The 144179-nt window shown below is 39.2% G+C and overlaps 1 protein-coding gene across 4 annotated transcripts; it reads left to right on the top strand.

The window, feature by feature from the left end:
• Positions 1–31402: 31402 nt before the first annotated feature.
• SPTLC3 (serine palmitoyltransferase long chain base subunit 3) lies at positions 31403–120959 on the top strand. Of its 4 annotated transcripts, XM_042789923.1 has the most exons (13): positions 31403–31808; positions 33835–33903; positions 65496–65687; positions 67288–67442; positions 68388–68536; positions 79594–79718; positions 81897–81990; positions 92629–92734; positions 100012–100231; positions 102390–102516; positions 115465–115600; positions 116616–116745; positions 119143–120959. In XM_042789923.1, exons 1-13 carry the CDS (start codon positions 31695–31697, stop codon positions 119254–119256), a joined length of 1731 nt encoding a protein of 576 aa, XP_042645857.1. In that variant the 5' UTR covers positions 31403–31694; the 3' UTR covers positions 119257–120959. The 4 variants fall into 4 exon arrangements, with proteins under 4 accessions (XP_042645857.1, XP_042645859.1, XP_042645858.1 ...); XM_042789925.1 differs by lacking the exon at positions 33835–33903 and having other exon boundaries at positions 65499–65687; XM_042789924.1 differs by lacking the exon at positions 33835–33903.
• The last annotated feature ends 23220 nt before the right edge of the window (positions 120960–144179 follow it).

Below are 144179 nucleotides of genomic sequence, written 5' to 3'. Positions count from 1 at the left end.
TTCAATTGCAGATGCCATTAATTTATTTTTAATAGATCTCTAATTTAGTTTTATCTATTTCTTGTCCAGTTTTTGCAGATATTAGCAGGTTGTGCTTCCTTCAAAGCCCGCCAGCTTTCCCCTCCCATCTCCTTTAGGCTCTCTGCTCTCCACAGAGTGTGTTTGTGTTTAAATTAGCTGGACCACTGCAGTCTAACATACCGGTTAATCATCGAATGGGCCACAAGATAGAAGTTAACGGTTTAGCTGAGGGATTTACAGCAGCAAATAGTGTTACCGCTGCAAGTCATCTGTTCTGTTCGGCAAAGCAGTAGTTGTGTCACATAGGAGCAGGCTGCCCTTGAAGTATCTTGCCTGCGAGTGAGTGGCAGTGCTTATTGTTGCACAGTATATAAACCTCCTTTTGTCAGCTTGCATTAACTACAGAATTGACTTGTAAGACATTTGTACTTGAAGAGAGACAGAGGCGAACAATGTCCTGTCTTTAACAAAGGACGCATCAGTGCTGCAGCAGAGGGGAGATACCAGAGTTGGTTTCTTAGAAAACTACATCAGTGTGTTCAAAGTTTTCTGCTGTCGCAACTCAGCTGCTTCTGCTTCATAGGTGTTTAAATTGGGGGGTTTTGTGCCTCTGTATTGAATGAGATGGCTCCCAGAGCAACATGTCTGATAGCTGCCCTGTTAGCATGAGCTCAAACAGCCCTTTACTTGGTATTGGTCTCATTAGTTTTAGGCTTGTGCCCGTGGGGTTCAGTGCATACAAGAGCACTTCATGATTACGGTGTGTTCCTACAAGTATGGTGCTCAGGAAGGTAGGAGATGGGGATAAATCTTCTTTATCCCATTTAGACCAAGACAAGAAGTCAAGTGACGGAAGACTTCTTTGCTCTGTTTTTGATCTGGCAACTCTGATACAGAGGGGTGGCATGACTTTTTTCAGTCACACAGGAACTTTAAAGTAGAACAAGGCGATGAATCTAAGTCTTCTGTGTCCTACTCTGGGTCTGAGCTGTAAAACTATCCTTTGTTGTTTTATTACATGAGTGGTATTTGCTAAAGAGCAGAGCTGTAGTTCAGTTAGCTCTGCTCAATTGTAGTCAATATGTACTTTATCACTGACATCAGAAGAAGTAAAGAACACACTCAACCATTAGAAGCCAAGAAACTGTTAATTTTATATTGATCTAGAAAATAAGCTTCTGCAGTAGTCTGTCTCAGCTTCTAGCTGGGGATATCTCTAGATTTAATTCTAATCAGGTATCTTCTAAAAGGGATTAAAGGGTGTCAGTTGTGATAAGGAGCATGACTTTTCTACCTTCTGGAAACATTTTTTTAACTCAGCAAGTTCATTTAATATGAACACTGCTACTATGGGGATCATTTTGACTCTTACTATTGTTAGGGTGAATATGAACTAGCACCTTGTAGATTCAAGGACCTGTGTTTCCTTCTCAGCCTCCTGACATAGGGAACTGAGAATGTTCCTTCATAAACTTTTCCAGTAAATGGCTGGATGGAGAAATAATATTTTTTAAAGACAGTTATTGTTCTTTATTTCTATGGTTTTGTCTTTTGTCCATATCTTGACCTCAGCAACAAAATCCAGGGTCATAAGTAGGGAAAATCAATCATTTTGATAACACAGTGCTACCATTCCTCATTCTCATTTTATTGTCTAGTTTAATAACAATGGTGTCAATAAACCTAAAACTATCCTAGTCCCTAGTCTGAAACTAGTTTGAAGATTGTTTTATCAAGTTAAGTTTGATAAAAATCATAGCAGGCCTCAGAATATGGAGATGCTACATTTGCAGGAGCAAAATCCATGAAAGAACATGGCTTACATGAGAGAATATTTTTAGACATTAATCGGTGTATGTGGAGGTGAACTGAATGGTAGGGGAGCAGGCTCCCATCTGATCAGCAGCTTACATGCACGCTCTGTTAGAAGACCGGGAATAATTACATTTATATAACATTTATAGTGAATTTGTCATAGCAATGAAGCATGTACCTCCTACAATCACAGTCAATTTCTTATTGTTCACAGCCTTAAATGAAAGAACCTCCAGTGAGGCTTTAATAATCACTTTACCGACCCATTTATGAGACAATCCTCAGAGAAGGGGATGGCCCACATGTTCTTCAAATGTACTGTTCAAACTGGGGGGGTTAGTAAGCATGTGGTAGTCAAAAAAGACAAATATTAATGCAAAGCAAGGAGGAAATTATGATGATGATTATTGCTACTGACCTCAATATAGTAGTATAAGTTTTTCTGTCATGTGTGTGATTTTTCTTTTTTATTTCCCTACTGGTTTTCTCCCATTTTTTTTTGTTTGTTTTCAGTGTGTGAAAGTTAGTTTTTTGTATCAATGTCAGTCTATGACTTGTTTAAAGATATTTTAATGAACATATTCCAGTTAGAAAAACAGGATGTTTTCTCCAACTGTGTTTACAGTTGTTACTTCTGTTGTTCAGTGGCTCCCCCAGGGGAAATATTTTCATCTCCAGAAGAATAGGGAACCAGAGATCCAGAATAGTTCCCCTGCTTAAGGAAGGATAAGGGTTTTATGAAGCTAACCTAACTGGGTGTAGATCTGTATGATGTTCCTATGTTTCTACATAAAGAGAGATAAACAACAGATAAACTACTTCTTTCCTGTGGCAACAGTTTATTAGAAGACATCTTTTTCAGACAGACTCTCTTTGCTACCCAATTTCTGAAATAACCCATACAGTCTTCCCCCATTTCAGTATTGCTGAAGACCTACTGGGTTGTGGGCACCATGAGACTCTTCCAAGACCATATTGTATGTAGGAATGGGATTCTTGTGGTTTGCCAGTTAATCTGAAATAGCCAAGCATAAGTACATTTAAAGGAGAGGAAAATTTATTCATGGCAACCTAGTATTATCAACACTCTCAAAATTAGCATAGAGGTAAGTGTGCACACATGTAGTCAAATCATAATTGCCTCTCTTGTACCTTTTAAATCAGGTCCAGTGAAAATGGTCTGCTGAAGCTGCAACCTCATTACAAGGACACCAAGGAATGCAGTCTGTATATCATCCCCAACATCGAAAACTGTGAAGAATTTCCTAATAGGAAGGCTAATTCCTGGGCAGAGCTGTGAGTGAATACAGAAACTCAAGAGCTCTGGGAGTGAGGAGCACTGTCATGAAGACTTTGCTACAGCATGAGTTGTTCTGTCCATATCTAGAAATATAATGCTCGTCTGTTTGCTTGCCACATCAGCATTTCTCACTGGCTTCAACTCAGAAACATAAACAGTTAAAATATTCTGAAGCAGGAAAGAATTTGGTAAGAGAAAAGATGGAGACTGCAGGGAAAAATCCCAAGTTTTTGCCAAACTGATGTGAAAGCAAATGAAAGTAACAATAAAAGATTTGATAGTTCCATTACGAATACATTAGCTGTAAATATGAAATGCAGTCTTCTTAGAAGGAGCTATTGATAATGTCCATCAAGACTGGAATGAATAAGTACTCATACTGATTAGGGGTCCTTGCAACATCCCATAGTACCCCTCTCCATAGTGCTCTCTTCAATGCACTTACAGGGAGGACTTAGAGAATGTCACTCTTCTCCACAGCCAATACCAGAAGTTATTTTTCACTGCTAGGGATTTTAAGCTTCGTCTAGATACCAAGGTAACCTTGGAGTATGTTAAGGAGACCTGCCTGTGACCGTTCATCTGTGGGTGATAGCCTGCTTGTGATGAGAGACTGACTATCAATCACTGTAGGAGCCAGATACAGAGGTGGGTGCAAAGAAGCTCCAGTAGAACCCAGCAGTCTGGCCAGTTCCCAGCTTCCTGGCACAAGAAAATTGTCTTCTCTTTAAATAAATAAAAGAAGTCATCCAAGAAAGAAGCCTGCTGCAATCAAGGTAATCATGGCTTTTAAGTGTTGCTGAGAGTCTGAAAATAGAGTAGTTCTCAGCAAAAATTATGTTGGCATTTGCTTTGTGAGTCCCCACTGTGCAAGGACTTAGGTAAACCAAAAACCTTTCCCTTGGACTATGAGCTGTGTCAACTACTGGATCAGGAACAATTTACCTGTGGCTCTTTCACTTCACAAATGTACTCTCTTTTAATATATTCTGATGTCATATAAATGTGGGCTAGATATTCTTCCAGTAAAAACTTGGCCGTTGATTTCTTTTTAGTGCCACACAAAAATATTTGGCCATTGATTATTGCAGGTGAAAAACCTGCTCTATACTATGTGTTTTTGAAAAATACACACAGGCATCACAGTAAAGGCAAGACTGTCTTCTCTCCATTTGCAGAAGAAATGTGAGTTCCATTCAGGGGAGCATACAATTATCAAAATAACTATCCTGGTTCAACTCAGGGGCTCTTTTTCCGTCTCCTGTTTCCAGATGTTGCAGGATGAAGTGTCAGGGTGCATGCAGCAAAGGAACCTCAGTGATATCATGTCTGCAATTACTGGCACATCCCTGCAAGCAGCAGACTTCCTCTGAGTGACTGACCATCGTGGTGGGCTGTTGAGGTCCATGCTCTTCATTATCGTTCTCACACTCTTTGACAACTTGGGGTGATTGGACTCTGGTGAAAGACTTCAGGCAAAAACATTCAGCAAAATTATCACCTGACTCTTCCACTCTGATTCTGGCCTCATCCACTGGCCTCACGTTCATATTTGGCCTCTACAATGTCAAAAAAGATCCTCTACCAAGAGAGAGGGAAAAGGCAAGCCGAGAAATCGGTTCCATGAGAACTTTCCCCAGAGTAAGTAAACGTAGATATTTTTCTTTGTTATGACAGAAAAAAAAAAATCAAGTATTTTATGTATTGCTTTATCATCATCATTCTCTTTCATCTGAAAGCAGCTTTGTAAGCCCAGCAACTGAATACCAAAGAATAGTGTGATATGGTAAGTAACAGCAGAAATTGTATTTGATAGATTTTATTTTTCCTTTCTGTTTTGAAATTAACAGTGTTGTTTGTTTTTTTATTTCTGAATGTATTTGTTGTCTAGAACTATTACCTGAGTAACTTTGAGCTATAAAGTCCTTTTGACATCTTTTCAGAGGAAGTAATTGTTTATTTGATTTGACATGTTAGTCGTGTGACACTGTTTCTGTTCCCTTAATGTCTGAGCCATAAAAATTTTAATCAGGATTCTAGTTTTTATCCTAGAATAGAGAATTTGAAACTATTTTTCTGGGGGGATTGGTTGTGTTGTTTTCCACCAGAAATACTTATTTAAAAAGGGATTTTAATATAGACAGTCTACTATCTGAGAAAGAGTAAATTTGTGTAAAAACTCATAAATAACTGAAAATGGAATTACAACCCCTGTTTTTCAGCTTTGGTCAAATAATCTGGCCAAAACTATAAACATTTTAATGAAAAATGCTATCATATTGTCCTATGCCCTTATTTTTCTCTGTGGGTCCACCTTCTAACATCTACATTTCATATTACAATACGTGTATTTCCTAAGATGAGAAAGCATGCTATTATTTGACCCCAGCATGTAAAGGACTGCAAATTCTGAGAAGCTCCAAGAATGTGCTTTAAATCCAAAATATTATTGCTTTTGGCTAAAGCATTTAGAATGGGGCAGGGAGGATTCTTCCATAAAGTTTTCTGTGGGCAGAGGGTGATGAAGAAGAAATGTTGGTATGTTTTCAAGTGATCACTACAGAAATAATTTCTGGTATGTGTCTGATATGCACATTTTCTGTGGAATGCCAACTGCAAGTGTGAATGCAGGCAAAATTTAATCAAAAGTCTTATCCATGCAAATATCTGTAAGGAATGTGTTTCAGCTTGTCTTTATCTCTTCTGCCCACTAATTTGAACTAAATACTCTTTCAAGTTGTGTTTATTATGTCTGTTGAACAATGGAGTTGTCCAGAATGCAGTCTAATTTATTTTAAATCTTAAACAATAGGGGAGACTTTACTCTGATGATGGTGATTAATTGTAAATCTTTAAGTCTGATATGGACTAGAAGTGTTAAAAATTATTCTTGATGAACTATTGAACCGATCGATCTTTTTTTTATCTTTTTTCCTGTTCCTGAACTGATCAGATTTTCTATGAATGTGTTAATTGTTCAAAAAGTCTTCTAACTCTTGTAAAAAAATAATTAAAAAAAAATGTTATTACAAAGGTTTTTTTATGAACTATCCCCTGCTACTATTTCTTTAAGAATATGATATTTTTTCAGGCTTTTGATTTGTCTGCTTAGGCAAGTCTTCTGTTTCTACACTCTGGTTAGATAATTTAGTCTGTTAAAATGAGAAAATAACCAAAACCATCTAACCCATAATGTCTTGCAGTATTATTTTTCAGCATGGGTAATTATTCACTGACTCTTTGTGAAGTATCTAGGATTCATAAACATCTTCAGGGCTAAAAACATTTGTCATGCAGATATACATATGCAGTTAATAATAATAAGCAGTAGATAATAACTGAATGAGCCCACAGTGCTTATGACAAAATTATTCACTATTTCTTGTGGCATTTAGCCAAGTCTGCTTAGGAACTATAAATAACTGCTGGCTAACAGATTCTGAAGGCCAGGTAGAACTGTTGGATCTTTTTTCTAATCGCCTAGTTAGTGTAGATCAGGTACTCTTACCTGATTATGCTAGATGATTATATCTGTGTGCATTTATTATTTTAATTCTGCTGAGTATAGATAGACTGAAAAGGTTTAAATAAAATAAAAAAATTCTGGTATAGTAAATGATAAGGCCTAATGAGAAGAAAAAGAATGGTTAGTATATCAGTCTCATATTTAAATAGTGCAGCAGTCTTGTCATAATTAAAATTTCCTCCATACACAAGGTGGAAGGGTTTATGGAATTTCTTATTCCTTCTTTTTGCAAAATTGTGTAGGCTCATGATGGGAAATAGATTCCAGAGAGCAGTGACAGTTGTTTCTCTATAGCAAATGTGATTGTTAATGGAAAGAAATGCAAGACAGCCATCTGTTGGATTGCACAGCAACATGCTCAGTTTCCAGGTCCCAGCGTGGGCTGCCCGTAGCCCAGATAGGAACAAGTACAGTGCTCATTGCAAGGGCAGATGGTGTTTGTGGACAGTTTAAATTCAGTCTGAGCATAAGTCCACTTAAAAAGAAGTGTACGCATGTGAAAATGGGTCCTAGGAGTGCTGCAGACATCTGGGATGCAGGCAAGGCTTTGTCATCAGCACGTTACTGGTTGTACAGAGGTTTCCTGCATCTTTTCACAAGTAACAATTCTATACTGCAGGACTGTGTGGCCAGCTGCCATCAGAAATGATGGATTCAGCACCGATCCACTGCTTGGAAAGAGAAAACGTGCAGCTGATCTCAACATGCACGTCACTGTAGAACAGAAGACTATCTTGTCCCTGGACTTGTATGACAACTTCAGGTATATATTGTAAAGAAGGTACTAGTGAAGATCACAGTCATATTTATCTTTAAAAAGTTGGGTTTAGTGTAAGGTTTGGATTAGTTATCTTGGATCCTTATATTTTGTATATTATTGGCTTTTATTAAAAAACATTTCCATCATTTTGATCATTAAGTGATACAGTCAATAATTGGGTCTTTGGCTGTCCCAGATCTACTGATCCAGATTTATGATTTGATAAATCAGTCTAGTTGCATGTGACTGCCATTCATGCTGAGGGTCTGAGCCAGACTATCTTCCTTCCCACCCGAGATACTCTGACAGACTTCTATTCTGAAGTGATTCTGGATCTTTCTGAGATCTGCAGCTGTTTAGGCAGGCTTAGTTCCCAGTACAAAAGAGGCAACTTCACTCTGCTGTCTGTCTCCAGATCTTTTTAGTAGATAGAGATAAAATAGAGGATATGCTGGCTCCCCCTCTTACCACAGTCTTCAGGGTAATGTTTAAGAACATTACCTCTCTTCCAGGTGGCAATAACATGAATGAGAACTCTTCACATGGTACCATGGTACTGGGAGTCTGGAAGGAAATTTTGTAAGCCTCTCACATATTGCTGCTGTCACTAGCCATTACAGCTGCATGCTGGTACTCAGGACTAAGCCCTGAACTACAGTGAATTCAATGGAAATATTATCAGTGTTTTTATCTGGCACAAGCTGTGCAATTTTCAAGAGCTCCCTGGCTTTTCTTTTTTTTGTCCCTGCTGAGGCCAATTATGCTTAAAACTAGAAAAAATTGAGCCAGTGTTGAAAATCACACCCTACATGTTCCTCCAAGTATAAATAAATTGAATTTCAATTAAAAATTAGAATGAAGTAAATGGTCACTTGATAATTATAATGTAATTTAAAATGGATGTAAATTAATTTTGTTTCTTTTGCTGTCTTTAGGTTCTGTCACTTGTTCTTTTGTAGGCCAATGAAATCATGAGAATGCATAACAGCCAGTGGTTGTAAAAGGTAAAGGGGAGAGGGGCAAGGATGCCTGAACCGTAAGAAATGTATCCAAATAACTGGTTATGCTAAATAATGGAGCAGAAAGCTATGCTGGTTGATCTGCACTAATGATTTGTTTGCCGCATTTTGTGGCAGGCATCCCTTGTGAATATTTGACACGTGATTGCTTTGGTGGAGGTATTCAAATTGTTTGTAAACACTGAGCATTTGACCACTGCGTTTCCTGTGATAATCATAAGTCTCATATTCTGAATGCCTGTGCTGTTTTTTTGTCTTGGCAATTTGGCTTAGATTCTGACAGCTTCTGATTGTGACACAGTTATCCCATATGTTACCATCCATAGATTAATATTATGTCTTAAATAAGGTTCTGCTGATACCAAGCTGATACAGCTGGAAGGACAAGGATACCAGCTGGGGTAGGCCAGCTTGCTAAACATCCCTACAGATCTTACTGTCAGCTGAATGCCTGCCACTAAGGTTGTAACTTTCTGAGAGTTTTAAAATTACATAAGCAGAATTTATTATTTATAAATTCTATAGCTGCTAGCAGAGGACCAGATTTACTCTTCGATATGACCATATATCCTTGATACACAAAAATGTTCACAATTTGTATAGGAGGTAAATCATGTGGTCTCAGTCCAAACTCAGTGAACAATTCAGTTGGAAAGGCATTCCAGTCTCTTTATATGCAACTATTAGAATAGGAGTAATCCTTATGTCCCACTTGTTAATAGAGTCTTCTTACCTGAACACAAGGCCCCTAAACAGATGGAAGAAAAAGGTTATACAGTTTCAGGGGAGATGCTTGACAGATTGTGTGCTGTTTTTAAGAGTAGCTGGCCTCTGCTATGTAAGGTTTTATGCTTTTTTAGTCAGCAAATTGTAACAAAAAAGGTCTGGTCTGGTTCTGATTTTATGTTATATTTAATATGAATTTCATGAATTTGCCTCCCTTTTAATTTACAAAGTCTGGATTTTTCCCTTTAATTTAAATGACCTGGTTTTGAAATTGTTGACTGGTGCTGCTTTGGGGGTATTCACTTCCAGAAGCTCCTGGTGAAGGATGACTGATGCCTAACCTCAGAGGAAGGTGCACATTTTATCCTGCATAAATAACTTAATTCTCAGAAGCAATCTGGAGTGGGATACAGGAAGTGATGGATCAGTTTGTGTTGAAAGCAAGGGAAATGTAAAGCATTTTCAACAGAAGAAGATAATAGCTACATTATATTTACTGAAAGCAAAAGAAAAATCCTCAGAAGTTTGGGAGCAAAAACAAACCAAATGTTTTAATAGAACAGAACAGATTCCCAGCAATTACAAATATGTTTGATTATGTTAATAACCTTCTCCATGCTTTGCCTTTGACCCCAAAACCAAAATAGAAAATGGTTTCACCCTGGTTGCTCAAGACAGATGAGTTTGTTAGAGCAAGATAAAAAATGTGGATTATGTCACTACAAATACCAAAGGAGAAGGTGACATTTCAGGTGCTTGCCTCTGGCTAAGTATGTAAGGTCAGTGTTATATTCTTATCTAGGCACAACCTTTCTGCTTACCTTACAATAAATTAAACTGACTACTTGTCTTCATTATGGCTGAAGCAGCTTTTTTCTTTCTTTTCTTTTTTTTTTTTTCCTTCCTTTTAACCTCAGGGTAACTAATAGACCTTGGATTTCCTGAGGTAAAAGACAGTGAAGGCAAGACACTTCAGTTTACAACATCAGTGCCATACAACTGCCCAAGGTTGATTTAGCTGAATTTATCTCACAGTAAATCTGAAGTACTCTGACATTGCTGTCCATTTTTTTTTGTCTTTTTTGTTTTTTTTAAACCTCACACTACCTTCTGTGTGCTAATTACCCCAGCTAAAACACAGTGCATCTTGAGCAATGAATTAATTGGTTTAACTGCAGCATTGCTAGGTTATGCTAGTATGGAGATCACAATGCTGACAGTATAATACTTATCTTTAAAGCAATTTATCTTTTCCCATAGGCAAGCAATCTTCCTCCTTCTTCTGGTTCATTAGCCAATTGTGTATTTCAGTTTGATTCACTCATGTGTGGCATTCTGCTGTTCTCCTTACCAGATGTACCTGCTCAGATTTAGCTACTTCTAAAGTGCTTATCCAGCTGTGGGTTTTCTGTGCTGCTGTCATCTGCTCTCCACTGAAGCAGGTGTAATTAACATAGGAACAGTATTTGATATCTCTGCACAATTCCAGCCCAGAACGGATTTTCTGACTTTCCTGCACTTAAATAGACAAACTCAATTTCCCCTTATTCTTATTTAATTGTTTCTATTATCTGTTAAATATGAATTAAAGGGTCAGGAACCTGACTCTATTCCCGTACCACTCAACTTCTTCATTTCACTGTACAATAGCAAAAAGTCTGTATATCATTATGAAAAATATATTTAATCGTTTTTCCATTTCCACTGCACCTAGAATTTTCTGACTATACTATTAAAGAAGTTATATGGGTTTATTTTAGGTATTAACACTGATATCTCTTAGTGTATTGTACTTCCCTAACTTGGAAACATCTCTTACCTATTTTCCTAAAAGCTCATTTGTGTACCCATTCCTCTCTTGACCTATCTCCCAACAACCCACAGTCTGGTTAAGTTACATCAAGTGCCCTGAAGAGAACCATAGTATTATAAAGAACAGTCTCGGTTTATAATAGCACAAAGGTTGACCATAATTTTGAGATCAACAAAGTGCATAAAGTGTTTCAGCCCAAATGTTCTTATATATTTATAGAAAATATATTACTAGCAAGATTTTTGTATACTAAAGACATTAAATAATTTGATGAATGTCCAATTCTTTCCAATCTAGATTAGAAAAGCCTACTGGTTTACCAGTCTGAAAAATCTCCCAGTAAGTATGAATTTTTAGATTTTTTCCTCCACTTAATGGTAAAAGAAACTTTATCTTCTTCTTTCAAAAAGTTTTAGATATGGATTTGATCAGAGCCACTCTTGCAATGTCATTAATCTGTGCTAACAGTGGCAGTTTACAAACCAAAATTCAAGTGAGCGGAAGCTGGATTTAGCAAAATGCTCCCAAACATAATCAGATTTTTGATAAATTGGCCAATTTTCCTACTAATTGTGGGATTATTCTAGAAAATGAACTGTAGATCATATGTTCTGTAACACATTTGTGATTCTTTGCTGTAAAAGTCATTCTATCAACCAATTATTTGACCCAAGATGTTTATTAATTTTTTAGATCATACAAATCATTCTGAGTATTAAGGGCACTCCAGTAATTGAAGACATACACTTGAATTTCTAATCTTAAATCAAGACACTTAACATTAACCCACCATCCAACTGGCAAAATTCAAGCCAGGACAGAAATTAGAACCAACATAGATGATGTGTGTGTGTGTGTGTGTGTGTGTGTGTGTGTGTGTGTGTGTGTGTGTGTATGCGCGCTGCCTTTCAACATTAAAGTATCTAGACATATATATATATTTTACCCAGTGTATTCTCAGGACACTTTCATGTGCCATTGTTATTAAATAAATGAAATGGGTATATTTTGGGATGTTGAAATGTCTCTATGTCAGAGCAGGCTATATTTCAAAGGCTTGTTAGACACCAGTGCTTGCTGTCTGTGCAGCAGCAGGTCTGCAGGTGCCACTCAGGCACCACTTTTCAGCAGTTCCCTGGCAAAAAGAATTGTGACTTGAGTCACTCGCGATATTCTGTTTCTTCACTTGCAAATGAGTACTCTTCCTGTTGATTTTAGAATTCACCTTAGTGCTGTGCTGTACTAAGTCAACTGTATTTCCTCACTCAATCTATAGCACATAATATGACCTGCCTCTCAAAAATCTAAGTAGTTTAAGGTAAGAGCATGCTTAGTAGCTTAAGGTAAGAGCACTTCTACTCTATCCTTTTATACATAAAATCACACCTGATTGTATTTAAAGCTCACAGATAGTGATATTTCAGTGTGCTACAGAAGTCTCTGATATATCAGACAAACAAGGTTCTTGATTTTGTTAAAGCCCACTTCTCTGGCAGCATAAAAATCCTTGAAGAAGGTGGAAATAGGTGCAGAGAGGATGCTGTGACTTTGCTGGAAGTCCTTCCTCAATGGCTGGGTTTTTTTCTCAGTGACCAACAGGCTCCAGCTGGCTGTGATTAGCAAGAGCTTTTCAGGAGGATTCAGATCCTGTCTGGCAAGTTCAACCTTTAAAGTCCCTGTCTTCATATAGAGTCAGATTGTGCAGTAATAAGGCTCCTCTAATTTAAACCAAACACTGAAACAGTCTCTTAATGAGTTTGTGTTATCAACAAGAGGTTGGCATAAAACCGTCCGAGCCCCTTCCCTGCGGAGGAGCTGAATGTCTGTAATTCAGGAAGACTTTTGGCAATGTCTAGGGTATCAAGGTTGCTGTGCCAAGACTACCGACTTTATATTGCCTTTGTAAAAATGTAATTTCATCAAAATAATAATTTTTTGCAGTACTATTTCCATCCCAACAGTACCATTGAAAGATGTATTTGTAAAAGTTTCCAAAACTCAATGAATTTATTTTGTTTGCATTTTCTTACTTATTTTTGTCTTTCTTATTTCCTTTCATTTTTACATATTATTATGCTATATTTTTAGGTTTGATATCAAATTATCAAAGGCATTTCAGAATAGCCAGTCTGGTTAGTATTTTAAGATTATGAATTTTCCTCCAAAGTAGGGTAAAATACAACTGTGAAAAGTCAGACTATCCAACAAGATGGAAATTCTGTACTTGGTTTCATGTTCCCATCTGTGTTTTTAAGCTCCAAGCACCTGATTCACTGCCCACTAAAGCAAATAGGAATCTTTCTCTTGACTTGAATGATTTTGGACTCAACTTGAAGACCAAAGAATTTTCAAGCTGATTACAAGGCCAAGAGTTTTTTTTTTTTTTTTTCTCTTTTAATTTTAAATATTCCTGGTGCGATCTTCTATGAAAACCCAACTAGCAGGAGGAAATATGCACTAAACATCCACATTTAACTCCACATGAGAAAGTGAGAGGGCTCCCAGTTTCTACACTGAATCCCAACTATGCCAGCGTATTAGTTTCGTGGAATCGGTGATGAACCATTACTTGTCTACAATGCCTTATTACTGGATCTCTGTAAACACTGTGATGTTGAACGTTGGGAACAATGTTTTATAAATATTGAAGACTTTGGTGTAGATCACTGCTTTATTTATTTTACTTTTTTTTTTTTTTTTTTTTAAGGAATCAAGCGCATTTCCTAAGGCAGCCAGTATGTGTTGGGATATTGAATATAGAGTTGAGACGGAGCACAGAAGTGACACTGGTCACATGTCAGTATTGGAGTATGCTGCTTCCAGTGGTTCACTGTTGGTTCTAAGCACTCTAACAAGTTCTTGTTGCCACCAGAAATACTTCAGGACGAGAGGCCAGATCACCTCCTCTATTACACTTGCATGAACCTCTCTGCCTATTGAAGGTAACATAGGTAGAAGTGGTAAGAAATGATATACAAAGTGCTTCTCTCATCACCATCCTTATGCCCATCCTGTGCTGTGCTGGGGATCCTGCTGTTTCCTCAGCTCTCTCTTGCTCTGCAGAACAGTGAACCAAGAGGAAATAAAGTCTCTCCTCAGCCATTCAAGCTAAGCAAAGAGAACCAAGCCTCACTTTTTAATTTATATCTCATGTCACCCAAGTCAGAAAATGTGACTCTGGACATATAGAGGGAGGAGGTGGCAGTTTCACAGAGCATTTTTTTAGAAAGGAACAGTATGCTGGTGACCAGCTGATTTTTTTGAAAACATAGTGATATGTTGTCGAAAAAGGCAAAAGAACTTCTGATGATATACACTGTGTTCCACTTTTGCCATTGCCCTTTTGTGAGATGTGATTTTTTTGATTGAGTCAAATTGTAGGTGGTTTCTTTTCTACAGTCTTTAGTAGATAATCAAGTAGATGTTTGGTTTGCAGTTTCTTCCTGCAGATAAGAAACCTAGGCACTTGTTTCTTTCATTCTCAAAACTCTTTAATTGGGCCTTTGGGGCTAGTTTAGGCTATCTTCACAATACCCATCTGTTAAAAAAACAATTGTTTTTTTAAAGAGTGATATTTCCACTTAAGAGGATGAAAGTTGCTGCTAATAAGTCTCCTTGGTAAAGATCTAGAAATTCTCAGAGTTTGCCCCAGGGACACTTACCCTTGGGAATAAATCCAGCCAAAATGAGGGTGGCTTCTCCCACTACCCCATCAAACTTTTTGGTGGCCCAGGTGAGCCCACTCCAAAAAGCAAAAGGTAGTTTATACCATACTGACAGTGGCTTAAGTTCATGTGCTTCTCTCAATTTAGCAGTGCTAGGAATTGGGTCTGATGTAGTGTATTGTGAACTCAGCAGCCATGAGAATTTTGACAGTAGTTTTTTCATGCTTCCTGTGTTTCTGCCCTATGATCAGAAACATAAACTCAGTTACAAAGAAGGAATAAGATGGGCAGATGTTTTAATAAAGCCTCCTTGTGAAATTTCCAAAAAGCTGAAAGATAGAAAAACAGACTTTCCATTGGAAATAACTTTTTTTTGCAAACACTTGGCTTGTATGCATTTTCCCATGCTTTCAAAAGTAAACAATGATGCAAAGTAAAAATAATCCCAGGACTCCCTTATAAATCATTTGGTTTCCATCTCCAAAGAGCTTTTTTCTTGTCATGTCAACATTTTTTAATTAGAGCACTGGAGCTCCTAAGGAAGCACAAATAATTACAGGACCATGTTTCATACACATTCACAACCATCAGAGGTCACTGCAAGTTCATTCATCTGAGCAGTTTTTAGGTCCTTTATTCTTCCAGTTTTACATAACAAGTTTTTGATAAATAAGAAAATGAGCCTTCATTTCTCTGACATTATACTAGATAAGATGATTCTTGGGAACTGTAAAAAGCTAATGAACACAAAATATAGGTTTACATTAATATCTTGATGCCATATAGTGTGGCAGGATAAGCTCTACTTCATGTTTGTTCTAGTTTTGGGAGTCTAATTCAGCAATTGCCAAAGGGCTGGAATGAGTGTAATAGCTATAAGTACTCTTCCAGATTCTGGTTAATGCTTGTGCCTTGTTGAGATCTGCTTGACATTAATCCTACCTGTTATGAAGTTTCAGCTGCTAAGAGTGAGCACCAGGACATCTACAGCAAATTTCAGTGACACATTTGAGCCCAATATTAATGGGCCAGAGTGAAGAGACCTCTAAAAAAATAGTCTAAATAGACCTCCGTTAACAAGAATTAAGTTTTGAAGACTACATTCTGTGGTTTTATAACTAATTTTACAATACTCTATATTTATTTCGAAAAAGCATGCTATAAACTGCTAAAAATGGAAACTATAAGAAAACTCTGAGGAATGGGAAATTCAGGAAGTTCTGAACTTATTTTCCCAAACCAATACTTACTTCTGCATCCTTCTGCATCTGTTTCACTGAAAAATTTTCCTTACAGGAACACGAATAAAATTTTATTTGGCTATAGTGTGGGAGAGTAAAAGAAAGACAGTGAATCTAGCGGTTTAAGTCCCTGCTGCAGAAAAGGTCTGAGAATCTCTGTTATGATCTGGCAGGGAATTAATTTGAATTTCTGTCTCCCGCTATAAAAATGGTCTATCAGTTATCGGACCTTCTTCCTCAAGAGACACATTCAAAAGGTAAGCAAAAAAATGGTAACTAGAATGGGTTTGAGTGTTTATGAAAAACCTTTCAAAACAGTTTTGGTTTGGGCCCAAAAGAAATATTGAAACATAGAAAAACTCTATGAAATATTATTTTAGTTCCCTGGACAGCAGAAACAGTAATGTGAACTGCTTCTTATCTTTAACTAAGTTATGAAAATAAAATTCAGGTGTAGAAGGTCAGTTGAAAATTAAAAATGCAATTTATTAACTTGGTTTTATTGGAAGAAACACTGAAATTTGGTCTCAGAGGATAATAAATATTACAAAATGCTGCATATTGCCAAGGCTTTAGGTTCGACACGGATCTCACTATATTGGTTGTTTATCTTGAAGCCTAGTTCCCACAGCCATTTATCATCTGAAAATCTTAGCTTTCATTAAAACGCCATGTTGTTGCCTTTGTCCCTGTAGAGGAACACATGAAAATACAAAAAATTCTAATTTAAGTGTTCCTCTACTGTCATTCCAAAAAAAAAAAAAAAAAAAAAACCAATGTATAAAGCTAACCTCATGAAGTCCCATTGCTCCAGGAGCTAGGGCTACAGAAGAAAATATTAAATGCCGTTAGATGTCACTAGACATTGGTAAAACTGTGACAGTTTGCAATGCTGAATGTGGGAAGAGAATCCTCCCACAGTATCTAGCTCAAATGTGAGTCCAGTAAATACATATTAAGAGTACCAGGTTTGAACTGAGTAGGAGATGATCATAGTCCTAATGAATGATTTAGGAAATCCTAGTATCTGATAAAATACACCCTCCATCAGTATCAAACATCATCGCATACATCCTGGGGGCTGAACAAAGACTAAACAAGGAAGTATCCTGGCTTCTGTTGCCACATCAGCCAGCGTTAACCCAAAAGTCTTTGCTTTTTATTGGTATTAACTCAGTAATAATTAGCTATCTCGTACCATTACAAGATAACAAAACAACTTGGATTTTATTGAAGGTGATGCTGAGAGGCAGAGGTACACTGTGAGGTCTTGGGAAGTCCATGACAACCCTGGAAAAGAAGACTCACTAGAATCCAAACTGTAACCACATTTAATAATCATGATTTGAGAAATGTTATGAGAATGGTCAGGAATTTTGCTGTATCTTATACACAATTATTCTCAGCCCTACCTTCACACTGTGAACAGCTGTATTGATTTGATCAGAAATATCCAATGTATGTAACTGTAGGAAGGCAGAGGTGTTTGCAAGAAAAGCTTTGTCTGGTATTCTGGGAGTGACTTAATTCAAAGGTGTTCTGTGTTATCAAAAGATCATGATAGGAAACAGTGGTTTGAGTTCTTGTAAAGTCCACTGCACATGGAAAGGAGAAGAAGAAATATGTGGATGATTTTCTTGCTATTCTATACTATGTGAAATCCAGGATTTATCTTTAATTATACTGCTTCCTGAAGTTAATTGAAATATTGCCCTAAACTTCATACGGAACATGGGTTTGGTCTGAAATTTTTTGTCCTTGGTGTCAGGGTGGATATCTAACTTTCTTGTCAAGTTTCAGTAAGATACGGTGAGTAAAGTGGTAAGAATACAATCAATCTTAATTTAGGTCTAGGCTGGTCTGAGTCTATCTGGGTGCAAATCTGAATCTGGAGAAAATGCCTATAGTCAACAGAGTTCTATAGAGGCACACGTGTCTTCTTAGGGAGAGGGCCATGACTTATTGCAGAGTTGTCACAGGATTCCCCACCTTCAGCTCTTGATTTTGTTTTTGCATGGATCTACTGATATTGTGTGTGTGTGTGTGTTCATGGCTTTGTCTTAAACGTCAATATATCTGGACCTGGCCAATCCTGAGCATATTGCTAAAGTATTACATTTTCCATTGTTGAGGAATTCTGGTTAAATCAGAGAATTTTCTTTAGAGATCCTTTTGTCAAACCCAGATCACTAATAGAGCACCAGGCTATGGACTAGGAGAGCACCAAACTGAGCACAATTGTACTAATCTTGAATCTAATGATTCAATGTTAGTGGTGTCTCCTGGCCTCAGAAATCTAGTGATAAAGATGTGATCTTCATACTATTTTAAAAGGGTTAAAAGTGGCATCAGAATTCTGAAATTCTTACATGACAAGGAATAGCACATGCTCTACTCATGCTGTTGATGTAAGTCAGTTAGTTCACAGAACTATAGAAGCTGGCCTCCAAAAACAAGTGCTTCTGCCATAACTGTTTAAGGACTGCCTTAAATATAATGTAAAATAGACAGGAAGCTAGGGCAGTAAAATGGCCATGGCTCAGCTGTCTCCATAACCAGGACTAGAAATCTCAGGAGCTAAATTAGCTGCTAGAACTGACAAGGTAAATGTTGGAGTTTGAGGCATGGCAGTTGCTGTGGGGAGGAAAAGAGTAAGGCCTTTTTCCCTTTATTTCTTTCACAGAAGTAGGATAGTAAATGTCAATTTCTCCTGACAGTCCTCAATCCCTGCTCCACTCCTTTCCTCTATATGACTGTTTTCAGTTAAAACAGTCTATTAATCTTCCCCCCACCCTCAGTTGTCTCCTTCCCTCATGAGTATTCAGTTCTTGCCTATCCCAGTCAGAAGTCTTCGGTCACCTCTGTCCTATTTTTAGCGTGCTTTCCTTCAGCAAAGAAAAGGAAGAGAAAGAAACCTTATGCAAAGAAACTGCAGTAATGTTGCAGTAAATCTATGACATCAGCTGCTGTTTGCCAGCATATTGAATAGCAGGTGAGGGAAAGAGCTTCTCAAGGTAAAAGACTGTTTTAGATGTCTATTAGCTACAGTGAAAGTGCTGGAACTGAAGGACGTGCGCTAGTCTCAGAGCAAATTGTAGCTGATCATTTAATAGCTTGAAATTTTAACAGCACTGAAATAGCAGCACATGACCTCTATCCTGGGTTACCATCTCGTGTATAGGAAAGGTAGATTTGAAATCCACTGCAAGCAGTAGGCTGCTAAACATAGCTGGCATAGTCACCTCACGGGCTAAGGGATGAATGCACATAGCTGGAGAGTGGAGCGAGGCTTGCCTAAAAGTACTCTAAGGCCTGACTTGTCTAGCCTTTTCCAGTGATGTGAAATATGCTGCTTTGTTTGACATATGGGTTCGTTTCAAAAGAGAACTATAGAGACTGGAAAAAAGCAACTCTTGATTCCAATTCTTTACTGAGGTCCATCAAACTTACCTCACGTAATATTAAAATTAGAGTTTACGTGAAATATAAAAACAAATTAACACCATAGGAAAGAAGCTTTAGTTCTTCGGTGTCTTGGCATGACAGTTAAAAGACTCCAATCATAAACTAGCTTCCTGTAAGAACATGAGTGTGCTTAATGAAAATCCTGTGACTGAAACTCATGTATGGAAATACAACCTGCTGCTCTGGGAAACTTTCAGATGAATTTATTCTCTGATATATCTACGAGCTTTGAGCTGAACTCTTGGAGTCCTAGCTCCTGAAACATGGCAGTGTTTTTTGAATACCACAGTCTGTTCCTAAAGCTTCTGTAACAAATGCAGGATGTTTCAGACATTGTACGCTAAATCTTAAATACAAATAACTCCAAGTAAGGAACAACAACATTTTATTTTGTTGACAAAATTATATAGTGTGATTAAATATAAGGCTTAAGCCAACTTCAAAAAAATTCTGTCTCAGAACTTTGTGAATTTTCAGAATTCTTTGGATGATTATGTAGTGTTGCCCTTCCTGCATTTGGGAACAATTTCTAGGAGGAATTTTTAAATTTTCCTTCACTCTTTCATCCTCACATCTGACCCTTGGTACCTCTTCAGAGCTCCACTGACTTCAGCGAGGCATGGAATTGAGAAAGAATTGCATCTAAGTCTGCTTTAAACAGAATTGTAACTAAGTCTGCAAAGTCAGGGATGGAGCAAAACTCTCAAAAGTCAAAAGAAATTCTGCACAGGTGAAAATAGAAAAAAAAAAAAGTGGATCTGGAAAACCTTTAGAAATTTAGAGTAAGGAGGTAAAGTAAGCAATAATTTGGTTTCTTCCATGTGTTTGACAGTGTAGGGTAAAAAAAACTAATGTCAACCATAGTAAATTATCATGAGACAACTGAATGAAAAATTATTAGTTTTTGTAAGGCAACCTAGCAGCTCTTTACCATAATAATTGGTAATAAACACAGTTAGCTCTTTTTTTCTCTCTCTCAACGTGTATTTTCCTAAGAGATAGATAGGATGGACAGGACTGAAATTATGAATAACAAAACTATGGGCAATGACACCAGGAAATGAGACTATAGATATATCCCATGTATGGAGTCATATTTAACACAATAGTCTAATTCTGTGTCACGTCTTGAAATGATTTGTTCACCAGCAATGGGGAAGGCAAATAATATACTGTATCGTGTCACTAAGTTTAGTAGTGCTAATAAAAAGGTGTTGAAGCATAACTACCACTTGGATGAATAGGGCTATTGACCTCACATGAAGTGCTTCATTGAATGAGTAGGAATCGGAATTGCAAAACAGATCCACTTGTTCAATTAAAAGGATTTGGGGCATTTTACAATGCCACTTTCTATTTTCTTTTATTTTCTTTTTTTTTTTTTTTTTTCAACTGGATAACATTACTAGTTCTCATCTGGGCCTATATGCTTCCAGAAGCACTGAACAATTACATTACAAGAACAATGAGCAATAACCTTTAAGCTTTGTGTGAAATCACTTCTTAATTTCCTGTTCAGAGACTGAAATTTCATTATTAAATATAGGTTAAAGCTATGTCTTTAGGTTAAGTTTTATTAGTGATACTAAGGAGATTTGTCTTCCTGGTTAAGTACCAGTTGTCTTAATGTTCCAGATGTTTGTAGCTAAGAACAACTTGTCTGAATTGATGTGGTGATGACACATAGAAGGAATAGATGGCACAGAGCTGTCCTAACTCCATTCATCACATCAACGGCTGGAAACAATGACTATACCGCACTGACTTGTTCCAAATTACGGAGTCCAGCAAACAAATTAGTCTGACTGGCAGGAGGTCTCAGAAAAGTAGACTGAAATCTGTCTTGGACAGCTATAGAGGTTTCATGGCTGTGGATCACATTGCTAGTGAAAGAGGTCAGTAGAAAAATGTCCCAAGAAAGAGGTTTTGCTTCTACCTGGTGCTTGTAAAGTTCTTTCAGCCTTTGGCTTGGGTGAGTTCACTGGGACTAGCAACATGAAGTTTTTCATTTTAGGTGTAAGAATTACAGACTTGACTTTACAATCAAATACTAGGTTAGAATGTAGTAGTGGCATGATACTTGTAAGTGGAAGAAACTAGAGCAAAAGGGTATACTAGGCTTACTTGTGCTTACTGGTATATTTTTGCAGCAGGCTCTTAGTTACTGTACTGTTATTCCTTTTTGTCTAGGTCTGATTTTTTCTATTACTGTTGATTTTGTCTGACCATGACATTCCAGTCAGATATTTTTCATTTGTATCATAAAATAGGGACAGAACCATATCAGCTATGTTATTTATAGAGTCTTAATCCTTGCAAGGAGATTAAAGTGTCAGGTGCCACAAATGTCCTGGGGTTGGGTACAGATTCCTAAGTGGATATGTGTACCATATATCAAAAATCCCAACAAATTCCTAATGTTATGAGTACATACAGCTGATTGACATCTGAATACACTCAGAGAACAAGTTCTGGTAATATTGCTTAAGAAACCAGGGGTACAGTATTATATTTTTATGGCTCACAACCATTTTCCTGTCATCTTATTGTACATCATGAAAGAACAAGGAGATGCAGGATTTGTAACTAAAGAAAATCAGATTATTTTTGCTCCACAGAAAGGGAAAATTGTTGGATTTTTCTACTCAGGCCTGAAATACAGGTTGTTATAGAACACCAAATACAAGGTTTTGGTAGAAGATATTTACGCCTTGATGAACACGTGTTTTTTGTCAGTAGTACTCACAATGGTATACTTTAAAAATAAAATTTAGTAGAATTACTTGCTGTATAAATAAAAAGTTAATAAAATTGTTTTAACCAGACTGGAAAGTGAGATGTGGATAAGCTCTGATATCCTCCTTTACAAGGTAAACTGTTTACCTGTTTGACTCTTGACGACTCTAACAGTGTTGAGGTCATCTGCCAGAAGACTGTTTTGTACAATGAGTGGAAAAAGGTAAATTTGTAGTTCTTGTGCTAAGGGTGTGAATAGTTACCCAAATATGAAAGTTTTGGGATTCAAACCCAAGGTAATTTCTGATACATTTTCTCTACAAGCAGAGTAGCTTGTCTGTGTTTCCTTTTATTACCTGATAGAGTTCCATATGTCCCTCTGAAAAGATCATAGAAAAATGTTTGTACCAGCTTCTATCTCTATGCAAGAGATAACAGAATTCTTTGAACTTAAAACATCAGAAAAAGTCCCTCTCCCCTGCAAAGCCTATAGTAACACTTTGAGAATATTGAAGCAAAGCCTGTGTTTCTAACTATGATGATTTGGGGCTGTTAGAACTTAACTTTCTGTTAGGAAAGATTCCCAGCTTTCAATAACAAAAGATTTTGCATTGGTACTGAAAATAAGACTCAAATGCATCCAAAAGTTTTGGAAAAGAGAAGATCTCAAATCATTATTGTTTTAAACTAGTTTTATGATATTTCAATGCCTGATATCGACTGTATCCAGTAAATCATGAAAACAATGATAAAATAATTGTCATCTACATAAAGACCAAAAATTGTAAAGCTAAGTAGGTATTTTCAGAGGAAACCACAACAGTGACTGAATTTACAGTAGATCAGGTCATGTTAATGGCAGACTCTTAATACAGAGTACACATGGTTTCAGGATTTAAGTTTTATGATAAAATAAACAAAAGGGAAAGAAAAGTATTTAGAGGTTTCATTTCTCAAGAGAGCACAGCACTACAATATTAGCTGACCTCCAAAAGTATCTATAAGAATCACAAGTCAAGAAGACACCTCAAACTACTAATCATGTTAACTGAGTTATCCTGAACCATGATACTTTTTCTTCATAACATAATACATCTGATTAAATAGTAGAAACTTGGCTGCCTGGAAGCCTAGTGTTGTTTGTTTGTTTGTTTTTTTCTAGTCAAAACTTACAGCCTCCTTTATTTATATAACTTAGCTAATGCAGACAGGATATTTAAGATGTGTACTTCAGATTATAAACAGGGAAAAAACAGAAAACAGTTTATTAATTTTATCTAAACCCTGACCTGAATAGTAGATTTCATTGTGAATGTCTCTGGAATATGAACTGAAGATTTGAAATGTGTGGTTTCCTTATATAGTTCAAGAATAACATCCAAAGCAATGTGCGCATGCTGATAAATAAAGTTTAGGTCTGGTTATAATCTGACAGTCTGTCATCTTTTACTAGTCTATAATAAATGATCTATGGATTTAATAATCTAAACTGCTCTTCAGAAGTCCATTGAAAGTTGTGCTAGTTGCCGACACACTGTTGACAAAAGTTAGGATGAAAAAATCGTTAGAAATTGGAGCTGTCTGCCACAGTTGGTAGCTTAGTCACACTGCTATTACTCCACTGACATAGATTGACTTAAATAATGTATTATTATAGTGCAAGAGTAGAATGAGACTTCAACCATATTCGAGGAGGGAATGACATCTGTGGATAGCAAGAAATATGTTATATTTGTCTTTTTAACAGCTACATATTAAAGTGGTGGAAGCAAAACTGACAGGAACAAGACACATAAGCAAAGATCTTGCTGTCCAACAATCAGATGATCTGGCATTCAGACATACAATACTGTCCTGCATAACTCAAATTGATAAAATAGTTGTGCTTTGTTCATGCATCTCTTTTCAGACACTATTTTTGCTCAGAGAAATGTACATTACTGGTTCAATATATCTCCCCGTAGCACTGGAACAGTAACACTAAGTGCATCCAGGGAGGGTTTAATAGAATGCAAAATTAGAATGAGAAATGTTATGTATACCATATTGAGTTTGGGGTTTTTAGATGTCCACTGCAATTGAGGGTACTTGAGTTATCTGTGATGGTCTGGCAATTCATGTGGTCCTGTCTGTATTGATTTAACTTCATTAGTGTACACAACTAGTCCTGGTTGCACTGATATCAAACAGCAAAATTCTCTGCTGTAGTTTATTCTGCTTTTCAAGAAATGATAATTTATTTCCAGTGTTATATAAGCATTTGCAGGTGTGATTTGAGTTCCATCATGTTCGATATGTAAAATGAGAGCTTTGTTTTGAAGAGCCTACAAAAAATCTGAAACAAAAGACATACAGTTGGTGGGAAGCCAAATTCAGAGGATGTTCCAAGCTAGGGGTGTGCAAGCAGCATAAATAGAGCATCTGCTCTTGTCAGCAATGTTTGGGCTTCCCTTTGAAAACACGGACTTTCATGTAGGTGTGAGGAAACTTTCTCTCCTTTCTCCTCAAAGTGAACAATTAGTAGAAACATACCTAAATTTAAATTACTAGTACTCCATCCTGCTCTTGGTAGTGGTTTAGTCAAAAATCCTTTTCTTTCACTAGCACTTCTCTTCAGTCCCTTAAACCAACAGTATCTGAGATAAGAACGGTCATTTGTTTTTAAAACAATTTCTGATCCCTTCATGAACATAGTGCAATCAAGTTGTGAAACTCAATTGACCTCTGTCTTCATAGGAGTTATAAGTCTGAAGGAAAGTTTCTGAAAGTGTATGGAACTGCCAACCTGGGTGGTCTACCAAGTGTTCATACAGGGTGCCTGGTTCTCCACCTCTTTTCAATAGGTGTATTGATTTATGCCTGTGTACTGTAGATTTCATGCTCTGACCTTGCAGTGACTTTATTCACATTAAAGTAAACCTTTGATTCCCAGTAAATACACATATATATGAGTCCTTTGATTCTAGCCTGTGACCATAGCTGGAAATCTCCTCCCTTCGTTATATCCATGCAGACATTTTTTATTATTGCCATCCTGTATGAATTCTCAAAATATTCAGTCGTTACTCTGTGTTTGTTTGTGGGGTTTTTTTCTGAGCCCACTGATGATTGTGTGGGCAAGAAGGATGGATGAAAGCCAAAAGCTCTTTGTGCGTTACTGAGCCTATCCACAAAAATCTGTTGAAAGGAAGGAAAGAGAAAAACAATGGATTGTGATGATAAAGCAATACAGATGAAATTCAGATGGAAAATGTAAAAGATCAAGTCTCTGCCTGCTTCATGCTGTTTCCCAAGAGCTTCCCTTGGGCCATCCATCAAAGAAAAAACTGGAGAGGATTAATGAGGTGTGTCATGTTTCAAAAGTGATACCTGTTCTGGACTGCCCAGAGCTGGATTTTGGGGGACTTATAGATGTTTTTTTTCCCTTTTAGAGATAGGGGATCAGATGGAGGGGAGGGGGAAGAAGATGCAAACTGCTCGAAAAACTGTTGAATTTCCTATTTTCTTTGTGGAAGTTCTCTCTTCATGCACCTGTATGCATGTGACTTTCCACAGAACCATGCCGTTGTGCCACTCCTTGAGGTATAAGACTGAAAGTAGGTTAGTAATGTCCCACCTCTGTAATTAAAAATCAACAAATCCATCTGGGCTGTTGCTATACTAAATAACAACAAAATTTCAAGGCCCATTTGGGAAAAAAATTTTTTAAAAAATTTTAAAAATCAGTAAGTTTTTTCAATGCAGGACAGTTTCATTCAGTGCTGTAGCTCCATAGTGTACCAAACAAAATTTTCAGTCTTTTGTAGACTCCTCAAATGTGTGAATCGATGTGTAAAGACTGCAAGTTTGCACAATAAGCTTTCTTTCCTTAGGTACTTATATCCATGATTCCTAAGAAGTTCTTGCACCCTGGTAGTTCACAAAGCAGAGTGAATTTTCTAAAAATGTTTGTTATGGAAAACCAGTGCAGTTCAGAAGCCTAGAGTCACATTTTGAGCTATGAAGCAACATTTCTCCATCCACTAGACCTTAAAGAGACCTCCATCCCTTTTAAGTTTTAGTTGTAGTCTGAGATGTGTAAGAGGGACCTCTGCCAGCAGAATGGCAATCTCCATGTCCCTTAGAACAGGAGCAATGTTGAGGAAAACTCATCAAGACTTAGTATGCACTTGTAGAGCAAAAGTTAAAGAAGCTTACATAAGTAGTAAAAAAAAAAAAAAGTTGCTTCCTAGCACACAGTAATCATTTGTACATGCTGACAGGCTGAAATTGCTAAACTAGTATTCTTGCTTCACCCAGAAAGTTTTTTAAAACAAGTGATCAAATGACTGTATATGTCTAATCTGTCTGTTCAACTACTGGGTCCAACAGGCTGCAGTGCAGCAGCTGTAAGCATGCAGACTGCACCCTCCAAATCCTTGCCTGCTCCCTTGGCTTTTGGTTCCTTGGGCTAGCTCAGCTTTCAGAGCTGGACATGGCTTCTTTCACCCAGGCCAGCACCTCTGGTTGTGCTTTTCCTGACAGTGTGGGCATTTTGCAGTGATTTCAAGGAAATTTAAAGTGGTGCAAGACTACCTTGTTGTCAGGACCTTCTTGCTCTGGAGATCTCACAGCCTCTTTTCTAGAAATTCATACAACCCAGCAAAGCTGTAAAATGTGCAAATTTTCCCTGTGGTTGATCTTCCCAGCCACTAATATCTGATGTAATTCAAAGTAGAGTATATAGCCCCCTCTACCTCACCCCTGGGGAACCTGTTTGTGCCGTTCTCTCCCCTTCAGCTCCCAGACTGCAGAGGTGAGAAAAAAGCAGCCACACCAGCCTCAGGACTCTGCAGATGATGCATGAACCTGCCAGAGTTGGAATACCACTGCCTGTTGTACCATGTCCTCTCTGTCGCAGTGCTGGCTGCGTACCTCCACCTGTGCCATGGGTCTTGGTTCTGAGATGCTCTAGGATTATTTCCTGATGGATTTCAAAGCATTTTGTATATCTTGTACAAGAACTTGTACAAGAGTGCTTGAAGGGATCTACCAGCTTTGCTGTGCAGTTTTACACACAGGTATAGGGTGATATCCCTACTCATTCCCACATATTTATTGGCTAGATAGGGTTTAAAGCAGAAAACATGGATTAAGGGGTTTTCCATGTGAACGTTTAGGAAGTTTAGCCTACAGCCAGTGCTGATGAAGCCTGGACGAATCTGGAAAGACAGCCGGGGAGAAGACTAGGCAGCTGATATCTGGTACTTGCTGTTGCTTATGTTGCATTGTTGTTATAGTGTCTCCCTATTTGTTCATTTATTTCAGCCTCACTGGTGGTGTTATATCATAAATCATCTACATATCTGGGTCAGGAATTGTTTCCACTATCCGTGTGTCCACAGGTAGCAAACACACTGGGATCCTAATCAGAGAATATGACATCAATGGTACAGAGAATTTATAAGGTGGGATTCTGTTGTAAAATAAGTGATTGGGAGAGCAAAAAGGCTTTTTAACTGTGTACTCCACTACTGGAGCATGCTCTGCAGCTAATTTAAAAATATTAGAACCATGACTTTTAACAGAGGAATAGAGTTAAGCTCCCAGTTTTTTCAGCCCCTGTTTGACACTAGTGTCTGTTCAGTGGAAATAAGCATAAAGCTAGTAGATGTCTTTGTGTAGATCCTTATTGTTTCATGTGGCATATAAATTTGCATCTGTCATGAACTGAAATTATCAAGATCTCGCAACTAGATTGCAAGAACATTTCACAACTATGCTGTAACTAACTGTTCTCTGGGATGAGCATGAATCCTGTGGAAATCCTTCTTGTTTATGACATTACAGATTTCTGGGGATTAGGCTCTCATGCCTTCTTGTGAGATGTATTTTTTTACTGGTAGGTAATCCAATAGTGCTACTATAAATGGGAACCCTATGGCCACTCTAATGACACTAAATGGTCTGACTGGGCCAAAAGTCTAATGGAAGGTTAGATGGTTTTGTCCACATTTCTTGAGTGCATCAGCAGAGGTCAAACTTTTAAACTATCCTGTGTAATAATGGTAACAAATAACAGAAAAGTGGTTTTATTTGAATACTGAGAGACTGCCTAGGCAGAGCTCTACCCCTCCCTTTTCTCTCTGCTCTGTTGTTAAACCCTGGCTAATTAACTGTATAGATTTCACTTCACTTTTGCACCACAATTCTCAGTAATTTATCTCAGAGCATTTACAAAGGATTTAAACACTTATCCTAATTTCAAGAGGTGAGTCATCAAAGACCCAATGGTGTTGACATGCTAATGACAAAGCAAGGGACCCTGGGAATTCACTGGTGTCTTAACTGTAGGCATGTCTTATGAACTTTACCAACATTTATGTAGAACATGGTGTGTGGTCTGCTGGTGACCTTAGACATTCAGTGTCCTCTTGCTAATGTAAGAACAGCAACTTTGTGACTTCTGACCCATACGCAAGCCGCTGAAGCGAAGCTCACATATAAACCTAGCAGAACTGGGGTGCCCTGCAGATAAATACACACGGTTCTTATACAGTCTTCATAGCAATTTTTTTTCTCCCACTTCCAAGAATGGTAAAAATACAGGGTATTGCTGATGATGATTTTGGTGTTGCAAAGTACACAATTATTGGGTCCTTCCTCTAGTGTTCATGCAACAAAGACTCTCATATTTCTGAGTAATAGATTTAGATGCAGCTAATTCGTAACATGATAGATATGGATATAGAAGCCCAAGTAACAGATGGCTTTGACTGAGATGGCATTTTGAAGGGCACGATTCAACATTTTTTTTTACTGCAGGAGAGATACTGCATCCTGTTTACAGATCATCTGTGTGTATTTGGCCAAACTCATCTCTTCTATAAATCATTTGCTCTGGATAGAACCAGGACAGGAATTATACTTATCCCCTAGTGGTGTTTGGTTTTGTGAGTTCTGGCTTTTAGAGCACAGTTAAAAGAAATCTGAAAGGACAACACTTCTCAGGTTTTTAAAGTTGCTCATTTAAATTCATATATAATTGTAGTCTCTTATTTTAAGTGCTGCTTGTGTGTGGTCTTAAATGTTAGAGATGTCAAAAACTAAAATTAATACAGTATATTTAATTCACTATTTTATTCATATAAGGGCACTGGTATTTCATGAACTGTGAAATAAATAACAAGTGTAGACTTACAGCTTGGGACTAGAGAAAGAATTTGCATCATCTGAACTGTTATATAATCAGAGATTTCACTCCCCCATAAACCTAATTGAAAAAAAAGACATACATGAGAGGTTAATTATATCACTTTGTGCCCTGAAAGGTGCTCAGTCTGTTGGGAAGCATACCTGGCACAGGTGCTAGCTGAGACACTGGAAGCTGTTAAGGGGAAGGACACTACCCTGGTAAGTTTTCTTGTCTAACCTTTATCACAACAAGGTCAAGATGATCAGTAACTGAGCAAGCAGATGGCGTATTTTACAGATGTTTGAGTTGCTGTGACAGTCAAGGAAATAATTCCCAAATGAAGAATGCTTCTTGGCGGGACGGGGTTTCCAGGTGCCGGGAGCATGTTCTACATTATCTTGTTCCATTTATCATGGTACCATAGGTGATAGATATGCAGGGAAGTATTACTGACCATTCTTTCTGCCTATTTCTGGCTTTTTCTCATCTCAGGCTTTTATTTGCAAATATGAACTCCTAGCCACTCATCATGACCAACAATTTATCACTACATATTCACAATGAATCTGTAATTGAGTTATCTTTACAGATACCTCAATGAAGACTAAAAAAGACTTTCATATAGAAATGAGATGTTCTTGCCTAGGAAAAACACCAAAAAGGCAAAACCTACAAATCTGAGTTCTGATGGTGAATCTGATGTAATTGTGAAGCCAAACGTCTTGATGTTTTATGTGTTTCTGTGTCATTGTAGCCAGTTAAGGGGATATTTTCTTGACCAAAATGACTACTGTCTTATCAATTGGAATATGTAAGTACAAGGCTTCTTTCCAAGTATATAAAAATCAAATCTAGTTAGAGATGGACTACTTTTTCAGTTGTGCTACACTATAGTGTATCATGGAGGTTTTCTACAGATCTCAGTGAAAGTCTCTGCAGACCACTGAGTGGTGTGAAATGAGGTGAAGTGCAGAAGGAAAGATGCATAGGTATTTCTTTTAAACACAGTTCAGTTCAGGTGTCTTCTGGGTAGGCACCAAAAGTTTTCCAACAGGTTGAAGATATCCCACTTTGCAAATCACTTCAAAGGAGAAAATACATTTTAGCAACTCAATACATGTCTAAGACAAGTTTTCAAAACCAATGCAATGCGTTTCCCTGTGTATTTTCACAGTGGTTCTTTAAGATTTAATCTTCTGCATTCCACATACTCAAGCTGTAGGCTGCTTTTTCTGTATATCACTTACATTTCATTGCCAAGATGGCATAGTAATTTTTTATAATTAAAACACTCCAAGTATATTTATTCTCCCAGACTTTCATCCTTATTGTTTTCCAAAATAGATATTACAATACAGCTTTCCTTTAATCTCTCTCCACATTAATTTTAGTTATTTTGGGAGGGAATCTATCAAATGCTGCCAGAGAGGCTTATACTTCTATGTTTTGCCACTAAAATCTTAAACATTAAAATTTTGTTCAGCAATACGAGTATGTATTTCCACAATCAGTAAACTCTTGTCTTAAAAGCAAGGATGTATTTTAGTCCTGCTCATTAGTTTCATGTGTGATTAAAGCCTGACTTGTTATAAAACTAAATTAATCAACTTTATAAAAGTCCATTTCTCATTAATTATAATAGCATGACATTTATCCCATTGCTGGCCAAACTGCGTTTAAAGGGACAGGTCACTCTAGTAAATACCTGGGCATGCATCTGTAGGATAGGGCCAAACATGTTGTTTATAGCTCTAGATAAAATTTCTTTTCAATTCTAAAATGCTTTCCATTTCCTTGAAGCATTAATATTGTGTCTATCATGTTACTTCCGTAAAAAGAGAATAAAAAAAAAAAAAAAAGTTCTGTTCTACTCAGCAAATTTTTTTTTTTTCAGCCAATATGTTCTTAGCAAGATGAACCATGTAATTTTAAAGGTTACTCTGTTTAAATTTGCAAAACATTTTCTTACTCTACTCTAAATGGGGTGGCATAGCTCTACATTGAGTGTAATCAGGAGAAAATAATGTAATGTTCCTCACTGGGAGATCTTTAAGAGGTAATATATCTTTAAGTGTCTCCGCCTCTGAATCCACCCACTTCTTGATAGCTGCAGCAGTCTTGTTGACTCATAGAAGCAGTGTTCATACAATAGCCAGCAATGAGCAGTATTTTTCAAAGATTTTAAGAGCACACCTCCTGCTATGTATTTCGCGTTCTAGCTTGCTGGGGCTGAAGGTGTATGAAAGGAAGAGTTTTAAGTTTCTAAGATATTGCAAAAGATAGTTCCTCCTCTCATCCCGGAAAATCCTGACAGACCTGTTGGATACCTTTCAGGCCTTAACCAAAAACTTTATCTGCTCGTCCCACTGTCTTTTTTACAGTAGCAAGACCTGAGACACCCTTAAGAATTGAGAATCTGACTAATTTAAACAGATGGCTAATCCCAGTGCTGTCTGCAATGGACATCTACATCATCACCATCAGAAGCAGAATAACCTCTTAAAAAGTGGAATGTATAAGAAAAATGGAATTACTAAAGGAATGAAGGTAAGGTTTAATTGTTTACTCTAATTGCCTCAATATTGAAAACAAATAGGTAGCTGTAACATTACTTATTAAGATAGATTTATGGCGGTCTCAGTCTCCATTGAACAGGTTGTATGGATTAGATTTGTGTGTTAAATATTATGATCTTGGGACCTGAAGCTGCTTTTTTCATGTCATCCTAACCTGCAGTGAGAGTTGTGAATGCTCATGCAACACATTGTTGGTCCCGTGGATTAATTAGCCTCTAGTTCATATCAAACACAACAAACAAATGCACGCTGTAATGTAGTTTCTTTCTAAAGCTTAACCGATGGTGAAGTTGACTTTGTGATGTATAAATCACTAGTGGAAAGCTATTTTATCAACTTAAAGTGTATGTGGAGTGGTTTTTAAAGTGTGATTTATTACTAAACAAGTATAACCAAAAAAAAAAAAAAAAAGGTAGGCAGGGGAATCAGTCTTTTCTTGATGTTTACATTACTGCAAGGCTGGTTTAACTGATGCCTGCACTTTACTGATGCCTTCTCTCCAGCCTTGTACTGTTTAAAATCCAAGTCAGTTTGCTCACTGTTTTCTCAAGCTGTTCTCTTTGAAACCAACACTTCTCATTTATGTGAACATTTTGTAGAACAGTTGGCATGTAGCATCCTAAAGAATGAACCACAAAACCAAAGGTTTGCTTTTGCCAGAAAAGCCCGAATCTTAAAAGATGTTTGTCTGCGATACCTGTTCTGACATGGCAACGTACTGTCTGTCTTGAAGTATCCTAATTCTGGATCTTGATGTGATATTTAGTAAAAAATCTTGTAGTGACTGGAAATAGGCTGGCTTTACTGCATGGTGTGATGGTGAGAGGGGGACGGAGAAGGTTGCTTTTGGAGCCTGAGCACTCACCTGATCAGCCCTGTTGAAATCTTTAGACAACAACTGGCAAGGGCTCCGCTGTTTTACAAATAAACTGCTATCTTATATCTTTCTCTGAGTGGGGATCTCACACACCTAGCACTCTAATGAAGGCACGCCCAGTGTCATGCTTGATGATTGTCTGGCTTCAGGTGTCTCCCTTGTAATGGGTGTTTCCCGATCATCGGCTTGTGTAGGATGAGGAAAGCAAAAAAGCTTGTGCAATGATTGGAAAGGCCTTTCTTGGTACTTGTTTCCAGAAACATAATCTAGCATCCTTCTATAGATAACATATATCTCCTCATCATTTTATGTGTTAGCTCTTTGCCACAATGATGCCTGAAATCTTTGCCTTCAGTTAGAGTGGCAAATTTCAAGGAGTAAGCCTTGCCGTTCAGTTATTGTTAACCTGCTGCAAACAACTGCTTTTGAAAGCAATAGACTCCCAGGAGGGGAATAATTAGGATTTCCTCCTGATTAGGAATGACATGGCTAGAGAAGTAAAGTAGAATATTACTGAGGGTGTGGAAAAAAAAAAAAAAGGAAATAAAGATTGGCCTGAAAGGGGCAGCAAAGAAACGAAGGGAATGTTAGTAGATGTACCTGCTAGATCAGTGAAGTCTTACAAGCACCATATGGTTGGAGGAGAAGGGATTTTACCCTGCCGTGTGACGTGTGATAGAAACACTGAACCACTTGCAAATACTATCCATGGCTGAGGAAGTGGTGAGGAAGTGAAGCCTTAGAAAGTTCAGGAGGTTTATCAAAGGCAGATTTGGTAAATCCAAGTCTAGCACTTCGTTCTGAATGACATACCATTTCCCCTCTCTTCCTGCTTCAAACACAGATTGGGAAAGAAGGAAACAATAACAGACAAGTCTTGTATGAACCAGGAATCTCATTCCTGGTAGGAATCTCCCCATTCCTGTCTGGTCTGTTTCCCCGCCCCAGCCGCCTCACCCTGTTTGGTACTTATGCTTTATCCTATTTCACAGGAACAGATACTGTTCCTTCCTACCCGATCTGTTTACATGGCTTACTGCTATAAGCGTGCGACTTCACACAGTCTCCCAGTGTGTTTATATTTGCAACACCCTGCTGAGTTGTGCTTTCCACTTTACAGCTGGGGTCAGAGGAGCAAGGAATATGGCAGCTGGGTGCACAAGGAAACCTGTGCAGGAATCAGACCCAGGTTTGTCATGATTCCAGTCATCTTCCTCTCTTCATCCTCTTCTGCTCTTTCTTCACCTTTCCCTGATTTCCCCTAACACTCTGACACACACACACACATACACACACACACGTATATGTACATTACTGCATATTCAGTAAATTAACTCACCATTAAACACCTTACATAGGAGGGGAAATATAGTGCTAGGATATTCAGGGGACATGACTGATGATGCTGGATCTAGCACTTGAAACTTGTGACAGTTCTGAAACTTTTGGGGTTAGTTACAGCTGTGTTACTTTGCAGGGAGGGGAGGAGGGAGATGTGCTTTCATTTGAGAGAGGCAACTGGTGGTGCTGAGGCTGCAGTGAGGACATGACAGTGAAGGCTTCTAAGCTAGGAATATGTAGCAATAGTTGCACACAATTGACTGACTGGAACATCAGGCTTTGCAGAAATCAGCTCCATAAACCTTTTTTTTTTTCTAGGGAGCCCACATGAAGCATTGGCTTCAGGAAATGCTGGCTTTGGAAACACTGCTTTTGAAAACAGTGGCTCAGCAGCAATGTGTTTTGCATCTTAATGATGTAAGAACATTTTGTGTGTCTGTGTGCGTGACAGAAATAGAGGAGCAATTCTTATACAGCAAAACCTCCAGGTTTTCAGAGAAAGGATTTTGTTTAATGGGTTGGGGAAGGTAATTAGGGATGATCAAATGTGGGGGAGTAGGGAGGCTCTGTTTGCTTCTAGCAATCTGTGGCATACCAAGGAAGGGAAAGGAGGTAGCTGAGTGATAAAGCAGCAGTGAGGCATCCTACCAGAGAGAAGCTGTTGCTATTAGGCAAGAGAATGTACTACTTCGGGGTGGGACTGCTTGTTTGAATAGCTTCTGTGATTATTTTAAGTCTGACTCACTCAATTCTGGGTGATAGCACAGATTCCCATGTAGTAATGGACACCAGGCCTAACCATGTCCTCACAAGGATGCTGCACCCTTGCATTCATTGGAAATTGGACCACAGTAAGACCTAAGATCTGGGAGGCTGGTCATGGGCCATGTCTTCCACTTCATCAGTGCTCATAACACAGGCAGATGTTTTATGTTCTTCCAGGACCTGTAGCCTGGACTTGCCTTTATCCAAAGCACAATTCAATAGTTAATCTATTTATTTATGCAACTGTAGTAGCCAGGAGAAGGTATTTTCCTAGCGATGGTTTCTTTTGCTGTTATACTGCTGTTGATTGGGTGTCAATTGTAGGTGACATTGGATTTTTAAAACAATAAATATGTTTGTCCAGTGGAAATTTTTCCTGCAGTACGCATGCAACAATTTTATTTCTTTGATAGTTCATTTCCTTGGATGCCTTAGAGAGCCTCCAAGACTGTATAAAGCTATTTGCAAATTCATCTGCACTGAGAATGTCAGTAGCTTGGAAGAAACTTGCAGTGAACAAGACTACAGCCTTTTCCAGTGTTTTCAAGCTCCTTTCTGAAAGCAAGAAAGAGCCCAGGATGAGATCAAACCCAGTAACATCTGCCTCACCTATTTCATAACCTGAAAATGCAATAGCCTCCAGCATTTGAGGGCTTTAAAATTTGGAAGCTGATTATATTTACTCTCTCTCCTGTGACATTTGGACCCCCTTCTAACTGTTCTACTCTGCTATTGATTCCGTACTCCAGCAGCCAGTCCCAGTCCCTTCCATGCTTTTGTCTCCCTTGCTTTTCTTCCTCTCCTTTCTGCACTACAATGTCACTTACTCCCCAATGAAGATTTTAAAGAAAACATTGATTGTTTATAAGAAGAGTCATGAAATGAGTATGCCATGCAACTGTTCTCACAGGAATAATTTTCTTGTATGTTATAAATGCCCCCTGTAATTTCTTTGTGCTGTGTCCTTTCACATATATAGATAGCACTTGCTTCATGTGCTTTTGCAGTAGTTAGTGTAACTGGGGCATTTTGGATGCAAACTCAATATAAATGTTAATAAGTCCTGCGGGGAAAAAAGTAAGCTAATTCCCACAATTAGAGTCATGTGATAAGGCTTATTAATAAGAGAAGAGAAAGGAGGGAGCATTAAGGCTGATCAGATTACAGCCTTTCCAAATGTTTGCCGACTCAGCAGTGTAACCATAATAATCTACCAACTGAATCATTTTTTTCTGACATATCTTAATTTTTTGGTGTTGCTTTTCGTAAAAACAAACTGAAAGGGGACTTCATTGGCCGCAGCTTGTTTCACCTGTGGCACCTAAGTCTTTTGGACCTGCTCCATTGTGCGTGTTAGTGGAAAGTGCAATCCCTGTAAACCCTCTAGGTTTCATAGCTGTAATGACAACAGGAAGATATTGAGAACTGGTTTCCAGTCAGAGTTCTCTACCAATTACTACCTGTTTCTTCACCTGTACCACAGACATCACCTCCTCATCCTCAGTTCCTGCCTTCTACTTGGTTTCGAGCCCCAGAAATTCATTGCTTTGCACCGGCACTCTCAGCTAGTAATCACAGGTCTCAGATCCACACCCTTGTTTCTGTCATCTACCCTGCTATGTGATGAGCTCAGTGCTTTGGAAGCAGGAAATGTTGAAGACATCTTCCTGCAAACTGAGATGTGACCGGTGTGTAGGCACATGTAACAGTCAGTGACTCCTGTAGCAATGCTTTAAGTGTGTTGCATGAGGCTTTACATACAAGGCTAGAGATTTTTCACATAGCACAATAAGTAAGTTTCCAGTAGGGCTGGAGTCGCTAGCCTGTTAACACCTGGAAATCTCTAAATTCAGGTAATCAATTTTGGAAGTTTAAGCCCCTGACAAAAATATCATGTATTGATTTGCTTTGGCTTGAGAGACCTAGCATGTCAGGTCTTTTAAAAACAATCTCCTCTTAGCACAAGAATAGCTCATCATTGTACTTATGAAAACAAGTAAATGTATCGGGAAACTAGCTTAGCTAACCAGATAACTCATGATTGAGCTCCAGTGCAAAAAAAGCACTGTACAAGAGGTAGAAGCAGGAATGGGCTATGAAAGAAGAATTTTGAAACATTGCAGGGGCATGCAGGGATGGTGTTAGGAAAGCCAAGGCTCATCAGGAGTCAACATTTGCAAAGGACATCAAAGGAAGCAAGAACTTTTACTGCTACATTAGTAGCAAATGAATAAACATGGAAAATGTGGCCTATTGCTGAATGGGGTGGATGACTTAGTGACTGCAGATGCAGGTAAGGCTGAAGTACTCCATGCTTTCTTTGCCTCAGTTTTCACCAACCAAGTGTTTCAAACCTTTGTGTTGTCAAACTGCCAGTAGAGGAAGAAGACTGAGTCATAGATCTCCTGACAAATGTCAACCCATACAAGTGCACAGGACCAGAAGGGAAGCATCCAAGTGTGCCAGCTGATGTCATAGTGATATCACACACTATCATCCTTGAAAGGTAATGGATATCAAAGAAGATCCTGATAACTTAAGAAGGGCAAATGTTCCACTGGTCTTCAAAAGATAGGCCATTTCTAGCAAAGGTTGTTTCTGGGAGCATAGAGAGGAAGGTGATTGGGAATAATAAGCATGGATGTACCAAAGATAAATTATGTTTGACTGGCTGATTGTCTTCTATGATGAAGTGACTAGATTTGTGAATGAGGAGAGAGTGATGGCATCCATCTTGTCTTGATCTACCTTGATCTTGTCATCTACCTTGACTTTAGCAATACCGTCCTTATAAACTACTTGGGACATTACGGTCTCAATGGGTAGATTACTATATGGGTTAATAACTGGCTGGATCATTGGGCTCAAACAGTAGTGGTTAATGGTTCATCCTTTGCCTGGAGGCTGGAGAGGTTTCATATATGGGGGAAAAAAAAAATCAAGATGCAGATAACAGCACTGGGACATGTTTCTCTGGAGCCTCCATCATTGAGGCTTTCAGGATCCAGCTGGGCAAAACCCTGAGAACCCTGCTGAGAATTTGGTGTTGACCTGCCTTTGAACATGAGGATGAAACCAGAGGCCAGGTGAGGGCCAATCCAGTCTAAGTGAGTCTATGATCCTTTACTCTAAGGAGGCAGCATTTCTCTGGTAGGAGTCAGCTGTACTGATCTAAAAATGCACTGAATTGATGTAGAACCCCAATGGGGCCTCTGTGGGTAATTAGCTGGCAAGAAGCTTATTCTTTCTCAGTAGAGGTAATTAGTAAAAGAAAGCCATGAAGTGGCTAGTGCTGTTGCCTGCCTACTTATGTTCCTTCAGCATGGGAATTAATTACCTTTGCAAGCTGTAAGTGGCAGTCTAGCTTTCAGAAGCAAGTAAGGTAATACGCATTTTCTACCTGCTATGTCGGCAAGGGACATGCCTGGCTGCATTTCACTGCAGAAGCAAGTTCATTAATATAATGGACAGAATGATAAGATAATGCCTGCTTTGGGACTGTCTGGGTCTCTGTGAGCTGGCACAGGCAGAACACAACAGCAACCACAAAACCACGGATGAAATATAAATTTATTTTCATTACCTCTCCAGCCGGGAGATCCCTGAAGCAGTACCCGGGCAGAGGCACACAGACAGGAACACAGGCACCACAGAGCTTGCTCCATGCTAGAGGATCACCAAACCTCCTGTTTTCGCCTGTGTTTCAGAGTTTTGCACAGACATAGTTTACCACTGTGCTTTGATCTTTCCCACAGTAGAGTGGGAATCTCAAGCATGTTTGACAGGGTGTCTTTGAGTGTATCACAGGCCAATGTTATTGAAACCCAGATATTCTACTTGTCCAACACACAAGGCTAGACAACAATTAGTATGATATATGTGTTTTTCCTACACCTCGGCAGCAGTTTGAATGTGTTTATAATCCTCCTCACCAATCTTATGCTATTTTCCCACATTCCACCCCGTTGCTCAAGGGACTACTTCTGCTGAGGCTGGCAAAGCTGGAAATGTCCATTTGGACTTGCGGGGTTTAGGGCAGGATAATTTACAGAGACATGTAATAAAGACATATAGAAAGAGGACTAAACATATCTCTACACTAATGCTTTGAATCAGGTGTTCCGCTCATCCTGTTAGGGAATTAAATCATTCAGCCAGCCAGGCATCACCAGCAGATTGTTTCATTTGGTGTATTAAGTCCTGAAGATGTTGAAAGTCGTCCTCTACGCTGGCCAATTCATCAGTTATTTTGAAACAACACATGCCTTCAAATCCAGAGCAGTGTTTATGGTGTGAAAGGAGGAGATAGTCCACTGCCAATCGATTTGGTAGTGTTCCTTGGTGTACAACAGTTACCTACTTGGAAATAACAAGAATGAGGAACATTAATATCAAAAGCACTTAGCATAGTGTAATTCTGTAATACAGCTACTGGGGTTGGCACGCCAATGAAACATGTTGTCAAAAGACCTGCAGCTGTTAATCCTCTCTCAATATAAAAGGCAGATGAATTAGTTGTAGCAGAGGCCAACAAAATCCAAGTATTTATATGTTGATCTCACAAAAATGTACCCAGGGCATATGCCTGTAGTACAAGACTACAAAGCACAACGAGCCAACCTGTGATAAGGGAGGAAAACAGGAGTGTCATCTTCTTCCAGTAATACATACGCCATTGCTCCAGCTCCTTCAGCTAATATCACTCTGGGTTTGATAACCTGATGTGGGTTAATTGCCCACACAGATTGAAGATCTATGGCCTAGACTTTTTCAGATTGAACTTCAATTCAGTATTGGGTTCATGACACCAGTAACACCATTCCAATGCTCTCTCCTCTACATTAGGCACAAAGATACCTGAAATACAAGAACTCAAGAATCTGATATCAATAGAGATATAAAGTAAGAGAAGTTGGGATACAAAATCATATTGCGTTCTCAGGGGTTATTACATGAATCATCACGTTTACACTAATAGGTTGTGATCCCACCACACAATCTGCCAGTGTAAACAATTTTATTTCTCCTGTAGTTAATATTTTGGGAGAGATACCATCTGAAAGAATTTCAATCCTAACCATGTTTTGTGCTGGAGGTGTTGTAATAACATCATAGTTTGATTATGAATATTCTGGCTATTTAACAAAAAAAACAACCAAGCAACCAAAAAATCAACCTGCTTTAGTAAGATGGAAACTACAGTGTTGTAAACTTTTAGTACTGGTTAGCTTTCTAAATTTTTCCTTCAATATCCCATTCATTCTTTCAATCAAGTCATTAGTTTGGGGATGGTAGGCAGTGTGGAATATCCAATCTATCCCTAGTCCTTGAGCCCAGTCTTGGACATTATGTCCAATAAAGTGTGTTCCTTGTTCACTTTGTATTTGGTGAGGAGGTCCGTATTGATGAATGAGTTGTTCTAATGCTTCAATTGTGTTATGTTGATTAGCATATTTGGTGGGTTTAGCAAAAAACAGTCCTGACTCCATATCCACAGCAGTGAATATATATCACCACCCCCTTCACAGGGGCAGGGGGCCCATGTAATAGACCTGCCAGGTATTCAAGGCCCACTGACCCTGTTTTATCCTTCCCCATGGCCTATACAATGCCCTTAAATGTAGCTGCATATAAATAGTACAATTATGTGCACATGCTTTATAAATAGTAATGGCTATTGAAAAGAAAGCATTAGCAAGATCTATCACCAACGTCCAGGGCTGTAAATTTTTGCTGATTTTTTTCTGTAAGAGTAAAAATGTCTGGTACCATAACTGCAAGGCGGGAGGATGTGACTTCGTTCAACTCTCTACAACCTACAGTCATTCTCCAAGTGCCGTCTGGTTTTTGAACAGGCCAAATAGGATTATTAAAAGCAGTTATGGTTTCCTTAATGATTCCCACTTGTTGAAGTGCCAGAATGGTTTGAGTAATTTCCTCCTCTCCCCTGGAATACAATATTTTTTTACAGTTACCACCTTGGCAGGCACGGGCAGCACAACAGGATCCCACTTCAGGAATCCGTGCAAGACGGTTATAGAATGAAGAGTAAATCCTGCTTGTGAAGTCCCAAAGTGGAAGCAACCATTTAAAGTTTCAACTGTTCATCCTGCCAACACATCAATACCCAAGATATATTCTTTAACTGGGGCAAATAACAGTGATGTGGCCAATGAAATGGCATTTCCTATTGTTAAGGTAACCCTAGCTCAGCGGGCAGGGGTCAAATTTGCCCCCAGTCCACAGATCTGTGATGTGGCTTCTTTATTACTGATATTACTATGTAATACAGTACCCTCAGCTCCAGTATCGCCCCAGAGATGACACATGTAAAAATCCCCCCCGACTGCCACTTTATAGTCAAAGGAACATAGGGGCGTCAGTCTTCCTCAAAATAAGAGGCTACAGTGGTGGCAATTTTGGGGGACCAGTCAAAACTTAATTTCTGCTGTTCTGGCATCTGCGAGGTAGTGCCTTGCCTTGAGGTGGCATGCGGGGGTGGGTGGTGGGCACAGACTCGGTGGTGGGGCCAGGGGTGGTCAGCTTTTTTGCATAGACACTAACTTGTGCCATTGGTGAAACATTTCTGATTTTGTAATCCCATTTCTTTCTGATCGTGGGACACCAGCTTGTACAAGATCATTCCACACTTGTTTCCTCATCACCCGTGATGTAACTCCTTTCAGTTTTGCCAGGTTTCCTTTATTTACCACCCACACAGATGGTCCCAAAGTTATAGCCCCGATTCCATCAAGGTATTTACTAGAGCACCTACATTGCCCATAACATTTGTGACTGCTGGTATAATCAAGGGTTTTAGCAAGGTAGGTGCTCCTCTCTAAAGCCACTTTTTGATACTTTTCGTTTCTGCTACCCTGTTCAGATTGAATCCTGTAATCAATGCACAAGCCATTGCTGCTATTGAAGTGTATCCAGGGACAGCAGAATAAGAAGATAAGCAGTGCAGCAGGCACGGAAAGCAAAAAGTAGCCAATGAGACTCTAAAATACAGTAAGACAAACAAACCCCATGGGAGGCACAGAAGCCTGTCAATTAACAGCTAAATAGAAACAACTATAAATTTGATCCAGAACGTTCCAATTAAATCTGTCGTTATCTTGAACTCTTCATGCCTCATGTTGGGTGCCAAAAAGGACTGTTGTAGTTTAACCCCAGCCTGCAACTGAGCACCACACAGCCACTTGCTCACTACTCTCCGTTTATTAGCAATATGTGCTATCAGCCATTCTACAGTATCTTACAGCCCACGGCAATGTTCTTCTTGAGTAGTGACTACTTCTTGTGCGATCGCCTTTGCATCTTGTGAAGTCCCAACTTCCTTTTCCAATTCTCTCATTTTACTCTATAATACAACACCTTCACTGTCAAGAGCTCTAAGATCAGTGACTAATAACCATCCCAATCTCCCCACTAACTTGTGAGAAAAATCCGATGCCGCAGTCCATGGCAATCCACACATCGCCGTTTCAGCTGTCTGGTAGATAACCACTGCCCTGTCAGCTATTTCAAACCATGCTTCTGGCGGGCCCCGTGTAGCCAAGGGAGGTGGCCACAGGGGTCCAGCACTCAGTACTAGGCTATCCCGGAATGGCAAAAAATTCCTGACTTTTTTTTCCAGCCATGACATGGTTGTTCCTGGATCCTACCAACTACACCAGATGTGTGAGCCGGCACAGGCAGGATGCAGGAACAGCCACAAAGCCCACAGATGAAATGCAGACTACATTTATTTTCATTACCTCGCCAGCTGGGAGATCCTTGAAGCAGTACCCAGGCAGAGGCACACAGACAGGAACACAGGCACCACAGAGCTTGCTCCATGCTAGAGGATCACCAAACCTCCTGTTTTTGCCTGTATTTCAGGGATTTGCACAGACATAGTTTACCACTGTGCTTTGATCTTTCCCACAGTAGAGTGGGAATCTCAAGCATGTTTGACAGGGTGTCTTTGAGTGTATCACAGGCCAATGTTATTGAAACCCAGATATTCTACTTGTCCAACACACAAGGCTAGACAACGATTAGTATGATATATGTGTTTTTCCTACACCTCGGCAGCAGGTCAATTGCATTTGTTTATAATCCTCCTCACTGATCTTCTCTTATTTTCCCACATTCTCTATAAAACCTGACTTTTTGCCAGAATAATGGTTAACATCATGCTGCCTCTCACAGCTTGCTGTTTGCAAGTGTGCAGTCGTGATTCAAATCCTGTTTTATAGGGTACTAGACAACCATAAGGATCCCTTAATTTATCGTGATATACAGGTCTGTTTCTGCTTCCAACAAGACTTACAAACTCTCTCATGGATTATTATTTTTTAGTTTCTTTTTAAAGAAAATTAATTTCTGTTGTGGCTAGGACTGTGGCATTAACTAACAAAACAGGAAATTAAATTTCCCTACAATGACCAGCGGCTCAGCCAGAGAATTCCTGCCATTCCTGGCAGCTAATTTTTCCACAGAAAACAGTTTTAGAAAGCAGCCAAGCTAAAAGTTTTGTGAGACAATCGTCTGAGAGAGTTGTCATTGTGGGATGGATGTTGAATTGGGAAGATAAACATCATTTAAGGAGAAGAGCAGGAAGCAGGAACCAGCAGTATTGTGTGCCAGACTGAAGAGGAGCTGGAGCGTTTCGCACTTTAGGATCTGTTAACTCAGCCAGATAGCTAGAACATTCAGCAAGACACCTTTAGTGCAAAACTGCGAGGTGAAGAACTGAATTTCCAGGGCAGACACCATCAATATGAACCCATGTCTTCAGCACGAAGTAATGTTTAACCTCTTCTGGCCAAGTGACTTCCTCCCTCCTGAAGTATTTTGAATTTCTAGGAGAACAACCAGTGCAGATGTAACGCAGCAAAGCCTTGTCTGTTATTCTGATCATCTCGGTCATTTTGGAAATTACTCAGCTGTATCCTTTCCTTTGTCCATTTGGCCAAGCATGGAGTTTGGCATGGGCTCTGTCATTTCCCCCTCTTCCAAAATAGTCTCTTTTTCCCCCTCATCCTACCAAGAAGTGAGAATTTATTCACTTAGCAACAGCAATATGGAAAGACAAATCTGTGGTGTGGAGCTGAGACTTCTGGTCATTTCAGCTGACATCATGCTGCGCTCCGACATCTGCTTCCTCCGGGAACTTTCATTTGAGTTTCTGCTTCCCTGTCACTGCTGCTGATTCATGTGGTCTGAAGAGCTGCCATACACCCCTCTCTGTGACTCACATACAGCTATCTGAGACTTTAACCTGGCTAATCTTCTCACAGTCGCAAAGCTGCCAGCCTAGTCATGGAACCACAGAGCCACTTGTACGTTCTTGGGGCTGTTTTGCAAGAGAGTGACTCTGTTTGTCCCTGTATTTCAGTTTCCTGTCCAGTCCTCATGTCTGCACAAAACTCTGTGTTTGTCTTCTGAAAGGAACATTTCTGTCCCTGTGGTCCCCAGTTTGCACTTCCTGAAGGTAAAGGTAGCTGTGATCAGGCATTTGTGCACACTGTTGTGAGGGAAATCTGTAAAGATCACCCAAACCACTGCCTGGAGAGGGCAGGATACAAATATTTCTACCCAGTCCTAGTAGCCATGTGTCAGCGACTGTAGTGATTTAAATGGGAACCCTAGAGGCCAAGGAATATAACTTGAGAAATAAATTTAAGACCACCCATGCTTACCACATTGTACCTCACTGCCAGCTGTTCCCTGAAAGCATCCCATCCCCATGATCTGATCAAATATATCTCCTACTCGGGCCACGTGCCAGTCAGCCTCAAAGTTTCAGGTGCTACACAGATACCAATGCCAAGAAATGAAATAAGTCAAAGTGGATGAGCTTTTTTGAAGACATTTCACGGTCCAAAGTATTTGAAAAATCAATATATTTTCCCAGGTTTTAAAAATCATATTAATCTAAATTAATGAGTTTGAGCTTTTGAACTTCCAGCAATCTCTTGTCATCAGACATGTTCAAAAGGAACAGTTTACTTTGTCTCTGGCACAAAAATGTGCATCTGCATGTCTCTTGATGTTGTATCTTCTTTATATAAGGCATTGCTCTCCTGTGCAATTTTTTCCATGCATCATTGCTACATAAACAGTGGTTTTTTTGCATATGTGGGTGGTAAGATTGTTTGGGAGGTTCTAGCAGGCATCAGGGTGTGTTAATCCCAAAGGGAGAAATCTTGTTTTTTTGCTGTTTGGTTTTGATCACAAAGGAAACAAACCCTGTTTAAACTGTTTTGATGCAATCTCCACCCCTTTTATTCTCTTCTAATCACAATCGACCTTAAACTATGGGCCACCATCCTTGGTTTCTCTTCACTTGCTTTAGGTTATAAAACAACCAATTGTGAGATTTTTATAAACCTTTAAATATCCGTTTGGTACATCTGTAGGTGACTATATAAGGGGGTGTTACAAAGTAGATTCTGCTTTCTCTATGTGTATGGTTCAGTTTAATCCCAGATTAAGAAATACAAAATTACTTTATCAAATAATCTAGGAAGAATTCCACATGGGTGGAACTTGTTTATTAATAATTTATTGGTTTCAGTACATTTCTTAACAGTGTTACTTCAAGTTGAACTCAGAACCTTTGTTTCTAAAATCTAATTTTTACCCATAATGAAACAGGAACAAGTACAGTTTCCAAACCAAAAATAAGCATTTGCCAAAATCTACACCTTTTAAAGAAAAAAGTTAACATTTTTGTTTTTCATTTTGTGACAAGTATGCTGCTGATATATGCTAAATTTAATTGCTTTTTCTTAAAATCTATGTGTTTTCAATGGATAGAAACCAATCATGTAATCTGTCTTTGTTTTCAGATGCATATTAATGAAACTGGTACATTGACATGCAATAATGTGAAATGTTGGATATGCTGTGTGCATTAATAAGACTTGGTAAAACAATTTTGAATAAGTTTGTGTCTTGAGACAGGAGATACGTGATTTGGGAACTGAGGAATAACTTTAATCAAATTTAGTTTCACCTTGGGTTAAACTTTTTCTCTCTGGAGAGGTGTAATTTATTGCATCCCTGAAAAGGAGCTAATTGACCTCCTCACATCTCTTGCTCACTGGTGAAAGCTAACGAAATAAAATTTTGCAAAACATGACTGTCTTTAACCAGAGATACAGGAACAAGAAGGACTGCAAGGAGACTGTCCTTTTTTCGTATGTCTATTGTAAGGATGGATAGCTGAGCACGGTGGTCCCACAATCCTGGCCCTTGGGCATTGGTGCTCAGTGTAGAAACCTAGAAGAGGACTTGTTACAGCAGCAGTTTTCATCATAAAGTAATGTTTACAAGATAATTCCATCTCCCTCCATGTCCAATGTCTTCCCAAGCACATAGGTTCACCTGTCCATTTCCAGCAAGCTTTACTCTGCATGTCATTAGCATCTTGGTTCTCCCTAAATTTCCGTCATGACAAGACAAATCTCTTCACTTTATTGTCTTCCTTTTTAAAGGAAGTCCTGTCATTACCTCTTTGATTTGGTAAAGAAATCGCTGTGACTTTTGAATTAGAGATCCATCTCTGGAGTTTACCCAAGTGTGAAAGTCAACAGACTCTCTGCTAGTAATGAACAAGACAGCGTTACCAAGCATGACAGATCAAAAATGGAGCTCTGTCAGCTTCCATCTTACCCCTAACCCAAAGTATCACTTAACTGATACTTTTGAAAATGTTGGCATGAAGTTCTTTATCCTTTCAGCACAGCATAATTAAATCAAGCTAATCAGAATGTAAAAATCAGATCTATCTATCAATAGGTGGAAAATATTTTAAAATTTGCAGAGATAAGGTAGAATTAGTAGTTTTTTCATATCTGTGATTCAGTATTACTGGAGACCTTTTGAAAACTTGTCTTACATGTGGGCTGAGAATTACATGGATTTATGTAAGTGAAGTGAAGCATGATTTTGTTTGTCAGTATTATTATCAGACACTTTACGTTTTATGACCTGTGAACTATTCAGCCATTTTCAGTCAGTTTTGACAAAGGCATATCATCCAGTCTTTCCTTAAGGTCGGCATCTGGGCACAGGAGAAAGGCCCTGCACATCCCCTGTTGAAAGAGAAGCTGCGGTGTCAACTCTTGCCTCCAGTACCCTGGAGAATCTGTAGTAGAAAGGAGATTTTATGTACAGCCCAAATAAGAAGGAATTTTCTGTCAGTGATCTTGCTTTATTTGACACCAAAGTCAGTCAACATGAGACACGTGTAGAAACCCAGAATTTATTATTTCCAGAGTTCACAGTGCTCTATTTACTTCTGCTCGTTTCTACACGATACGTACCTTCTCATTGCATTTCTCTGGAATTTATTTAGTCTGTAAACTTTCTGAGATAAAGACTCTTTCCTGTCCTCTTCTTGTAAAATACCTGGTACCCATAGGAGAAGTATCTGTTAAGGGTACCTTCATTCACAGGGGTTTTCATCAAAGTCTTCCCACTTTTCAAATATTAGTGATTTGTTCTCAGTATTGTGTAAAGGAGTTGACCTATCTCCTGTTCTACTTGCTGCTAGTAAGTCAGGATAGAAAAGTGTATCTTGGTCTCATTTCTCATGGGATATTTCTCCTCTACCAGTCTATCTACAGATGAAACTTGAGTTCAAGTTAAATGTTATACTTACTCTTTTGCAGTAACTCGATTCTAATTCAGTCACGTATCCATTCTTCATCTTTAGAGGAGACTGGTCCAAAAGTGAGCAGATTCAAACCCATTATTTTCACCTGGTTGGTGTTTACCCTTTTCACAAAGGCTGCATGGTTTCAGTTCACCTCTTATTGATCTACTCAGCAGCAGTATTCTAGTGGGAACTGTATTTCAGGACACGGGCATATACACAGAAACAGAACGGATGCAAAACTCTCAATCTGTGAGAGGTAGTTTCTGTAAGCTTGGGCTGAAGGTTGATAGTTAGACATTTTAAAATGCTTTGACTAGTTCTTCCTTGAGATTTAGGAGATCGTAATTAGAATATTTTGTTTTTCAGGGCTACCCATAGAATAATTTGAATAGTGTGGCAAACCTGTCGAAGAGCTTTTAGCCAGATATCCAAGAAAGGCTTCTGCCTTAAAAAGTATAGTCTAAAAGACTGGCAGAGGATGGTTTGAGGGTCCTTTAACTTTCTTGTTATTTTGAGTGATGTTTTGCTGGGGAAGCTAAACACAACCTCTCCACACCCTGACACTTCTCAGTAAGTAACCACCATGGCTGGCTGGCAATAATTTGGTGCAGATTTCACTGTTTTCTGCTTGTACTATCTTTCTTTTTTTCCAGCCCCATACATCTTCCTGGCTCACGACTAACATGTCAAGGCTACATTTAGTTACTATTGCACAGTGTGTTGCGTTCTTGGCTGTGCCACAGGCCCACTTAGCTGGGTGGCTAAAAAAACACCCAGCCATTCTCCACAGGATTCAGACAGGATTTGCAATGCAATATTTCAACAGAGGTGTGAGAGATGGGCATTGATCATGTGTAGGCAATCTTATGTACCAACTGTAACTTCTTGGCATAGGAAACAGATTTAACCATGAGATCATGACGACAAACAGAGTTACCAAGTCTGATAATAAATCTTCTGGCACAATTTATTGAAACTCATGGAAGAGGCAAAAGAACCAGTATTATTTTCTATGCCATTGGACAAGGAACTTTTTTCTTGAAACAACTGCTGGAGTCTTGTTTTTTTATTAGCGTCATTTAACTGTGGTTAAAACAAGCAGGCACACCTGAGCTTTATCTGTTCACATGTTCTGGCAGATCATTGCAGAAGTGAACAGGAGTTTGTGATTTTGGGTTTTTTTTTCAGCCCATATTGTTCAATATGTAAGATTTAGCAGAGGTCATAAACAACACTGTTTTAACAGTTGAGTAAGTAAGAACACTGCCAGGATTTTGAAACATTCTGTGTTTTGAAAAGAGAATTAAATTGGAAAAAAAAACATCAAAACTGCACACACATGCAGGACATTGGAAGGGAAGGATAGCAGCTTTAGGGAGAACTATTTCTGTCAGAAATAGTTCCTTATGTATAGATACTGGTCACTTTGGAATAGGAAAATTAAATCTCAAGCTGCACAATATCTAATTTATCTAGTATTGCTTAGTTTTGCATATTTAGTTTCCTCATCAGCTAGATACAAATTCATGTATGTCGTAAGCCAAGCAGGTTACAATTCTAAATAAACAGTTTGGTTCAGGTCCCACTTTCACCTCTATTACAAGAAAAGCATAATAAGCATGTAAGAAAGGCATACCCGCCTAACACAATTTCTAATTATTCAAGTGTCAAGGAATCATAGCTGAACTTTTGTAACTGCCCCTCGCTTTCAAGGCAAGATCAGTAAAATCTGTATTCGTCAACAGATGGGACGAAGAGCTCTCTCACAAATGACAGTTGGCCAGTCAGGGTGGGAAACAGGGGAGCGAGATGGAGCAGTGGTTGGACTGGAGAGTCTGGCTCACTTGGTTGTGGGGAGGAGAGATCTGCGCTCAGCAGCGGGTAGTGGTAGTGCTGGGGTGGAGTGAGGCAGAGCTGCCCGGGGGAGTGAAATGCGCTGTGAGAACTAGGCCAGGGGAGTGCCGAGCTGGCTGGGGGTGCCGGCGTGGCCGGAGGCTAGAGAGGGAAAGCCAGGAGGAGGTGAAAGGTGGATGGGTTGAGTCCGCGACAGGTGATCTCAGACAGGATGAAGGCAAGGAACCGAGGGTAAGGAACGGCACAAGGAGGGGAAGGCATAGATCTGTGAGTAGCTGCAATCTCAAAGGAAGGGAGTTGATTTTTTTTTTTTTTTTTTTTTTTTTCCCTTCCTATCTCTGCAAGTAGCAAAGAAATAGGACTGGCAAGCAGATAGCCGCAGAAACATGAATTATTTCACAGCCAGCATGTGTATTGACAAACACATAGTACACTGAAATGAAATACTTTTAGTGTTGTCTGAAAGTTTAGTTAAAACAAAAGCAGCAGTGTTTGTCACAGCTGCTACTTCCAGCTTTTTACCACACTCCCATTAGAAGAATTCTAGCTTAACCTTTTTTGTAACTGCTCTGTTCGTCTGGGCTAGTAAGAGTGCTTTAATCCATTTTGTCATACATTCTTCAGGAATATACTTAAATTTTGCAGTTTGCTTTCCAAATCCAAAATTGGGCTGTAGTATTTCTGGGGAACTGTGGTCTCCTCTGCAGTGTGTCTCTTAAGATACCAGAAACAGATCTGAGGGTTGTGTGGGACTGAGATGGATCATAGGAAATGAGGATAGAATTGCAGGGTTTTTGTGTAGGAATGCAAGCCTTCCACATTATTCTCCTGAGGTTTGTAACACAGGAAAAAGTTGGTAACACTTAGCTCTCATTCACTACAGAGACACAGGGACATATATGGAATTCCAAAACAATTCAACTCTGCTTTGCAAACTAAGCGGTCAGATTTTTGGAATGGTTCCCACAGAAAATAAAAATCTTTCAAAATTCTGTGGTCTGTGATCTTTTCTCCTGGCAGTGCAGGAATGTCCATGTCAAATATTTTCCATTTTTAGCATGAATTTACTCTCCCAGAGGTTAAAAGAAATAATCTACATGGTGTGACACACCTGACTGAGAGTACTGTAAAGATTTGACATTCCATTCCAATCAAGATTTACGTGATAATCTGAACCTTAAGTATAATAATATTTTTCTTTTCTATACTTCCCTATGTATCTCCACTTATTACTGTACTGTCTGACAGTTGCATTTGCAGTTTTCTAGACATGGTGTAGGATCCAAGCTTACTACTTGGTTGTTCTCAAGCAATTTTTACATACAGTGGCTAGATCTAGTCAAGCCTACCTTTTGGGGCAATGTGTCTATGGTAGAATCCCAGTTTGGATACTCTTCTAATATTCAGGGTTTTTTCCTTCCAAAAATACCTCTATTCTGTTTTGTTCATTAACAAGTAACAAAGGATACTGGATTTTGCCCCTGTACTTTGGCTTATAGTGATTCTGTGAAAATGAAGTAGCAATGCGTTTGGTAAGACAAACCTGTAAATAAACTACCTGAACACAGAATTCATGTTTTAGAGTATTTGACATGAATTGATATAATCTCTCTGCACACTTTTCTCTGACTCTTCTTAAACACACATAACTTTTTTTTGGTACTTTGCAAGGTCCTTTAGGGAAGCCAGTGCCCTTCACTGTACATTTTCACACAACAGCTCCAATGGACATGGCTATACAGAGCACTTAGCTTAGTCTGAATTGCCTTAACCCTTCTTTCATCCAAAAGGAAAAACCTCTCATTTATTTTTCTTTTAACTTGACTAAAAGCTAGAGCTCATAGTACACTTGGGGGATTAGATGCTAGAACTGGATGGGGATACGAACTGCCATCTCTTCCTGTGTGGACGTAGGCAAGACTCAAGCCAGACCACTGCTCAGCTTGAGCTGATCCTGACTCCAGAGCCACTACCTCTTGCAGAGGGAATGTGCTGCCAAGGTATCTTGCATCTCATAAACCTCAGCATCGGGAATCAATTGGCAAACCTGCCAGCTCCTGTACAGGCTGTGAGCCGGGAGCCCCTGCATGTCACTGAGGCAAGACCTTGCCTTCAGGCACTGCAGAAATCACCTGCCACATGGACTGACTTACTACAAAATAAGGAGTGTGGCTTGGCAGCGGAGACGATTATGTGTGATCTCCTGCCAGCCCCGAGTGGAAGAATTGGTGGTTAAGAGAAGAGGAAGAGACATCGCTGGAAACATCAGGTCCTCCCATAATTCAAGCAATTATTTAAACAGGTAACTTGAGCTAATTACATAGTTTAGCCTTTGCAGCTGACAGTTCTGTTTTTCTGGAAGCAAGATCCATCTTTTTTAGAAGTTTCTCTAAGGCCTTCTGCTGATGCCTATAGCTGTGTTTCCTGAGTACCAAGTTGTGTTTTCTTTAGAGCTCACAGTGCCTCAGCCATAATCCCCCACTGATAGACCCTGGATTCTGCCTCATGAGTCCCTGCAGTTGGGCAGTTCTACCTGAGTATTTTTCTAAGAGCCTCCACTTTCTTCCTCCTGAGCAGAATAAAGAAAAAAAAAATAAGATGTAGAAACTGCAAATACTGTTCTGTTATACTTTTTATCTTTCAGCAGCTGCTATGATCTGAAAGATTAGCTCTGATCCATGAAAATGGAGAAAAAAAAAAGAGGTGTGGGGGGGAGAGAGGCAACCATACTCTCTGGTATGAATTTAGTCACCAAATGGGGATATTCTTGAATTATGATGGTTATTCTGCATGTCCCTCTTGTCATTCTTGATTTTGTATCACCTGAGTTTTTACAGAGGCTAAAGATATTCCACTAGTCCATAAGGGAGCTGTCAGGATGGGCACATAAAATTTCTTAATTCATTTTAGGATGATTACTTTCCAGTATGAGAATGAGGGGAGTGCAGAACTCTGTGGAATGGGAAAGAATATAAAACAAGGAGTTATTATAGTATACTGGTATTGTTTCAGAGTTTACTATGAAGGATTTTGTCTGGAACATCTAAATATTTACCTGTAGGTTAGACAGAATTTTGTGATGAGTTTATGTGTATGAGACCTCAGGTAGTTGGTTTTTTTTTTTTTTTCCCCACTGTAGCTGAGCTTTATTCATTCTTTAGCAAATTATTTGTACCATGGGACATGCTAGTGAGATCATATTATTTTGCACATGTGGACATTCCTCAGAAGTAATGATGTTTCTCTCTGCTAGATGATAGGATGTAACTGTGTAATTCACCCTCTCAGAGTAGTTACTGGATGAACTAAAGTTGTCAGAACAAATTTGAGACCTCTCTCCACTGCAGTTGAGAGTGACACTTGCACCTTTTGTCATTGCTCATTATTTGCCTCATTGCATTTGTAGCAACCGTCATGGAAGGGCACAACGTTAATCTTATGTTCAGGTTTGTAATTTTTCCTTTTTTTATTTGCAGATGTGGAAAGGTAGAGGTGAAGCATGAGGTCTTCTGAAAAAGGTTTATTTGTGAAGTTTTACTGTGACTTGCTTATCATGTATAACTTTAAACAACAGCTATTTTTTTCAGAAATATTAGACTATTTGTTTTACTAGCACTTTAAAATCTTTGCATTTTAATGGGCTTTAAAACTACATTCTTTTCTGAGAGAGAGCGAGCCTTTCTTTTGTGTTTTGTTGACAGTGGTCATAGTTGAGAAATAAGATTTGTGTATAGGCATCTTCTGTCACTCCTGAAACGTGTCAGGTATCTCCGGACAGTGTATGGTTGATCAGAGCTTCAGAAGGTCCCTTCTAGATGGTCCTGCCTAGTCTTTGCTTTGCCAACTACTTTTGGTCTACCTCGGTACTTCCAAAATTTAGGATCACAGGCACAGATGTGTGAACAGAAGTGTTATCCTAATGGAAAAATCAGAGAAACATTATTGTACCTCTCAGAGGACTGATATACTAGGATGATGGTACATAAAGATATCAGTGAGGTAGATATAACAGTGGGTTTTGTGTGACCACAAAAAAAAAAAAAAAAAAAAAAAGTCTATACAGTCTTTGTTAACCAAAACTTTGTTCACTGATTTGTAAAGTGTGCTGAACAGATTTAACTTCTCCAGATAATTACAGTTGCCAAAAGCCAGAGTCATGTTAATTTTATTTTAATTTTAAACAGAAACTCTATATATCTACTTCCTTCTTCCAGCATCCATGGTTTGGAGGTTCTCTCTATGTGCTTGGTTTTCACCGTGTGCAAAATGTTTATCAGCTTTTTTCAGAGTGTTCAGTCCTTTCTGTTCCATGTTTCTTGTCACGGTGAGGTTTTTGAATGGAAGGTAAATGGGAAAAATAGGTAGTAAGGATTAAAAGTATTTTGAGATGTCATCTAGACCATTTCTATACAACAAGGCAGGCTCAGTTTTATCCAGGGCTAGTTTTATGATAGAATATCTTGAAGGTTATTCTGGAGCCTCTTAACCCATAAGCTGTGACACTCTGTTTTGGGATTTTTTTAAGGGACTGCCAGCACTGCTTTTTGATATCCTTCGCTAGACAGTATTAGCTTTGACTATACATAAAATGTTCCTGACTGTGTTTTGTTTATACCCATCTTAAAAACCTCCATTTCTCTAGCTTCATGTTTAACTGCTTTTACCAGTAGAAAGGTCTTTTCAATGTCTGATTTAGATCACCTTGGCTGTGATTTAAGCATGTTGATGCTTTCCAGAGCATAGATTACTCACTTTCTCTTGCAGTGACCCTTTACATTTTTGAAGACTCTTAGGTTTCTGGTCATTAGGGTTTTCTCTTCTCTTTAGACTAGACAATTCAAAATTCTTTTATTCTTTCCTCATAACTTACTTGACCAGACTTTATATTTCTCTTCCCAGCTGTCTCCAGTTGGTCCACCTCTTCATTCTCAAAAAGCATTTCCCAGAGCTGGATGGACTATTTCAGCCGAGACCTACATATTGCTTAGTAGCACTAGAGTTGTTTGTTCTTTTGCCCTTAACATAATTTTCTTAAGAGATGGCTGTTTTTTTTCTAAATCCTTTTAGCTTTAATACTGCTTCCTATAGAGTTGCCTGCTATTTCTGGGTACATTTGTGCTCTCCTGAAATCTGTTATTTTGCTGTTCCATTTCCTGCTTTTCCTAAGTCTTTTTTACGATCAGTATAAATTAAAACTTTGACTTAAGATACCCTAATGACTACTGAAACTACTTCCAAGGTGCACCAATATTTTAAGTATTGTTTTTTAATTTGCCCCACAGCAATAAGGGAAGAAAAAATATTGGAGGTAAGACAAAGGATTGTGAAATGTCCATGACTTTTTTTCCATAAGCAACGGGTCTAATGAAGCCTGATCTTATCTTGGTTTGTGTCCAGCATCTTCTACCACCCCAGAACATGCCAGCTTGCCTACCACGTCCTTGCTTTTTAGATGGGCAAGAGACATAATGTGCTGAACCTTGTTCAGAGCTATGTAGATGCTGGCTCCTGGGTCATTACACTTGTGCTTATATAATTCACTCCAAGAACGTCTGAAGCGCCAGTTTATTACCGTCTTTCCTTCAGCACACAGATTTGCATTTCTTTGCACTATCAAGGTCAGATTTTCCTGAAGCTTTCAGGAAAGTTCATGTCTTAAAGACCTTGCTTCTTCCATCAGATTTGATTGAAATTGGTCTATGACCTCAAAAGCTACTAGAGAGTTACCTGCAGACAGAATGGTAATATGAGGGCATAAGCCATTACTTCCTTAGAATGGTTAAACCTGTTCAAATCCAAAGGCTAGTTCAACTGAGGTTTTGCTTCTTGCTATGCAGTTGAAAAGGTGTTTTCCTTTGCTGAACCAACAAAGCATGCTTCAGTTACCTCTTTCCCTCACTATTCTTGAACCTGATTTCTGATTCTTGAATTTCTGGTGTGCTTCTTTTTTCCTTATCCTAGTCTTTTCAGCCAAGAATCACAGCCTCTAGGTGTTTGCCTCCAGGAAAACATGGATCTACTGATGGAAATTAGTACATGGTGGAGTAAGGACTTTCCTTTTTGTCCATATCTAGACTGCTATAAAACCTGAGGAGAGCATTTAAGGGTGATTTTTGCAAACCTGATAGATACAGAAGGTTCAAATGAGAGAAAGCCAGCCATTCTCATCTTCAGTGTTATGACTTACATAATTACTGGAATAACTTATGAAGAGTATTTTTGATGTATGATGTACTAAAAAACATAGTCATGTAAAAATTTAATAGTGGTTAATGAATATCATTACAATTAATTAGACGTTAAGAAGTCATCAAGGTCCAGATCATCTTTTCCAATTGTACAAGGCAGAAATTGAAATCAGTGGGAAGAGACAGCCTCTTGCAGAACTGTTGTACCACCTCTGGGATCCCGGAGGAGTCCACCTGTGAGTTCCTCATAGGTGTATAGGTGGGCATTACTTAATCACAACAGACTGAAACCACCTTTTCTTGATTTTTTCCAAACAAAAAAAATAGTTAGAGAAGGAGATGTTACTGTTCCTTCAGAGTTTTAGGTAGGAACAAAAAATCTAAAGTAAGTAATTTGTTGCCATCTGTTAAAGTATATGACTTTTCTGCACAAAGGCACAAGTTGGTGAATACAGGTTACTCTGCAAACTTTCTGGGGTTCTTGCAAGATAATTTGAGGATAGGTGGGTTGCAGCACTTGTCATGTTGTTAAATTACATGGTGCACTGATTTGGTCACATATGTCAGTTCTGATGCTGGCTTTGGCATAGTCCATCTGATTTTAATTATGCCAATGGCACTGCTGCCAAATTGCCTAACTATTGTTTAAATTAATTCCTGTCTTCTTGCTTAAGACAGCTTCTCTTGTGTTTAAAAGGTATCAAGCTATTAATTTTCTCAACTTTATTCCCACTGTGATGTTCTGTGAGACTATTGGCACGTTTATAGGATGGCTGTCTCTCTAATCTTCCTCAAATTCTGCTGTCCTAAAAACCTATGTGTTGTACAATAAGTGAGTTTATTCTGAATGTTTTTTAATTCTAGGGCTCTTTTTTGGTGCTCAAGTCCTGTCCTAGCTCAGAGAAGGACCTTGTCTACCCAGATGGTCAGCTTCCTACTGAGTTTTTAATTCCCCTGCCTGTAAAACTAGCAACACAAATTCTGATTGCCTCTTTCCCAACTGTTCTTGAGAAATTCTGCTTTCCCCATCATTAAATGGGCAATTTTTTTATTATGGTATTTCATATCTCTCTTTTTCATCTGAATCCATGGTATATCAAGAGATCTGTATTTAAATATCATTTAAAAGTAGTTAATTACCTTGGAAGAGATAGCATAAATCCAGCTAAGACTCTGATTGCATTAACAAAATTGACAATGCTTTTCTCTGTCATCACCTTTCTGAAATATGATACATTACTCCTTGCAATAATAAGAATGTCTTGGAGGGCATACTATTTCAACTTAACCTGTGTGTAACTCTCAGAATAATTAGAATAATGTGCAATTTATTCTAACGATTTACAACTTTCAGGTAGGAAGTGTGAATGCTGTAAATTACATTTGTGATCCTTTAACTGATGTTTTATGTTTTCCAGAAGACTTCATCAAAACTGGTGTTGTCATCTTGGGAACCAGCAATGGCCTGAGATTGTTTCTGAAGTTTTAGCACATTAAGATTGAGGCTCATGATGTATTTGGCATGATCCAGGGAAGTCCAGGGACACATAAATTCTTATAGGAGATATGCGTCTCATTATTAAACTGTTTCCATTTGTTACCTGTACAAAATCCTGTTTCTGTTGAAGCTGTTGTACTGTATAACGGGAAAAGCTCTGAGATCCAGTGATGATTCAGTTATGCGAGTTAGTGCATAAGATCTGTTTGTTCACCTATAGCATTTTCTTCACAAGAGAATTTTGCAGGAATTGATGCTAGTTAGAACATTTTCTCATGTTCTTTGCAGAGTCACTATGTCGGAAATTGAGTTGGTGTAAAATCTTCATGTAGATTTTAGCTCAGAATCTACACTGGACAAAATCACTAACAGTCTGGTTAGATCATCTCAAGTATCTTTCCATTCAGTTACAGTTTTGATCCCAACAAATATTAGTTTATCAAAAATGTATATGAGAACCATAGAATGAATTTCTAAATGCTAAATCACTTCTGGAAGACATTTCCCGTATTAGTAGACCATCCAGTGATGTGCAGAAACTGACAGCCTTTGAAGTGATACCACTTCATCGTCAGCTTTTTGGTTTGTTTGTTTATTCTTAAAGCCAAAGCTATCAGATTTGAATGATCAGGAGATATTCTAATGTGGCCAGGCAGTGCAAATCCTGTAGCTTACTGTGAGCTTTGGAAATAATAGCAAGCACTCACTGCAACTTGACACCCTGAACTATGGAAGAATTGCTGTAACCTAGGCGTTTTATGTAGTTCTTTTGTCTGATTCAACGTGCCTGGCTTTCCACTCTGTAATTGCTGTAAGGTTAAGAAATACCTTCTGGTGTTTGTAAGTGTCTCTGTGGGTAGTGAGCTTCATTGTTTTGTCTGTAATAATTTGAAATTATTAAGTTCTGTCTTTGCCCTCATGCCTTCCTTGTTACATGGAGTTGACTCCACTTTGAATTTTCTGGGATTAATGTCAGACAGAGTAATAGCTGTATCAGACATACATATTCCTTTTTCTCTCTTACTGTTGCTTGCAATGTACAGATGTAAAGCCATTAGGAGAAGAGTTTACTATGCAATTTTTTTTATCTCCCAGGTAGTGACTGATTTAAGTGACTTAATTAGTTGGTATTGAATAGTATCTGTTATGGTTTATATTGCAGTTTCTGAAACCTACAGTTCGAAGTAGTGTTTTCTTGGATTTTTGTCCCCATCATCACATTGCATTTTCATGGTTTCCTACTGGCATTTGCCCTCAGTCTGTGTGCATGACTACACTTCTGTGCTGTAAAGAGACATATGTGGCTTTTCTTTTGACAAACACTCTAGTATGATCATTCTGCAATGTGCAATTATACTTGCTGGACTAAATTCATACCAGATGAAAACATATGGTGATCTATAGGTTTTGCAAAAATCACACACGGTAGACAGTTTACTTAATAGTTGCAAATAAACATTCATTGATGGAGGAATGCACATTGCTTGTAGTGTGTGCAGGGCTAGAAATTCGTATTCTGATATACTAGGACAAGATCCTTCTTGAATTAATATAAGTATCTGCATAAAAACTTACAAAACCAAGTAGTGAAATGTGTACCTTCCCAGTTCATCTTTGTTCTAGTTTGGAGCCCTTGCCACTGCTGTCTCTAGACTTCTACCAACTTCTTTTCTTCCTGAACATTATTTCTGAGTAAGTCTTCTGCATCCTTTCAAGCTCCTATGTTGCACTCAAAAATATCATTGTAGCATCAAAGTGTTAGTCTGAAAATTATATAGTAAGGGTAATTATATAAAAGTGTTTTCTATTTAACAGTATATTTCTAATGTGCTTGTCATTTACATCTGTATTTTCATAGTATTAGTGTCATATTCAGCACTGCAGGACTTGATTATTTGGTGCTGAAAGAATTTATTATAAAGTGAATATATTGGAGTTTTATTGGTGTCAACTGAAAAAATGATGCAAGCCTGAAAGGTGAAAATCCTGCCTTTTCATACTTTTGTTGGTACTTGCCTGTCATATGCTGTCATGAATTCGTACAGACTGGAAGTTTTTAGTCAGTAATTAGATGACAGGTGATTAACAAATGAAAAACCATTTCCTGATGCTTGTGAAAAGTATGGTGATGGGACCCAATCTTCATACAAACCTCAAGCAGCACAACAGAACAAGCAGCAGTTAACACTGTTTACAGGGAGCAAACTTTTCAGAGTTCCCGAGTTGTTAAATTCTAAACTCTGGCAAGTTCGATAGCACAGGGATTCCTAAATTATTCTGAAGGTGTCTTCTATTTCCTAAACATCCTGGACAGTCTTGGAAATTTCACTCTTAGTCATCGATTGCCTTACTACCAGGTATATATTTTTTTCTTGAAAATTTAGCAGAAATCAATAATCAGTTTAAACAAGGATTCTGCAGGCACACAGTAATAAGAACTAAAGGGATTTTGGCTTGGCTGCTATTTATAGTTTGTGTTGTGTGAAGATTGTACTTTCTTGTGGCTTTATCACGTTGCAAGAGGCTGCGACCTTCATTTTAACACCTTCTAGACATCTAAGTTTCACAACTATTTTTAATTTAAATCTTGTCTGTATAGCTCAGTAAACTATGAATTCCCCATGCAGCCATTTTTGGTTTATGTTTGAGAAACTTGAGCCTGTAAGATATGAAACGTGTTGTAATAGAAAAGAGCCCACAAAAATAAAAGATATCATTGTCAGTAACTAAAGACTTTTATGAAGTAATCTTGATTTGTGTTAATAGTATATTCATTATAGTAAACTTCCAATATTCATAACTTCTGTTTCCTTTTTTCCTGGGGACTGGCTACAATCATTAAGAATCCCCCAGTGTCTAACGGATGGCAATTTTGGGAAAACGTAATAATTATGGCAGTCAACATGGTGGGTTTACAGACAACCTGACAGTTTTATTCTCTGAGACCCAGCCTTCTGGTGACAGTGATCCATAGGGGATCCATAGGGGACAGAATTGCACATCAGTCACTTCAAATGGTGACTCTCCAGAGGCAAGATCTGGGTGGGATTCATCTGGACCGTACCCTTCTCATGGCTAAAACGGAACCCTGTAGTACCCCATCTTCAGCTTCGCTCCAGAAGGGTGTGGGCCTCTACAGGTCCTGTCATCCCCATGTGGCTGTCTCACACATCCTAGGACATCTACCATCCTCTTACATTTAGGGCCTTGTCCCAGATGTTTTTCTTCTAACATCAGGGAGCAAACATCTGTTTAAAACCAAACCATCTGCAAGCAATCACATGTTGCATCCGTGATTATCAGTCTGTTCTCCCATCAGTTTTTAGCTGTAGCAACACACTGTCCTTATTTGTTCAAGATTTCAGTGCCGTCTTGAAATCTGGCAGATATTGAGCAAACATGGCTGTCACTTGGTTCACAGTTTTAAACACCTATCTCTTCATATGCATATCTGTCTTGGAAGCTTTATGTAGATCAGTCAACTCACATTGTTTTTTTTTAATAGGTTGTATGCAACAACATGATCTGATCCATAAATGGATGAAAGATTCTTCTTAAATTAAAGGAGAGTAAAATAAAGTTTCATCTGCTTCTGGATCAGATTTTATTCCTAGTAGGGAACTTACATTTAAAGACAAAGACTTTGTTATTCTCCCAATAGTTTTATTTCAAGGATATAGCTGTCTGCACCTGCTGCTGCTGTACTGGAAGTGGCCATAACAGCTCCAAAATTATTTAATTAAGGAGAGGTTTATTTGGATTTCTGGATTTATTTACAGTTTATGTTGTCTCTACAGAAAAGACTTGGATGAAAATGAGTTCTTGGGTCTTGGTTTCCTTGACACAACTCCACTCACACAAGTTTACTTCTAACTTACACCAGCATAAGTGGTTATCTCTTAGCTAGTAAATTAATCAAGGCCAGCACACAGCTTTAGTACTGTGACACTAATGTCTATGCTGTTCAATTCTTAGCTCTTGCCTTGATACAAATCTGGCTCATGCCAACTAGCACTATTCTAGAGGCTGCAGGACCTAAATGCAATGAAGAATTCTCTCCTCACTTTAAGGGTAGTACGAACAAATATTTAAATATACTTCATGATATTGAATAGCTATATTTTATTTTTCTTTGCTAGTGCAAATATCTTGATTTATAACTATTCCTTATAAAGGTGCTGCCAAGAGTGTGCTTAATAGAATACGAGATTAGTTTACATTATTATTAGAGCAAGCTATTTTGATTAAGATTGTGTGTCCATTATACTCAGTATTTTATACTGATGCCCATTCTAACAACACTGTTCAATTTGTTGCTGGTGTTAATTTCTCCATTTTAAAAAATGAAGGCATTTAGGAGGAGTTTCTCTATTAGGGTAGAGTTTCAAAATACCTTGGGGTAACTACAGAATATGGTGATCTAAGAGGTATTGCACTTAAAGCTGACTTTACTGCATTGACATCACTCCTGTTGACTTCCTTGGCATCAAAATCTTGCCCAGGAATTCTCTTGCCGTGAGTGTCTTACTGGAAGCAAATTTGCAGCTGTGGTTTAAGGCCACTGCCCAATCTGTTGACATGGGTTCTCTATAACTATGTGCTACAGTCATAAGGCTGAGCTGGCAGTGTGGCCTTTGGTATCAAGAGAATACAAGACAGCATGATCTAATAAGCTAGGCAGAGACTCAACACACAGAAGTTGCATATCCTGATTGTGTTTTTGGTTTCTGAGAAGTCAAAGAAATCCTAGATTTGTCAAACTCCATGGCAAAACATCCATTCATTTTGAATTTTATCTCTAGCATTTTGGCACTGGGTGTCTTTACATTGCATGAGTAGATTTCTTGCATTTGTGCCTGGAAGATATACTTACTCCATGGCAAACTACTGAAACACTATTTTGATGTGGAACGCCTGCACAGTTTTTAAAATAAACCAATAAAATGTGGATTGGCATATCACAAAGGGTATTCACTCGAGATTTTTAAAGGAAGCCAAGCTTAAAATTGCTGAGTAAGTCTGGGCTGCTGCTTAGGTTGGCCTTTTTGCCAGAGAAATGGGGAGTTACCAATAAGATAAGATTTTTGTAAAGGTGACCAGGGAGATGCAGGGAAATAGATCTCTTATTGTTCTCTCACATTTTCACCAATGGTCTGGAAAAAGGGGTGAGGACAAATAGGTGACAATAGGTGACAATATGTGTTGACAATTCAGAATTCTTCAAGGTAATGGAAAATTACCTCTGGACAGCAAGCACTGCAGAAAGTTGTTGCTGGTAGTAAGCAATGCTGATAAAAGAGTGGACAAAATTGCAGGTCACTAAATAGAAAACAATTAATCAATTGGAGGGATATATTGCAACTGAGGAAGGATATATTGTAACCATAAGAAATATTTCTGAAACCGTGAACTGTGGCAAGAAGGCAAATAGAGTGTTAACAATCTTTTAAAAAAAGCAACAGAAAGCAAGACAAAGCATCATTTGCAGGTGTATAAATCCATACTGTACCCTCAAGTGTTGTATGCAATTCTAATTCCTTTTCTCTGCATCTCAAAAAGGTATTACTGAACTTTGCAGAATGAAGAGAAAGTTGAGCATTAAAATATGGTCAAAATAAATTGTCAAATGAAATTATCAAGCAATTTTATAATAAATAAAGGAAATGGGAGTTTTGCAGATTAAGTTAATTATCAAAATTCACAATTCATTCCCACTGTATTTGTGGGCTCGAAAATGATGAGCAAATTCATTAACTATTAAATGTGATAACACAGTCTCAGTCTAATGAAATCTCAAAGCCACGAATTGATGAAAGTTGGAACTATATGCTAAGAAGATATCAGTCTCTGGCTTTGTTTTTAGAATCTTTGCCTAATCATCTGCTTTTTAGGATTGCTACAATTGAGGTATGGAGCTAGAAAATGTCTGTCTACTACAGGTGTTATTACAGATAATAACATACTTGTGAGCGTACAGCTCAGTAGAGCACCCAGTGTGTAACTAGTGTAACTAGGGATCTGCTGTATTTGATTTTGGTGCCAGCAACACCTTAATTACATCTATCTTCACTGTCTAGGTGCTTTAAATGCACAGTCTCCAATTCCACCTCTTCCTTCTCAAATAAAACTTTGTGATAATATGTAAAAAGTCAACAGTAACATAATGCAAAATGACAATTAACCATTCATCCACTGACCATTTAGGCTGGCTGAAATTGTTGAACTTCCTCCTGATGTTCAGTCACCCATACCCCAATGCTTGGATTTGAAGAGCTGCAAAAATCATCCACATTGCCACTCTCCAGAAGCAGCAAATACACTTGTTTCAGTTATTCCAATCCTGAGACTCTTTCTCTACTTTTTTCGTGAGACTCTAAGGGTGGATGAAATGCTCTTTGCTTTTCTGACTTCAGCTTTTAGACAAGTTGTCACTATTTTTTTAAATTTGTTCTCCCAGACTTGTACTAACCTTGGGCTATTTGAAGACTCTTGGTTTTCATCATTCACAGACTGGAGAATATGGGTCACAGTCTGACTCTGCATTCTTGGGACTTTACTACTATTGGTGCCATTTACTACTAGATGTTTATATTAAGGATAGTAGGTGACAGTGTTTACATGTTTAAATACATATGCCATACTGACTGTGTAAAACAGCAACAGCTGAAATGACAGTTCCACAACAGAAAGGTTTTACTGCGGAAGAAGAGTTTTGCAATGCAGGAGTCTGATATGAGCTTCCCTGTTCCTTTACCAGTAAGATATATAACAACAAAGCATTTCTTAATAAAATGGATAAACAGAATCATCATGCTAATTCTCTCCTCCAGGCTCAAGTGCATTATCACATCATCCCAGCTTGACAAGCAACACTGTCAGTTGAATTGCCATAGATGACCATAAGTACGCTCTTAGCCCATGACAAATGTAAGGTAGTATGATTGAGCTTAATCCTTGATGGAATACTTACTTTACCTTGTCACTGTGTGCACACAGCTGTTGTGGCTCACGTGAAATATGACTTGACCATGTATTTAACTCATCCTCATAAAATGTCTTTTCATGGCAAATAGATTGCCCTAAAAGAGCAATTAGATTGAGGTATGAGTGCCTGTGTCACATTGATTCAAAGGTCTACCCTCACATGGTGAGAGCTAGCCCTGCATTCCATCTCCCTCACAGGGCAATAAGTCTTTCCAAAGTCTAAATAAGTTTCTCTTCAGCCCTACCAGCATTTTTTTCCTTTTTTCGGTTTCCTTCAAAATCTTTACACCCTGTCTTGTGGTTAAGACTTTTTTTTTTTTTTTTTTCCCTCTCTCTCCCAAGAAAACTTTGTGAATCCAGGATTGGATAGCAAGTTACTACTGAAATCAAAATCTTTTGAAGATAAGGGCATTTTAATATTGTATGAAGATCAATGATACTCTAGGTCTGAAAAGCACAGTGAATTTGCAATTGTTCTTAATATGATTATTCTATTTCAGCTTGCTGAATTAAAAAAATAGATAAACTGCTTTTTTTGGTTCATCCATCCCACAGGCAGCAATGTATTAATGGTGTTTCTTCATATATTGGTAGTCTTGCTTTATAACATGCTCCAAAAATGTATGTCTTATGTGAGTAGAAGTTAATTTGAGAAGATTACAACTGAAAAACCTAGCTTCTTTAATTTTAACATGGAAATTTTAGAATAATTTCAACACATAGTATTTTATCCATACATGGTTGTAAATTTCTAGAATTTGCTCACAATAGGGTCACTAATTCCAAGAAACAGGGTGTCCATGTGTGTCTCTTGGTTTTTTCCCCTTCTGTTTTTTGGTCGTGGTTTGGGGTTTTTTTTAAAGTACTCTTAGAAATATGGAAGAGGTCACTGAAAATATGTTTATAAAAGTATTTGTGAAATCAGAACAGAAATAGAAGACTGGAATCATAGCTAGTTTGGATAATTCCTCGGATCTGGAGAACATCATGGTAAAAGTGCCCTATTTTAGACAGGATTTGTTGTATATAGGTTAGTTGATGCAATGGGTTACACAAGACTTCCAGAAGCAGAGTGAGGCACAGTGTAGGTGAGTTTTTAATGCTGCCCTTCCCTTTTTATAGCTCTGTCTTGCAAGAACAGAGTATTGTGGTTTCCATTTAATCACTTTTGAAATAATTGTCCAATTACACAATAATATGTTGCGAATCTTTCATAAGTTTCACATGTTTCAAAATAGGCAAGGGAGTGGTGTTGAAGACACCTGCAGTTGAGGATGTTGGAGAGTAAAGGGAAGAGACTTTCAGTAGTCAGTAACAACTGCAGTTTTAAAGGTCCTTCTCTTCAGGTATAGGTTGCATCAGCGGATACAGCGTGAGGTCTAAATGTCTCTCCTAATTTGTGTCCTATTAGAGAAAAAGAAGAGCCTCAAGGTCTAAGGTCTAAGCTTTGATGAGATGAAATATATTAATCACAAGTTTCTGTTCTGTATTTTCAGAAGAATGGCATATCAAATGGAACTCTCTACAAAAAAACATTTATTGAGCACTTTGAACAGGCACCAATGTATGTTGCTGTTCTTACTTTCCTGGGTTTTGGAGTGGGAACAATATTTGGCTACCTGCGAGATTTTATGAGAGCCTGGGGACTAGAAAAACGTAACGTTGCTACAGAGAGAGAACAACAAAAAGTATGTATGAAAAAGACATTATGTATCCACAGCTGGGTTTTCCCCTGCTTACAAGTTATGTACAATAACCTACTGAAGTAACAAGGCAGACAGCTGCTTTCATCTTAAAGAACATCGCATAGGGATGAGAGGAATGACACACACTGCAGTGTAGTTAAACAGATATGTATGAATATGTAGCTATATATATATATGTAAAATCATAATTTTCACCCAGAGAGATGTTCACCTTGTTCTGTCAGAATACTCTCAGCAAAATAAAATCTCAGTGTATTAGGTCAATCCACAGAAAAAGAAAACTCAGAAATCCCTTATTGTTAAATATATCATCTCTTCAAATCTCTTAAACCCCATTTTTCATCTTGTCCCATCTGGCTATCTTACTTTGTCCTTCATAGTGACAGGCTGTGCTAACATCTTTGTAATTGCTGACATGTTTGCTGAACTGCTGGTTATAGAGCACTCAGGAATCATTGTTGCAGCACAAAGTGAATGTAGCCTGAACTTTTGTGAGTCCTGACTTAGAAATTTTTTCATCCTGCATAGTCCTGAGTGAAACTTGCACCTCAGCAAGACCATTTGCCTTCTTACTTTGTTTGGATTTTTTTTGTTGATCCTCCTTCTCTACGCAATTTGAGCCATCATTTACAATAACACCTGGCATAATGGAGGAAAAATGAGAATAGTGTTACTGTTCCTCTTAAAAATAAAATTCTCCAAATTGTTTCCTGTTTTGGCTTTTCAAAGATGCATGCACTACTTAATGACATACCATGGTGCAGTCTTTTTATCACCAATCTCATGGAATATCCTTTTCAATTCACTTCATGATTTTGCCATTTGTTGAGCTATTTTGATACCAGTTATGCCAGTTAAATCTTTTTGCCATCCACCATGGATTGCATGTTTATTTAATTCTCCAGAGTCCCACATATGTAACTACATGCTGTGTTAATCTATCAGTTTATTGTATGTATCTAGTATGGCTATATTGCTGTTTCATATAAAACTTTGCTTAGATTCCATACCTTTCTTATACTTTAATTTTCAAATAAAATCCTTAGATAGAAATTAATTGTCAACCACACTAGTTGTCTTAACCAGCTGTTTGCATGTCCGGCCTAGGACAATAATGCCCAGATCAATTACATTGGACTAGCTTTAATCTAATGTATGCAGCATTTAATGAAATACAATGAGTTGTTTATCCTAGTTCCACAATCTTCTTCACACATAGCAAAATGCTCAGTTTGAAGCATTTGATTTCTCCAAGTGAAAGAATCATGAGTTCTCCCATTTCCAACTTTCCAAATATTGGACTGGAGTATTAGGCCAACTTGTTCACCATTGGAAAAAAAAAAAAATGCAAAACTAAACAAACAACAACAAAAAGCCCCACCCCCTAAAAAAGCCAACACTGTGTTTCAAGAGAGTTAAATTAAGGTATCTGCTGATTGGAGTTGTTTGTGACATAGGAACATGTGGCTTTTATAGCTTTCTGTTTACTAATGAATCAGTTTTTCCTTTTTAATGGGAATGACTTGGGTACAGAAGCAGACGTTTTCCTAGCAACATAACTCTGTGCATATTTTCAAACCAGGATTTTGTGCCACTTTATCAAGATTTTGAGAACTTTTACACCAGAAACCTCTATATGAGAATACGGGATAACTGGAATCGTCCAATTTGCAGTGTCCCAGGGCCACAGTTTGACCTCATGGAACGTGTTACAGATGATTACAACTGGACGTTTAGGTGAGTCAGCTTACACTGTGCAGCTGTCGACTTCATAAGAATACACCTGATACATCTGCAAAGCACAGCAAGTTGCATCTAGCTCCCTGTACCTAGTTCCTTGACTAATATACATCAGCATCTTTTTTTTCTGAAATCAAGACTGTGCTGACAATCTGTGCCCTTCCTTCTGAATATTGTTTGGAAATGCCGTATGGGAGGGACTTATATCACAAATGGGTTTTGTTTGACTGTGGCAGCACCAGTAAGACCACTTGTGCTTCATTTATAACAGACCTTTAGTCAGAATATTACAACAAAATTTGTTCTGTCCCTTGGTTAGGGTTTAAATAATAATTTATTGCATTGCATAATTGTGACTTCTTACCTAGTGAGTCTTTGGCAGTAAGTTTTAAGCAGTATACAGCTTCAATATTTCAGTGTACTGCAACTGGTACTGAGTTAACTAGGTATGGAAATTCTCTACATAGACAATGTGTAGGTTGACTGTATTTCAGCTTATTGAGAATGTATCATAGTGTTTGCCACACCATTTTCCTCATGTTTAATTTTTGTGCGTGTGTGTGTGCAAACACTCATGACTTCCTGGAAGTTGTTGACAATTTGCTTGAAAAAACATTTTCTATAAAATTGTTTCCTATATAAAGTCCTAGCTTTTTTTGTTTGTTTACATCCATAAAAGCACCATTTCACCTAATACCATTATATTGCCATCTGCAGTTTGGAATCTGGAAAACATTCTGAGCAGAATGCAGTATTTTGTCAGGAAAATGGAAAGGCAGGAAAAACTTTTAGGACGTTAAAGTATGAGGATTGTAAAATCCCATATAGCAAATTGACAATGGAACAATATTTGATGGGAAAATTGGGGGGGGGGGGTATTTTCTTTTTGTTTGGAGCTGGAAGGAAAGTTGCACTATTCTTTAAAATTTGCTTTAATTATAGGTTTACAGGAAGGACTATCAAGAATGTAATCAATATGGGTTCTTATAACTACCTCGGCTTTGCAGAAACGGATGTTAATGCTTTGAAAACTGTGACCATAGAGTTACAAAAATATGGGACAGGAATCTGCAGTACCAGACAGGAAATGGGTGAGTAAACAGCTAGATGGCCACCAAAGTTTCTGTAACTATATGCTTTTTCTTACAGATATCTTGAAGGAATTGAATAGTAAGATACTTTTTGTCACTTCAACAATTACTTGATTCACTATTAAAAGTGATGCTGTGTTTTATTCATTATCACATAAGGATTTTTTAAAAGGAAAAATATTATTGATTTGTGGAAAAACAAAACCAAATGTGTCATATAGTGGCCTGGGATTTTTAATGATGAAAGTTACAGGCTTATTTTTTAAAAGAAGCAAAATAAACACTGAGACTTCAAGAACTGTTTTAGGGCAAATTTAATTGCATCACAGATTTGTATCTGTTACCACATACAGAGCGTTCTGATTAGTAAAATGAACTTTTACTTTTTTTTTTTTTTTAGCCCATGTTCTAAGAATATCTTGTAATGTTTTATAAGACGTTAATGTGTACAACATAGAAATTTCTAGTCTGCCTCTAAGAAATACTTACAGGAGAGCTCCATCTGACTTTTTGGTTTATATGTCCTTTATGGTTTCTCTGCTTTTTTGGTTTGTAGGCTGCATGTAGTGCTATCTTCAATTGTATATTTTTACACAAAGCCTTGCATTCCTAATGGTGCAATCAGCCTGCATTTCAGAGAAAATTATTTCCAGCCATAGAAATGCAAGGGAAGGTTACTCTTCAGGCTTTATCTTTCTTGGGAGCTGTCAAAATCAAAAGAAGGTAGGTTTCCCAGCATAAGAAGTCTTTTATAGACTTTTTATTTTTTGCAGTCCAGCAAACTGAAAGTTTTTTTTGTATCTCTCAAAGTAAACTCTTTTCCTCCAGAAATCTTGTGCAAATAATTTTGTATTTAATTTGTTGTAGTCGCTTTTTTAAAAAAAAAAAAAGTGTCATTTCCAGACAAAAAATAATGCAGACCTTGTCATCTGTTTCTTATCTTGTCATAGTGGTTTGATTTGCCAATAATAAATATGTCAGTGACACCACTCAGAGAGGGTTTACAGATTGATCCTACTTTCCTTTTGTAGGTGACCCATCTGGTGATTGCAATATATTGTTTAACCTGAATTGCATGCTTGAAAGCGGTCACCATTACTAGTCATCTAAGGTACTGAAGGAACATTTCTCTGTGTCTTTTTCTCTTGGATTCTATTTTGTCTGAGAAAATTTCTATTTCTTTTCAGTATATCAAAGAATATGTCTGGTGTTCCTCATTCTTTATCTTTTGTGGAATTTTTTAGATGGAAAATTTGCATAACTTTGACTTATTCTAAAAATAATAATAATAATAATAAAAAAAAAGCCCTTATGAAAAGATTGATTCTGTCTTCAAATATTAAAAATCTTAGTATTTAACTTCATCTGGTCTGTTTTGAGAGCCAACGTATACAGATTTCTATGACTTCCTCTTTGAACTTCTGTTCAGTACTCAGTTATCTTGACAGATTGAGCAAAGTTTTAGATTCAATCTAATTGTTTTCACAACAAATAGTCCTGTGAACTTCATTAGACTATTCACAATGCAAGAATGGGCTACAAATAAAGAACGTTGTACAAGTCTTGTCAGTATCAGACTTTTAGGGAATGAATTTCAGAGAGCAGCTTGGACATCAAGACTTATTAAAATAGGAGAGCAGGGTGTTAAGACCTGACTTAGATGGTGTAGGTGAGCAGCCATAGCATTTTGTCCTAGGCAGCTAACAGAGAGCCTGTGCTTGTGAAATCAGTGGAGAGAGAGGTTGCTCCACAGAGCAATTCTGAGCAATGGTTTCTTCATTGGCCCTGGCTCTGTTGGAGCCTGTCTGCCACCAAGAACTGCCTTAACAGCTTAAGGAAAATTGCTTCTCATTAGTAGTGTGGATATCCTCTTTTCTTTTTCCTTTACCCTCTTGTGCTGCTTCAGCTCTGTTCTGGTTCACAGTTGAGCAGATTTGAAAAATTCTGTCCCAGTTATATACATATACACATACACTTTCGAGAGAGATAGGGAAGGATCTGTATGAGAGGTCTTACCTGTTTTAATTATCATTCGCCATCCTCATCTTAGAAAAACAGAACAGAACGGTTTTGTTCCTGAGCAGATAACATTTCAAAACTTTTGTTCTTATTGTGTGGCTGAGCTAAAGTGGTTTGAAGCAAAAAATTAAGGGAGCTGTAGGAGCCAAGGCTATAAATTGCCTGTGGGGTCTTGATCCAAGAGAGCACTTGAACGTATTTATAATTTCAAGATAGCTGACTTTGAAAGTACTGTTCTGCTTATGTGCATTTAAGTGTCTGGCATGGTCAGAGTTTTACCAAGATTTCTCTCAAAGCAGTAATAGGTCTCTCTTTTTGAGAAAGATCATTCCACTACTTTGAGAAGGTTTCAGAGAGAGGGTAAAACAAAGAAGAAACAAATAAAATTAATGCGAGCAACGTTTAAAAGAATACATGATGGTAAAACTGCCCTTTGTGGTCTTCTGCCTAAAATCCTCCTCTTATAACTGTGCAGACTGCGGTGTGGGTATAAAATGCTGTCATATTAGAATGTTGTTGCAGGTAGTTTGCTCTCAGAATAAGTTAATATGGATGTTTTAACGTGGTTTATATCTTTACAAAACTGTGTTTTATTAAGGAAACTTAGTGAAGCTAAACTTTTCTAAACATAAAACAATTATTCTATGTTCCCAGAAAAGTAACTTAAGACTGTGTGTAAACAGAGTTCAAAAATTAACTTCAGTGAGAACTGTGAAGCCTTTCTCATGCTTTCTCTAAAATCATAACTCATATGCTGATTGAACAGACATTCTTATTGAAGCACAAAAGCATAGGAAGCTGATAAAAGCAGTGGCTGGTCTTTGCAGATTTGTCCTCCATAAAAAGTTTTAAGGCTTTTCACTCCATCTTTAATTTCATGCTCTTTTTAAATTATAATAATAATAAATCACTTTCTTAACCATAACAGTGTAATTTAAGACACATTCCTGAGGTTTTTGTGGGACTTTAAATCTGAAAGAAAAATATTTTCCTTTTTTTAAGACCAAGTTAACTATTATCCCTTAGGAGCAAGATCTAGGGGTTATAAGTGGTAGTTCTGAGAAAGCATTAGCTTGTTGTTCAGTGGTCAGAAAACAAATCAAACACTAGAAATCATTAGGAAGTGAACAGAAAGCCAACCATAGAACTTCAGTATGCTACTGCATAAAGCTGTGGTTTGCTGTCATATTGAGTACTCTGTGAAGTTCCAGTCAAAAATATTTAGCAGAACTGGAAAGTGTCAGAGAAGGGCAACAAGGATCATTAAATGCCTCAAACTGCCTCTGGGTGAAGAACTATTGAGCTAGCTGTCTTCAGCTGTCAGAAATGCCTGTCATGTGGCTCAAAAAGAACCTAAATGAGAAAATTATAGGAATCTTTGAAATCATGTGTGGCATGGAAGAGTGGTCAGGGTTGGCTGTTCATTGTCACTTCCACTACAAGACCTACAGGGAACTGTATGAAGTTGGTAACAGGTTTCCATCTAAAGATAGGAGGCAGCTCTTCACATTGGAGACTGGCAGACACAACAACTCACTGCAAAGAAGGCAGCAACTGCGAAAACTTTACAGTCCCTTGCATTGTAGGGGAAACTGCCCACATGCAGAGGTGACATCATTGATAGTTACTAGAAATACCAAAATCTGATTCAAGACATCCTTATGCTGAAATCAATTAGGAGCTGGGATCATACTATAAATATGTTTGTCCTGCTTTCATTCTTCCCCAGACACTGATACCAGACCACTGTCAGATGAAGGATTATGGGCAAAAGGGACTTTTTGAATGGTGCAGTGCATCTTATACTAGTTGTTTAGTATTAATTTATATTATACTTACATATATATATACTTATATGCCTATGGCCATTGCTGTATAATCATTAATACTGGACCTGTGGACTAGCAAATCATTGTACAAATATGGCTTGAATCAGAAACGTGCACGTACTCATATTTTTATAGAGTTGTGCAGTATTTATAATAGAGGTAGCATATAAGGAAATAATGAAGCAGCAACCTGGATGATTTCAGTGTTTCTGAGGACACTAAGATTAAAAAGACATTAGGGAAAGAGGCTTAAGAGAGATCAACAAAAAAGACCCGCACATATGCTTGGGGCATGTCTTCCACGAGCTGTAGCTTCCATGAATATGTGAAAGTGGTTGTTTGCAGAGGATGGGCAGAAGGTAAAAAATGTTGATATCACGGTCTGATTAGAGGTGAAAGACTTTTCGGTTCTGTCTGGTACATGGGATGGAAGTATTCCCTGAAGGACTTTGGCAGCAAAAATTTAAGCATAAGAAAAATCCTTCAGAAAATTTCAGAGCACCTGGAAATGGAGAATGAGGGCCCTCTTGATCAGAGGGAGAGGCTGGGAAGAACAGTAGGATTGTTCACCCAGAATGGTAAGAGCATTCTGAGTGCACCTGAGAGTGGCAAGGCTAAAATTACCAAAGCCAGAGGAAAAGATGCTGCATCAACTCTGTGAGGTGTCAAGGGAGGATACAGAGAGGTCTGTACCTAGCATAGCTCTCAAAACTGACCATGGGTGTAATTTAACTTAAAACAGCTTTTGTTAGCAGCAGTCTCTCCTGCAGGTGCAGAAAAAGTAATTTTTTTTTATTTTTATTTCTTTGACTAGTTCATGATAAGTCAAGAAACCAATCAGGACATGAAAAAGTACTAAGTTTTGTTTTCCAGGAATAAACATTTGGTCTGAGGCAATAATTCTTAAATGTTGAAGGATTTAAGTAAGTGGAAAGTACCTATTCAATTATTTGGAGCATTTGGAACATTAGGGTATTTCATGTAAACTACCCCCAAAAAATCTTTATAATGTATTTTATTTATGTTTCATTTATTTTAATCTTCCTCTGAAAAGTGTTATTTTTTTAGCTTAATAAAAATCTAACACAGAAGAATCTAAATAAATTTGAGGTAGCATGTATTCCCTCTATATTGTGAGAAGAATGACAACTTGGATGTGAAGTCCTTTTCTCCCATGCAAATCAGTGTATTTTAATGGCTAGCGTGGGCGTTGGCTACTGATGGAGGCAGGCTGACAAGCCTTTTTTCTGAGCCCATCCTGTCATTCTTTTGTTTACATTCAGCCTTTTCTGAGCAACGTAACTTAAAATTATTGAGGGAGAAATATGCAAATTGCTATTTAACACTCTGCTACATGCTGATTGCAGATGATAATAAAATCAGTACTGTTACACATTTTTTTAAGATAAGGCAGGTTATCATGCTGTGAACACTCCTAGACTTAGCGCCAGGGCGGTGATGGGGCTGTCACATGAGCAGCTAGTAGTTCCAATGCTTTGTTTATCTAACTCACCATTATTCCTTATGGAGATGATCTACGTGAGTAACAGGAGCAAATGTGTCATTAGTGCTACTTAAGCAGCCAAGCAGGATTCCTGCCTTTTGAAATCCTTCTCCTGTGATTATGCCTTGGACCAAAAGACAAGATGGAGCCTGCCCAGAACACTTGCAGGGTGATTCATTCTGGAGGGCATGGTTAGGAGGTTACCTTTTAATGTCTAGCTTGCACTCAGTTCTAGGGCTTTTTTGTTTGTTTGCGAATTTTTTATCCTTGATTGTGATCTGATTTCTAAAAAGCAGATCTGAAAACCCATGCTAATGTTTAAGCTACAAAAGTAGCTCCATCCCCTCCGTTTTCTTCTGTTAGGTTTTAAGGTCTAATAGGAATTTATTGGAGCATTTCAAGAAGATAAAAATAGTTATTTGGCCATTCTTTATTTTATACCACTTCAAAGCTTTAATTAGGGCCAGGGCTTATTTTAAACTCAGCACTGTACAAACACAGAAATAAATGGTCCATTTTTCAGTTAGGAGAAGGAGATAAAGAACTAAAGTTACCATAATTTGCAGTTTACAAATATGATCTTAAGCAGAAATACAGCCACATAAATGAAAATTAGTATGTGTATATATATATTTCATAATCTTGGCTACTTCCTGATAGGATATGGTATAAATTAGGAAACAGTTCATGAGAGGAATTTTCCTTCTTTGTCACCTCCTATTAACATCATTTTCCTTTTTGTGCCTACCCTTTCATAAATAACTGATCCAACTTATGATCAAAGGGTGAAGTTTGTTCCTGGTATTTCACCATTGCAAAAGTATGCTTTGCAAAGCACAATCAAGGTTCTGGCAGGTGGAACTGAAGGCGTCAGGAGTAACTGAGAGTTGTGTGACCTGTTTAAGCCTAAAATATCTCCAATATATAATGTTATCTATGTACATGCAAATATTTAGACACTTAAGATACTGCCACCCAGGTTTTGGCATGAAGAGGCTGGACTTAACCTGTAAATTTTAGCCTTGTGTCTTTATAAAGGAAAAAGCAGACAAAACTGGAAGATCTAAGTTAAACTGGAAGTTTTGTTAAAATGAATCTACTCTTTTCAGAGAATCAGTAAATTACACAGAAACATTATTATATCTATGACACCTGCAACATATTTGTGGTATGAAAGCCCTACCAGCTGGTAGCAACATTAAGAAAACTTGAGCTTTTCCATTCTTTCAAATGCTTCTTCAAAACCCACTTCTTTTGGGGCTCTCTTATGCACATACAGTGTTAAATGAGGCAACTATCCAACATTACCGTGGCCTTCTCTCCCTCTCTCTTGCCAATTTGTATCATTCTACAAGTTTAGGCTTTGCTCCTGTGGTGGGCTCTGCAGGACCGTTTCACCATCAGCATCATTCACTCTCGTAGAATGGTGTAAATAAATAATACACTTTCTACATCTTCTGTTGCTTCATCCTTCTAGTAATAACTCATCCAATATTGCTTTTGTAAAAGTGTGTGTGTGTGTCAGTAATATTATTTTCTCATCTCTGGCAAGCATCTTACCCTAGTGGCTTTGTGACCTTAAGATTCACATGTGGCAGGGAAGTTTAGGTGTTTTGTTCTGTTCCCCGCCCTCCTAAGCATACCTCTGACAAACTGTCATTTTCGTAGAGTAGTGGTTCTTATTTACCTTGGTGAGTCACATCAGTGATCCATAGGATTCTCAGCTGCTGTTCACATGTGGAAATAGCTTTTATGGGAATGTGTTCTTTTTCTTTCAATGACTTGTTGCATATATCAGGTTAATCCTGCTTTTGTTTAACTTGAAGTGAGCGGATATTCTCCTGTCTTCTTGGGGTCTCAGAATTCCAAATGAAAAATTCTATTAAAGGATGCTGTTGCCAGTGTTGACAGTTTAAGCTGTACATGTCATTAACACATAAGAACCTGAAAGACTGTATTGGGCAGACCAACCAGTGGCACAAACCACTTTGTCCAAGTGTCAAAGCTAAATAATGAACTTTGTGAATCATGGGAATTGCATTTTCAAGCTTTTATCCATCTAGTATACTGACACTGATCTTCAACCCAAGAGCGTGGGTAAGCCAATGAAAGCCTGCTAAAGCAGTGTACTTCATGTTCCCTGTCCCCAGAGTGCAGCAGCAAGTAAATGGAGGGAACTGGGTCATCAGATTTTGAACATGAGGTGATTTGCTTTGAAAAGTGTGGGAATCTGTGGAGGTGTCTAACATTGTGAAAGTCCACTTTTGATAACATCTTGGATTTTACTTTCCATAACACCTATATAATCCTGAAACACAGTAACACCTACTGTACTCTATTGCATACAACTGTTTAGCAGGGGGGCAATAACTTTCAAAAGAAAGTATTCCGTTTTGTCTCTTAAACACGCAGGTAGCTTTCTCTTTTCCTTTTTGTCTTAAGTCTTTCCTGGTAAGATGGCATACATTATTCAGCTGTATCCTCATTTCTCAGGTCAAACCAAGCTGTAGACAGCATAAAAATCATAGCAGACAGAATATGGGAAAAAATTCTCATGTCTATGTATAGGGCAAGTATAGGAGGCATCTGTGTATACAGTGTGTTAATAAACATATATCTAGTGTATGACTTCTCATTCACCAGGTCACGATGCTGGTCTGAATCCAGCACAATACAAGACATTTTAAGGGTCATGATAACCTGACTTGACACTGCTAAGGTTGTATTTAATGAAGACCAGTGTAATTACTGCCTTTCTTATGTAGCTTGAAATGTAACAGCTTGTGCCGATGGAAGTTCCTTTAGATCAAATTTGCATCTGTCTGGTAGTGCTGTTTATGCATGTTGAGGTGGCTACTGTGACCAGCTGGGAACACTAGTGGATGAGCCTCATTCCAGCAGAGCACATCTGACCCTTTGTTTTCTCCACTGGAGAGAAGTGATATAATTGGTGCATCTTATATGGTGTCCAAGGACTGATGCATACTGAAGAAATCTTCTGATATGATTAAACTATAGCATCTTTTATTAAATAAATACTCCTTTTACTCTAAACTTGGGAGAATGAAAGCTAATATGCTTTATCAGCTCTACTCAATGTATATTGCTGTCACAAACCTCTCACCATCAATACTGATATGTATTGTATTGCTTCTGCAACACCTCACCTACCACCTACAACGTTGACATTATAATTAAAGTAATTCAAAACTACGGCTCATTTTGAAAAGCCTTGTCATTCAAGTTTTGGTTTTGCAAACCAAGCCCCCCACTGATTCCAGTTTGTATTCCAGGATTTGTAGGCAATAGTGATATACAATATTATCTGCATTCACTGTTAGGATTTGTAAACAATAAGTAAGAATTAGGTCACTTTCAGAATGTCTCATTCTTTATCATCACAAAATCAATAAATACAGGTCAAAAATGTGCTGTTCTTTTCTGGTTCATCTAATAGATTCTTGAACAGAATAATCTAGTGAGTCAGGCTGTCTTGTTTTTAAAAACAAAAAACAGATGATGCAACCCCAAAAAGCAATTTAACTCCACCCCAGAAGTGTCAGATTTACCTCTGGAAGAGTCAGGGACAATTTTCTCATGCCTTAAAATGCCTGCCTTGCAAAGCACACACAGCTTGTTTCTCATGCTTTCACAAACCTCTTTCTAATTCAAGCTGTGACCACAGTATAGTTGCCTTCAAGCTTCCATTTCAGACTTCATCTTCTCTTTGTGTGCTGATAGTCCTTAAGTGACAAAATAACATCTGCAGAGAACTCTAGGGCAGCTGACCATGCTGGAACCCTCAGTCAATGAGTTCTGTAACCAGGTTGAAGACTAACTGTGCCCAAAATGCAAAAAATACAGAACTAACTACAGAAATACATCCTGAGATCTACTGGTCTTATAAGTTAAGACATAGATTCTCACACATCTCTCCAGTGAGTGGCTCAACTCTGACGCTATGTGGTTTTGTATTTCATGGAGCTTGGCTACTAAGCAGTGGCTGTGTGCAGAGCCAGCACGTATCTTTTTCTATCCCGAGATCTACAAAAGCGAAAAGTAGCCATCCCCAAAGAGCTTCATGCAGTCAGCTCACATCTACTGGAGGTTCTGCAGAGCCAAATTTTCTGCATCATGTTACCTAACTTATCAGAACACAGAGCCAGAGACAGCCCAGCTCAGTGTACACCCAGTGTGATACAATGAGTGCAGAGACACTCTTGAGGCTCTGCTAGAGTTGGCTCAAGTCTAGCAGAACCCGTGCAAGCTCTGTGCAAAATCACAGCACCACTGTTCTTTACTGTCCACGTAATCCATGTTTTTCCAGAAGCCACATGATCCTTGCCTCTTATCTCCCGGGCTATTAGAGAGTTACCTGCCTGCATGCTAATTTTGACATTCTGTTTCCAAGTGAATGCCATTCTTACTTTGGATATTTAACGAGAGAAAATAATGAAAACACTACCTCACTGTAACCAGCTGAGTTAGTGCTGTTGTTGAAAGTGTACTGCTGCCTTTTTTATTTGATTTTTTTTTAAATGAGCTTTCCTCCATGATGAAGGTTAGATCATCTTTCTGATTCACCATTCTTGTTGAGATACACTAGACAACTTCCACTTTCCTCCATTCATATGCCTTTTGTCCATCACAGTGAACACAGATTTCTTGTCCATGTCAATTGTAATTCACTTTGATTATATTATTGTGACATTAATTTGTTCAGCACAAAAATTAGGAGAGGTGTTCACTTCCCTAATTTTTTTCTTCTGTTCCCTGCCTACAGCCTTATTCATAGGGGAAATGCTCTGTCAGAATCCACAGGCCACTCTCTTTTCTTCCCCACAGATCATGCTGTAAGAGTCCCTTCTGCCTTGGTACCTGCAATGCACAGCCAGGCAACCAAAGACTAGAGAGCTGGCAAGTTGAGATGATTCATTACTGTTCAAAGTTATTTGTTATCTCAGTCTCTTAACACCACTCTTTTGTTTGTTGCCCTTTGTATTTTGTCATCCTCCATTGTGAGAATTTGGAGGCTCCAGGCATTAATATTAGATAAGTAACGTGCGATAAAGAAGGTTCTCCAGTGTTGCCTTATCATTTATGTTTGCCTGTTGAGAGGAAGAGAAGAGTTATCATCAGTTATGAAGAATGGCATAGCTTTTACCTTCCAGAGTAGAAAAAGATGGAGATCAATTCTGTTTATCCATACAAAATCATAATTAAAGATTTTGTACACATACATAGGTATCCAAGAAAAAAATAAATGGAAGAATTTTGTTGCCATCAGTTTTTGCTTTCACATTCAGAGAGAACTCAAGAATGCCTAAGATGTTTGTCCCATATTTCCTGTAAAAAGGAGGTATTTTTGTCCTCATTGAAGGGGGAGGAAAAGGCAATAAATTATTCTTCAGAATAGACTTTGTCAAAAGCTGTTGTGGAAAAAGGAAGATTTTCCCCAAAGCAACTGCTTTACTACCATAACATCAACAGTATTTGTTAATACTAGTTATAGTTAGTTTACATCCTTGCTTTTTCTCGCATTATCCCACATGCACAAGATACAAATGGAAAACCTTCATTAGAACCTAATGTCATATAACTTAATGACACACTTCTAGCCTGTTCTTTTTTATGCTTTATGTCCTTACAATTAATAATTTTCACAGTTTAATGAGATTTAAGATTCCCTGTGCTTATTTCTGCAGGCACCCTAGACAAACATGTAGAACTAGAGAAACTTGTGGCCAAGTTCCTTGGTGTGGAAGATGCTATGGTGTTTGGCATGGGCTTTGCAACTAACTCAATGAATATCCCAGCCCTTGTTGGGAAGGTGAGTACTTTCTTAAGGAACATATAGAACAATCTTTTATTAATTGTCTTAACAACTGTTGCAGTATTCTGGGCACACATTAAGTGGAAAGGCTTGATCGAGGAACAAAGCTTGATATCAAGAATGCACGAGTCATAAGGCTGGTGACCTTGTGACCTTAAATATGCTCTTTCATCATTTTTTCTATCTCTGGGTGTTGCTATCATACCTACCATACCTAACATCTATTTAAGGATGAGTGATATGGCTGTTTAGCCTCTCTTGATGAAGCGGCTTCTCCCGAAAAAGAGAGCAAAGGTTGCATCCCATGTCTCAGCTGTTGTGGGATGAAGTATTTGGGCTACTTGCAGAGATATTGCCCATCTGCCTGTGATGAAAGATGATGATTAGGATATTTTTTACAACACTTTCGGAAAAGAGAAAGCACAGTGTTTAGCATTCCTGATGAATAGATCTTCATCCAGCCCTGCAAAGGAAGCTGGCAGCAAAACGGAAGTCTAATGTTGTGACCATATGACAAAAGTTGGGTTCTCATTTGGTGCTGAAGGGACTTTATCTCCAATTTGGGGTACCTAACGCAAAGGTATGAAAATCCATAATCCCATCCATCACAACTCCTGACATAGCAAGTAGATACACTGCACTGTTAGCTGGAAAACTGGGTAGCTCTTATTTAGCTCATGCAAGTGTGAAACAGTATGAAGTGTGTTGTGTAAGTGTGAAACTATTTCCCTCCTTGTGGAGAGGGAATGAACTCACTGTGTGGTGTATGATCAAGATTTCTTCTGAAGCACCAGCATAGAGGTGATATCACTTCTTCACTCACTATTGGTGATGAATCCAGCTTTTGCAAGAGATTCCAAGGAAACATGTATACGAGGGCTGGGCAGGGGGAATTACTTCAGCTACCCGGAAGGTGAACTTCAGCCTGCAGCAGTACCAGAGAAGTTGACCAGCAATTTCAAAGGGAACCGATACAGAGAATTTATAAATATAAATCTATGAAATTGTAGACATACATAACAGCATAAAATACTTACCCTTGCTTGCCTATAAAATAATTTTCCCTCGCTTAGCTGGCCTGGTATGTAGACTCAGAGGCAAGATATTTAGATATAGGTGGCACAAAGGTGTTACTATATGTATTATATAGAATATAACTATAACACTTTAGTATATATTAATTTTATATAGTATTATAATATATATATTACAAATACTATGTAATTGCCCTGTGTTGTGGAGATTTATTCTTAAATTTTCCTCTTTAATTAAGCCTAGCAGCTACATTTTCTTGTCAAGATGCATATACTCTTACTGTTAGTTCTGCATACCAGTCTTTAGGCATATTTGTGTATCTCTCAACCTAGGCATAATCTGTGTTTCCAAAGTAAGTATTTACTTACTGTTGTACTGACCTTTGGGTAATGAAACCACAGCACAAGATGTATAATAGAATGCTGAGCTAAATTAGGATTCTGGCTTGTATTTCAACTGTGAATCCTGGCTCCTGCTGATATATTATACAGAGTTATTTCTCCTGCATTTCTATTTTAGTTTCTAAAAAGAAAATGAGTTATCAACAGAGTTAATTAATTAGAAATATACTACAGGTGAACTGTCTATGCATTTATCAGAGGAGGCCTCTGCCTGGTACCTAGGCTCCACTCACACCTTAATGGAGGTGGGATTTTTGAGTCATCAGTCTGTCCTGATCTCATTTCTGCAGCCCAAAGTGCTGATGTCAGTCCAGCCTCAGTGTATTACTCCTCCCTACATTACTGTCATGCAGTCTTTATCTATGGGGTGGTGACTGCATTTTCCTTGCATTACAAAATAGACTGTAGATAGGTGATAGAGGAAGTAACATCACTTGATTTTACCATAAAGCAGTCAATCCCTACTAGGGTTATTCACGGCTTTCCAGTTACAGGAAATATTTGGCCCCTTTGCATGACCTGGGAATGCCTGAAAATCTGATCCCAGAATTTCTGTGTGCCTTTGCAGTGCATCCTGGCACCTTCAGAGAAGTGGCAGAAAATCCAGTTCATGTTTAATACTTACAGATTAGTTGGTACCATGCTATATCATAGACACATAAGTATGTTGACACACACATGCACACATGTCAAGAGCCTCCCAATTCATGCAGATGCTTATTGTACTCCTTCTCCACAGGGCTGCCTCATTTTAAGTGATGAGTTGAACCACACTTCTCTCGTTCTTGGTGCAAGGCTTTCAGGTGCTACTATTAGAATCTTCAAGCATAATAGTGAGTATTGAAGTTGGATATATTTAGAGACAGAGTTGTTCACACCTCAAAGACAAGAATGCTTCCTTTCAATGCTTGCTTTGCTGTCAGTTCCCAGATAATACTTTTGTCCAGGCAGAAGGATTCACTGTTCAATATCATGAGTGATTTCTGATGGGGAAAAATTAATAGCGTAATACTATAATTGCTATTGTGCATGATTTGGGTCATCAGGTTGGACCTTAATTTCCAAATCCGGAGTCTTAATCTTGTTGCTGTCTTTTTGACATGCTGAATGACTGTGTGCTGTCATAAAGGTTTTATTGTTATTGTCACTATACCCAAAACAATACAAACATGCTTACAAAAACATACTTATTATTTCTTGCCTCTGTTTCTAGCAGGTTCAGTGCAACCAGAATTACATTAATGTGGCATTACTTTGAAATGGTTACGCTGGATTCCCAGGGGGTTATACCAAAGATGCAGCTGGTTATATCAAAAGCATCATCCCAGATATTCTTTGTAGTATAATTTTAGTATAGAAATCACACATTAACTTTGCAATCACATAATTATTTCCTAAAATACTCATGCTCTTTAACTTTTATTTAGTTAATGCTGCTGTGGTTTCTGTCAGAGACATTGTGACTGGCTTTGATGACAAGAGCTTGTTCTTTTCCCTTGTTCCCCATTGCAATTCCCCTTTCCATCCCCACTTTTGCCACCAGGCAGTGATTGCAACAGAGGTTAAGAAGCTAGAGAAGAGGTGAGGAACAAGAAAGGAGTTCTGATAACCTTTGTTAATAGCTAACACAGTCCCTTCTCTTTATTAAGTGTTGTGTTCAGCCCTGAGGCGAGCAAAAATGAATTATGCATATGTTGTAAAAGGCCTAAGGATCCATTGGAATGAAAAACACACTCTAATTATAATAGAAGGTGTTGTTATAATTAATATCTATTCATAATTTGGGCAAGAAGCAATTTCTGAAGATCATTCAATAATTAAAGATCATCTGAACCTGAATGTTTTTACAGAAGTAATTATTCATAGGTTAGCCTGTAGCATACCCAGCTTGGTTCGCTTCCACAAATCTGGATATACTAAGCATGGTTGCTATACCAGTCTTTTCCTGGGTTTGTTCAGTGTCTTATCCCATTAAAAGTTAAGTTTGCATCACATTTTGCAGGATGGCTTCTCACTACCCATATCCAAATATTCTCAGCCTCTCTACCCATCTATGCCACGTGCAGCCCAGCTGGCTTGTGTCACTTCCCACAGCATTTCAAAGAACATTCCAGTTTGAGGAGTGTAGTACTCAACTGCTAGGGAAGCGGTGAAGACATCACTTGGAGCTGTCATTCTTGCTTTAAGGAATTCAGTCTCTAACCTTCCCCCAATATTTCATCTCAGTCCAAAGAACCTGACACCTAACTAACCTCTGCTTGAACTTGATAAAATTAAGTTGATGTTCTTTTGAATAATGTGTGAGCCTGAAAATAATAGTGGCCTGTCCAAAAATCACTAATCCAGCACTGGAGATTTAGACAGTCCCTTTAAAAGGTCTTGGCATACATCAGTGGAAGCCCATCCACGTTGCTTTGGAAAAACTCATTGTTTTCTAGATTAGAGATCTGATTTGCTAAAGTCAGTCTTGTGTGCCATGTCTGAGACATCATCTTAAGTATTTTCAAAATGAAACTGTGGAAACTTATGTAAATACTGTTTGGAATTTGAGTGTCAGCTTTTGTCATCGCAATTTTGTAGGCCTTGAGTCTTAACCTAAGTTGCATTTAGAGAGCATTTCATGTGAAGAAGCTTCACACACTCGTGCTCAGTCTCTCGGCCCGCTGTGACTGTCTCTCAGTATGTTAGTTCCATGGTTAGAAAGTTCTCTCTTTTGAATATTTCCTTAATCATACCCATCACCAACAACTTTTAAAATCACATGTGCAGAAATGTATGTATGTGCCTTTTGCTTTGGAGGAAATAGGATGTGTAATGGGGGAGGATAGCAGTGGAAAGCATAATCCCGCAGGACTGCCTTTGTAGCATACACAGTTTACCCCAGACAAAGTAGATAGTCTTGTTCTCTGTGGATCTCTCCAGGATTAGTGCAATACAAGTCAGTACAGAAAATTAATTAAGGACACATGTAACCAAAACTTCCATATTGAGTTAGGAGTGTTCTTTTCAATTAGGCAGATGTTTGTTTGTTTTGTTAGATCAGATCTGTGTTGCTTATGGCCCCAGATCATACTTCTTGTTAATGTGTGGATATATAGCATATATACAGGCATGCCCAAGTCATCAGAGTATGGTAGTATTGTCACTGTAATGCTTATGAACAGGGGAATTAAGTCATTATCCATTTCATACTGCTTGATGCAAAAAAAAAAAGGTTCCTTATGCTGTACTGGCCCTGTGGATGAATAGAAATCTTTACACCTTGAATTACTACTTGAAGATCTTTAATAAGCATTAATTTCAGCATCAGGTAGTAATGTGTTTTGTCTTACTTTTTAAAATCCTCCTCTGTATTCTAGTAGAAAAATGCAATACCTTCCACCTCTTCTTTCCAAGGACAGGGGATTGAAGTGTGCCACTTCATATAAGGAAATCAATGACCCTTTAAAGAGCCTGGCCCTGGGCATCAACCAGAGGATGTTACTGTGTCAAAGGCTTGGGAAGAGCCCTTTGATGAGCAGGTGGAATAGTTCTCCAGCAAGGTGCAGAAACAAAAAATAAATATGGGTCCTATCCCAAAGAGGATTAGGGCTTAATGTACATTTCATTCTTACTTGTATGTACGAAGCCAAGTTGCGTGCTGGCGTGAGTTGGCTCATCTCCTTTGGAGCTGTGCCAAGTTACACACACATACTGTTTGACCCAGTATTGCACTACTCTAAAGATAATAAAAGAGATGCCAAGGAGCACCACCACTAGTGCCTGAGACATGCTTTCTGTGCAGAAGAACCAAAAACAAATTCAAATCAGGCAGTAGATTTTGAAGTTAACTTTTTGCTATTAGAACTGAGCTTGAGAAAGCAGACTTTTCTCCATGCTCCTTGTTGCTTACATCAGCCTCTTTTGAAATGCTGTGTAATACCCTTGATAAAACTGCCTAGGACATAATTACTTTGGCTCCAACTTCCTTGGTTGCACATGTGTAGAAGAGATACTGGGAGAAGGGTGAGGTGTGAATGTTTGTTGCAGTTATTATAAATGGTTATCAAAATGAGGAGGAATTAATTATGTAATTAGTGAAGCAATGTTATATTTTCTGAACCAGCTACTTCCTGAATATTCTACAAAACATGCACAGGTGTGTGCTCGTAACCTCCCTTTCCAACAAGCTTGGCATTGTAAACCTCTCTCCCCTCCCTTTTTACCCCATTATGGAAAAACTATTTTTAAAAGAAAAATTATAAGAAAGTTTGGTCTATGATAAAAATATTTTACATAAAAGAGAGTAAAATCTGCCATGTTAAACTTGCTACTGAAGCACATTCATCTTTCAAAAGATATGCTGTTGCTAATTGTGTAAAACTGTGTTATTTTATTTCAGAGCATATAATCTGTAGTACTGGATCTGTTCGCCATTACACAAAAGCAAATAATTACGCTTATTTCATTAGTAAGCCAAGAAATAATCTCTACCTTTTACCTTAATTATGTATAATATAATTGTTATTCTTACACAAGTTAATGAAATTCTATTTCAAAAAGTGGGTAGCTGTCCTAGGCATTACACCCTTCAAAAAATATCTGAATAGTTTTTCTAGAACAGACAGAATTGTTAGACCTCTGTGTTTCTCCTAACTAAAATAAAAGGTATCTAGATGTTTCTCCTTTTTGACAAAAATATTGCACAGGTGTATGAGAAGGTTTTCAAGCCTTAAGGTGAATAATAGAACAAAAATGTGCTGTGGACCTGTAACTCCATTTTTATTTGGACTTAGGAATGTGCCCTGCATCCTGCCTGCCAGTGAACAATCCCTTCCTTGTAAAGGCAGGAATTTACAGGTCTTGGCTAAGAGAAACGCACAGGCACACACCTACAGATCACCTATGTGAGAGAAATTTAGGAGAATATTTCATTTCAGCCCTATAACTAAAATCTACTGAACAGGGCATTCACTTCCTGAGGCCTCTCATTAGCACTATTGCTAGTCGTCACCCTGCCAAGGTCACATCAGTATGCCACAGGGTATTTGGCCTCTAAGGGACTTTTTCTGTTCCAGGGACTTGTGAGTTTTTGTGGATGCTAGCAACAGAACTCAGCTCCCTGGAGCCCCTGCTCTGAAGAATGTTTGTAGGGTTTTTTTTTTAATTTTTTTTTTTTATTTTAGGACCTGAGCAGTCCTAAGTCTATGCAGTAGTGGCTTTAGTGGGCTAAAATTGTTCTGACCTGCCCATAAAGCATCTGCCTTTTGTCTCCCCTGCTGTGGTGTGGGCACTGTTCAAGTTACCATTTCCCAGTCAGTGATTCATTCGGGAAGCTAGAAAAGAGCTGTATTTCTGCACTTGAAATGCAGTCAGCAGCACAGTCCAACGACTAGCATGCGGTGGGAGGGAGGTGGGAGGCTAAAACATCTCCCTGCCTTTGTGGCAGTAGTGACCTGACCTCGGTTAGGCTTGTGCCAGAAGGTGTCTGACGTTACCCTTACCAGGCCTGGGCTCCAGGGAGCCTCTCCCACATTCCCCAAGTGACTGGCACAGGGATCCTTCAGCTAGATGGGCACTACAAACCGATGCTTTTATTTCCTGGCCCAGGGAGAGACTGACTTATCATCTGCTCTTTTGCATTTCCAAGACAATCTTTTATTAATACCATGTATTTTAAAGCACTTTTTCAGAACCTCTGACCTTTATGTTGGTTAAATATTAGCCAGAAATCCCTTGACCCTTCCAATAAAACTTGAAAAGCAAAACCAAATAGCTAACCATTAATCAGCGTGTGATTTTATCAAGGGCTTTCTGTCACAGCAGTTCTGGGTCTTATATTGGTATCAGGTGCAGCAGATTTGGATCTTATACTAGTATTAGGTGAAAGACTATCTTTGTTCATTCAGCGGACAGAGTGTGTTACTAACTACATCCAAGTGAATTCTGTTCATATCAGCCTGTATAAGAAGGTGCTGTCCAAGCCTTAGGATTTTTTTATCCTTTCTAATTCTACTACATTTTTCCCATATAGCATCAAGCAACTCAATTGCATTCACATTTTCAGGTTTAGACTCACAATTGCATGAGCAGTCTTGGAAATATCACGACCATGCACAGAGATCAGGCCATGTGGAAAAAAATTTTCCAGTTGCAAGGGCACTTCAACACTCAATCAGAACAAGTGATACTACAAGGAAGGCAGACAATTGCAAGGTACAACCAAGCAGCTTGGTTGGGTGAAAATCTGTCCTCTAATCTGGAGCTTGAATCCACATCTGAAATGGGAATCACAGTAGTACATTCCTAGCTCCTCCGTACACACCTTTTCAGAGTGTTGTGAAAGTAGCAAGGGTTTTTTTCCGTTCTCACAAATCAGATGGTTGATGACAGAAGTCTGTCATGCAGGTGTGAGCTGTTCAGGTTTCCATACAAAATATAGTTTCCTGCTTGGACAACTGTTGTGAATTTATGTTAATCCAACTCTGGCATTTCTCGGTCTACTCAGTCAAATTAATGCTTTGGAGTTCAGACATGTGTGCCATGAGGGCACCTTAAAGAGAAAACACAGCTACCTGGAAAAGTTGTAGTTATCACTGAAAGAACTAGGCAGCAGAAGGGCCTCACCTTTCAGTGCAAATATATTCTCTAGAAAAAAAAGAAGGAGGAAAGAAGAGAAAAAAGAAGTGGAAAACTGTAAGTGCATGCCTTTAAGCAAGCAAGCAAATAAAAGAGCAGGGAGACAGAAATGATAAATGAACAGGTAAAAATTAGCAAAAAGTCTCTCTGGGTCAAAACCCAGAATTTGCAATGGCTTAGTACAAGATGGTTCCTTAATTTATGTTGGTTTCTTTTTTGTCAAAAATGCGTTAGTGGGCCTTGAATTCAAGAAGGGAGGGCAGTGTTAGAGCTATTTCAGAGCAGGATGAAAGGCACATTACCCACTAAGGTCTTGTCCTCCTTGAAGCCTCTGGCCATTATCAGAGACAAGATTATTGCACCAGATAGGTGGACCACAGCCTAATCCAGTTTGGCATGTATTTCCCTGTGACACATACAGACGCTGCCACAGAGAGGAGACTGGTATATCCTGCTCCTAGCATGCTGTGTGTGCATTTGTCCTCTCTGATTTGAGAAAAGCCATGTCTGACTTGACAAGTGTGAATAGGAAGCTTTTCTGAGTGGGTGATCTTCACTTTCACAGAGATACATGTTTATTGAGGGGCAGGGAGGGGAGACTCAGACTGTTACTGTGGCTGCAGTAATCACCACTCCTACCACTCCATTCCAAATGAAGATATTCAAAGCTGTGATTTCAGGGAAACGACTCTAAAGATGCTTTTGCTGTTCAGAGCTGTGCCAGCAGTCAGGGACTTTTCAAAAACTAGTTTTCACGAAAATGAAACCCACCTTCTACAGTCCTGCTGTTACTGTTTAGGTCAACAAAACCCTTGTGGTGGTTTCCCTTTGTTGCTTTAGGGATCTGCACGGGGGGACAACATTGGAGCTCAAGTCACCCCCGGAATGCCAATGACTAGAAAAGGTACCTGTGGGGAGAGAGCAAGAGAGGTGGATGCTGCAGATGTGCTGCAGCAGGAGAGAGGCTGAGAAGGGACAGTTGGCCACAGAGTCTGCATGAACTCGCATGAGACTGCAAAATGGGGGAAACTGAAAATGAGAGTGGCAGACACAAGGCGAAGGAAAGAAGGTGGGATAAGGGTGGTAGGAGCCTGTTTATTTTAATTAAAAAGGATTCAGCTGACGTCACGCAGGTGATTTCTAGCCCACGCAGAGGAATGGTGATGACATCCCCACCACTGCAATGTAAGGATGAGGGGTGGAGACACCACGTTTCCCTGCAAGGAGGCACTAAGCGTGTCTGGGAGGGTGCAGGGGCCCCTCCAGGAGCCTGGAGTCCCACCTGCACTGGAGGCAGCATGACACACGGCTGCTCGCCCAGGTCCAGGCTCCCTTCCACCCACTGGCACTTTACGTCGTTGGTATTTCTGTTGAAGCAACTCTCAAGAATCCCAAACAAGGATTACACAAGTCTATATTAAATTCTAAACCACTTAAGAGATCCACTGCCCCTGCTTAGGAGACTTTATCCTCCATATCTAGACAATATGTCATAGGCAGAAGGTAGAAAGTGAGGCAAGGATAAATCTGGCTGTGCTTTGACTAATTAATCAAGTGAAATTCTTAACACCACCTCCTGGGCTGGTGAATGGTTGTTAGCCATTACCGCTGAGAAGCCTGAGCTGGTGATGGTCAAACAAAGAAGGACAGTTATTTTCCCCATAACTGGTTATTCAAGATGGACTCGTGCAACTCATTATCTCACTGTCTCAGTGTTTCACAGTCTAACTATATTTAATGAGCAAATAATTTGATATCTGAAAGTCACATGGGGTTGCACTCTTGTTTTTCCTAGCGTTTAGTATATCCCACTTTGGAAAGTCTAAGCACAAGTACATAGAGAGCACTGCATCTCCACTTTAAATAGCAGAAGCAGCCTTTTGGGGGGAAGATTAAAGGTAACAGATTTTCTCTTCCTCCCCATTCTTTCTTTCCAAATAAAACACTGCAAGTACAGAGTAAAAAGGTTAGTAAAATTCATTTGCACCAGAACAAATTATGTGTTGGCTGTTACAGGCCTAGGAAAGGTTCACATATATATGTTTTTCAAAATGAGACATCAAAACCAAAGTGAGATAGCCCTAATCGTTCAAACAGACATGCCCTTAACCTGTATTCCGGCAGAACTATGTCATGTGTAAAGTCAGGCAAGCTCGTTCCTCGAAGTGTTTCTTCCTTATCTGCCATCTCATGTTCCACACTAGTTTCAGCAGAGGAGCTATTCACATCCATGTATTTTTTAAACAGCTCTATTAAGCAGATCTGTATACATTTCACTTCTCTATATCCTCTCCTCTTTCTGTTCTTTGTGTGTGTGTGTGTGTGTGTATGTATGTTAAAACAACTGAATTTTCAAGCCATGCTTTTAGCTCAGAGGGCTGGGCAAGCTGACTTTCCTGAAGTCTAGAACCAACCTGGACTGCCACGTAGAGAGAATACTGAATTGAATGACCTTGGGTGATTCCAAAGAGGGTTTCAAAGGTCCCAGAAGGATTTAGATGACAATGACACTGGTAGAGAAATAGTTCAGTGGAGAAAAGGGGGGTGGCCAAACTTTACTTTCAGTGACTCAGCGAGCTTTCTGTCATCCTGGGGAGTCCTTTAATGCTCAGAACTCAAAAGGATTTCTGAATATTATCTACTCAAAACAAAGGAGAAATTGAGCAGCTCTCTTCTATGAAATATGCACGTGCTGCAAATGCTCAGCTGGTTTATAAATTCCCCTTTTAAAGTACCAAGGAACTTTTATTTCCTTGATTGCCATCTAGTGGAAACTGTGCTGTCTACACTGCGTTATTCGTAACAGCATTTCCACCTCGGAGCTCACTGCACTGCGCAGATTACACCACTGAAATAAGAGGCAATTTATCTTGCGTGCCTTGTGCTTTCCAAATTATAGCAAGGTCTTTCTAGGTCAAAAGATTACATGGTAAGGTGCAGTGGCACAGGTGTTTTTGAGAAATTTATCTTTCATCTACATCAGTTAATGATGCTAGCAAGAGGTGAGGTATCAGGATGGAAAGGTTCACATCATAACCTGGCCATCTCTCAGGTCGTGATGGACAGTTACTGTGCAAATGGCTCAGGTCCAGTCAGGTGGGAACCAAGCTATAGGTCAATGTTAATATATCTAAGGTGCATTTTCTTCACTTAGGACAATAGTATTTTACAGATTAGCTTTGTAAGATTTTAGGAGGTTATAATAACTGCATTAAGATGTGTTGCTGAAACAGTGGGGTTGTATTGTGAAAAAATGTCATTGATTTTCTCAGCCCACAATTTGAGCTGATCTGTAGTGCTCCTTGGGGTATTACAAGTCTCTGTAAGATGTTCTTTGAAAACATTTTGAAATGTCAATCCAGATTGCTGAAAAGTGCTAGAATAATTCATTTTGGAAAGTATTCATTCATGTGGAGACACCAGAATGCTGGCTAGATTTTAACTCTACATTGAGAGTCACATTTGGTCTGACCCTTATTCCTGTGATGTTTTTCCTTGCTTCTTCCATGTTTTTCAAAGCTTCAGTGGCTTTCCTTCAAGAGTTGTATTAGAATATCCACACAGCCCTTGAGAAAGCAGATGAGTGTCTAACATTGTTCCAGGCCTCTCTATATCGAAGTCCCATCAGTGTCAAACATTTTGGCACCACATTAGTGTATCCATGCCGTGTGCTTGTATCCTCTTGTCTCTCCCTCTCTCATCAGCAAACTTTGACTCACTTTCTTTCTTGAGAAGGACAAGATTTCTCTTGCTGCAATCCTGTCATGCTTCATGCAGCTTGATCCAAACCTTTGCTGAAGGTGTGTGTGTTATTCATGAGCCTTCAGTGATGTTAGAAAGTGTCCTGGTTTCAGCTGGGATAGAGCTAATTGTGCTTCTTAGCAGCTAGAATAGTGCTGTGTTTTGCCTTCAGTATGGGATTTGTATAAGAAGAATGTTGGTAATATACTGATGTTCTTAGTTATTGCTAAGAAATCAAGGACTTTTCAACTCCTCATGTCCTGCTAGTGTGCAGGTGCACAAGAAGCTGGGAGGGAGCATAGCCAGAGCAACGGATCCGAACTGGCCAATGGAATATTTCATATCATACAACAGCATGCTCAGCATATAGATGAGGGTTGGCCAGGAAGTTCTCTCTCTCTCTCTCTCTCTCTCTTCCGGGATTGCGGTTTTGGGATTTTCTCTTCTCTGGGGTTTCTGGCTGGAAACGGGCTGGACATCAGTCAGCGGATGGTGAGCAATCGCATTGTGCATTACTCGTTTGTATATTCTATTATTACTATTGTTATTATCATTGTTAGTTTTATTTCATTTCAATTATTAAATTGTTTCTATCTCAGCTATGAGTGTCCTTTCCTTTAGCCCTCCAATTCTCTCCCCCATTGCCCTGTGAGGCGTGGGGAGGGCGAATGAGCAGCTTCGTGGTGTCTGGCTGCCAGCCAGGTTTACACCATGACAGAGAGCCACCAAAAGCTCACTATTCATAAGCCTTGAGACATGGGTATTAGCAACCCACACAGACAACTGCTGGCAATTAGCCTCAGTACTTAAGCAAAGTGGTTCCCTTTTACCTTTAAATAAAAATGCATGCCAAGAATTTCTAGAAGTTTTCCAGATAAGGTGCATAACTGGAAGCTTTTTGTAACTCTCCTTGTCACTAGACTGCATTCAGGCAAATTAAATCAGTCATTCGGTCTTGCCTACTAATATTGAAGTTTGTCTTCTGGACACATTTTTTTAATACTGCCTTTTTCTGTATAGGAAAGAATAGTGCCTAGTGGAATATCAAAAGTTATTTAGAAAAATCCTTCTTAATGTTTTTCCTTCCTCCTTTTTCTTATTTTTAAATAAAGATATGCAGAGCCTTGAGAAGTTGCTGAAGGAGGCAATAATATATGGGCAGCCTCGAAGTCGCAGAGCATGGAGAAAAATTATCATCCTCGTGGAGGGCATTTACAGGTATGTTTGTGTTTTAGAAATGTGAGTACTCTTTATCATTTCTGAGGACAGGATGATACACTGAGTGAGGAGAATATTGACTCTTTGTATCTGAGAGAAATCTTAATGAGGGTGGAGGTTACGCTAGCATTCTGTGATCTTATAAATACGTTGTTTTCTACTAATTCAGACTAAGCCCTGGTGTAATTTGCTCCAGTTAGATCCCATGCATTGTCCTGAATGTTGATTTACCAAATCACGGTGGAGTGGGAGATGTACTGTGAGAGCAAGACAGTTCATCAGCTGGTGTATGTTGTCACAGATGTGATAAAATTCATGGAGCTATTGTAAGTGAGGAGTTTTGCTAAGTCAGTAGGCTCAGTTTTCTGGAGTTGTTTGTTATGCATGGGCAGATCAAAAGACAACTACACAGAACTAATTGAGTTCTGCATGCCCAGTCCTTACCCAGCTGTTGGAATCTAAAAACTCAACATAGGCCAAGTGATATCAGCACCTTTCTAGTAATTAGTGCTGGATCTAATGGACACACACTTTAACAGGAAAAACAATTAAAAGATTGGTTTTCAAAGAATCATATAATGGTATTACATGTAGCCCCAGTCCCTGGAGGAATTAGAATGAGAGAAGTGCCTTTGAGAATCCATCAGATGATATCAGCATCAATGATACCATGTAATTATAGAGCATCCTAGTCAGATACCTCTGGTTCACTAGTGTGGTACCTCTTACGCCCATTCAGAATGACAAACCATCACTAGATTTGAGCAGAAAAACAGAGGCACCAGGCAGGCTCACCATCCTGGGCTTTATTCTGGCAATTGTTCAAGTCATAAGAAAGTTGCTGGCGAGGCAGCCATGGGGCTGGTGGATGGCATGGAGGTGGGCAATGAGCTGGAGCAGGGGGAGGTAGAGATCATGAAGAGGAGGGAAGGGCTGAAGAAGCAGGGATCTGTACAGTAAAAGGGTTTGCGGGGATCTCGGCAAGGCTACTGGGGCAACGATGAGAGAGGAGCGGGGAATAGGAGAAGGATAAGTTTGGGAGTAGTGACACCTGCACCGGAGAGCAGGGAACCAGAATCACTCATTCACAGGACGTGATGTTGTTTATGAAAGCAATATTGAACTTTATATGTAGGGATCATATCATGTGTTGCTGAAATACAGCCAGTCTGGATGGCAGTCATTTATGTCATTTTATTGAGAAATGTTAGCACAGTTGAGCTGATTAGCTTTTTTCATAAGGAATCTTTTACAATCTCATGTCACCACAACTTCATAGTTGTCAGTGCTTTCTTTTTACCTAACATTTTCCATCTGCAAAGAGAACAAATCAGTCCTTATCTAAACACCTGTCACTCAGAGCTGAAACAGGTCAACACCAAATCAGCTGATCCAAAGCAGGCTGAACGTCTCCTTTCAACCAGAATAAACAGAGCAAAACTGCAAATAAACATAGCTTGGCACTACTAAAAGAAAGCTCAGATTTAAGGACTTTGATCATGCAGAAATTAAGTGGACCACCAACATTTTACTGACAAATATTCCCATCGGTCACATGGCCTGCAGAAAATGCTCCAGCTGCTGAGCTTTGTTCACTTTTAAATCCTTTACCCTGGATATTGACCACTAGGGAGCAAGAAGGTAGGTTGGTGACAGAAAAGCATAGTTTGGTCCGAGCAGCGGCACAAACCCACTGTCATATTTTTGCAATTATAATAACTATAACTGTATTTCCAGGTGTAGATTTGATATAGAGTTTTCTTTTCCTCTAGTTTTGCAGTCCATTTTCAAAGGAGATTTCGTTCTCAAAAGTTCAAAGAACCTTCTGTTGGCATGGAAAATAAAAATATGTTAAAACTCAGAGAACCTCACTAAAAAAAAGGAACCGTAAGGTTCCTTTGGCCTCATAAGGGCTAAATAGTGCTAAGACTACTCATGCCCTGAGTAGTGATGTTTGTGAAAGGTATAGAGTAAAAGAAACACAAAGGTCAGCTCTCTAATAGTCTCTCGTTGGAAACTAGCCCTAGCAGTAGCTAGGTTGGTTGGTTAGTTGTTTTCATAGTCTAAGCAAATCAGAATTTGAAGATTGTGGTTTGGTTGCAAAGCAAGTCTGCTCTGACTTGAGGGAGAATACCACCACACCCCACTGTGCCGTACCCCTGCTGTCACTGCCAGGCTGAGACACACGCAGCTGATCTGTCCTTACAGCACTGCTGGGGACAGACTCACAGGCTGTGTAGTAAGTAGCTAGCAACATTTCGTATGCAAAAGAAAAGCTAGAGAAAGACATAATTAGAAATACTCTTACTTTTCCTGTGTTCATGTTCTATCCTTTTTTGGACCATGGTTTTTGAAGGAAACTGGTATTTTCCGACCCCATATTGGCTAATGTTAGTTTTCCTGAAGATGTGCCAAATGCCAAATTAACATTCATCTAGAGAGCTTAAGATGAGGTAGAGTGTTGTTAATGTATTCTTACAATAGTAATACTGCTTAATTTTTTTTTTTTTTTCTTTTAAGGGATATAAGTTATGCTTCAGGGACAACTAATACAGAATTTAAATAACTTGGTCAGATCCATTCTCCAAGTTAAAATATCTTGACTTGCAAGTTTGGCTTGGCAAATTTTTACCAAAATGCTTTTTCCAGGGATGCAAAAGAAACACTGAGCTTTCCTTCTTTAAAAAAATATTGTTACATGGGACACCATAGTCCAACCATAGTTGATGGTATGGAAAAAAATTTGCCTTCTATTTCCATTAGCAGTATGTTAAAGTGTTTACACTGTGCATAAGCCTGGACTTACCAGCTGGCAAAATGTGAAAAGGGTCATTGTTAGCCAACGTGAGCATTTCTGGAAATCAGACCTGTGTTTGAAACCATAAGCCGCAGATTTTGCTTGGTTACAACTGAAAGCAGAATTGGCCCCTCAACTTGGGAAGCACTCAAGCTAAATGTCAAATAAATAGCAATACTTGTATGTTTGTCTGTTTTTTAATGGCTCTATTATCGTAAAGAACAAAAAAAAATCATCAGAAGTAAATGTAACTACTAGTGAAAGCTGGTTCTTAACTTGGACTAGTCTAGAAATAAATATATTCCATTTGTGCTCCAAACTGAGAGAGACCATCTAGCCACCAGTCTACAGTACAAAAACCATTAAGTTTTGGCTGTATCCAGGGCACAAGTTAAACTGACTTGCTAAATCATATTTCTATTATTTAAATTCCAGCTAATGTTTTCCTTGGCCTCTGCCATTTCCAGTTCAGGATTAATCAGTTACTGTGTTCTGACATGGTTTGTGGTAGGCTTCTGCTCTCTTGCACACATATTTACCTAGGAGTCAGATAGGCCAAAGCCCAGGGCAGGAGTTATGGGGCACCAGAAACTGATCAAACCAGATTGTTTTTCATTTGTTTTTTCCCTGCTTTTGATTTAATTTGGGTATTTTCCCTTCCAGCTAAGAAAATAGCTCTCTGATCTGTCAGATATTGTCCAGTGCTTTTTCATGTGCATTAGAAGTTCCTTGGGACTCAATGCCAATACCATAGGAAATTTATCAGGGTTATTTTTTATTTCCTGGGATTAAGTCACTGGGCTTCCAGAAAAGAAAGGGGTAACGTTTAATGTCTTTGGCCAAGGACCAGAATTAAAGGTTAACATTTCTATTGTTTCAGGGTATGGGATTGTATTTGAGGGCAGGGTCAGAAGGTTTCCTTAAAACTATTGCTCTAAACTGCAAAACAGAAATTATTGTATGAATGTGCAAGGTTTATGTAAGAAAACAATACCTAAATTGAACATTAAAATGGAATGCATGTGTTGAGAGTAACAGGTTAGGAAAGGAGGGATTTTCCTAATTACAAACTAACCCGAAAGGAGAATAGATAAAGTTTTCAAAAGTTGAAAGGACAGTGGTACTATAAGGCATGTTTAAAGATGCTGAGTGATGCAGTTATGAAGAAGATAACAGGTTGAATATCGGTAAATTAATTTTCCTGGCAGAAAAAAGAATTGAAACTGTGGTACCATAGTAGAATGTAGAAAACTCTTTTCCCAAGAAGTTTCAAAATAAACTGGACAAAAACTGTCAGTATCCTGTCAAGAGCAAGCCTGTGTTCCAAGCGAAGTGACCGGTGCAAGTGCACACCTCCTGCCTCTCAAAGCACCTAGCTCCACAATTCATCAGCTGCATCAGGAGGAATCTTGGTGGTTTGGTAGGGATTGAAGCAAGCTTCAAACTTCAGTGATACCAAAATTTTGAATTATCTCCTCACATCTGGGACTAGATTCAAACTGAGTGTGTATTGAAACAAGCTTTTGTGCTTGCCTGACAAACAAGGGAGATGAGGGTCAGCTGAAGTCTAGAAACTTTACATCCCTGCCACCAAGCTAATAAATTTTGCTACAAGTCAGGATGTAATACCACCTAATGAGAATGTTTGACCTGGGCAGAGCGAGTTATGTTCATTTGCATCCCACTTTTTCAACGTGCCCTGTGTGCTTGAGCAGATCTGGAAACAGATCAATAGCTTTGTAAAAGTGACACAACCAGACTGAGACAGAACAATTACAGTTCTCTTCTGGCTCCCTGGTTTAGACTCAGTTGACATCACTATTCACTGATGGATTCAGTAAACTTTACATTTGGGCTGCCCCGGGGGTTATGTGAAGCAAGCTTTATTTGGAGCAATTCTAAAGAGCGGTGTTCATATCACAAACCACCTCCCAGGGTCAAAAAAGACAGCAAGAACAGAGTAGGCAGCAAAACAGCTCTCATCTCTGCCATCAGGAGGGCTGAGAAGTGTTTGAATGGCAGCACAGAGAACGTACACAAAACCAGCAGCCCTTTATCTACTCCGTGGACATTTCAAGGTCATGTTAGGATCTGTGTCAACTATTGGAACATTTATGTCAGCCAGCATCTTTCAAGAGCAGTAAGTCAACACTGAAACTGAATACAAATGCCTTGTTTTGCTAAACATCTTAGAATTCAAAGAGAAATCTCCTACTCAGATGAGTAAGAAGAGTTTTCATTAAACGGTCTTAATGGTTACATGTTGTAACAACTACGTACCAGCCTTGTGTATTCTGGGATTCAGCAACAACTTTGCTTCCATTCTACAAATATGCAGCAAATCAAGCTCTGTATTTTTAATTTACCATTTTTACTCTTGTCTTTTCGAAGACAAACGCCGTCTCTCCCATCTGAATCTCCATATGCCACTAATGATGTCCATGTAAAGGTGGAAAGACTATTATCGTCCTTCTCTGCCTAGCTGGTCTGCCCAAGTATTGCTGGAAGGTGCGGGGCGGGATGCCTATTCGCTTCCCTCTGCAGAAGTGCTCCTTGGCACCACTCTTGCTCTCTGACCATATCACCAACCTCCAGGCCGGCCGGGCACAGCCGAAAGCTGCCATCCCCAGCATGTACAGTGCTGCATGCCCAAGCACACCCAGTGGCTCAGTGTAATTTTCAGCTGACAAATGCTTTGACTCTGGGCTGTGTGAGGACTGTGGGCCCTGTAGGAAAATAGCTGTGGTGGTTCAAGTTGCTTCTTCCCCAGATTCCAAGTGCCATTTGGAACAAGTGAAAAACCCAGCCTTCGGGAGCTTGCAGTACAAGCCCACCCTTCTTTGCTGCAAGAGATCGTGGTGCTGATATACAGCCCCACAGCTGCCTCTTCTATGTCTGGGAAATACTTGCCAGCAGTCACCCAACAGCCAAAAATATGCTTCCAGGCACACACAGCCAAGCTCTCTGAACCTCCCAGTACAAACAGCACAGGCCACCCTTGTCCATGGCTGTTTCCCTGCGCTGTTCTTTCAAACCAATGGAGACTTAATTTGACTTGCCTATGGGCAGGTCTCCTTCAAGACTGGAGACCAAGCTGCTTCCAGGCTTACTCAGGACACCAAAGGATGAAGAAAGACTAAAATTGTCAGAAAATTCCCAAGTGCTAAAAGCACATCCTGCTCCTTTTGTGGCACCAAACTTCCAGCTGCATAGTGCAGCTAGAGTGGCAATAAAAAAAATCTGTGAAAGCCACTGGTCCAGGATCTAAAAATTGCCAAGAAGTTATGTTGATTGCACTGCTCATTTGTACATGCTATTTGGGAACAAACTCTATGTTTCCGCTTACCTGAAACTCTTGTAGCATTTGCAATCGGATACACCTTAGCCACAGAGCACTGGTTTTCCTGGCATGCAGCACACTCACTTTGTGCTTGATGGGACGTATTTAGCGTTTAAAGACTTGTTCAGTACAGCTAGTGGAGGAGAACATTTCACTCGTGATGAAATGAATGCTGAGTGCATCAGAGCATGTCCAAGCATAGCTGTAGTTACCTCACAAAGGTTTTCCAGACATAATAGTCTTCACAGAAATACTACTGATACTTCATCTTTATGGGATTAGAGTGCATTTCTTATTTATCTCCCTGGGCTGTCACTTTGCTGTACACATCCTCTGAGCCTTCTAAGTTACTGATGTGGTTACCAACAATACAGAAGAATTATCATCTTTTCTTATTTCTACAATTCTCAGTACACCATCAGTGCAAAATCAGAGTATTTCCTTTTCCTGCATGCCTGTAAGAAAGTAAAAAGAAAGGGAATGAAAACTTTTTTCTTTTTGAGTACTAGGTAACAGGCTACATTTCCTGAAAAGTACATATTGGGAGCAACAATTGGCAAGAGTGGATTTGAACATCCTTTTCTAATCCCCAATTCTGTCCACTCTGAAGACTGGGGCTGCTTAGAGTTATGTCACCATCTGTGCGTTTCATGTGGCCTGTCTCCTGCATATGTCAGACCCAACTCCTTTGCACCAGAGTAATTGGCTCTAGAGCTGTCACCCCCAAATATTGCCACAGTAGCTGTTGATGAAGTAAGCAAGGACCATGCTGAATTACAGCGATTCCTTATAAGTCATTAAAATATTTGTTTTGTGGTGAATTGTAATGTGATGCTTTGGGTGAGCATCTTCCCTTGCTTTGTACTTTCTTTTTCTTTTCTGGCATGTTGAAAATTTGCAAATGCTCAAAAGATTTTTTTGTCTGGTTTTGATTGTTTGAATTCTAAAGCTGTTTGACAGTTTTATACTCGCCCGCAGACAGGAAAGGGTTGCAATTTTTCTTTGAACTGTAAATACAAATTGAGGTCCCACAAGTTCTTTCACAGAGTACGGCAATTAATGCCTATATTTTCTGGCAGAGTCTTAAAGAGAAAGCAAGCACAGGGTTTGTTGTTCATCCGTGGTTCTCTCCATCCGCAGCATGGAAGGGTCCATCGTGCGCCTGCCAGAGATAGTCTCCTTGAAGAAGAAATACAAAGCCTACCTCTACTTGGACGAAGCTCACAGCATCGGTGCAGTGGGAGCAACGGGCCGAGGGGTTGTGGAGTACTTCGGTATGAGTCCTGATGACGTTGACGTACTAATGGGAACGTTCACAAAGAGCTTTGGCGCAGCTGGAGGATACATAGCTGGCAAAAAGGTAAGAGGAAAACACAAACGTTTTAACATCAAGGCGGGGGAAGTACCCTCTTATTGCACAGGATATATTTCATTATCTTATCGCATGGAGTGCTTTACGGGAGCACTATTCTTAAGTTAGGACCATTTTTGTCCGGATCCCAAATGCACATCAAACAGTCAGACTTTTTTATTTTTGTCTAATGTTCATATTATGTAATTTGCTTGGGATGGGTATTTCTATGCCACCCTGATGATTGTTGCTTGTCTTGGAAATGTTTAGACACATTGTGATTGGCTAAATATACTTCACTGCGTTAATTTGCATGCAGACTGCTTGTTACTTTGTTTCACATTTGTAAACAATGTGTGGAGCAATATTGAGAGATTAAAGCCACAGTTTCATCCACTGATAATAAAATTCCTAAACAGTTGTGGATTGTCAGAGTTGCATTTTTCAGGAAGATGGAGAAAGATGGTTACTGAGGGCCTTTAGCAATAGTAAAATCCATGTCCTCAGTTGCTCTTTGTACACTAATAAAACAACCTCTTGCCAATAACAGATGTCAACAAAAAGTAGAGCTGAGCTTGTTTCAAGTAGGGGTGTAGAAGAAGGCATAAGCAGCACCATTTTGAAATGCCATCAGTTTTGTTGCTTGACAGAGATATCAAGTGGTTGCTGATTATTTACCCTTTTCATACCCTGCTGAATGTTTTTCTTAAGTAGTTTGCTGAATGAGTAGGAAGCCTGTTTAGGCAGCTCATACAGGTGATGTCAGGATAATTTTAATAAGGGTAGCACTTGAGTAGAATAAAAGGGCTATAAGAAAGTATAAAGTGTATATTCCTTAATGTCTTCTTTGGTTTTGCCCCTGAAGATCTTAAGACAGGCTATCATAATACATCAAGAATCAATTTTCTTTGCTTCCTGAATTTTTATCTGGAGATTTAGCTCTTTACCAAAGACAATGTGGCTAAGGTAGCTAGAAATTATAGGGAGCCTAGACCTGTGAAAAGCAGTCTAAAGTAATTCATCATTTAATCCTTGGAAGTTTTCTTAAATGAAAGTGGGTTGCTCTTTTCACGCCTGTGTGTATCACTAAGCCTTGCCTCAGGCTTCCAGGCCTTGGTGGCAGCTGCTCACCCAACACACTTAACACACATTCATTTCTGCAGCCAAAAACTCACTGTGACACTGTTTATTCTGCATCAGCTAGAGCACGGAAACCTTCTCAGATATTTGATCAAACCCTTAGGTTTACATTTACAATATATCAGTGCATAACCTGTATAAGGTTAGATAAATTTTGTCTTTAGCATTGGAGTTATGACATAGACTCATACAGCACTTCTGGCAATAATTTGTGTTACTATCTTTCAGGTTTTTTCTGGTGATATTTTTTATCAAAGGCATTTTTCAAGCAGGCCTCATCCCTTTCTCACTAACATGCATTCAGCTTTTAGTGTGGTAACTGTTACTCTGATATTTTGTACTGGGAGGTATAAACTGTCATAACAATGATGGTCTAAACCAAGATCTGAATTCCTACAGCGTCCCTGGATTCAGGGGAGTTAGTGGTGCTTTACACATGCTTACAGTACAGCACTGCTTCTTCTAGGAGCACAGATTGTGCTCTTAGTTATACGAGGAAGTGTTAAAGCAACAGTATTGACTCTAACATGACTGCCCCTGCCACACTTATGGGAAGTTTAAATTGAAAGGCATTTCAATTTAAATTGAAAGACGTATGCTAATAGCCAAAGATAGATCCCAGTAAGGTTGCTTTTCCTGGTTTATGTCTTGTGGCAGAGATACTGTACTGATGTTGTGTCGGCTTTGTTTCATTCCTAGAGAGGAACTGAGCAGTATTCTAAGTGCAGCTGTTCATTGGTCTTTAAGTGATTTTGGCTCCTTTATATTTAGTCTAAGCACAGAAGTAAACATTGTTCTATTCCAGACCTTTGTTTCAGCTGTAATTTCCCTACTTATACGGTAAAGTATTTGCACCTGCCTGATGTTTCTTTAGGCCATGCATTAACAGCAGCAGCCAAGAAAGCAAACCAGTAACTGGTGAAACGTCCTCTTCCTTTTGTATGTTCTCACTCCTGCAGTAGTTAAGAGGGAGATCTGCTGTTTGGCCAGCTCAAAGCTCATTCATGCTTTGTTTTGCTTGTGTAAGGACCTTGTGGACTTTTTACGAACTCATTCTCACAGTGCTGTGTACGCCACATCTATGTGTCCACCCGTAGCAGAGCAAATCATCAGGGCAATGAAATGTCTCATGGGACTAGACGGGACAACACAAGGTAAGCCACCTTCTTTAACTGCACTTCTTTCAATTACTACCAGAGCACCTACTGCATGTAAACACACACAAAATGTCATCCAGCAGCAAAGTGGTATGGTAATGTAATGCAAAGGAAATAATTCTTACTGTAAAATTCATATCCAAATATTCATACTTATAAATGCTGTCCACTCTGTTTCTTTTTCCACACTCATCCACAAGCAGCAGGGATGGAAATACTCTGGAATTCTGTCTCTGCTGTTGCCAGCCCAGTCTGCTTTGCAGCAACAAATAGAAGCACAGAAATTACCCTTTGAGTAGATTGTCTGACTTTGTAGAAGGAGTTCATAATGATAAACCTTCATTAATGGGCTAGACGCTGTCAGTTTAGCTTCTTTGTAAGTGTGAACCTTCAAAATGGCAAGCAACTCAATCATGGCACGGAATTTCAAAATGGGTATTGTATGTTAGATGATAGTACAAGAAGATTATTATAATAATTCCTTCCTCACTCAAGCATTAATTATGGTGTCCTGAAGCTGGTTTGAAAGTACATTTTGTCCCAAAAGAAATTACTAGTTGGTGTCTTTATGAACAATTATGTTTATTTATAATCCTTCCCTGAAGTTGCAGATGCAGCTACCGTCCAATCCTCTGTGTAACATGCTTTCTATGCAGCAAGCAATAAAATAGTCATGACATAACTATCTGCTGCTGTTTCAAAGTGATACTGAGGTGTGTTCAAGGTTCGAGGTCTCCAATCCTAGCTCAGAGTGGTGGGGTTTGAATTTGTATAGTTTTTGCCAGGAATGCCCGAGAAACATGTCACTGTGTAACATGCAGTTGAAGATACAGGTTCTGCTCTGAATTGCAATCCCTTTTATACCGGTCCAGCAGCACCGTGCTGTGCCATCTTCTCTTGCTTGGTGTAGGAGTAACAGAGTAATTCTGTATTAGCCCTCCCTGATAGAACTGACCGGGGTGAGGTGGGAATGGAAAGGAAAAAGGGTATGTGAGAGCAGGTAAGATGCTGCTCTGCACTATTCTGTTGCAGTGCCCTAGGGGGCAGTTTCAAACCGCGGTAGACACGAGGCTGTGAAGACGTTTATCGCAGCCCTTCAGTTAGGCCAGAATTTACAAGACCCCGGTGTCCAAAAGAAGGGATAAAGAATCGAGTCCCAGTGCCACATTCTGCCGAGTGCAATAGCAAAGCGCAGCAAAACTCCAGCCCAATGTGCGGACGACGCGGCGATGAAGCTTTTCTCGTTTTGGCAGAGAAGTCAGAGCGCAACGGCTGTTTCCAGCTCGCAGTCCGAGAGGCCAAGGTTGCCTGTGGGGATGCCTACCTCCTGTTCAGTATGAGAGACCCCCTCTGACGTGTTTCTTCCACCCCGGGGACTCTGCGTGCAGCCTGCCGTGCTGCGCGGCTGCCGGCACCGGCCGCAGGGCCCGCGCGTCATTCCGACCCCGAGCCGAAGGCTCTCACGGATCCCGCGTGTGAAATATTAAACATGCAGAGCACTTCCAAACCTTCAAAGCCTCTTAAAAATGATCTTCAGCTAGCGTGACTCGGCACGCAGCTCGGTGCCGGCCAATAGCAGGACTCGGTTCAAGACGGAGTCTTTTGAGATGTGCGTGTCTGTCTGTCTTAGGGCTGAGAGTCTGCAGCATTTTCTCTCCCAGTGTTCTTTAATGACACAGTGTCTGCATTTCTGAACAGAATCAGTGCGTGCTAAGTCATCTGCAAACCCTTTATGAAATAATCTAGCCTTCTGTCACCTTTTTTAAAATTTGCCTAGCAAGGTGAAATTCAAATTAATAGAAAAAAAAAAAAATAATAACTGATATATCACAACTTAGAGTATCGCACAAAGGTTAGCAAACTATGGCGTGTAAAAATGTTTCTTGTCCTTCTGAGCCAGACTCATTATTTTAGTCTACTGGTTTTTCTTTCATGTGGTCCTCCCTTCATTAGGCTGTCTTGAGGACTACAGGAAAAAAAAAAAAAAAAAACACAACCCAAAACACAGGAAAAAATGTTATGCTGGACCCCACTACGATGCTGCTTTGGCATCAGAGAGAGGAAGGTGGTAGCTTAGAAAGGAGGCGGGTACAGAAGGGAGAAAGCACTGTCTCTTCTTAGATATTTTCATTTCCAAGGACAACAGCATCCTTGGCTGAATTCTTCTGGTCTGCTGTCAGAGAAAACGGTGAATCCTGCATGTGAGCCATCCTCGGAGAGCATGAGCTGTGTAGCAGAGTCACCTGGCAGAGAAGTCTGAAGGCAGTCAGAGTTGCCACAGGGTGGCATGGCCCTTTGTTCTCTGGAAGCCTGCTGAATCAATAAAAGGAGTTTGTTTTGCAATTTGTTTCAAATGACATTCTCTTCCCACAGGATGAGCTGGGGGATCCTTTATAAGGAGATGTCCACTGATCCCTTGTCCCCTGGAAGGCATTTCTGTAGGAGAAAAACAATACAAAAAATACTGGGAATGCAAAAAATACTGGGAATGTTTTGGAAAAGTATGAAATTAGAGTTTGCTAAAAAGTTCAGTGTTAACTAGATGTGCTTCTTGAAAAGAGTATGAAATAATGGGATTAAAAATGTGTTAAACCAGCATGTTCTTACATCTGAACTTCATGACTGGCTCTTTGGTAGATTAATAAAAAGCTAAGAGAAGGAAGACCGATTTGGTCATTTAAATTGCTGCTCTGAAAACTCTTTATTCTATATTTTTTAGCACTTCACACAGCCATCTTTTGTATTTTCCCAGATATTATGCTTTTGCATTCCCTTCAATTGCTTTCTAGTTATTCTCCATCGGTTGGTTAAGCAGCTGATCTAGAAAAAATTAACATAGGTGGAATTATATAGTGGGTAATGCCAGAGGCCAGAAATGCAGTGATACTACTGGTGCTTTTTCTGGTGTTTATCCAGATGATTGGTCTCCCATATTTTCTTCCTTTATTTTCAATTAGAAAGAATATGGATGTTTGGAAAAGGAATCGGGGTGTGCAGTTCCAGGACAGAATCAGCACGCTGGATGCATGACTGCAGGATATGAATAGATGTTTATGGACACAGGGGATACAGCTTCACTACAAGGAAGGAAAAAGTTAGCACTTTAAATATAATTCTATGAAACCTAAACTGTTTAGCTGGAAATTATCCACAGCAGGTTTCTGTTTCAGGCTACAGTTTTTTCATATCAACAAAAAAAGTTCAGTCCTTCCTTGGAAGAAGTCTAGATTTACACATGGGTGGTTGATAATCTAGGACCAAAAAAAAAGGGGGAGGAAAAACAATTTTTAAAAAATCCTGTTTCTCCTGAAGATCTTCAGTTTCTCCAGGATTTTGGATTAATATTTTGGTTGTGATAGACAAATTTCTAATTTTTGCCATGTCTATGAAATACCATCTGAGTCTTGTGATGCTACAGGTCTCCAAAAAATCTCTGCTTGAAATGAACATTGACAAATCTCGAGATCCACTGAGTGAAGGAGCATCTTCCAGCTCAGTCTGGGGGGCCTGAACAGAGCATGCCCCACCTGGAGCCTGAGCAGAGAGCTGGGGCCCTGAGCACCAGTGCCCATCCTGCCGTCAGGCACTTAGGCAGGTGAGCCAGGAAGATTTGAGAAGAGACTCTGTCAAGCAGAGGAGACAAAACAGGGAATAGATAACAAGCAGGTGATAAGGATGGAGACTATGGCCAAAATGAGGTGCTGAGCAGATGGATTGGAGAGGCTGTGAACAAAAAGGGACTGGTGTGGGGAAGGAGAGGAAGAGGGATAAATGTGTCTGCAAGAAAATACAGCAAAAGTATGATCCTCTAAGCCAGTGCTGGTACCACAGACATTTCTTGTTCTTCTCTGGTCAGCAAACTGCTGTGGGAGTGTACTAGCAAGATGTGTGTTTACTTTCCTTTGCAGCAGGAGACTCCAATTTGAATGGAGAAGTTCTCATTTTAAAAGTCTTGCACTGACATAAGTAAAAAGATGTAAATGTAAAATGTAAAAACAAACAAACAAACAAACAAAACAGAGAAGACAATTATGTCTCACAGAAAATATCTATAAATGTATGGGCATGTCCCATGTCCATATTTGTGATAGTTGTGAGACATTAATGTCATGATAATGTGACTGGAAGGATACTGCAGAGCCTACAGCCAGCTGTTACAGTTTCCTTCTTTTACTATGTTTTCTGCTGTGACTTCAGAGAATGAAGCACCAAAAAATGTTGAATTAGAAGATAATAGTTCCCTCAAAATTGGTATGCACAGTTGTTCCTGCCTAGGAGAGAGAGGTAGGTTGGGATCATTATGACCATGTCCTTTGTTTCTTGGGTGACTCATATCAGGAGAGTTGGAGAACAATAACAACAATTGCATATGTATTTCCATTTTTCATGTAAAAATAATATTTTTAGTAGAGGGCAAGTCCTGGCATTTGTCAATGCCATGTTTTACAGGACTCTGAAAACTGACAGCTTGTAGAACAAGACACATTTATTCTTGGTAACATAATGTCATAGATACTATCATAGTTCCTATAATTGAGTTGTTTAAGAGTGTATGAACTTTTGGCAGCTGTATTTCCTTTAGTAATGTCATAAGGCAGCAAGTTCCACAGTTCAGTTCATGTAGCCTATCAAAAAAAAAAAAAAAATTATCCCTCTTAAGCCTTTGTGGCCTTTTCATCTCAAATGCATCTCCTCATTTATTAGGAGATATGGGAAGCAGAAGTTCCCATGGCATTTACTCTTTGTAATTCATAATATAGCTGTTCTTTATATGTTCTCCTCGTGGCTTCTTATTATACCACTGGAGATACCTCAGGAAACTCAGCAGCTGCCTTAGTGGTTTTATCCCCATGATGAGACTGTAGTTGACTCAGAGTGTTTGGACCCTGCACAAATTTTCAAGTACACTTGCTTGCATGCAACACAGCCCCTCCAGCTGTGACCTCGAACCTTTTTTTTTCCCTTTCTGCCTTAGAATACAAAAAGCATATTTGTACACTTAAATTTGGTAAGTAAAAAATAGTACCACTAGGCAGACAGAGTAATACTGCTAGAAAATCTGAAGCAATTTTCTTAATGACTAATAATAGATTATATCAGTGAAAAAGCCAAATTGCAGCATTTGCAAAGGCATTTTTTTTTTCTCTTTAATGCATGGCAAACAATAACTCACCAACAGCAATAAGCATTTTTCATATGTTTTTATGGGAACCTGAAAAGTTTAAACCCCTGTCTTCACGAATCCACTGTCCTTGTTAGGTTAAAAGATAATTCCTGAGGCGGTTTAGATAGAAAGCATTTCTTTAAAATGTTAATTTACTTTGCCATTTGTGCTGATTGGTTTATCTTTCTGCAACTGCTCGTTTTCATTTTTGCTTTTAACAGACTGAGTTCTTGCATTTGAGCTCATTCAGGCTGTGAGAAGCTGCAGAACGCTACTTTCTGTTTTGGCTTGGCATTAAAAAGACCTGGTTTTAAAAGGTTCCTTTTTAAAACATTTCCATCTGCCTTAGTTTTTTGTATAACTGGAGGACCAACTTCCTAAAACGCTCAGTTTCCAACATTTTCCACTGCTATCTGCGCTCAGCAATCTTTTGAAAACATTAGCTGTGCCTGCCAGGGTCCCCCATAAATTCAGAAACGTTAGTCTCGCATCACTACACCCTGGCATAAACCAGCACTGGTGCAAGGAAGGGCAGCCTTGCCCTCTTTTCTGTCTCTCCCCCCTGCCTACCCCGCTGATTGGTGCCCCTTTTCCTTATGCCAGCCTTGGTGTTCATGCAGTCATGCAATGAACTCAGTCAGAGAACCCATCTAGCTGAAAAATAACTGACCAACCGGTCAGCAGGTGGTTAACCTACAGCCAGACTGGTTCCCTGAGCCAGCCTGCCATACGGCTGCTACGTGAACCCCAGTGCCAGGACTTGAGCGGCCGGAGCCGAGAGGAACGATCCCTTTTGCAGCAAAATAAATCTGTGCCAGGCTGAACTGATCACGAAACTGTAGCTGTAAGCTTTCGTTCCACACGCTACTCAGCGATGGATCCCTTGAACCTGCCTGAAACAGGTTGCAGAATCAGTCATGCAAAAGTGTATCTTTTTACTGTTCTCTCTCAAATTCTCATTTTGCTGCTTCATTCAGAGAGGATTGCTTCTCTCAGGTCCTCATCAAGCAGAATGCTTGAACTCTGGCTTAATTTTAAGCTAATATTCCCAATGAGTATGTGCTCACGTTTAAAGCACTTAACCAAATTTATTCCCTCTTTGCACAACATTGGCTCCATGACTAGGGCTCCCAGTAACTATGACGGTGAAGATGCTAATGGCGATAATATGCTGTCAAGATTATTATTTGTCTAAGCTGAACATCACAGATGTTCTCCCAGCAGTGATGATGAAACAGAGCTAAATCCTGTCATCTTTACTCAAAAGGAGTGAGACATGCTGTTCCAGTGGAGCCACCCGCCGCACGGTCGGCCTCTGAAGGGAAGCCAAATGTATCCATCGCAGGTCAATTGATCTGAACAAGCAGGGCCTTTGGAGTAACAGTGTTTGCAGTGATTTGCAAGAGCTTTGAGGGCTGACCAAATTCTACCTCATTTGAAGTCACTTTTTCCACATTCCAAGTCAAACCAGTGCTGTAGTCCTCTAGCAGCCCCCACCCATGGATAGGTGTCCCCTGTCTTCACAAACCAGTATTAACAGCAGGCAGAGGAGGGATGTGGTCGGACTTGGATGTGACTCGTAGCCTGTCCCCCGGCAAAAAAAAAAGCTACGCTTTCCCCAGGGACAGCCACGCACAGCTCCGTGACACAGTCACCTTTTGAGGGTGTCTTTGGTGCTGGGATAGAGCGCGAGGACCCCTCCTCCATTCCAGATGCTGCTCGCTGCTGCCCAAGAAATCCAGCCCCGTTATCAGCCTGAGGAGCACGAAGGAGAGAAGTGCCTTTTCTAACGGTGTTTAGATCACTGGCATTTCAGAAACACCTAATGCGATACAGATGGAGCACGTGGTGCACTGGCTGGCTTTCGGCAGGGAGGGGGGACTGACGTGCTTTGTGATTAATCACCTGTGCTGGGAGTAAATAACGCTCAGCCAAGGCTGGCTGCTCCGTCCCTGCTTTTGTGCGGGACACTGAATGCTTACGTTATACATCTGAATATAGATAAGGCTCTGGGTAGGCATAGCTGACTCATTCGAGAAATAAAGTAAAAATGACAGAATTTGTATAATTTTCCTCCTTTCTGCTTCAGCTGAAATTGCCACTTTTTCTTCTCTTAATCTGCTCTGGAAAGTGTTTTGCAGCAGTTCACAGTTAAAATTGGACTGACTAAATAAGTCCTTAAGGGCTTATTTAGCAGCTGAATTAAGTTGAAATTACTAGGTTTCTAGTTGGCATTAGATTGTGGAAGAAAATGTCTTCACTTCTCCCCAGTTCATAGCAAAGTTTTTTTTTATAAAGATTTTTTATCTGAGAACATACTTTCTTTAGGCACCCCAACTTTATAGCATTCTATTTGTGATTTAATGCACATGGAGGTACATGTGTGTTAGTCTTATAATGGAACCAGAAGAAAAAAAGAAAATCTGTCCATCTGCAACAGTTTAGTGGGGAAGAGCTATTGTTTTCCAAATTTTTTTTTCAGCCTATGAAAGTTTGCTTTTTACTATCTAGTTGTTAGTAGAGGAGGGCGGGGAGTGGAGTTCACCATCCAAGGAACACAGATTGAAGAGACACGCTGACACCGGTATGCAAGAGTTTGATTGTGTAACTCATTATCTAGAAAGACCCTATGAAACAACAGCTGGAGAAGATTAAAGCAGGTGGATTTGTGTCTTGAAGAGTCCACCACATGCCAAAAAAAAAAAAAAAAAAAAGTACAGCGTGGGATTATCTTTCCTGGAATGGGTTCAGGAAAAATAGCTCTCCTTCAATTAAAATACACCTGAGATCTTGATATGAAAGGCTACAGGTTGCTTACTCCTGTTTTCAATACACTGAGTCAGAATTTCCAAGGGTAGAAGCCTACAGAAAGAGTTCAAAGGTAGAATGTTTGTGCAGGAATTGAACGCAGCCAGCTTCTCTGCTTATTAAAATCTTGCAGGAGTGAAAAGCAGACATCTCTGGAAGAGGAAAACAAGCTTTTGCTTCAGAGAGCTGATAGTTTCAGTACCTCTTTTGCTGCCAGGATAAGGTACTCGGCTGGCATAAAGAGCAAAGCCCTAAGGAAGAGTGTGGAGCTGTGCCAGGTAACACCTGCCTGAGATCGGGCCATCAGACGTGTAGTCAGGATGCCTTCCTGCTGTCAAACTCCAGAGCATCTCCTCGCAGAAAGCAGCTCTGAAGCCATAGCCTGGCGTGTGACAAAGCATCTAACAAGTCTGTTACTCTACGCGGCTCTCTTGTAAAGACTGTTGCTTCAAAGAAATTATAAGCAAGCCATTATCTTTTATCATTTCTCTCTCTCTTGCCTTGTCTTTGGGTTTTGGGTTTTGGTTTGGTTTGGTTTGGTTTGTTTTTGTTTTTTTTTTTTTTTCCCTTAAACTGAACTGTAATAATTTTGAGCTATAAAGCCTTCTAAAAGCCTGAGGAAATTAATGAGCTAAAATTAGCAATACACAATAGTGTGTGTCAGATAAAAATATAACCAGCATTTTTCCCAGAATTGCCAACACCTTAGAACTTTGCAGTAAACCAAATATTTTTAAAGCGGTGCAACAAATGTAAACTCTAAATTCACCGGCAGTAGGTGGATTGCAGATGCAGTAAATCTGTTTTTGTTGTACCATCCAGGTAATTCTGTATTTCAGCAAAGCCCCAGTAAACTGGCTGTGTATCACTGTACGTTCCAAGCAGCGGGAAGATAACTTATGAAATTTAAGAATCCTTTATCCTTCAGTTTTCTCTCTTTCTGCCCCTTCTTAATTCAGCTAATAAAAAGATGTAGAGCTCTTAATACGATCATGCTCAACCTTAGCTGAAAACTCTGGAGCATTAGTGGGCTCAGTTTTCACCAGCTAAGGGTCAGTTTTCCCTGTCGAGGCTGTTTCTTCAGAATGTATGCTGTGTTGTGCTTCACATGCTGCATGGAATAGAACTATCTGGATATCCTGCATGCTGTGCTATAAGCTATTTGAATAGTCTGCAAATCCTCAAGGATTTTGCAAACTAAGATTTTCTGAACAAATATATTTACTAAGGACCTGATCCTCTAATTAGTGGCCTACAGGTAAATTCTTACACTCAAATAGATGCAGCTACATCATTTGAGCTAAAGGGTCCAACTCTGCAGTTTTTCACTAAATAAATAGTCAGGGATGCAAAATCACAGCCTCAAGAATCAAAGAAGACAGTTTTTAAATGTGGTGTCTTTGGTTAAATATACCACAGTGAATTTGGACTAAGATCTAATTCTAAACTGAATTCATCACTCTTACACTGATTTAATCTGCAGTGTGGAGGAAAAATTGGGCCAGTGAGACCAAAATAAACATTTTGCTCAGATCTGCCCTCTTATCTGATGTTGGAGGGTCCCATAAAGGTATGAAAAAGAGCGTTGAAATACAGTTACAAACTTTAAGGTTTTTATTGCTCTTATCAGGATAGCATATAAATTGGCTGCATATATGATGTATGTATGTGGTCTTTGACCACAAAACTTAACATGAGAAAGGAAAGTGTTGACACTTGGTAAAGAAATAGGTTCCTTCCCAGCCACCCACCCACAAATACAGTGTGTGTAGCAATCGTCTCCTAATGTGCTTTTTTTCCCTCCAGATATATGTGAGTGCTCTGATCTTTTATTTGGCTCTTTAATGCATCCCTGCAAATGAAATTACTATTCTGGGATGTTGCTAAAACATTCAAGTGGCTCTTTTGCATCAGCACTGGCTGGCTTGAAATGAGTTCCATAGGGAGTCTCGAAGGGGGATCCATCCCATCACAAACTGGTTGAGGATATAGATTTAGCAAGGGAATGTTGGAAAAATAAGAGGTGTTTGACTTTTGGGGGGTTGCCTGAAACTTCTCTTTCAGCTCTAATGTTTCCTTTGCTGGATTCCCCCTCTTGCTTTGGAGTCTAAATTTCCAGTACCTAAAATAAGTAGAGACAAACTGATCAACTCTGGGCCGTGCGCATATGGTTTGATAAATACAGAAGGGGCTGGAATCTTGCATGGCTGACACTTTGTTTCCAGCTTTGTGGTAAACAGCTGAATAGAAAGGAGAAGGCAGCAAATCTTAAACTGCACTCGCCAAGAACATCTGCATTTATGAAAACTTTCCCTAATTGAAAATCTAGTAGTTTCAAATGCTGTAGACCGAGAGGTTGGAAACTAGCTCAGGGGCTGCTGAGATAGCAAGAAGCAGCAGCGGTTTTGAACCTCCAGCTCAGGTTACTCCCCCACCCTTCGCCTGGTAATTTGGCCATTCAGGAGGTGCTAATAACATCTTTACAAATTCTAACAAGGGAAAAAGTCTTTCTTTAGGCTTCAGACACATTATTCTGTGGTTCTTCTCTAACTGCCTTTTCTTGCCATCTCCCCTGCCCCCATTTCTCTTCCTCCTCCTCAATATTTCCTCCTGGTTCTTTGAGATCTACTACACCAAAAATATTTTTGGAAATACCACAGACTATTGTTTTTATTAGTGACTGGAAAGCTTTGTAGTAGGATGCTTTTGTGTTTCATTTGTTTTCCTTGCTCTGGCACAGCTGTTTTTGTTTTAGCAGCATTAGAGAGATGGTTAAACTATTTGTGGCCTTTTCTAACCCAGCAGATCTCTTCCACTGAATGCTTTCAACTGAATGACTGAAACTGTAACTAACAGGTTGTCTGTGTGGGCAGTTTTGTGCATAAAGTTACAAATGCACTGGTTTTATGAGATCTTTTAATTTGTTCAGCAAAACACTGATCACTGTGAAGCAAGTCCCAGTTTCCCTATAAATTTCCCAGCCAGAACACTGACAGAACCTTGACTCGGGAAGATACAGAACAGATGAAGCAATAGATCTTGTTCAAACCTACGTATGCTCAGAAAAGATTAATGGAAAAGAGGTTTACGTAGGTGTGCTGATCCCCACCTTAGCTAAGGGGGAATAGGAAGAAAATCCACAACAGGTGGTGGGGCAGAATGTGGTCTGAGGACAAATCTGCTGAAGGTGGTATGTAGCAGCTACAAATGCCAAACTGGCCACTGTGGTTACAAGGAGGAGGATGGGAAATGGGGAAACAAGCAGCCAGCCAGAGAGGAGTGACGGCAGAATGTAGTAACTGAAGAATGAAGAAAAAGCAAAGTAAAATGAAAAAGTAAATGGAGAAGGAAAGCGTAATACATCTGTGCAAAGGAACCTTAAAAACAGAGGGAAATAGAGGAGATGAGCTCTACTGTAGGCTTCAGTGTTCAGGTCTGGTGACATAATGTGAGTGATATTGAAAGTACGGGCTGCTGAATGGCAGGAAAATTAAAGTTAAGAGCGTAGCTGGGATGTGTCCTGCTAAATACCAGTCATACCACATGTTCCCACCACCTCCGCTGGGCAGGCATAAGCAGCTGCACAGCGATTAGGTTTAGAGAGGATGTGTTTGACACGAGTTTGGCAGTTCTCTTTCTGGCGAGGTCAGGCAGATGACGGACCTGGCTTGATTCATCGTGTGGCTGTGTGAACACAGGGCTGGTACTGGGGAGGCAGTGGGAAAGAGCAGCCTGTGGGCACGGGGTAGGCAGCACCATCCCTGTCAGCACCTTACAGCATTGGAAGAGCGGCGCATATATCAGCTCACTGATGAAGTGTAATGCAGGTGGAGTGGGGAAAGGACCTACCATATCTCCCACCTACAGTAATGTTGAGTGTGGCTCTTCCCCTTTGTATGCAACGGGTGGGGAAGCAACTGCACCTGTCAGAAACCACCTCCTTAGTGACACTGCAAAAGAAAAAGGCTGAGATGTTTTTTCAACCACATCTTTTCTCTGCTGTTTTTTGTCTTTTTTCCTCATTCTAAATAATTGTTTCCAACTCTCCTGTCAGTTTTGCTGGGGGACACATCATTGGATTTGTGACTGAATGAGGCCAGGGACAATGCGGAGAACAAAACTTGTGTCTGAAAGTCTTGGATGAATAAAGTCTGTTGTCAGATGGTGATACTGAGGTAAAAATAGCAAGATATGAAGACAGAGTAACTGATCAGAACTCAGCAAGGGATTACATATGTAGATGCATACTATAGTAACTCGAGTTATACTGAATGTTTCTAACAAACAGCAGATCAGACCTTATGTAATAACAAAGTTTATAGCATGCTTCTCCTGTCTAAAAAATTGCAACACAAACATTACTTTAAGCTAACCCAAAATGCAGTATTTTCTACTTTAAGCTTTATTACAGTCAGAGAATTAAAAAACAAACAAACAAACAAACAAACAAACAAATGTGTATGCACAGAACTAGCTAAGGTATGAGAGGACCCCTGTGGAATATCGTTAATGAGAAAAGATATGCATATACTGACATCTGTATCAACATCTGTAGACGTTGGTTGTTTCTGTTTATAGTGAGTTATGTTGACAAAGAACATACTCTGTGTACAGGTCCTGTATCCAGAGAGACCTATAACTACTTCTCTATAGGTGTGTGTCATTTGGTCGGCTTTATTCAGCACAGTACAGTAAAGGGAATTGTTCACCTCTCTACCCTCAGAAGACATACTGTTTCTGCCAGTGGGAAGGCACCTCACAAGTACAAGAATATCAGTTGTCTGTCCTACAGTGCCATAATAACCAGTGTAGTTGCATTTAGCTCATTCCATGGTTTTCTTCTGAATCAAAGAGCAACATATGCATTTCAGCCAAACTTTTTTGAACTGTTACCCACAGTCCTGTTTCTTGCCTGTTACTAGACTCAAGTTACGATCTTTGCACTGACTGCTCTCCTGACTGACTCATTTCAGGGCTCCAAAGAGTGCGCCAGCTGGGAAAAAACACACGATACTTCAGACGAAGACTGCATGAAATGGGCTTCATCATTTATGGCAATGATGATTCTCCTGTTGTCCCCTTACTCCTTTATATGCCTGGTAAGATAGGGTAAGTATTAAAAAAAAAAAAAAAAAAAAAAAAAAAAAATCTGTTGGCAAAACAAACACTATTTAAGTTTATAGGTTATTTGGTATACACTGTGAAAAATGTAGTTATGTGTGGTAGATGCTTCACTGCAAGAGAAACTCATGCTGTTAGGTGAATTCATCATTTATTTATATTCTATTTTATATTTGGCCCTAGACTTAATTTTGAGCTTTTCCAGTATTCAGAATTTTAAAAATTTCTCTTATCCTTCTTTAACTTGCTCTGGAATAATACTTTTGATAGCATTTTGAATTTAGATTTTTTTTTTTTTTTTCTAATTTGTAATCATTAGAACAGCGAATGTGTGAATTGTTTTGGATGGATGTTCTTTTTGCGCATCTGATCTTTGAACCGTTTTTGCATGTTTTACCATCCAGTACCTATCAAGCAGCACTTGTGCACTGGCTTGGACATGCAGATCAGAAGTCAGTAGTACCATAATGTAAGAGATAAACTGTAGGGAGTATTTGCAAATATCGTAGGGTGGCTATGTGCTCTTGGTCTAGTACATATCACACAAAACGTTCCTAAGCTGGCAGAGTAACTGTGGGAGCAAAGAAATCACCACACAGATTGTTTTATTCCCGTTGATGTGCAGGAACCCAGCTCTCATACCTTCCAGAAGCTCAACTTCTTCCATGCTTAGGGACTGTGAGTGCCCACACATTTAGATTCGCACTCAAAACCCTTCACTGACATAAATGAATCATGTCTATTCTACAGTGCTCTCTCTGACATCACACTTCAAGTATTTGACACCCACTTGGTTTCATGAGCTGTTAAGCAGCAAAGAATCCCAGTCCTACTGGTAAAATTCTGGCTCTTATTGAATTCAATGGGAATGTTACCATCCACTTCAATTGAAGACAGGATTTTACCCATTGTTTTATTATACTTGAATGTTTTCTCTCTGTGGTCAGTTTATTGGAGATAATTTACTTTTGGTTGATTTTTTTTTTTTTTCTTCTCTCCTTAGGGCTTTTGCAAGACGCATGTTAGAAAAAAATATCGGGGTGGTTGTGGTTGGGTTTCCAGCTACTCCTATCACAGAATCCAGGGCTCGGTTTTGTGTGTCAGCTGCACATACACGGGAGATGTTAGACACGGTAAGCACAGCAGATGTCCTGCTGAAATTAATTTCAGATGCAAAGGAGGTTGGGAGAAGCTGTGTGTCTGTTACTTTGAATCTCAATAATTCATTTTTACATTTGTTTTTCTGGCCTTGTCACTTGATCTTTAGAGGCATTTTAGCCTTATATATTTTATTTTTTAAAATAAATTATGGGACAGTTAGCTTGTTATGTTCTTCTATTTCTAATAGTGACCAAATCTGTCATCACTAATAAAGACCTACATGAAAAGCACAGCAAGACAGAAGTTAAATGCTAGATCAAAACTATCAGAGTAGGAAGCCTGAAACGATATGGAAATAATTGAAAATCAAGTTTTCCATGCCCTTATTTTCACTCCATATTTCCACGTGTTTCTTGAATTGCAGAAGTATATGAGACAGCCTTGGGGGTACAGGTGGAAACTGAAAACAGTATTTGTATCTGTTTGAACCCAATGAAGTTTAGTTGGTGCTGCCCGGCCTGTCTCAGTTCTGTATCTTTCGCTGGTATAAGAAATATTGTTAAAAATATGTTGAGACTTCCATTATAAACCTCCATTCCAACGCAGTCGGAAATGTGTTTAAAATAAACTCTGAAATTTTCCATCTCCCTTCCTTGCTGAAGGTGTTCTTCGCCTGGCTTGATATACGTTCTCTCATTCTCAGAATAAGTCAATTTAGAGGCATGAAACACGGGGGCTTAACAGTAAATTTCAGGCTTTCTTTTTCCTCTCTTTGCACAAGTATGATGGTCAAAGCAAAAAACCCATGAACGTGGAAGGCACTTGGATAAAAGATGTCACCACTTCGTGCGGTCAAGCACCTGTGCCTGCAGAGAGCTCCTGGCTCTCCACTTGCATCCTGAGATTCCTGTGGAGCTGAGGCCGGAGCCCTGCCCACACCCCTCTCAAACAATACGGAAAGATCTGCCGTGCGTGTGTGCAGTGTAAAATTCCTGCTGCTCTTAAATGTGCAGTGATTATTAACAAGGTATAATAGCATACAGGTAGTACCCCAAAGAACAGGGCATAGCTACATATTCCTGTTGGTCATCGTCAGCTTTTGCTGTTTCACTGTGAAGGTTCAGGCTTCTGTAACGAGTGATGGGCGATGAAGTTGATCTGAAGATTAATCTCTTGAGGTTGCTGCTTTGATTTTCTTCCTCTCCCTCCACCCACAAATGTCCATCCCCTTACATTTTTGGGCCATCACTGCATGTTCACTTCCCGCTACTTGCACATTGCTGCTTCTTGGTACCAGGGAAGGTCTGAAACAATTCCCAGATATCATTCTTGAACATGCTGTATTTTTGCCTTTGAAAAGTTCATTGCCATAGTACTTGTGGCATTCTTTAAATGTCCTTACAGTATGGGGGAATGGAAATGCCCTTGAGTTTAATTACTTGCAGATGGAAATTTTTTTGGACAAACGCCTTGTGAATATGCCTAAAACCAGGGTAACAACAGGTAACAAGCACGATGAAAACTTTTCCCTGTGGCAAAATTTGTTTTGAATCTCAGCCTGGAACTAAAAAGAGGAGAGATCCATGAAAGGGCAAGCTCCCAAGAATAACTTCCTTAATGACCTTGAAGCTATCACTCTGCATAAACCGTTCCTAAATTACTCCTTTTTGTTCTTGAGCTCATTTTAGTGGCTTGACAGAAATAGGTTCAAATCAAAATTGCTGTTTTCTTCTTTGATGCCGAAAGGTTGGCTGCTCTTGAATGTGGATCAGATGCTGCAGAGCACTGAGCTGCTTCTCTATGGTGTAGAGTTCCCTGGCTACTTTTTGAATCTACTGAGAGCTGGGGACACAGCTCAGCAAATTGCATTACAACATTAATGCATAAATAATTATGCCTGTGATATTAATACAAGAAGATAATGGAATGCACTAATAATCTCTTAAACTTTTCAGAGTATTTATGCTGTCTCTGATTAGCACTGTGGGGCTGAGTTCCACCTAAGAAAATGCAGTGACAACTCCAGGTTTTAGGATCTATAGGGAAATATCAAAGTATTGCTTTACACATCCCTTTTGCACAAACAAAGACTTTTTATCTGGATTATTACCTTCCTGTGCTTTTAGAAAAAGGTTTTGGGTTTTGTTTTGTTTTGTTTTGTTTTGTTTTTTTTAATCTGTGCTCAATTAATGTATTTACTGGTAAATCATATCCTGCCGAAGGAGTAAATTCTGTTGTCATAGATGCTGTTGTACATCTACTACTGCATTGATGCTCACTGTAGGAAAATGAAAGCAAAATTTGCCCATTTGCCCTTTAGAGTTTCTTTAATTGATGCTTTTATAGTCGTCTTGTTCTGCTGTAAATTAGAGGTTACTAGAACTTCATTTCTTTTCCAAGAGAATTGACACACTATAATGGTCTTGCAGGTTTTGAATGCTCTGGATGAATTGGGTGATTTTCTACATCTGAAATATTCCCGGTATTCCAAGTCAGCTCATCCCGAACTGTATGAAGAAACTAGGCTTGAACTTGAAGATTAAGTTTTCCACCCATGAAGAGAACATTATGATGCTATGAAAGGGGGGAAAACCCGAAAACTAAAAAATATGAATGCATTTCTTCCCTTTTAAGGACAATTTTTGTTTCTCAGTTAGTTGAAAGGAGGGGAAGCTCGGGTGTTGCATTTTATTGTATCAAATTCCTGTATTCAAGAGACTGAAATATTGATACACATTTGCCTCCCCAGGGAATCTATCCTTCTTACGGTATTTTTGATGCAGAATGAATGCATCCATTGATCGAGTTGCTAACATACAGCTTTTCTTATGGCCCCTTTTTATGAAGAGGCTTCAGATAGTTTTAATTGTGACTGAAATAATAAAGTTTAAAAACTGAATGGATTCCAGTGTAGTATGGTAATATATCTGAGCATCATCAGTGAGATTGACTTTTATCTGTTAAAGAGCATAACTCAAGACATCGATGTGGACTGTTACAGTGGAATGAGCAGAAAGTAACCCCTTTCACCAAGTTGCCTTATCATGCATTTCTCCAAGGACAGAAGATGTTAGAAAAAGGCTAACGCTGAGAATACGAAAAGTACCTTGATCAGATTGTGTATTTCTGACAGCAGATTATGGGAAAGAGAAAATGCCTCTTTCCCTCCACAGACCCTTTCTTGGCCACTTAAATACACTGTAAGCTTTGTAACGTACAAAAATTGGGGCTTAGACATAAATAGAAATGTTTTTCTGCTAACACATTTGACCTACAGCCTATCACATCACAGCATAAGTTCTTCAGCAGGCTTGCTCCGTTTTCGTGTAGCAGTAAGTAAATAATTTTAATAACCATTTAACTTTCCCGTAAAAACCTTGATCAAAACAGTCAGATACTTGCAGTTCACAAACTGCAGATGACGTTTATGGGCCCATTCCTAAGTTTCTTGAACTACTTATGGGCTTAATAAATTCACTAACAAGTACATAATGCTGAAGCTGTTAGTTATACAGAATGTGAAGTTCAAGGTACCGTAAGCAGTTCTGCCACCTGTTAAATCGAAAACACTGCCATTTCTAAATATGTTAAACTCAACCACTTAATAACATTTCTTGAAATATTCTTGTCTGTTTTATGCATGTCAGGGTTGTTTTACGTGTCTAGTTGCAGACTTTTTTGAGTGCTTTGGTTTTCAAATATAATTGATTATGTCATCTGAGGAGGAAGATGTCCTTGTCCCCTTTTCTACCGCCTGAGTGACAAATGCTCAAAGATACTTGAAGGAATTGCTACAGCCAGCACTTTCCCTGCAATGCCTGCAGGACCATTATCATCAGTCTTATGAGGGTTGAGCTGCTTGAAGGAGATTGAAGGCTTTTTTCCTTCTTTGCAGCATTGAAAAGTGGTTCTGCAGCTTTAAGAATGAACTCCAAACCATTCCATGCTATCAAATGTCATTGTAAACACATCAGATGAGAGATGTTTAGCTTTCTGTTGCACAGATGTACCACACTTTCATGTTCTCTTGAAAGCTGTGGTGTAAACTTAACCCACAGCTGCAATATTAGATTTAAGAACAGAACAATTAAATTGCGGAGTACCAATTACACTATATTACTCCCTGCTTGTTAAAGCAGCTTTCAGGATATAACAAGGCTGATTGGTTATGAGGGCGCATTTTGGGGGGATTTTTGTTGTTGTTGTTGTGCAAGTTAATAAAAATCCAGTGGTGCTATAACTTTAAGAATTGATTACAACACATTCCATAATATCAAATGTCGGCTTTAGGAAACATATATCAAGGGCTGGGGGAGGACTAAATGGTGTCATATGATTCTCCACTTTGGTAGATGGACGTGAAATACATTGCAGAGGTTCAAGGGAGCTGTGTTTGTGGATAAGAGCAAACTCACTGTATAAATATTAAAATACTCAAGCACAGGACAAGGAGAAATTAGGAAACATAAGCTTTGCCTTTGAGTAACCTGGCAAACTGTGATGTACAGATTTGTTACATGCAGGGTGAGTGCACTTACAGTGAAGGAGATGGGTTGAGAAATTTCTGCAACCTGTTCCTCGAGGAAAAGTACTGAATTTGATATATTATGTTTTGATCTCTATTGCTGAACATCTGTGGCCAGATCCTCAGTTGACTTCTGACCTTCCATCTTGGGGTATATGGCCACAGTTTATACTTCAGCAAACATTATTTCATGTGCTGTTGCAGGCAACATGCTATTTCCCTCAAAGAGAGGCCTGAGATTGATTAAACTACAGAATGATCACTTTTTGTCCCCCTATAGGGGAATGTTTTCTGTCTAAAGCCGAATTCTTCCTGCCCTCAGAACATTAGTCTCTCTCTCATATTAAGGAGACAGGACAGCTATTTTTCAGAGAGTGTCAGTTGATTTATTATATGCTCTCTTCTGATTTCTTCCATCCCTTACACATTAGAGAAAGTACAGGCTGACTATCTCTGGGCTTGGGGAACAGTTAGGGAGAAATCCCTGCTCCGCTGGTGCAATAATAAAGCTCCTAGGAACTTCAGACTTTTAGATTTTCCCCATGAGTCTTAGTTATGGTCTGGCACTGGCTTTTCCATCAGCATAATTTCAGTGGAGCTTTTCCAGATTTACATCAATTTTAATAGATTTAGAGTTGATCAGCACTTGGAGACTCTATTTGAGCTAGCTTAAGAAAAAAACCTGATGGAGTACTTATTAGGGAATTAACACATCTAGCATAAGGATCACATATTTCCTAGAATATACTCCATCTTCAGGCATGCATGTTCTCGGGAGATATAGTTCTCTGTAATTGTTTTAGATGGTTTTGAAGAAGAACTGCCTTCAATAAATAAAAATTGCTCAAGTTCTACTATTTTAATCCAGTGGAAACGTAAGTATGACTACACTAAATTTTTGTTGGCAAGCTGCAATCCCAGCATCTTGTTATCTTACATAAAATCTTGATTGACCCTTCAGGCTATGAGAAGACTCAAGAGTTGTATGTTTGACAGAGTATCTGAATTGTTTGTCTTTCATACACCTTTATCCCACCTCATCTTTTAGAAAGCCTTCATGTCCTGAGCTTATCGAACTTGTCATGGTGGTTCCCCCATCCGCTTCTCCTGCCTCTTTATATTGCTCTTTCTGTTCTGCGAGTTTCTGTCCTTTGGGTCTAGGGGAAAGCACGCTGGCAGCTGCAGAAGACCTGGAGTGTAATAGTTATTTTTCAGGCATTGCCTCACTCTGCCTGTTTTTCCTGGTATCCTCATCAGCTCCTGCAGACTTTAATCTTTCCTTTTCAAATAAAAGTTTCCTACTGATGGTGCCAAGTTTCTAAACTGAACCGAATATGAACTGCCCAAGCTGTTGAACCAAGAATGGGCTTAATCTATCACTCATGGAAGTGTAGATCAGGTTAAATCTTGCTTTGAAGTCAATACTGTTGGATTAAAAGAAGTGCAACCATGAGAGCAACCTGTCAGTGTGAGGTGAGCTGCCTGCATTTACTTCAGAAGGGTTTGAATGCTGATGTCTCTGGACTATTTCACAACCGTTGCTTTTCACAGGGGACCAAGATATGGAAATGGATTTATTTAAGGTAAGATTTCAATTTTCCGTTTTTTTTTTTTTTTTTCCTAAAATGTGTTTGGATGAAGGTGCATCAGATATTTCCTTGTCCTGCTGAGACAAGGAACAAAATAAGAAGGTAAGAAAAACAACTTACACTAAAGGTGTTTATATACTTCCTAGCCTGCTTAGAAATCCAATAGAGATTCTCTAATATATGATTTACTTTTTATTTGACCATAAAGTTTAATTATTCTTGAAATTAAAACACAGATCAGGACCAAATTTTAAAGAAACCACACTACCAGCTGAGAAATGGCAGATGTCATTCCAATATTGGCAGATGTACATTTGAGCCTCCAGGTGCCTTCAGAAAAGGTGTCTAGGTGTCTCCCTCATTCACTCACACACCCAGTGCTGTTTGTGCTCCCTGCAGACCAGTCAAAGGATAACAAGAGTCTCACTCTATCATTAGTGAGAGCTTCAGACCTGTCAGGATGGTCCCAAAGCCACCACCCAGGTGACCACACAAAATAATTTAACACCCTAAACAGGAGTCTGGGGTCCGAATCAGACTGGTTGCTCAGAAGCTACCTAAGAGGTGAGTGTGTTTCTTTCCACATATGTCATATGTCACCGACAAGTGATGCAAGGGAACAGTGATAAATCCATTATCACATGCTAATCGAATGAAGAGGGTAATGTAGAGGCACAGGATCTGGAGAGATGTGGTGGGCCTGGAGACTTAGACTAGATCCAGTTGTGTGCAAAGAACATTTCTGTGCAAGTGTTACAGGACTTGTTAAATCTTTTTAAGCAGCTAGGTGGAAAACTTGGTCTTTAATAACAAAACAGTGACTGCAAAACGGTCAAATAGAGATACTGCAGCCCATGTGTTACTCCAGTTTGTTTATTAAGAGAAGGCAGGGCAGATAGGGTGCCATAGCAGATGCCCCTGGTACTTGGTACTCTATTACATTTCATAGATCCTTTTTGGGCAGTCACTTTTGCCAGTTGCTATGCCAAGGCCAACAAGTATTAGCTGCTATCAGTATACATGAGTTCAACAGCTTGTGCTCCAGGGGTAACCAGGTTTGCAGCGATGCATGAGCCACCATCTACAGAGAACAGTGCTGATGCTGAAAACTGTTCAGGGATCATTCCCAGTGTGCACAGCATCATGGATGATTGTCATGCCCTCATTGGGCATCCCTGCTGGGGTGCCACCCCTGGGAGTGGCTGTAGTACGGTGACAACTGACTGTGACGCTCTGCCTGGTGCTCCGCCAGGTGTAACTGATGTGGCTCCAGGAGGCATGACTGTCTGTTCTCTTCTTTGCAGATAGAGAAGGACAAGGCCTGTAGGTCACTCCAGCAGATGAGTTTCTTCCTAGCAAATCAGCTCAACCAGAAGATGTCGCCATGAAAGCAGGACTCTGTAGGAAGCCTAGAAAATCGATTCTCACAAGTAAGTACTTGCAGTAACAGACAGAAATTTGAATATGTGTGACACGGAGCAATGGTGCCAGATGTGATGGGTGAAGCTTGCTTTTTTATCACCTCTGTTGAAATTGTCTCAGAGAATTTGCTGTGAACAGCATCAACTGACTTTAGTACCCTGTGAATGGGCCAAGGTACATGTGTCCCCCAGTTCCTGGAGCATAGAACTGATCTCTCATGCCATGAGGTACCATCAAGCCCTTGCCTTCGATAGCTCCATTTCTATTCTCAGCACAGCAAGTAGCAGGTCTGTCTCACCAGTTCAAAGCACAGCATAAAGTGTACAGCTAAGCCTACCAGGATCCAATATGACCCTATATGGTCCATGGCACGGCAGTGAGTAAATGTTTTTTGGCACAGGCTGGCTTTTGCTGTGCAGCAGATAGCCTCTTGTCTGAGGCGGGTTCTTCATCTGTTGACCTCTCCAGCAGCTGTTCTGGAATAGCACAGAAGTGATGAAATCAGTAGGGACATTTCAAAAGCACAGTTTCCCCTGTGTATTTCCTGAAGTTTGCTCTGACACAAGTATCCTCTGTGTGTCCTACTCTCCCCCTGTTGTTACCACACAAACCTCATGATGACTTGGCTCTCTGCACTGTACAGAAACTGTTTCACGTGTTGCTGGGGATCCTACTTTCATGTGGGAGCTGCTTTTCAAAAAACCTTAACACCAAGGATGTAACTACTCTCAGCCAAATTGGTCAGAACAGGCATGATATTTTTCATAGTACCTGGGCCATCTATTTACACTTTTGGCATTTCCCGGTGTGCAGAACACCCTGATACAAACTCTCTGACTCCCACTGCACACTCCAATACCCATATTTTAAAAATTGCTCAGCAAACCACTGCAGCCTATGGACCAGAGCGCTAAACTGGATGCAGGACACCCAGTTCTGATCTGTCTCTGCTAAGTAATTGCAGATGAGACACATTAGTGTTCCTTGTCTCATTTTTGTCCCTCTGTAAAAATGTGATAGTGATCCTGATTTATTTGTAAAACACTAAATTGAACTGATGAGAAGAACTAAGTGTTATTATTATCTGAGTGATCTTTTAATATCTACATCTCAGAACTTCTCCATTGATCCTGTAAAAGTCACGAGTACTCTGTTTACCAGACCTAGTGTATGAGACAGTACAGTGATGAAGACTAATTATGAATCATAGAAAAAATCTCTGGAAAACAGATTCTTTTAACATTTCAATTTTGTGCAGGCTTTGTAAGTGTCTTAATACAATGATGCCAGTTGGATTAGGAAGCTTTTTAAAATGTGATTTTATCTTTTCAAAGATTTGTAGCCAAGCCTTTCCAGTTCGTTAAAATGTAATTAGTGTCTGCTTGTTAATATGATGTTCATTGATTTTTAAAGTACACAGACTTCAAAGCTAAAAATAAATAAATAAAAAGAGAGATAATTCAAACCAGAGTGGAACAGCTCGGACAGTTTTACTCTTTTGCCAGGATCCCAAAGCTGTTGTGTTCAAACAATGCCACAGTTTGAGTGGAAATGTGAAGATTAAATCCAAACCCTGCGTGTCAGCTTTTTTGCAAATGACTATCCAGGATTTCAATAAAACATCCAACCACAACAGATCATGTTGCAGGGATTTTTATTGCTTAACAGCTCGTGATAGTCTCCTGTTTCTCTAACGTGTTATAAACCAATGCACCTAGCACCTAGTATCAGTGGAATTTTGGTACCTGACTCTGTTAGGCTCTTCTCAGGGATAATTTGAAATGGACAAAGGAGGAAAGGGCTCACAAAGATGATGGATGGTTGCAGAATCTCTCAGTTGCACTTCAATGCGCTGTGGCATGTGATGGAAGGTACATACGTAAGAAACGTAATTTGATCACAGTCATGGAGGAAACGATAGAAGTGCTAAAGAGGCAAGTGGAGATAACTTGAAATTCTGACTGAAATTCAAAGATACAATTGAGGAATATTCTGAGGAGACAGCAGAAGCAACACTAGAGCACAACACCTTCTGAAGAAGGTGGCCTGGAGAACAGAAATGCGGGCAGGGATATCTATAGGAGAAAAACCCTACCCAAGTGCAAGAGAGAGGATGAAATTAGCTAGTGCAGGAGAGGTGAAGCTGAGCAACAGATTTGTTCAACTGGAGAAGGAAAACAATTCAGAGGCAAAGAAGAAAGGAAAGGAAACTACCCCCCAAAGACAAAATGACAAGACAGTGGAGACAGCCAGGATTGAGACTCCACAGGGGAGAATGAAGGGGAAAAGAAAAGACAGACTGATTTTCAAGCAGGAGAGAAGATGAGATCCCAGAACACCAGAATGACATGGGTGTCCATGAAGGCAGACAGGTCCCTTGATTGTTTAGAACAAGGGAGGAACAGTGTGGAGCCAAAAAGCACAGATATGTCTTGTTCTTCCATAACTAGAAATGTTAGATGTGAACCAGTGGCAAAGGAAATAAGGAAAGCAGATGAAAACAGGGATTGTATTCTGTTCAGGACAAGTGATACTGTAGAAACAGGTCAAGAACAACGCCAACAGAGTGGGCAATGCTTTAAGATACAGATTCTCTGTAGTTTTTCCACAGAACTCTTCCAATCCCAATGGAAAATCATAAGGTAGTACAAAGTGATGTATTTCCTCAGAACTAGCTCTGTGAAGGAAATTTGGGCATGTTTGATCACTGAGAGGCAAACAGCTAAAGCAGGGTCTTCTCTGAGGGTGGTCTTCATTTGGCCACTTGTGATACTAGCCTTCCAGGACTAAAATTGGCAACAGGGAGTAAAGCCAGCTTTCAAGTGTAAAATAGGGAGAAATGGGCACAAGAGCCCTGTCTGATTTTCATGCTGGGTTTTAGCAGATGGAAGAAGAAATATCTTGGTAGTGAATATAGTAAGGGACAATGGACCTCAAAAGACTGAAGGCACACAGACAGCAAATTATTCATTCTGTGCTGGTCCCAATATATGAAGATTTTTTTGTCCAAAGGTTTTGAAATTGCCATTCACACTATAATTGCAGATTTACTGTGTGATGCCATCCATAGTGAGCACAGAAGGAGGTCAGCTGTGTGATAACATCTAAGCTTTGATTTCTGTATTGTATACAACATAAGTGTTCCGGTCTCTTTCTGTTCTTTGGAAATCAAGAGGCCACCTAAGTTTTAAAATGGCCTCACAGTCATGCCAGACAGTACTGACAGGAGATGTAGTCAGTGAAAACACTTTACCAAATGGTAAAAAAGAAAGTAGAGAAGGATAGAGAGAAATCATTGAGTTCAGGATTGCCTAGTTGCCTTAGAAACTGCTGTATTAACAATCTGATCTCCGTCTGGTTGAGTCATCACATGAGGCTGCAGATATGGCTCTATTTAAGCCATTTCAGCAGTAAGTCTTCATTACCTTGGTTCGCTTTTACTTAACCAAGAGCATAGATAAAAGCATCTCTGTAGACAGACAGTAGATAGAAGATAGTAAACAGAAGCAAAGTTTAGGCAATAATAACTTTCAGAACAGGGATGATGCTGATGACCACGAGGGAGCAGCAACTGCTTTCTTTGATATTTCTGAAGCCAGTAAGGATATTTGTCCATGGATCTGTCCATGGGTGCAGCACACTGAATGCATTAGGTCATCTACATAAGTTTAAATCACCAGTGGCTGAAATAACCGTCAGTGAAGAGTGGAAAGCTCAGAAGTCTTGAATGTGGAGTCAGAATCTTCTCTAAGTCAAATTTTATTTTTAAAATTGTCTTAGGGATTTGTTTCTCAGTGGCCTCACTGGGGGAAGTCTTGGGGAAGAGGAGTTGGTAGGGAGAATGCTCTCAACCCAATTGGTTAAGTAATCCTCTCCATCTGAGTATAAGCAGTAACCTCAGATCCTGTAGGTACAAAGAAAAGCAAAGCTGTGGTAAGAAAGCAGGGGCAGAAAGTGAGAACTGTGATGAAACATCAACCTGAGAGAAAATAGTGCAAAGGTAATGAAAGCAAATCATAATGGGTCTGTTAGACATAAAAAGGGAAGCAAAGAATTGAATCATGATGTAGTGAAGTTGGGGAATTTACTGCATATGGCAAAGGCAAAAAAGCCAAATATTTGGCTATGAATGTGCCCTAAGGAGCCCAGCACAGTGGCAGAGGTGTGATGCAGCACTGACTAGGTTGCCCTTGAAATAGAACCTGCAGCTCTGAGATGTACAGAGCAAATGAGCGAGAAATCAAGAAAATCAAAAGGTGATGTTGGGAAGGCTTAAAATAATTAAGGGAAGAGGAGATGGCATGGATCCAGACACCCTAAAAATCATTGATACAGGGGAACTGAAGACCTATAAGGGTGATCAAGAGCTTGCTTAGGCAACAAACAATGAAAACTTGCCCATGGAAGAGAAGTGGTAAGGTGGGTCACAGTCAGTCAGCAAAGGATTAGATAATGCACTCAAGGGAACAATGCAGGGATAAAGTGATGCTAGGTGTAGAGGATTGGATTTGAGGACTCACAAGGCCCTGTCCGGCTTAATCATCTACGGTTCCATGGAGACAGCAATGAAAGACCTGCATTGTCTCCCTGAGAACTAATTTCATGAGGTATGGGCTTAGGTCACATATTACAAATAGGTCTCTTTTATGTAGGATTCTAGTTTGGAGTTTGCAGTGATTGATGGATTCATTAAAACGTCATCGCTGAAACAGACAAGAATTTTCTGTTTAAAAATAAATAAATGACGACAGAAACAGCAAAAGATCATTCTGCTTTTCTTGTTGATTCTCCCTACAGCTTAACATGGTTCAGGAGACTGACTGGTGGGAGAGAGGAGAAAGGATTAGCAACGGATATCAGCATTTCATTTAGATCTTTGGCTACCTGGTTGCTCTTAAAGTCTACCTCCCAGTACCTTTTTCTTTTTCTGAATGTCATATAAGCATCATTCTGGTGCAGAATAATATTTATACTGTAATCTCCCATTTGGTCTGGAAAAGGCACTCGGTCAGATTCTCAGGTAGTTGTAACTGAGCTTTATTGTACAGATGTAAGCAGAGTTGCACTTGAAGATCCAGCCCACTGGATTACTGCTTGTACAGCTGTGCTGTCTTTTTAAAGCCAAATTAGTCGGTATAGAACGATTTTCTCCACAGAATTTGGCTGTCATCCTTGTGACAGTATGTTATATTTTCAAGTAGATCCCATGGGCCAAATTAATTGTAGTATTCTACTGATGTCAGTGATGTTATCCCAAGTGTGAATTTGGCCCCATTGTTCTAAGGCTAATAGAGATTTTTTTTTATTATTGAAAGTGGATCATAAAATATTCTCAGATTTTCATCTGGTTTTCCTTATAGTAATTATCCTTTCCTGGAGCTGAGTAGTAAAGAAAATATTCATATTCTCCAGTGTCTGGTATAAATTGCAGTGCTTGTTTGCTGCAGCCCAAGACACAAGCTACAGACAGAAGTTGATGCACTGGCCCGTGTGTGTACGGACAGAGTTAGCCACTTTCTCCACATGAGAAGCAGCACGGCAAAGGCTCTTAAAGTTGTTTAGTATCAGTGCTATATCAGTGAAACACACTGATTTTCAGTGGCTTTTTATACTTTAGAAGGAAACTCTGCTGGCATCAAATGCATCAAGATAACATTGATTTCCACCCTTTGTTATTAACGGAGACAAAAGACATTATTTTTAACAGGTTTCCATCTTTTGAAATAATATCTGTAACACTTGCAGAATTAATACTTCAAAAGGGACCCAGCATAGTTTTGCTGACAGCTTGCACCCAGTTAGGTCAGAGAAGATGTGGGATGTGATTACAGTAAAATTAGCTGAACTAGGAAGTTATTACAGGTGGTTCCTACTCCTGATCCGAATAAGACACCTGAGGGAAATTGCAGTTGGGACTCCATTGCTATCATTTTGGAGAGAGAGTGGCTATCTCTGCCTGGTAACCAGTGGATTGCACTCGCTGTGTATCACAGCTAGTGCTCCCATATTTGTGTTGAGTCAAGTCTTTGAAGAAATGTCAAGAAACAGAGGGGACTGACTGAATTATTGTGTCACTGTTCAGTGCAATCTTTCCACTACAGATTTGAGAAACACCAATGAAAACGCTTAAGTGGATACAAGACATGTCCTGAAACACCATATAAGGAGTAGAAGGAACTTTATAGGGCATAAATTTATTTATAGCAAACCTTAAGGTGCAAAGTCTACAGCTGGAGCTCTCCATCTTTACCGAAACCACTGGGAATCCTCATATACTCTTGTCAGTCAAACCTTTTGGTCAATTTTACATTGCCATGGAATAGTCACCAAACAGAAGTGCTCTTGATTTACAAAAAGGCATCAAATAGTTTAAGACTTTGACCTCCTGAATGTATGTTTAAAGAAATAGGTGCAAAAGTGAAAGATGTGGAGCTGGCACTGCCTCCCAAGTTTAGGAATCTGTCTCTGCAGGTGCATTTGAGACTTCATGTGTGGAAACCAACCTTCAGAGTCCACAAGAACTGAAAGAAACCATGGTGCAGAATGAGTTCTTTCTATCTGAGCTTAGTGGCCGCTACCTTAATGCACTCCAGCAGGGTATCTGGCCCTCTGGATGTTTAGTGAAGGATAAACACCAGTTCTACCTCTGTGGTGTTGAGAGCGGGAGTTATTCTTGAAAGAGAAATGCTGATATTGGATCAGCCCTAAAAGTATTGGTGAAAGCTATTCTGTTATTATGCAATTTTCTTTCTGTTGTGAATAGGGGTGGAACAAAATGCACAGAGATTGACCCTGTGCCCATGTAAACAGTCTATCTGTGAAAACCATACTTCTTGATGAAAGGAAAATAATGTCCTAAGCAAACAGATACAATGTACCCTAACAAAAGAAAAAAAAATAAAAATTAAAATAAAATAAAATAAAATAAAATAAAATAAAATAAAATAAAATAAAATAAAATAAAATAAAATAAAATAAAATAAAATAAAATAAAATAAAATAAAATAAAATAAAATAAAATAAAATAAATAAAATAAAATAAAACTAGAAGAAGGATATCTAACTCTAGCTATGACTTTTTATTTTCACAAGAATGAGGGAAAGCAGCTGAATCTACTGTATGTTTTCTGGAAATCTATGGGGAGTGTCTTAGAGACAGATCATTATCCAAAGAGTCTCTTGCTGGATTTCTCTTAATTTGATATCAATGTTTAACTATCCTTTTCCTCCAGAACTAAGGATCTGATTTCAAATGGTTTTAGTGTCAAAGACAGGCAGAATTTTCATCAGAATGAATTTCTCTCCAGTGTATATAGGAGAAATGTCAACTGGACATAGCTGCATGTACTTCATGGCATACTTCATGCTGTTTCTCGGAGCTTTATCTACTGGCTACTGCTCCTTGGTGTCTAGAAACATCCTTTCTTTGCCATCTGTTTATCTGCCAGGCCTTCAGAGAGCGCACTGTGACTTCAGTGCAAATCTGCTGTCCCATTATAATGGCTCCATGTTTGCACAGCCTTAAAATACAGAAGTGTAAAGGAGGAGACAATTTATTTACTGTGGCAGGGAAAAGCCAAAGACCGTATCTCTCTGAGCCTTTAAAATTAGGTTGAGAAAAAAATTAGAAAAAACATGTCTGCTGTCAAAGGTTGTCTCTTAGCGATGTCTCCATGCTGTGCTGTTCCCCTGAAGGATGACTACTTGTCTCCATTTTTAATAGGTGTAGTGATGCCCTGTTACCCTTAAAAATGGTTGAAGCCAGAGCAAAGCTTTCCTAATGAAACTCGAAACCAGGTAAATGCTTACTTTAGGAGGTCTAATAAAATCCTGCCATTCAGGCCAGCTGTGCTGCTATTTGCAAGCTGGGGTGCAGGTTAGAGTAAATGCAGGAAATTTACTCTAACAGGTGAAAACCAGGCAGTGCCTGGTAATGCCACATCATGCTGCTGCTGGAGTCGGTGCAACTCAGTAATTTGACATTGGAGATTTTAGATGGACATAAATTGCAGAAATTAAATGTAGTGCTAAAGGACCTGAATACATCATAATCAAAACCAGGACAGGTTACTAACCCACAGAAACAAATATTATCTATTTCCATACTGATCTGGTTGAAACCAAGTGGTTCAACTTTGTTTCCAAGCCTCAAGGTTGAGACTTTTTTCTCTTGTTTATAGCAGTCTGTACTTTATATGAACATCTCTTGTGGACCCCCTTACTTCATAAGGTACTAGGGAAATTCCAGAGAGCTAGAAGTGAACAAATGTTTCATTCTTTTAGAAGGATGAAGGAGGTGAACCCCCTTCCCCCAGCTCCCCCGAGTAAATATAGGCCAGTTAACCTGATGTCAGTTCTGAGACAGCTGCAAGAAAATCAGATGTGCAAAACGGTCAACACCTGGTTAAGGAGATGGTGACACAAATGACACCAGTCAGTAGAGTTTTGATAATAAAAATGATGGTACAAAATAGTTTTAAAATGTCACTATCCAAAGTGTAGCACATATTAAATGAATAAACTGATATAACAGAAGGGTATCAGGAGGGTATTTGTATCAAGGTTCTGCAGTGATTTGTTCTTGCCCCCAGGCTATTCATTATTGTTATCAAGGATCTGAAAGAAAAAATAAATAAATTAGCTGCTGGAAAAGTTGCAGATACGCCATAGTGGTAAATAAACATGACAGGTCAAGTCTGTGAGGCGAACTGCAACACTTGGTAAACTAGACTCCTCTGAACATGTGTTTTAAAACAGCAAAATGCAAGGTCATACATTTGAGAACAACTGCAGATGACAGTTTACATCCTGGAAGCAGCGACTGTGAAAGCCTTGGCCCAGATACAGTCTGTGGACTTTGTCAGTACATACATGCGGACAGATTAAATCCAATCCCAGCCATGCTAAAAACTGTTTGTCTTAAATCTATATAACCAGTCATTCTCATTAGCCAGACCAGTTATCAGCCACTGTGCAGACTTCAGTGAAAGTTTGCCTGCCCAGGACATTATTTCCCCATTTTCCCACTAGTTAGAAAAAGGCAGAAAATACCTGATTTTGAACTTGAAACTTGGTTCTTCTCCCTCTGAAGTGCCCTATCATCTACAGTGAATATCCTGCATTTGTGAACATTGCCAGTTATCACACCAATTGCCTGACAAGTGGTCTAGTTTTAGAGCAGCTCTACTGATTGTAAGTGAAGAAACAGGGCCCTACACAAATAGGTGTTCAAAACATCACTGAAGATCTGTTAGATAAATGGTGACATTGGATTGGAAAGATCATTCTTGCATTCTTGAAGCTCATAAACCCTTCAAGACTGAGCAGTTCTTACTTTTACATACGAAAGAATTTGTCAGGTATTCAAATGGTACAAGATGCCAGGATTAAGGTTGTCCGTGCAAACTAATGTAATTTTCCTTGTGAGTGGTGTTTAAGACAGTTTCTCATTGCATGACTGCTATTGATTTTTTCACAGATCCCCCAACTTATTGATTTGCCATTTGCATTATTTTTAATACAGGCTCCTAAATTCGACATGACTTCTGAAAACGCAACACAAGCTGTAAATCACTGCGATGCTCTTGGAAAACATCAACCTGTTGAGTCATCACCAAGCAGGTAAACTGCCAAAAAATGAGCATCGGGTGGGGATATACCACAGCTAGAGAGTCAGGAGGGATTTCCTTATCCTCTTGGACTTCCCAGACTCCTCCATATAACACCAGGGATGTATTTAAAAGCCTGAGTAGGATGGAGTAGGGAGAGAGAGTACTAGCAGTGATGGTGAGTTGAGCTTCTTGGCTGTGCCGCAGGGTGGGAATAGGCCACATCTCAATGATGGATGGTGGGAGGTTTGGTCTTCAGTCCATAAGCAGAGGGCTCAGCAGAAACATCCTGGCTGTTACAGCACCCTGTGCTGACAGTTCCCATTAACCACAGGAGAAGCTGCAACACTCTGCACTAGTGACAATCAGGCCATTTCTATGGAGGTGCTTACTTGTGGCCCGTGGTCACAAACTTTAGTACAAATAGTAGAAAAATGTATTATTAAGCTCTAGAGGTAGCACACACATACACATTTGTCCATGGACATCTGACTAGGAACTCTCCAAGCTCATGTAATCTGGGCATTCATCTGATTGATGGTAAAGTGGTCACTCTCCCCCTCACCCAGATCACAGCTGCAGTCTTTGCATTATTCACTGGAAGTGGCATGTTTTCCTCTCTGGAAAAGGCTTGTGGCTGTTGATTTACACCCTTTGCCAGACCACCCCAGTTAAAGATTCATGCCTTTCCAATACTGGTGAATAACATCCCTTTTCTGTGCTTTTTGGTGAAGCTGGACTCCCCAACCCTAATGCTCCACATTCCTGCTGTACCTTTCCTTGCTTTCAGTGAGCTACAGCCTGTCCTTCCCACTGGCCTCATTAGCACCAGCTACCTCAAACCTGAGTAACAGCACAGCATTTTTACTAAAAGGATCTCAAAGATCAATCAAACCTCTCATAGCTCCTATGTATGGTAATAAAGTTAGAACTGAGGTACAAGCTGGTAGAACAGTCTTAGTTAAAAAGCTCTGTGCCGGAGCACAGTGCTTGTATTTTGTGATGGTGACACACCCCTTCTTTTTTTCCTTTTTTTTCTTTTTTTTTTCTTTTTTTTCTTTTTTTTTTCTTTTTCTTTTCTTTTTTTTTTTTTTCTTTTTCTTTCTTTTTCTTTCTTTTTTTTTCTTTTTTTTTCTTTTTTTTTCTGTTTTGGACTTTTTTGATGAACTGTAATGTTAGACGTTCTCTTAGAAGGTGGCATGTCACAAAGCCTAACTGCTCTTGTCTCTTCGTTGTTCTTCAAATTGCAGCTTTCCAGATGATCTGAGCTATATCCTCTTCTAAGCAGTGTCCCAGCATAAGTGATTGGGGCTTTTTTAATCAAAATGCCTCATGGTGCTCTTTTTATCAAGCAAGTGGATTTGTCTTTCTAACGAAGTATGGCTGTGAGACCCCTCTCTGTACAGACTTTTTCTCTTACTGTCTTCCAAGCTGCTCTGCCCTGCTACAACTCTTATGTTGCAAAGGCAGGAAGGCTCCTGGATTTCCTGTCTTTACCCAATGAGCATCACTTAGCATCCAGCCAGAAGACTTGGCCAGGATGAAAACAATATTGAATTTTGCAGGTCTCATTTATTTAAGAGAGTAAAACGTCTTTCTTTTCAAAGTGCTTCTCTTTAGCTTTCATTTCCTGTGCACAGAGTAGCTTTGTCTTGAGTACAATAATTAAGTTGTTGACCTTCCTTAGAGGTCAAACATGGCTTCCCTCTAGAGAAAGATAAAAACAAGCAATAATAGGTACTTTGACTAGTCTAAGATACTTGGTCTGCATATCTGTGATGTTGCTGTAATTTCTGCTGGATATTTTTCCCGAGATGATTCAGGATGACATGAGGTTGATCCATTTATTTTGGTAAGTACAAAGCATTTACTGAAGTTGACTTTTCCCCATACTTCATGAAAAAAAAAAAAAATTCCATTGTAAGTACATCAGAGAGCATGAGGTAGGATGCATATGCTCTAATGAGAATGTTTCATGTGATTTTTAACATGATATTTTACTCTTTTTAATGATTTTTTTCCTCTAATCATCTAATAAATTTTTTTTTCAAGATCAAGGATAATGGAAAGGCCCAGACATCTTCCCAAATTGCCATTCTTTTAATACTGCTGCTCTTTTTGTGTGTAAACAATCAAATTCTCCTCCTTTTAAAATGGTCTGCTTCTAACTTCTGTGTTTATTTAGTTCTTGTTTAGTTGTTTTTAAATATGACTGCTAATTGATATTAGTGTTTCTAATAGTTCCATGTTACATTCCACATAGTATATGAGATGATGCCAGCAATTCAGTTCCCAGGAGCTGTGTCTGTGTGAGTAAGCAAGGCACCTGGATCATCTGATTAGTCTCATTAAGTATTAGCAGGGAGTTTGACTTTTATATAGAAATTTGAGATCTTGTCCATGGCATGGAAGTTGGGGTGGCACATTATCCTTTACAAACTGGGCAAGAAATAGAAATCCCCGTAGGTGGAAAAAAATCAATTAATTGCAGTGTTTTGAGCCTTTATTGTTGATTTGTACAAATAGCAAGAGATGCTGGTATGGTACAGCATGTGGGAGGAAGGAAAAGCAAATGTAGGCATTCCATCCCCCATACTCACACAGGCTGGGCCAGCCGTAATACTTCTGAATTACTAAACCTTCTGTCTAAACCCTCATATTCCCTATACCCTTCTTATTCCTCCCATAAACCTTCTTCAGGCCTTTAGACTTCTTTTTTTCTAGTGCAGACAGTAAGATCAAGTCTGAAAGTGCAAGTATGTACATAGCCATAAAAAAGTGCAAGTATGTACATAGACATAAAAAAGCCCAAATATACATATACTCTTGGAAGCAAGAGAACTAACTCACATCACAGCCGAGACTGAGCACTCACTCCATCTCTTGCTGTTGTGGCACTTCATAGCTATCAATACATGAGCAGTCCCCTCCTTGTTCATCAAAACCCTTAAATTCATCCTACTGTCCCATCATGGTGAATTAAAGTTAAGTATGCCTTAATGAAAGTATGCCCTAATGAAAGGGAGGCTAAGTGGAAAAAGTTAGGCCCAAGCAAAGCATCTTTTTTGTTCAGAAGCAAAAGAGAAATGCTGGTATCTAATTTTGGACCCCTGGGAAACGTCTTGATACTGAAGTGGTCAGCACCATGTAAAAACTTCGTGAGAGACTGGTATTCTCCACTGCCAGCAGTCATTCAGACTTGTGTGGGCACCCCTCAAAACCCCTAAGTAGAAGCTATGGTTGCAATTCTTTCAGCCATTTTAGGACTTTGTAGGTAAATGTGGTCCAGCAGCAGCAAAAGGCAGTTCTGTTTTTAATAAAGATTAAAAAATATTTTTGAATGACCCTCCTTGTTCCTTACTATTATACTTTATTAAAATATAAGAGCGCAGCCAAGGAGAATAGAAAACAAAGAGAAAGGCCTTTAAAAAAAATTCCACAATTTTATATCCTTTCCCTACTAACCCACCACAGAATTCAAGGGTGGGGGATTCGAGGGCTGAAAGAATCTTCATATGGTGCCAAAAATTCCCCACAGATCTCTCTGGTCCCTCCGCGTTTGGCTATTTAAAGCAAACACATTGTGTTTTAGATGCCAGTTTAGATCCCTTTTCCATATGAGGAGGTGGGATGCAATTAATTAGCTGTTCTTTTGATTTCTAAGTATGACATGTACATTTCATAAGGGCATGTACTTTTGACAGAGGCTAGGAAAAGGAAATAAAATACAAGCTGTACCACTTAAGTCTTCTGGGTACAAATGATGGATCAGCAGGGGATTATCATGTGTATTTTATTGCTACCAATGCTGATTGAGTCATATGAGTGTTAATGCAAAACTAGAAAAAAAATCTGGATGAAATCACAGTAACAGAGTTTAAAGTGTTTATTTTAGTCATAATTGCACTGTTTTCACATAATGTCTTTGATCTGTAGGCTGAAAAGAGGCAAAGCCAGTAGTCCACAGAAGTAACCAAAGACAAACTTCTCTGTAGAGTTTAAGAAAAGCAAGTTTGAAGTCAGAGATACACACATGGACACATACAGCGGGAAGGTGAAACCCAGAATTCAGCATGCCAAAAAATACAATTCATTGCCATCTCAGCTAATTCTGGATTTCATAGTGACTGCATTTATTTTAACCTTTACGTGGATCATCTACTAGTGGAGATCCAATGTAACAAAGCAGTCATGTAAAATGAGGGAAAAACCTTTACATCTCCTGTCCAGCATGACAAAAATAAATAATGAAGCTCACAAACTGGAAGGGCCAGCTATGTCCTCCAGGCCCTTCATCAGCACAGAGGTTCAGCTGCCCTTGCTCCATGGCTCTGTTGGCCATGGATGGTCTTGTAGACCCCTCAGAGGGTCCACTGCAGACTGGGAGCCAAATTCGCCATCACAACAGCAAGTTGGTGCCTGTGTCAACTTAACAAAATGACCAAAACTCTCTCTTGCAGCAGCAAAGTCCTGTGTGTCTGCTCTCCTACACGGGTTGAATTTGCTCATCAACCTGAGGCCTTAGGGAGCTGCAGCACCCAAGAGACAGACCTGCGACCTCTTGGGTCAGGGAATGAACCAGAATAATCATGCCCCATTTATCTTTCTCTTTTTTCTTTTTTTTTTTTTTTTTTTCCATTTCTGTTTTGTTTTGATTTTTTTCCTAAAGCTCAGGAGCATCTCCTAACTGAAATGTTTACAGACTGAGGGCATAATAATACTGTTTAATTGCTCAAGTCCTTTGTCATCTTTATCTCCACCCAGAGGAGAAAGGAGATTTGTAGAGGAAGTAGTGCCTTTTTGTAAGATCTGCTGGTGTAGCTGAGAAAACAGACTAGATTCCTGTCACACAAGTCCTTTTTCAGGTCCCTCTTCCACTGGAAGACTAAGTATATTTGGTGAAAATGCATGAACATTATTGCATGAGTGCTCTTTTCTTTTACTTTTTTTCTTATGCATGGTTTTCCAAAATGATTCCTGAAGGTTGTTGCACAAGCTAACTCTCCCAAAGCCCTCTCTGAATGAGCAGAGGAAAAAGCAGGTATGCTTTGTGGGGTATTTCAGAGCCAGAGCCTACCACAGCCGTACCAAAATGTTCTCGTGAAAAAACCCCCTCTCACTCAGCTCCAGGGAGGACCCAGGGATGCCTCAGACTACTACTAATAGGGGATCGTGTGAATCCTTCCATCAGTCTACTGTCCTGTGCACTGCTGGTATATGCATGCATGCTACTGCAAAAGTCAATCACACTTTAATGACAAATGTTTAAAAAAGAAAGCTATAAAATTTTTAACTCAGTTATTAACTTTAAATTAATTGTTGAGGTTGTTTCCTTCCACACACTCCACCCCCGTTAACTTACTCTTGAGGGAAATGTATTTATGGAGCCATGTGCTTCTCACATGGTTGAGGCTAAAAATAACTTTAGAAACTCATTCCAGCTAAAACTTAATTTAAAATCCAGTTTGCCAGCCTAACACAGACTATAACTGGTCTCTTAGCCTGGCTTCTTTATTTGTAACGATAGCCTTGACCAGTCTTTTGAGTGCTGATTATTTCTGGATTTCCTATACTCTACTTCTATTTAATAATATATATATATACACACACACATTCCTGAGCCTAAGGAAATGCCCAAATTACACATAAAATTTATTTTCTCTGGACTTCTACTTGGGCAAGAGGCAAACTTACTTTCTTTCATAAATGCACATGTACACTGTGAAGATAGGCAGAATCAGCCCAGGATTCTTACTTGGTTTGGGTGGGTGTTTTTTTTAGAGCGAGCGCCTTATCAGGCAGAGCAAGTATATTGTCTAAGTACTGAACTATTTTTCCCAGGTTCTTTTTGTCAGTGATCAGCAAATCAGATGCTTCAAAATATCTGAACCCCCATGGGTCAAATCCTTCTTCTTTTTAATTGAATATGAGTTTTGTCACTCATTTTAAAGCCCAGACTGTAGCCCATAATAGACAATTATGCAATGCCTGGATGAAAGGGATGTTTTCTCCTTGTCCTAGATAATTAAGTCCAATGGAGAATCTTTCCATTCCCATCACTAGTTGTTTTTTTTAATTGGTCTTGAGATGACAGTGTCCTGAGCTCCAAGGGTTGAAATCCTTTAGAAAGGAGAATTTTCAGCCTGTAGCTTATGAATCTGTGGGGCAGCATCAGGTAGCCAAGAAAGGCAAATGTATTGTCAGTAGGCTCAGGAGCTGCACAGGAATCCATATGCCTACTAAAAAAAATGCAGCAGTCCACATTAAAAATTAGATGGAAGACCACTGGTTTTGCTAATGTTATCTGTGGAAGAGATTTTGGTCTCATAAAAATGCTTACATTTGTGGAGAAATTCTCTGTTCTGGTTTCAGCACTTCTCTCTCTGCGTCCCACTACTCATTTCTACAGTGCTAGCATTATTTATTAAAAAGCACACTCCTTTTTGCTTTCAGAAGTCATGTCATTTAATGATGCTGCATTCTCTGTCCCGTAATACGGAAAAGGTCATTTCCCTTTGTGTAAAACAGCTGCTATTTTAACTAGGCATTATTCTTTCCACTTTTATGTCTGCTCCCTTGCTTCCTTTTGGTCCTTCTAGGTCCCTTCTCACATGGGAAAGTTCCCTTGATCCTGATTGTCATTTGGAATTTTTCATCCATTGGTTTCTACTTTTGAAACAGCGTTATCACTCAAAACACTAACTGAAATGACCGCAAGAGGATATTTTCAGAATCATTTTCTACCCATCCTTCACAGCTTTTTCCTCTGAAAGCTTCTCCCCAAGCAATTGTTGATCACCCACACTGGTACCCAGGTTAGTAGGGTTCCCTTGGCATCAAGCAATGCATGGCAGTATTTTTGCAACGTCACTTCTGGTACATTTTTCTACGCTGACTTTCTTCACTGTTGCATATACTATTTGGAATGGTGTCTGTTCCTATTTTTCTTGAGCTTTGTTTAGCTTTATCATTTTTGTGTTATCTGCCAAATTTAGCACACCATTTCTCCAGGTTTTATTTTTATATATATACACACACACCACATATATGTGTATGTATTATTCTACTTTTTTTAATTACTACTGTTTAAATAATTTTCGCTCAGTGGTAGAATTTTGCCCTTTCAACCATGATGGTTCAGTTCATTTATTAATCCCTAGCAAGAGCCTTTCTGCAAGGCCAAGTAAGCTTTGTTTGTTATTTTGCTGAAACAGTCAAAGAATGCTAGTGGACTGGAGAGGTATCATATCTCTTCTCATGTTATGCTTGCAAGTCCTCTATTTCTTTAACGATCATATCAACTGTTTTACTTGGTATTGATGTCTACAATAAGTAGATGCCATTATAGATATAACCACTGCACTATATGAACCAGAACTGTTTGTAGTCTAACTGCTTCCAAGAGGACTGTTACGTGTTTTCCAGAGAGAATTAAAGCTGCCGTACTTAGCTCATTTGCAAAGATATTGTGGCCCTGATGATCACAAGGAGACAAAAGAGAGCAATTTAAACTTTTACACATTCATTTTCCCCCAAGATGCTAATGCTGTCTGGCTTAAATTAGTTTATCAGTCAATCATATAACATAGGTGAGTTTGGGCTTCCTGGGCTGTGGATTCAGCTCAGCACCCTTAACCATTTCTAACATTTTTGCCATCTAAGGCACCAACAATCAGCAGCTTTTACTTTCACACACATCTAGTTGATCACTTCAGATCTAATATCTCAAATTGTATTATTGGCCAGGAATTACCATGCCTTCCAGTCCTTATATATCCTGTATCTGTTTTACACATAGATTTTTGTATCCATTTCAGTTAGGGGGTATTAATGTTTTTAATTTAAATTGTTAAATCAGTGAAAGCCCTAAGGAAGGTGAGGTTAACAGCAAAAGGCACTTTACGCCAGTATAGATTGTTCCTGCAGATTGGAACACACTGTGTGTTTGCATCTTCTGCACCTGCGGAGAGGGGGCAGTTGCACCACTTTATTTAAGTATACCCATTTCAAATTAGAAGAGCTAAACTGATACAAAACCCCTGTGTCCGTTGGCCTCAAGGAACCATCGGGAGTTAGAGGGGCAGAAATCAGATTTAAAGCATTTCAGTAAATGAATGCTAAAAACTAGCATTTAGCACAAATTTATTTGTTAATGGAATTTTAACATTGTTGGAAGGGTCGAGTACTTGCTACAAAAGGCAGGAAATTCAGAGTTAGCACTCCCCTGTGCACCATCACCTTCTTTGCATGTGTGCACTGGAACGGGTGCTTTCTTACACACAATATATTGTGGGTTTGGCTGCTCATAGGTTGTCTACACAATCCAGTTTCTGCAGCCTCAGCTGATGGTAGCGGCCCCCCAAACCGTGGGTACTCTGCAGCAGAAAATGCCACTGTGGGCAAGACCCCCAAACGCAGCTTTTAGGCCTTTTTGAGGCAGGCTGGGCCACACTGCTGGCTGCAAGTGCTCAGAGCTAAGGAGCTGGGGGTTTAAATCTGCAGCTACTGGGGTTTGTCTTCCACTTCTGAGCTTCTTCAACTTCATTATGTCCTCTATATATGTCAGCATTAGAAATGCAAGTTTAAAAAATATCCCACTAATTTAAAACATTCAAACAGCTTGAAGTTTCAAGGCAGGAAGAAGAATTTAAAAAGTGATTGTGAGATTAATCACAAGAGCAGAACAGTGGATAACAGTCCAGGCTCTAACTACCACAACCCCCCCCCCCAGTGATTAAATACACAAGCAAAAGCTTATGTGTGGACCAAACTCAGTGCAACTCCATGGGATTAGAGGCAGGTATCTGAGGTCAAAATTTGGCTTGCTGTTTGGCAGGGACAGGGATTTGGAAACCCCATCCACTACTGCATCCATGAAAAATCAAAGGACAGCAAGCAGTAGACAAAGTTCTGTTCTCTTTGAAACAAAGAGCTGCCAAAATGTTCGTGTCGGGCTTTTTCTTTTTTCTTTTGCTTTTCCTTTGGGCAGGCAGAGCTGGGTTGCAGCCGAGCTGCTCACAGCCTCACCCACACTCAGGGAGCACGACTGCTGGGCCCAACACAGAAAGTGCAAAGAGTTTATTAGGCACGCACGTGTTTAGGGGAGCCCTGCAACAGTTTGTGTGCAAGGGTTTTGTTTAAGCATATTGATGATTTGGAGTGTTTGCTTCAGCATGTCATTATGTCCTTTAATGAAACTACTGGCAATGAGGTAGTCTTTTTTTTTTTTTTTTTTTATTTGTTTGGTTTGAATTTCTAAAAAGCATAATTTCAGCAGTTTTTCTCTGTTCTTACACACACACACACAGAAATTGCTTTAGACAGGAAGAATTTTCTAAATTGAGTTAGACTTGAATCAAATAAATGAAAACCTATTTTTAAAAAGCACTGTGGTACTCTGCATTCTTAAAAAAATTCTTGTATTCCCAATTGTTTTTCAGTAAACTTTCATCGGTCTGTTTAAAGTTCTGCAAGTGTGAATATTCATATTTCAAACATCTGGCTTGCAAATCGAGCATTTCAGAAGTACTATATCCTCGCTTACTACAGAATTGTCAGTAAAACTTCAGCAACAACCAACTCATTTCCTTGCCAAGGGCCGGTTCTGCATTATTCACACAAGTAGACTTTTTTTTCCATTGACTGGAATGGGAGCAGAATCCATCCTGAAATAGTGGCCCCCTGGTTTAATCCATGACAAGAGACAAACAAATAGACCCTTTGAAATGAGTTTCATCTTTTGTGTCCCATTTGTTGTCTGAAGCAGGTGTCAATTGGATCTTTTCCTGTCTGTCTGTGGTTGAAAAGCAACATGTTGTAGTTAAACCCACTTGTAAATTGTAGTATTTTACAGATGAACTCCCCCAGGGTTCTACTAAAAAGCTACTTGAGGTTAAGTGCTAGAAGTCAAAAAAGGGTTAACTTGCTTCCCCCCCCTTCTCTATTTCTTATTCTGTTTCAAGTTATTTCTTGTTTAAAAAAGATCTCTCTAGTGTCTCCAGATACAGTAAAAAGACGCTTCATACACAAGGGGCTGATCCTGCCTGCACTGAAGATCATTTATTTGTAAATCGTTGAAAATAATTTCCTTTTATAGTGGGCCCAGCCACAAATTTCCTATTTTCTTGAGCCAGTAATCTTATCAGCCACCTGCTTCCTGAATCTAGCACTAGAAACAGCCTCAAAGTTTTTATCCTTGTGAAGAGGCAACTCTGGAACTAAAACTGCAAGAGGCTGGCCCAAATGTCCTGCCATTTCATCAGACTGGTGGACTATCCAGAAAAAAATCACCACCAGCAGCTTCAAAAGCAAGAGTAAGCCCA

Source organism: Tyto alba, unplaced genomic scaffold, assembly GCF_018691265.1.
Source record: "Tyto alba isolate M040663 unplaced genomic scaffold, T.alba_DEE_v4.0 Super-Scaffold_16, whole genome shotgun sequence".
NCBI classification, from domain to species: domain Eukaryota; kingdom Metazoa; phylum Chordata; class Aves; order Strigiformes; family Tytonidae; genus Tyto; species Tyto alba.
This window is presented reverse-complemented; position numbering and strand designations above follow the sequence as displayed.

Excerpts from the sequence above, each read along its gene's own strand:
- SPTLC3 (XM_042789923.1), top strand. The coding sequence starts at position 31,695 with ATGGCTAATCCCAGTGCTGTCTGCAATGGACATCTACATCATCACCAT. Across the intron at positions 31,809-33,834 it reads GAATTACTAAAGGAATGAAG|CTGGGGTCAGAGGAGCAAGG; the intron begins GTAAGGTTTAAT and ends TCCACTTTACAG. Across the intron at positions 102,517-115,464 it reads ACTAGACGGGACAACACAAG|GGCTCCAAAGAGTGCGCCAG; the intron begins GTAAGCCACCTT and ends GACTCATTTCAG.